The sequence below is a fragment of the Sebastes fasciatus genome, chromosome 5 (assembly GCF_043250625.1).
Source record: "Sebastes fasciatus isolate fSebFas1 chromosome 5, fSebFas1.pri, whole genome shotgun sequence".
Lineage (NCBI taxonomy): Eukaryota > Metazoa > Chordata > Actinopteri > Perciformes > Sebastidae > Sebastes > Sebastes fasciatus.
This window is the reverse complement of record NC_133799.1, coordinates 9,781,253-9,903,380: the sequence shown is the minus strand read 5'-3', so window position 1 is coordinate 9,903,380 and position 122,128 is coordinate 9,781,253. Positions and strand designations below refer to the sequence as shown.

Below are 122,128 nucleotides of genomic sequence, written 5' to 3'. Positions count from 1 at the left end.
GTGTGTTTGCTTGAAAGTGTGATTACATGAGTGTTTGTGTGTGTGAGAGAAAAGTGTTTTAAGTGAATGAGATGATGAAAGACACAAAACTGATTTTGAGATAAAGCACGTGTGTGAGCATTATTAGTAGAATTTAAAAGCCCCGTCTTAAAAAAAATCGGATTTCCCCAAAGATAAAGTGCTGTAAAGCCTTGATAATTTCAGTATTATGTCTATGGAAGTTCTGAAAGTGTTTTTTAATAGGCAAGGAGTATGGTGACAAACTGACACACTATCAGCCCAGCTACCTGTTCCACAGGAATGGGCCAGACATTCCCATCAATTTCAGCTGTACTTTGTGTTTATTGCTAATACCCTAAGCTAAGATGGCAATCATGAGAAACATTACACCTGCTTTATTATCACTGTGAAATGTTAGCTAACATTAGCCATGTCTGTAGACTCTTAGTCTTGTTTAGATATGAAGCTTTCCTGATTTCTGAATCAATTCTCTCAACGACTATTATGTACTCACTAACAGCGGAGCATTAAATGCAGCATTATGAGGATGCATGATGATACAATCTATGACTCCCACCAGATTCATGACAGTACTATTATTTCTAAGGCTTGCAAACATATTTGGGAGATACGGCACTAAAAGAATGATTCAGGGGCCACCTCCTTGGCCAAAGCACACGAAGACAGAAGTGTTTTCAGACCACGACAAATGGTCCTCAACCTTTGTCGCATGTCGCTTCCTTTTCTCTCCCATACATCCTGTCACTTTCCACTGTCTACTTTCTCACAAAGAAAAACTGCCATTCAAGCAACCCTAAGGGGAACATCCCTGCAATAGATGGGTGGACACATGGAATGATGGGAAATCATTTGACAATGGACAAGAATATACAAAGTCAGCGTGGCCACAGGGTGAGCAGGATGCGCACAGATGATGTGATACAGTAGGAGCTACGTGCTATATCATCTTATCTCTGTGAGATGATATAACTCTAGATCAGATAAATATGAACACACACGCTCACGCACACGCACACACACACACACACACACACACACACACACTCCCAAAGCAGCAGAGGTTTGGGAGGGTGATACAAAGTGAGTAACTGACAGGTTGGAAGGAGCACTTGCCCTCCATCCCTCCCATTTCCTCAGGCTCCACCAGCAATCTCATCACCATGGTGAGTCAAGATTTGCCTTATAAAGACATGCTGTACTTCTGTTATATTCATGTTCATTCCATTTAAAAAACATCTGTTGCTGCTGATTTTATACCGTCACAGAAATGGTACCGGTTTTATAGCTTTGACATGACTGCTTTCTCATACCAACCTGCAGCGTCTGAGCTGCTATTCAGCTGCTTTCACATACAGTAGGAGTTCATATGTAAAGTAATCTTGAGTGTTTGTGGCTCCTGTGACAATCTCTCATCCACCTTGGCAGAAAGACCACATCAATAAATCAATCTTTATTCATATAGCAGCTTTCAAACAAATCAAATGCACTTCAGTGTGCTTTGCAAGCGTTTGTCAAATGTCATAATGATCAACAGTTACTCAAAGTAGTAAAATGTTGATGAAACAAAATATGAGTAAAATAGATATAGGAAAAGTATAAATAATAAAACCACAAAAATTACAAAACTCTACATAAAAGCCAGACTAAATAGATGGGTTTTTAGTTTCCTTTTAAAAATATCATTATTTTCAGCTCCTGTCAGATCCTCTGGAAGGCTGTTCCAGTGGTTTGGAGCGTATCGGCTAAAAGCAGCATCGCCAAATGTTTTTGTTCTGCTTTGTGGAACAGCTAAAAGAGAAGAACCAGAGGATCTTAGGGTTCTTCCTGGTTCATAAACCAATAGCATCTCTGAGAGGTGGTGCATGGCTGTGGAGTGCCTTATAAACTAATAAATAATTTTAAAATCAATACGTAATATAGGCGTATTGTGTGCTCTCCTTTTGGTCACAGTCAGCACTAGTTTTAATGGTAACTTTTATATACTTTTCTTTCAAGAACTCTGGAAAGCCACATAACGTGCATCATTTTGTGAACTGAACAGTCAGTGAGTGTGATACCCACCAAAGTCATGAGTAATGAGGCTGAGAAAAATGACTCAAGTTTACCTACCTGTCTTGGCAAAAATACTGCTGGTGCTCAAAAGGCTAGTTGATCATGTTGTGACTTTTATGTGTTTACCTTACAGCATGTTGATGGACCAATTTTAATTTAGTGTTGAACGTTGACCTTGAAAACATGTAGTTATTGCTGTTTGTGGCTAATGAAACTGAAATGTGTCTGTATTGCTGTTTTAAGGATTCGGGTGTTATGATGTGTTGACTTGTCTTAGACCAAGGACCCCATTTTCAAGCACTGCAGAAATGTGTTGCATCTTATTTGGGTCACATGCCTGATTCTGATTGATTTGATGTCATAGGAACAAGTAGTTTTTAATGAGCCTGTTTCCCAAAGCAATTGTAAATACATGTATTTGTTTTTATCTCTGGGTGAAAAATAGATTGGTACACTTGTATGACAATGTGTACCACTAACGGCAAATTAATGCAATAACTGCACTTTAACTCATAAGAGTTGTTGTGTTTTCGTTAGCTTAGAATGAGAAGTTTATATCTACATAGGTAGCGGGTCCTCTCCATGGAGTCCGCCATGTTGCACCGCCATGTTTTAACAGTAGCCCAGAACGGACAAACCAAACACTGTTAACTTTTCCTGCTTGGGCCGGAGTCGATAATGTTACTCGCTCCTGTCGCAGCTGCTCTCTCGCTCTTGCTTCACCACTCATTCACACACACTCTATGCTGCTCCAAATGACCTATGCTACTCTTACAACAACTGGCTCTAGAGAGGGAAATTTGTGTTATCGCGTCGGTCACCATTGTTCTCCTACACGTTTGGCACATAGCAGAGGTTTCAGTTGGTTGCAATCTGCAACCTCACCGGTAGCCAGATCCTACACACTGCACCTTTAACACAACATTTTAGCAGTAACAGTGAAATGTTTTATTTACTTTATCACTACACCATTCAATACTGTATATATGTAAACTCTGGCATGTCTTACAAATAGCTCTGTGCCCGTTTCCTGTTTCTTCAAAGATTTTGTCTAAGCGTGTCTTAAACACACCTATGAACTCACACAAATGTAACCGGGATGAAGTAACACGTTCCTAAACTTTCTCTTCCTGTCTATTCATCAGTCCCACATTGGAAAAAAAACATGGCCCTGAATTGAGTCAGATTGACCCCCCACCAACCCCAGTCTCCACAATCTGCCTCCTGGGGTGAGGCTGGGGCACTGGGAAAGGGGATGGGGTGATCTGGGTCCATCACCAGATGCAGTTCATGGTGACCCTCCAGTCTGACACCAAACAAACCCTCCATGTAGTCAGGGATGTTGATGGATGTTGATGTTATACTCACTACTGACCTCGCACAGGTAGACGTACTGTACACACACAGACACACACACCTCATTACTGGTTGTTATGGAAAGCCTCTGGATCAGACTAAGGAAGCCCTAATCATAACAGCATGTAATCGACCTCTAGTGTAGGGTTTAATGTGAAAAGGTTCCCTCCAGTACAGGATCGTGTACTGATAACATGATTTCTGACAGTCAGAAAGATAAGTAAAAGGAGAGGCGGGTAATATTTTCCAGATCAGGAGACATGGTTTTACAATAATTGTCTTGTTTATAAAAGTGCACATAACATATAAACCTGAGACGCTTTTGAAATATAAAATACAGCTCCCAAAAGAATAAGAGTTTGTGTAAGATTCATCATTTCCGTCCATCTGTCTCTGGTTTGGTCAGTTTTGGCTGCAGCTTATCAGAATGAAAACACAAATTCCTAATGCTTTGTAAAAGCGGTCAAATGAATGAAAGGAAATATTCTTACGACAATGGCACAAGCATAGTTGTATTGTCTCTTTTGTTAGAAATGGTCAGACGCTAAAGATGGAACAGCTGTTTTTTTTTTTTCATCGCTATTATTATGCTAGTTAGTACAAAATCGTAATTACAGAAATAGAATATCTGTCCCATCGGAACATGGGTATCAAGGAAATTGTGGAAAAGGGAGTGGTACTAAATCCAGCCAACATGTCTGGAATATTACAGGCGTTTTTTAAGGAAGTTGAATAACACCCTGGGAGTGAAGTGCTGAAAGGCAGAAAAATGCAAGAGCAGAGATTTTGTGCAAATGTGCCTTTGAGACTACAGTCGCAGAGGCCCCGGAAGTACGATTCAACTACGCATTACCTGGGGAAATGATGTGAGATGATAAGTTATGATAGAGTGACGCAGAGAATACTGTCAGAGAGTTAAAGAGAGCAGGGAAAACAAGTAAAAGAGAGAGAGATGGACGAGCTGTTGTTGCTTGTCCACAGTGTCCAGAGAACTTGAGCCACATTCAGGAAGAGGTACTGCTGCTGGAGGCTGATATGTGTGTGAAGGAAGTGGAGGGAGCGAAGGGGCAGGAATCACCCTATAGGCAGGAAAAGGCCTGTGGAGGTGATGGCGGGGGTGGAGGTGGAGGGTCTCGGCTCCTGTCTGATAGCTGTTTGCTCAACACACACACACAGACTCAAACACAGACGTGCTCACACCGTTTTGCAGTCGTTCCCATCAGCCAGTGATAGGACAGACACAGCAAAAGAGAGCTGGGTAGCTGCTATCGTGCCAAAGCATGCATGCACTTAGTGAGGAAGTTGGTTTAAAACCTTTTCTTACATGCAACAGTGCTGCTCTGCATACAATAGTTCTGCTAAGTGCAAGCCATTGTGGGAAATCCACTTTTTTACTGCACATCTGCTTTAGTGAGAGAATCGGGTTTTAATCTCTAAGGAGCTAAAAAAATTCTTTGTGTCCCGATTGGGATTTAGAATGTGAAGGCATTTGTTTAAGAAAATTATTCATTGGTTGGCCTCGCTGCTGAATGTAAAAAAGAGAAGGTTTCAAGGTACCTTTCAGTAATAGGTTTAAACCATATAGTGATTCTTGGTTCTTGCAGTTTTGCGCACTAATCACGGATAAATGCCAAAACATGGCACTCTCAAATGTGTTTGAGATAGAAACACTGGCTTCTTAAAGCTTTACAAGGAGTTATCTTGCAAAGACACTTAAGAAAATCACAATATATTTCATAACAGTGTGAACAAAAACAGTTAGACACCAGCTGGACTAGGTTCCTGCATTGACCAATGATCATCACAGCATTTTCAGACATAAATGGCTTGTTTTTTAAAGGGTAACTTTGTTATTTTTCAACCCTTTTAATCCTATTTTCCCTCTTTTTTTGTGTTCAAGTGACTAATGCGGACAATCATTTTTGAAATGGGTTCAGTGTTTAAGGATAAAACTGTAACCGGCAGCCACTTAACAAGTAAGTAAGCAGCATTTCAGTCAATGTAACATTACGTTCACTAAAACTGCTCGTTTTTGCCACTGACAGGCTCAGATTGTTATTATAAGTGTCTGAAAACATTATGTAAAGGACCTTACAGAGAAATAAAATAATACATTTGCTTCATCCGGTCTGTTTGTTATTGTGTCCAAGTCTCGCTCAAGAAGTCTTGTGAAATCTGAATATCCGTATACTCTGGATAGGGCTGTCCCGAATACCATTTATTGGGCTTCGTAGCTTTGGTGAGAAATATTCGAAGGTTTTCAAAGACCTCATCAACATCGTCGAAATCATCTCAATACTCAGCCATTGAAAAGCCACATTGACAATCTTTTAGATAACACTATATGCTTTCTGTACTCCAAGACTTCTCCTTGAGCAAGACTCTTTCCATAATGTCAGACACTTATAATAACAATTAGAGCCTGTCATGGCAAGAACAAGCACTTTTAGAGGACGTAAATGACAGTGCCAGCTTGCCCCAAAAGCACCATATTGCAGCCCGTGAGTGGCAGCAATCTAAAGCACTCTCCATCACTACTGGACCAATTTCAGAAATTATTGTCCCTATTAGTCAGTTAGACACAAAAACATGGGAAAATAGGGTCCATGTTGAAAATACCAAAGTTATCCTTTAAGCTTTCTAGAGGCTTCCATCCAACAACCCATGAGAATGGGTCCATCTAGTCTATCTGTTTTAAACCTGAATAGTGTGCACCACTAAATAATCCAGTCTGCACACAGACTGGACTCGTGCAGATGGAGCTGCAGGCACAGATCTCTTTTGTAGGGCAAACCTGAAATAGTAGTATTAGTACGTCTTGCATACTGTGTCATTATTACCACCATATGAGAACTTTCAAAACACAAATTCCTCGCTGGACCATTACTGAATCCTGCAGGCACTCTCACTTTCCGCATAAATATTCTCACAGCATTCACAGAAGGATTCGAAAAATGCACAGCTGGATATCATAAAAAATACTTTTACATGAATCTCCCTAATTTAGCAGATCTGCAGTACAACCTAGTGAGACATTTGTAATGCAGCTCTGTCTTTACACTTCCACAGAGGGTGTTTTTCTGAGCTTGTGACATTTTTCTACAGCAGAGTTTATCAGTCAGCGTCTTGTTAGAGCCTGTTAGAGTGCGTTCACACAACCATGACTTCCAAAACAAACAGTAAGGTAATAAACTACTGATTAACACGCCATTTGGATAAATCATTTTCCTCACAGGGGAAACATTCAGGTCATTAAACACGGACCCGAATGCTCTTGGTATCCAGCTCTAAAAAATTAAATAAAATAAAATAAACACCCCCCACCATCAAAGAGAGAAACTTATACTAATAATATCCATTTCTTCTCTTTCTATATATACAGTATTACACCTGCAAGAGGTGGTAGGAGCTCAAACCAAACAAATACAGACACCTCCTACTGCAGGTTAGTATATGTAACGTGAGCACATATAGTCAGGAAAGCTCTTTTATTAGATTAAATTAGATGAAACTTAAACAGCCTTTATGTTGAAAGTGGGTCATCCCAGCAGCAGAGTGAAGGTTATGAAGGAGAAAAAGACAAAAGGGTCTATTTTTGCGTGCAGACGCGCATTTCGCACGGCACCTTGATTAATGAAATTAGAGAGCCCAGATAGAGAGTATCATATTTAATATACAACTCATTGCAATAAAAGAGAATAGTCCTGGATTTAAAGAAAACTGCAGCTGTTTCATTAACAGATTTACAGATGTAAAGCAGATGGGCAGGGAGACTCACAAACATAATCCTATTTCCAGATGGAGCCCGCATATGGACTCACAAAAATGTGAACAATTTGCGCCTGACACCTTGTAAAATTTACACTTATGGTGTTTGCACATCACAATGGCTGCAGCAGGGAATTTTGTGGCAGACAAGAAAGAAATGTGATAATCATTTGAGCCCGCTGAGCGCTGTTGATCATCTGTTCTTGATGCTTAATGACCAGTTGCAGGCTTGTTTGTCACATAGCTCTTCCTCAAGTCCGACCGTCCATTGTTATAGCCTTCAGTGCGACACGTGTTGTTATTTCCCTCCTCTTAAAGGACTTAGCAAGGCCTTCACATCTCTCCACAGAAGGGGCCGTGACCTCAGACCCCACCTCCACCACTTCACTGAGAGGACAAACAGTAAACATCCCATGGTAGAAAAAGTGGGGGAATGCCCATGGTCTCCTCCAAAAATCTTTTCGAGATTAAAATCTGAGTACAGCTCCACCGGTGCCATTAATGACCTTGTTTATGTTTCCCTGCTGAAAATGGACTGAAGACATTACTATCGAAACATTTGACATTAAATGTATGTCCAAAGCTGCTATCTTAATTATTTGAAAAATCAGAACTTGAATATCTTTCTGATTAGACAATTATCACAGCTGTCTAAATGTGTTTTAGAGCGGGTCCTCTTCACAGAGTCCACCATGTTGCACCGCCATGTTTCTACAGGAACCCAGAAAGGACAAACCTAACAAACAACGGACGAACACTAGCTCTAGCGAGAGCCTTTTGCATTTTTACATTACGTGAAGGTCACTGTGGTTTTCCGATACGCTTGTGAAACTGTGGTAACGTGAGCCGCAGAGTGCAAAACCGTGGCACCGCAAGCAGCTTCCTGACTTCAGTTGCTCCTAAAATAGTGTTATTATGGTAGGGATGGCCTCTGAGCGAGGTGAACGATGTTACCACAGCTTTGAACTCGGCAGCTCACGTTACCGCAGTCTTGGAGAGGAGAGGAGTGAGCGGAGGGGTACTCAGTTGGTTGCAATCTGCAACCACACCACTAGATGCAGCCAAATCCTACACACTATATCTTGAAGGTGCACCTTTACTTATTTGACTGTTGCATTATTTACAGTGTGTTCTACTTACAGGGATCACACTGCACATTGGGAGCATTTAGCAGCTTAAGAGCCAAATATGTTTCTCATCTTGAGTTGGTGGAGCAAAAATTAGAGCTAAAAGAGGTGCATATTGGACTTCAGGTGGACACAAACACATCTTGAAATGAATGCTAACGCTACTCTGCATTACACATATTTACACACCGTGTAAATACGCAACTCTTTGCTAAGAAGATAAAAGGTGATATGTTAGTGGTGTTAACAGCTTGTTTCTGCTGCCCCCAAGTTAACGCATTAATAAAGATATTCACCTCTATTCATCCTTGTTCTTAACCCAATTCAACTCTACACTTCTGCTGCACTGACCAAATTTATCCACAATGACCGTTAAAGTACAATAAATCAATAAACAGGTCTTTCTGAAATATACTGAATAGATAACGCAGGGCATGACTATAATAATCTAACAGTCAGCCAATGACAAACAGCCTCTAGTATCTGTGGTGGGAAAACCCTATCGCTTCTTTCAGCTGATGCTGAGTTATCATTTTACTGTCCTCGTCCCTGCCATCTGCCCCAAGACATGCAGCAGAAGCATCCTGGAACATACGGAGGGAGGGAAAGAGGGAGATGTAAAGATGCAGCGTGGCCAGGAAGTGGCCCTATTGTTTTCAGGGTCACCTCGCTTTTCCTTTCGGAGCCACCAGAGGTCTGTTCTCTCCCCTCAGGCTGTACGTCTTAAATAAACAAAACTCCTTGCCGCCACTATCTTGTCTGATTTCCCCTCTCATCTGACAAAGACTGAGGAAAGGGTTTACATTTCAGATCAACAAAAGCAAGGCGTGGTGCCTGGCGGGCGTACAAACTAAACTACACTCACACAAAGTAGATATCAAACAAGATAACTTGATTACCCACTGGCACGGTTTCTACACTAACAGAACATATTTGCAAAAAAGCAGGTTTGACTGGTTGCTTACAGTTTCATTTACAAATGCACACTGCTGTTTACCATTTAAAATATGACATATTGCTCATAAGTCATATTTTACGTCTTCCTGGTTTGGCACCACTGAGTGACAGCATTGCCTCTGACCTGATCTGCTGTGCCATTGGACAGAGAGTCGCACTAGTAGGCGGGAGGGAGCACACCTTAGTTACAAAGTTACTCATTAACTTGTCCTTCTGGGAAGCTGCTATAGAGAGCACACTTCGTTCAACCTTTGCACAACATTTCTCCATTTTACAGACAAAGCAAAACAAAATGTAGTTGAGGCAGATTTGAAATTTGAGAGCGGACAGACAGCAGGTGAACTCGCTGAAGCTAGAGGAAACTACACCGACAGGTGACCAGGTAAGACTAGAAATCAACAGCTGCTCTTCTAAAAGTGGGAGCTTTGACAGGCTTGTCTACACACTGTTGCACTATGCAAAGATCACATGACTGTCTTGACTTGCTTGTTGGGTTACAGCTTATCTTGTGAACTGTTAATGCAATAGGTAGCAAATAATGTACTAAAACATGCTTAAAATGCGCATTGAAAATGCCCCAAACCATAAATTGTCAGATAGATTTGTTTACTTTGGCTTTTGACCAAAAAGGGGGATCGACTGAAGAAGGCATTGCCAGTAAAATGTACTTGACTGACTTAGCTGAAAACATTGATATAAGCACCAATATAAACACTTGTATAAATTGTTCTATATTGCAGTTGTTTAGTGCTATAGCAGTTCATGAAGGCCATTCTTTCTCAATACAGAAAAGACACATAGCCAAAGTGTTTTAGCCAAACCTTTTGCTGCACCTGCTGCATGTTGTCCTCTTGCTGTTTTCACCCAAAACAGTCATGCACCATTATAGCAACTCACTTTCACTACATTTGTTTATTATCTTTTCACTGTCATAGAAGCCCACATTCAGATCTACGTTATTCTATAAAAGAGCCAGGAGCTAAAGCTAATCTTTAAATACCAAACATCATAGTTTGTGCTCATGATGCAGGTTATGCGTGTTGTTTAATTAGCTTAACGATACTGGGGTTGGCTTTTACTCATTGTGTCCCTGCGGTCTCTCTGTTGACACTGCCATTATTCCATGGCTGAAAGGCAAAAACCAAACATGACATTTGAGTACACTTCACTTGAGCTATTATGACCCTGCATCAATTAAACTTAAAGGGGGAAAAAAGCAAAAGTACAATAGTTGAATTATCATTCAGATATTTTATATAGGCTCTGTGAGTTTGAGTTAGTGTGTGAGTTACATAATCTCATAAACAATGTCTCTGCCAGCTGGTGTTTAACTCACTGCACTATCAGACCTTATGCCATTATGACAAACAATAGCACAGCACAGCCCGACTCCTCCACACATTTTCAAAACAAGACAGAAATACAGATCTTGGCAGTGGGATAAGAGGGAGGCTTGTTGCATGTCGCTCTGTGGGTTGTCGGGTCGAGGGTCAACAGAAGGACGTCTCTTTGATTTTCTGTGGCGTATGAAAATCTATGATTATCTTAGCCAGGGAGAGAGAGAGAGATGTTTGCTCAGTCAAGTATGCTTTGTGTGATTTGTTATACGAAACCTGTGCATTATGTGTGAGCAGTTTTCAAAATGCACTTTTTAAATGTAATCCCATTATGTTTTTTTACTCAAATCAAGCTCTTTAATACATTAGTTCAGTGATAGAAGAGGTAGTCAGATCCTTTAAAACTACTGATACAACCATGTAGAAAGTCTACTTCAGTGAAAGTACAGAAGTATTATCAGGAATTTGTAGTTAAAGTATCAGAAGTAGTGTTATTTTCGACTGATATTATTATTATACTTACATTATTAGATAATACTGATGCATCAATGCATAAGTAGCATTTTACTGGTGTAGCTACTTTATATACAGTTCAGTTGTTAATCAAGTGATTCTCAATTTAGGGTTCTGGCCTCCTGCAGCAGGTCACAAGAAATCTGAGGGGTTACAAGATGATTAATGGGGCAGGAAAGATGAAAAGAGAAGGTTCTGCTACATAAAATTTGAATTTGGCACTTTTTTGGTGAAATATTGGACCATTTGGCACTGAAGGGAGCAGTGTGTAGGATTTGGTGGCATCTAGTGGTGTGATTGCAGATTGCAACCAACTGAGTACCCCTAGGCTCACTCCTCTCTTTCTCCTTGAAATAAAAGTATACCGTTGCATAAAGTAGGAGTACTCAAGTACTCAAATTGTACTGAAGTTCAGTACTTATTAAATGAGCTTATTTTCCACACATCTCTCAATCAGCATAATCAAATTTCTAACCATAAAATTTTTACAGTTAATTTGTCTGTTCAAAGGAATGTGATCACACTCAGCGAGCAGAATCTAATTTTGATGTTTAATTCGGTTTGATGACAGAAAGAACATTGTACACCCCCTCTGGCCATCATTAGTGTCTATAAACTGACACTCCACTCACAATTTGGGGCACTGAAACAAAGAATGACTAAGAAAAACTGACTCGTCGGCTTTGAGAATGATATTCAAACACAGACTATTGCGGGCAAAGCTCTTACACATGCATGTTCACATACAAACACTAACTGCGGTGCACAGTAGAGCTCACAAAAACACTATCTGACACACAAAGATTTGTCGCTCCCAGGCTTCTCCCGGTCCTGTGCTGCTTGGTGTGTATGTTTTGTTGTGCTTTGCCTGTGTGAGGACAGGACAGGAAGAGATAAAGGCAGCCCTGTTGCTGTGTTTACAGCCAACACTGCTGAGGAGAATAGCTGTAGAAGACGAAGGGGAAGAGGACTAATGGCTGGTGCTAAGAAGCCGGATCCCTCTTGCTGTGAAGAAACACTTCAGAGCCAAAACAGAGAGAGAGAGAGACACACACTAAAATCTTAACCTGGACTGAAACAGAATGTAACAACCACATTTTGGAGAAAGGATTTTAAATGACCTGTTTTCAAGACAGAGGATTCAACAAACAACTGATATTGTGTTAATTAGTGAGCTGTAAAGGTGCTGGATGGCAGAGTTTGTTACCTTTGGACAGTCTTTGAGCTAAGCTACGCTAACCGCCTCCTGGCTGTAGCTTCATATTTAGTGTACAGACATGAGAATGGTATCAAACCTCTCATCTAATTTACAGGAAGAAAGTGAAGAAGCAAATTTCCAAAAGTGTTGAACTATTCCTTTAACACAGATTCAGGCCCACAACCGATACCTCCGGAACGCCTGCTTCTGTTCATTGCAAACCAGCTTAGCAAATGTGCAAACCGAAAGCAAGACACATGTAGAGTCCTTGAAATGAAAGACGAATTTGAGCTTGAATTTGCATTACAGCTAACAAATGGTCTTTTTTTTATTGGGTGTAAAATTTAGATAGTCTTTGTTTAAAAATATCTGGAAAACATAAATTATGGAAAAAAATCTATTATGTCCTTTAAAACCAGGGTCTGGAACATCTTTTAGTAAACAATACAGGTTAAAAACACATCAGAAATCCAGGCAATAGCAAGGCATGTTAAACATAAACTACAGTTAGTACACAGTGGAGAACTTGTCTGACTGCATCCTCACAGCTCTACTGTAAACACAGGCAGCTGACCTGTACACTCAGGCATGCAAATATCAAATTGCAAATGGCAAATTTGCAAATAGCTCTTTCAAACAAAAGCTATACTGTATAGTTCGACATTATGGAAATGTGCTTTTTCACTTTCTTGCGGAGAGTTACAAGAGAAGATCAACACCACTCTCATGTCTGCTCTGTAATATAGAGCTACAGCCAGGAGTCAGCTTAGGTTAACACAAAGACTAGAAACAGGGGGAAACAGCTAGCCTGGCTCTGTCCAAAGGTAACAAAACTCACCTCCTAATTATATAATAACTCACTTGATTAATCCATAAATGACAATATCCATTTTAAGCAGGGTCAAGTGCGTCGCCGCTCAGCCTTGCATCCAATTTTTTCCAGTGGCAACTCATGGTATTGCAAAGTAAAATCCCCCTGCGGCCTAAAAAGCATTTCCCCCATAGTCCACCATTGTAAAAGAGACGTCTGTAAAACTGTTGATTTTTGTGTATGGATTAAAGAAACAAGAAATAACGTGTTAATTATTGGCAGGGGAGTTTTGTTATCTTTTTTTGGAAAACTATTTGTATTCCTTTTTTCCAAACAGCATAACAAACATAACAAAACATAACACTGCTGCCATAATACAAAAAAAAATGTATCTTATATTTAACATTTAATATGTACATACATAAATAAACACATACACATGGCCTCCCACTCCCACACAGAGACAGGTCCAGCCTTCTTCCCACCCCTAGAGGTAAAGTTACAGAAAAAAATAACATACAAATATTTTTTTAAATAATTTAATTAGTTAGTTAAAATTAAAACTAACAAGTACTACAGTAGTAAAGTGCACGGTGGTAAGATAGAAACCTTGAATAAATAAATTAATTAAATAAATAAATAAATGTAGAGAAAAAAAGAAAAGAAAAAGAAAACAGCACGTAGAAAATAATAATTAATAATTAAGTAAATACCCTGAAAGGTTAAGAAGATTCTATATAAGTGATTCATGGAGTCTGTTTCCCCCTGTTTCCAGTCTTTGTGCTAAGCTAAGCTAGCCAGATTGTATTTCACAAAATGTTAAAACATAATGTTGGACATATTTGATGGCATTTCCCATCTGCATCGCAGGCCGTGTGTCATGTTTACTGTTGTAAACAAATAATGTCCAGTATGATATTATTGTGCTTTGACAATCATTAACTATGTGGCTCCTGTATTGTAGGGAGCTGAGAAGGATATATTGTCAGATTCTTTCGCACACAGACACACACACCACACACACAAAGTAGTGAAGTTGCCAGCGTTTTTGTGTCAGCTAGACGACCTACAGAGGAAGGTCCTGCAGTATGTGGGACTTCCTGTTTGCGACACACTTTTCCTGTTGTGAATGATACCCTCCTGAGCTCCTGACAGCTTGTTCTCAATTATGACTTCTGGATTTAGAGGATCCAGGCAGCGTCTCCTTTTTTGTGATGACACTCTCACTCTTCATACATACTAAGTGAAATATTTAGGTCATTTGACTTTTCATGTTCGTTTTGTGTGGTTCAGTTATAAAATATGCATTTGCTGGCACAATGAGTCCAAAAGAATTGAAAGTCAGAGTACACATGGGATATAGGGACAGTGTAGTTTACTGATAAAAACTGAAAAAGCAGATTTCTTTTCTTTTTGCAAGATGCTTTGTGTGCAAGTGTGTAAATGTGTGTGATTCATACTAATTTAATTCACTATTTCTCTTTCACACTTTCTCTAAAGGCTCGTTTGACTGCAGCAAGAGCACGCTGGCTCATATTTCAACTTGGATGATAATGCTACCACCACCTTTCACTTGTTACTGAACCCAGGAGTCCCCTGTCACTCAACCTTGCCACCTAGTGGAGCTTTGAAGGTTTAACTCACTCCTGGTCAACAGAAATCTTCCAGACAACTACCTCCCTCATCTGGGGAGATGCCTGCCCTGCAACATTTCCCTCTGATCCCATTTATCTTTTATCTGCTTAAGACAATACAACACTAAGCAGCGTTGCACATTGCAAAACATTAGTTGGTGAAAGGAATTAAAACCTCCTTTACAGCTTCAGTTACAGGAGGTCAAAAGCTCTCAATTAGCAGGTCACAGAAATTGTTCTTTCATGTGTGATATGTACCCATGATCTATGGCTTCATGCTAGAGTTGATGGTGCCCCAAAGCAAGAGCATCTAACAAGAAACAAATTGAGCCACACAGGAGAAGTCACTCCCCAAAAGAGACGGCATAAACAAGAGCAAAGCCAGATGGAACCGTCATCAACCGTGCTCGCTACAGCTACACCAAATGCCACACAAAATGGTAAGAATTCAGTTACAAACAGAAACAATTCATTTGTCCTCAGAAATATCGACAGTTTAGTCTAAATCAGAAGATAGATACTTTTTTGGTAAAGACAGACATCTTCAAATGAATGATAGAGGGTTAAATGTCTGATTTGAGGTGGGATTAAGCTGACATTTGGTTATTTAGGTGCTTTCCACAGTGACAAGGATGTGATTCATTTTCCTCTCTTGCAGCCACTTTGGCAAGCCAGACAGCCAAATACCAGAGTCACAACTGGGAGTTCCTGGTGGCCGTCCTGTGCACAGCCATCTCTGTCTCCATTCTCATCGCCCTCCTGGCTAAATGCCAGGTGGTCCGGCGCTACCTGGCCAGCTACAGGCACACAAGGCTGACGGAGACAGACTCCGTCAGCCAGTATGACCCATCAGGTTTGTTTTTTTTACCCATAAAACAACAAACCTTCATTTTATTTGTGCAGTAGTTCACGAAAGCTTTTACATTTAAAGGTACAGTGTGGAGGATTATAGCAGTGTGGTCGAAGATTGCAACCAACTGAGTACCCCTTCGCTCATTCCTCCCTTTCCAAGACTGCGGTAACGTGAGCCGCCGAGTGCAAACCGTGGTAATGCCGTTCGCCTCACTCAGAGGCCATCCTTACCATAATAACACTACTTTAAAAGCAACGGAAGTCAGATGGCGGCTGGTGGTACCGCGGTTTTGCACTCTGCAGCTCACTCTACCACAGTTTCACAAGCGTTTAGGACGGTGGGCTTCAGGAAACGTAAAAACATGAAAGGCTCTCTCTAGAGCCAGTGTTTGGTTTGTCCGTTCTGCGCTACTGTAGAAACATGGCGGTGCAACATGGCAGGACCCGCTCACTATGTAGATATGAAGGGATCATATAAGCTAACAAAAACATGATTCTTAGTTTCAGGTGATTATACGCTAATAAAAACATAGTTATGAATATTATATTCCATTTATTCTATGCGGTGCCCCGAAATGTGACTGTTCCTTTAAGTCTGGAATAAATATTAAAATGCATACAAATTATCAATAAAAAAGCTAGACCTTATGGATCATTTTAGTGTATTTCAGCTTATTGTTTTAGTTTTACGGCCTGCTGTTTTTCGCTAAAAGTTCTGATAAACTGAGTGTACGCTACCTGACCCAGCACCAAACGTCAGACAGACAAAGTTGGGTGTGTAAATAAGCCACTGGTATTGACCTAATACAACTTTATAAGGTGATGTCAATGTTGAGTTTACACCTTGTTGTGCAACATTTCAATAAGATGGAAAATGTGATGATTTTTATATAAGACACACACTCCGCTTGTGCTCTGATAAAACAATAATCATTATAAAGTAATTTGGGAGTAACATTTTTGTCAAACTTCGTCTAATGACACAAATCCAAGCATTAGTCACTTTTCTAAACACCAACCCCACTGTCACTGTCAGAACGACATATAGGACTTACCATTAAATGCTTGTAATGCAGTACAACTCGCTACAACTCTTGTGTTTCTATCTTCCAGGCCTGGAAGTGGAATTCGCCATGCATGGGGGACGTGGAATTAACCCTCACTGCATCCCACCCGGGGGCGAGGAAGACGATGACGGCTTCATTGAGGACAACTACATCCCAGCCAGTGAGAGAGCGAGGGCTGAAAGAGCAGCGGAGAACATGGAGGACACAGAGGACACAGAGGAAGAGATGGATGAAATTGAATTTACAATCGCTTAGCAGGACTTTCTCTACACCTCCTCGGCTGTCGTATAAACCCCTCAACCACCGACTCCACTCCCAACTTTTCTTTATTCTTGAGTAGGATTCATATTGTCAATCACAAAATGGGTAAAAAAAAAAAAGTTAGGAAAACATAAAAATGTAAATACCAGTGGTCAAGTGTCATTTTAAGGCAGCACAGAATGATGTAATGCAAGGTGCATTATTAAAGCAGTATAGTTCTCAATGCACGATTTAAGGATCCATAAAAGTCCCCATTAAAAAATAGAGGTCGTTTGTGTCAAGCCTTATTTGTCAGTATACTGTTACTGTTACTATTACTCTTAGTTATAAGATAATTAAAGAAATTTGTCCAGAAACAGCAACAATTTTTAAAGGACTGAAAAAATAAATCAAAGGTTTTTTTTGTAAATATGAACATTAACCAATCACCTTTGTATCTGTTGATCCGTGTTTGGCTGACTTGATTGAAAAATTGTATGATTTAGCAAAATATACACAGTTGCTGAATGTAAACACTTTGCACTGCCATGTTTTGTTAGTGACACATAAGCAAAAGTGTAAATACAGTATGCATGGGTGTATAACATGATTGATTAAAAGCCAATTCAACATTTATAAAGTGCTCTGAGTAGCAACATGATACTCAGTAAAGTGGTGGCCATCTTTCCTTATAAGAGAGATTTCAAAGCAACAGCTACACACGAGAAAATTCAGTTTGTATCTTTTACATTGTGTTGTTACAGCATCATTGCGTTTTTTATGTGCCATAAAGTAGCCTACAACGTTAAATACGTTTGAAAAAAAGAGGTACAACTCAGGGTCTGAAATTAACATTTTTCCTCACCTGCCATTGTGGCAGGTCACTGAATATTTCTACCGGCCACTAATTTCGTTTGTCTGCCACTTCTGAAATCTAGGTTTTGAATTGTAAACACTGAGTCAGTGGTACCAGACTGTAGAATTATGGAATATATCATGTAACCTTAATCCATGACTATATTTGGAAAACCAAAACTAATAAAAGACACTTCTGATCAGACACAAATTTCACCATTGTGTGACTTATTGTCTACACAAATGTAACCTGGTAGCTGATGTCATAATTCAGGGAGTTTTTTTTTAAGAAATTTCAAAATGTTATTTGCTAATTATCATCAATTTATCAGCTGTCATGGAAATAAAGCAGATCAATAAACTTTGTATTCTTTTCCTGGAACTGTATTGAATAAATGAATAGCTATTGAGAAATAGCGGAATGTAATTATTAAATAATGTTTATAATAAAGTAATTTTCGATCAGTTTTGAGGTAAATATTGGGTAATAATTTGGCAGTAATTTCAAAGAAATTTCAACTACTTGCTAACTATCACCTAATTAATGACATTTTCAGACCTGTAAAATGAAGTGTTACCTTATATTTAATTTAGGCTTTAGAATTGCTTTTTAGAAATAATATTTCTTAATATAAGGAAAACCTGTCTGCCATGGTGGCAGGTGACCTGAAATGTTTAACTGACACAGCCAACATTTACCCTGTATTTGGCAGGTGGCAGGTGCTAATTTCATTCCCTGGTACAACTACTGCTAGATAAAAAATGTAGGCCTGCTCAATTAGCCTACAGTAGTGATGTGTCAGTCACGAACGAGTCGGCTCTTTGAGCCGGCTCTTTTAAGTGAACGATAAGAGCCGGTTCCCGTCCAAGAGCCATTTTTAAAAAAAAAATTATTAATTCAAGGCAGAATGATAGGACAATTTTCTCCGCGCCACGGGCACTCCATGCACTGACTGTGACTGAATGTTGTGTTAATGACATCCGTGCGACCAATCAGGTGATGACAGACAAGGATCATACCATCAAGCAGGGAGGGGCGGGGGTGCACGGTGAGCTGATGGTCTACATGTACAGAGCAGGAGGGAGAGGAGAGCGGTGCGCGAATAGCAGACAAGATGAGTGACAGTCGGAAACGAAGCGGCATGTAAAATTATGGTATTCTGTAAATTATAAGGTTTAGTATAATTATATTGAATAATTTAAATGATATATGTGCACACATACTAATCATAGGTCAAAACAGCGCTACATTTGGCTGAATTATAAAATGCAGAATTGGTAATATGAAGAGGTCGTTTGGCAGCCGAAAGAGCCGGCTCTTCTTGGTGAGCTGAGCCAAATGATCTGACTCACTAAAAAGAGCCTTAATTCCCATCACTAGCCTCCAGCAAAGCCTCATCAGCCTACCTGTAATTAACTAGCTACTTAATTTCTAATTGGGCTCTTGGCTGCTATTTGTAGACTGGTGACTGGGGCTGTACATGAATCCACTACTTTATTCACACTGTATACTCATCATATGGTTTGGTCAGGAAATTGTAAACAGTATGACATCAATAAAAATCAAGAAAGTGTCTCCTGGACTGTATTTTAAAATCCTAAACAAAGGACTCCAAACTTGTGAGGACTAGTTTCTCCACTAGTGTGCTCTGGATTGTGGTTTGCTTTCATTGAATCGTCACAATCATCTTTCGTTCTAAACTTTACAACAGTGGTATCAACAACAGTGATTAAGACTGACACTGTGTCTCGAGAAAGAGGCCTAGAGCTGTTTGGGATCCTGTGAGAGCGTCCAGCTGATGAGAGCAGTCTGACAGGTCTGTGGAGAGCCGGTCAGGCGAGCCTCCTACCCGGAAACACCGAGAGTCAAGTTCACACCAACGAGCCGGAGCAAAACCGGAGCAACACCGATTCCGCCTTCAAAATAAAAGTGCAGCGTGGGTGTTTAGAAAAACCCATATAAATTAGGGTGAACCAGATCCCAATGAAACCAGTTTGGGTCCTAGTTGGGTCACTACTGGGAAATTAGTGCATGGGGCCAACATGGAAACTGTGGACAAACCCACTTACAACCCATATTTCAGGCCATGTAGTCCCCATGTAGTTCCCACATAGAACTTAAACCTGGGGCCGAGATGGGTTTTGGTTTATGTTGCCCAGATTTGGCCCATAAAACACCCATTGTAATCCTGCATGAAACCCACAAGGGCAATTGGCACGGGGCCATTATGGAACCCATGGACAACTCCATATAGGGCCCATTTTTCAGCCCATTTACTCGCCACCTGGGCCCCACATACAAATGTTGGCTGGGGAACAGCGACACCTGTGGCTGTTAAGTCAACGAAAGTCAGCGTCGGGCTCATGCTTGTGCTCGCTCTACATAGACAGGAAAGAGCATCGCTCAAAACAGTGAGACGACACACGTCAGCTAAAACCACAATATCACTCTGTATTTCAGCTGCTTGGCAGTAACGTTAGCTGACCAGACGGAGTTCTCTCCATGAATCACTGCTGAGCCTAGTGCTGGCTTTTCCTGCTTCAGCCTCCTGACCGCGGCCGGAGGGAACAGGGGAAACACCGGAGTTTTGGTCAGGGACAATAACGTTTCTCGCCGCGGAGCCCCGTCACTTCACAAGACACAGGAAACCTCTGTTGGTCTGGAGGAGCTGCAGCATTTAGTTCTGCACAAACGTCCACTGTACATTCACTAGATATTCTCAGAGCTACAAACTCTCCTACAGTGTGAAGTGTGCACGCATGCACGTGAGAGTGGAGCGAAATAGCGAGAACGAGCACGGCGTGTGAGTGAAGGCAGGCAGGCAGGCAGAGGAGCAGAGTACAGCAGAGACTCCGGCCCTAGAGGATAAGTCACCGTCTGTAGACGTACGTCTACTGTCGGCCACTTATCCTCTTTGGGGCCAGTGTGGGGCCCGTGAGGGGCCACTGCGAGCAGAACCCACAGTGGGCCCCACACTCTGGGGCCTGGGTGGGGGCCCAGTCTGCCTAGTGTGGGCAGCCCACACCTAGCCCACACTTTGGGCTGGGTGTGGGCTGACCCACTGGGGCCCCACCTGGGCCCGTAAGTGTGGGACCCACACGTGCCCCGCATTTCACGACGGTAACGGGGCCCACAGTGGGTTGCCCACATGGGGCCCAATTTTCTGCCCGCAGGGGCCCCCACAGCCCCCAAAGGGGCATGTTTGCTTGGTAGGATATTATGCCCATTTTAGCTGACTGAAATGATAAAAGTTTTTTTTTATTCAGTGTATAGATTACAGATTTCTACAATTGGAGAATGTAAAAATCACCATAGACCTACAATAATGATAAATAAAAATGAAAATGTAAGAAAAAAAAAGAAAGAAAAAGAGTTTTTCATTAACTGAGGGGCTAAAGAGCCACATGTCGCTCCGGAGCCGCAGGTTGCAGACCCCTGATGTAGGCTATCAAAAGTAACTTTTGAGCATATACATAGCTACTTAACTAATTTTAAAATGACTCAAACACAGTACTTGAGTAAATACAGCCTACTCAGTTAGGCTATAGCTACTTTATGCCATCTGTTGGTAATCTTGGGTGAATTCCATTTAAAAGTCCCCTCACTAACCACCGGAAGTTGTGTTTGTGTCGGTGCACCCAGCTTGATGCTCCGCTCCGGAGAAGCAGCGAGTTGCACCGACTGAAGAGAGAGAGAGAGAGAGAGAGGAGGAGAGGAAGAAGGAGGATGATGGGAGCGAATATTATCCCCTTTAAGTGACCCACATCTGTCAGTAGACCTACATATCACTGTAATCTAGGCTAGTTCTTGTTCTCGAGGATTTTTCTCCACCAAAGATGTCTGCGTCGGCGATATTCATCCTCGACCTGAAGGGAAAGGTAAGTTTGTGGCGACTTGTTGTGGGAAAGTTGACATCAGGCTGATCAACCAGGCACCTGCTACAAGAGTAGATCAGCATGTGAAATCCAGGAATTGAAGGATTTTTACATTTGTACTGCTGCAACTGTATATCATACTTGTATTGAATGGCTAACTTCCTACTGTATGAGACCTCATGTCAGACTAGAGATCAGGAAGGAAGAGAGAGGCTCAACTGGACAAACTGGTTTCACTAATGCTGACTTTACACTAAGAGCTTGTTCTTGTGCAGCGATGCAGCCTTTAGTGTAGCCTATATGTGATGTGTCCTATTTCAAAGTTTAAATACTTTTTGCAGACCCCCAAAAGGTCATCCCTTAAAAAAAATACACTTAGAGTTTTTTTTTAATGTGACAGGATTTTTTTTTTAAACTTATTGCCAAAACATGACATTCACTAGAAATGCATTTTGTATCACTTACAGGCTACAGTATCTAGGGCTGAAACAATTAGTTGATTGATTAACCAGCAACAGTTTTGATACATTGTTTACTTGTCTTCTTTAAAGTTGAAACATTAAGCTACTTTTCAAATATGAGGATTTGCTAGATTTATCTATATCATTTAGGGCTGGAACTCACAATAATAATAATAATAATAATAATAATAATAATAATAATTAAAAGATCAGCAACTAGTCTGTCAGTTATTTTAAAAAAATACGGTGCCTTAGGTTTATTAATGTGATAGGATTTTTTTTTTTAATTTATTGCCAAAATTGTGTCTGGAAATGACATTCACTAGAAATGCATTTTGAGAGACAAACCCATATTTTTTAGGCACTTACAGGCTACAGTATCTAGAGCTGAAACAATTAGTTAATCCATTAACCAGCAACAGTTTTGATACATTGTTTACTTGTCTTCTTTGAAGCTGAAACATTAAGCTACTTTTCAAATATGAGGATTTGCTACTTTTATCTCTATCATTCAGGGCTGCAACTAACAATAATAATAATAATAATAATAATAATAATAATAATAATAATAATAATAATAATAAAGAAAAGATCAGCAACTAGTCTGTCAATTATTTTCTTGATTATTGCTCAGTCTATAAAATGTCAGAAAATAGTGAAAAATGTTTGTTAATGACACATAAGCAAAAGTGTAGATACAGTATGCATGGGTGTATAACATGATTGATTAAAAGACAATTCAACATTTATAGAGTGCTCTGAGTAGCAACATGAAGACACTGTGATACTCATTGGACATGACATTCACTAGAAATGCATTTTGTATCACTTACAGGCTGCAGTATCTAGAGCTGAAACAATGAGTTAATCCATTAACCAGAAACAGTTTTGATACATTGTTTACTTGTCTTCTTTAAAGCTGATGTGACAAACATTAAGCTACTTTTCAAATATGAGGATTTGCTACTTTTATCTATATCATTTAGGGGCTGCAACTAACAATAATAATAATATTAATATTAATAATAATAATAATAATAATAATAATAATAATAATAAAAAGATCAGCAACTAGTCTGTCAATTATTTTCTTGATTAAGTCTATAAAATGTCAGAAAATAGTGAAAAATGTCCAATTCCCACAAGTACAGGGTGATGTTTTCAAATCACTTGTTTTGTCCAAAAAGATAATTATTATATATATGATAATTATATTATTCTATTCTATTTTAGCATACTTTTAGCTTATTTATTAGTGCTCTTAATTATTAGCTAATTACTTTATAGTTTTCACCAATTGTGTTGTGCTGAATTACTGAGTGGTGGATGTGTGAATTTATTTGCATTTTCTTTTACTAAAAATTATTCATCAACTATCAAAAGCTGTTGATTAATTTTCAACTAATCGTTACAGCTTTAATATCATATCTCTTTAGGTTTTGGACTATATTGGTCAGACAAAACAAGTAATTTGAAGACGAAACCTTATGGGCTCTGCAAAATCCTTATGGGCACATTTTCTCAATTTTCCGACATTTATAGCCTGAATGATTAATTGAGAAAGTAATTGGTAGTTTTATGAAAATAATCCTCAGTTACATCCCTAATAGTATCTGAAAATAACTAAATGTATTTCAATCGTTAGATATGTGTGCTGTAGTATGGGATGAATTCAAGAGAACACTGAATTTGCACTACGTCTTACTTCATCAGGGATTTACATTCAACCCTCACAGGGTTCATTTATTTGAGGGCAAGAAAAGGAATCACTGAAGAAGTCTTATATGCTTGACAATACCCATCAGGGGGGAAAGGATCAGTCCCTCATAGCCTGGATGTCTGATTGTACAGATTAAAGGGTTTCTCTCTCTCTCTCTATTTATCTGTCTATCCCTGCCCTGGGGCAAATCAGTAGCTCTTCACCTTCAGTCCTCCTCTTCCTCTGCCCAGACCAGGCCAGTTGCAGAAAAGTGTTAACATATCCAAAATGACACCAATGATGAAAATAATTAGGCAATCTGGTAAATACCAACCAAACCAATCATGTACAGGTAGACAGGTCACTTACACACATTTCTAGAGTTCACAGTTGAAAACACACAGCTACCACAGAAGCCAGTTTCCACTTCTGCCCTTTATCCCCCCACCACCTCTAAGTTGTAGCTACTGGGCACTAGACCGCACACGGGTAGTTGCTGGGACCTGCTATGTAGACTGAAATGTCAGGCTATCAAAATCAGCATGCGATCATTTGTTCCCAGTGAAGTTTTGGGTTGTAATCAGTAGCAGCACATTACAGGGGGCATGAAAGTGTAAGGTTTAACATTTTAGACATACAACGGTGGTTACAAAGGAGCTACAGCTCTTAGTTTTGTATTTTGAGTTTATTCATTTATTTATCAGGGACAGTGCAAATCCACATTGACTTCATCAGTTCAATCATTTTCATTTCTTGATGGCCACCACTTTGGTCCAGACCATAAGAAGTGGACGGAGTCACCGTGACGTCACCCATTGGTTTGTGGACTGCTGTTTTGAAGCCTTGAGTTCAGCATTTTGGCCGTTGCCATCTGTTTTTTTGCAACCAGAAGTGACACGAAAGGGAGGAGCTACAATTAACTTTCATGAACTGAAAACACACTGTGGGAGAGGGTTGAAGTTGAAAGACGAAAACATGAACAACTCGTACAATGTCGTAGTAGCGACCTGTCAATCACAAGGTTAGCCACGCCCTAAAGCATACCCTGCTTTATGGTCTATTTGACTCTAAATGGGACCATAATTTACTAAATGAACATCACGCTGTATTGAAGAAGAAGATGTGGAACTAGCGATTGAGACCACAAACTCATGTTTACAATGTTTACTGAGGTAATAAATCCAGTGAGAAGTTCCACTTCCACATTGGAACATTCACTTCTCATTACGGAGGTTGCTGCCTGGTCCAGACTGAAGTCAACAACTGTTAAATTGTTTGCCATAAAATGTGGTATTGACATTTCAAGTCCTCATGTCTTTGGTGATTCCCTGACTTTTCATGTGGCGCCATCAGCAGGTTGACATCAATCCTAAATCCCTGCAAAACTAATGCCGTTCCCATCAGTTTTATCTGTACTTTGTGTTTAGTGCTCATTCACAAATGTTAATGGCTAATGGTAAACATTATACCAGTTAAACATCAGCATGTTAGCAGTGTCACTGTGAGCTCAATGCACCGCTGTGTGTGCCTCACAGAGCTGCCAGCATGCCTTTTGACGCTTAGTTTTGTTGAATTGGTAGTCTGTAGCAACAATGAACCTCTAGCTGTTCAGAAAAAGAGGCACTATGAGCATGCACAATGTTAAATGGTTGCAATTGATTGGCCAACTCAGTGGCGTCTTTTTGCAGCCTTCAATGTGCCATTATTTTGTCTGTAAGTAAGCAGTAACAGTTGACTCCCAACAGCCCTGTCACTCTAAAATATCATTATCCTGCTATATTCCTCTCTGAGTGATAATGGATTTACGCCTAAAGATTTGTGCCGTAATTGGTTTCCAAACTGTTGATGAGTCATGTAAACTGACATTAGCTTTGTAGAGTGTTTTTCTGTTCCAGTTTGCCTTTCAGTGATACACTCCAGCGAGGGTTTTTCTGGTTGCCATTTGCCTTTAGAGGTCAGCAGCGAGTGGTTCCTATTGATTTCACACATTGTGAACAGTCACTGATTGCCTTTTGTGTCCCAATAACTAAAGTCTCTGGAATGAGAATCCCTCGGTGATTTTTAAGGTGGTTTTAAGAGAAACATATTTTGTTGTCGTTGTTTTTGTGAAATTCAAGTGAAACAACACAAATGGTGATTCTTCTAGATTTAACCAGCAATGGATCATTACAGTAAGAAACTGTCCTATTCTGTTATAGAAAATGTCATTGTAAAAAAACGGCTACATAATTTTTCTTTTAAACTATTCTTCATTGTGCATTTTATACTGAAAAATGCACATTTTATACTGTAGGTTGTGCACATTTTATACTGTAAATGTGTGCCTGTCTATGCCTAAACATTATTTTCCCCTTCTTTCTATCTTATTTCTTATTTAAATTGTATTCTTAAACACTATTATTATACCTCTTTGAGCTACTCATCCTATATGAATGTAACGTATGATTCGATTTGTAGAAACATAATGGAGCGATGTAAACATAATTATATTTGTAGTATTTGGAAATACCAACACAACTTCCCAGAATATGTTTTTATCAGACAGTGTGGTGTCTTAACACACATTCACACTAGAATTTAATGAGACCTGGATTATTAAGTAGCTGCGCTCTGCTTCGGGGCATGAAATATGCTAACTGTTTGTGTGAGGTGTTGTGTTTGATGTGTTCTGCCTCTGAATATACGACGCTATCTGATGTTTTCCTTTTTAAACTGAGTGTAACTGACACCCATTCGAACCGACGTGACATGAGAATGGTATGTTGACTCTTAAATATCCTAAAGGTTTAAACGTACGCTATTCTAAATCATCATTGTGATTGCAGCGAGGCCGTAATTGTCACAGCTCCCAGCCTCATACAGTATGTATTGTCAAAGGATGAACCTGAGAGCTCGCAACTCCCCGAACATCTCACTGTGCTGTTATCCTCACATCCAGTTATCAGCTGACTGATATGGCTCTCAAAAAACAAGAAGGCAAAACACTCATCAATATACCGACAGTGGGGAGTTAGAAACAGCAGAATAATAGAGAAGTCAATAACAAATGTGTCACTCCTACTTTTTATCAGAAATGGTTTTGATTTAATCTCAGAGAATTACAGGAACACAGTGATAATGTTACTCGGTGATTCATTTATGTATTTTCGTAAGCGGAAACTAACAATGTCCTTTACAAATAACTTCCTCCAACTCATAAGTTTTGAGTGTGTGTGCACATGACACGTGCACTGCTAGCAACATCGGCGCCCTGATCTATGTAACTGATATACTGGTGGCAGCGGTATGCAGTGTTTGTGTTTTACTTTTTAACCCTTTGCAATGTTCTTTAGGCACTCATGTTGTGCAGTGTGGGTTGTGGATGAGTATTTTGTTGTGTTGAACCACTTTGAATGTATCTATGGTGCATTTTTAAAAGGGCTGTAACAATTATTGATTAAATATTTAGTGTACACAATGTCAGAAAATAGCAATCACACTTTCTCATACAAAGATAATGTCATCAAATTGCTTATTTGTCTAGCCAACAGTCCAAAACCCAAACTTTCAAGAGAATAGATTACAACTTTATTGTCCAGCTTTGGTTTGGAGTTTGGAGCATCACTTAGCCTCCTTTCCGACCAGCCAACATGGTTGATACTAATGGATTCCTTAGGTTTTTCTAGTTTCATATGACGCCAGTATCTTCACTCTAGCTTTAAAACTGAGCCCACTACAACCTAAAAATCACAAGTTGTGTTAATGCGTTAAAGAAATTAGTGTCGTTAAAACAAATTTTCATTATCGCGTTAACTTTGACAGCCCCTATATACAATACATATACAATAATTCATATTGATACAACACTTCCCGTTATGTTTTTCTATCAAAGTTTACTTCCAGAACAACAGAAGTGAACCTCTGGATACCTTTCCATGCAGGGGTCTGCAGTATTGCTGCTTTTTTGATACAAAGATTTGTCTCATAGCTCATTCTCTGTCTCTAGTGACCTCTGAACTCTTCACTCTGTGGTTTGTGTCTCCTCTCAAGCCGAGCAGTGGCCTGTTCATATCCTTTATTCTCCCCCAGATTACTTTACTTTCCTGGCATTTCCTTTTTGTTTATTTCTTATTTCCTCCTGCCTTTGTTGTATGTGCCCCCGTGTGACCCTTGCGCAACAGACTCCACTTTTAAAGAAAGGGGGAAGCTGTGTGTGTGTGTGTGTGTGTGTGTGTGTGTGTGTATATGTGTGTGTGTCATCTAGATCCCTCAAGCGTAGAAGCTTTGATCTCTTTTCTTCACTTCACTCGGTGTGTCCGGACTCCAGCAAGACTGCTGACTCATCTTGTTGCGTGTGTGTTTCTATTAAGATTAAGAGGCGTGTGGCGGTTTCTCAGGGCTAAATGAAGCGAATCTTCAATAAGACATCGACAGTTATTTAAAAATACATTACAATTGTGCAATTCTGTGATATAAACATGCACATTTCTATCATTTTTGATAAATGTTAGTGTTGTCGTCACTTCAAAACCATGACTTAACAAAACAAGTGCTCTTTCTGGGTCATTCTTGTGTTATTTGTGTTGTTCTTTTTCTTGTGTGTATTCTTTTCACTGCATCCACAATAGAGTTTGTTAATTTGCAGAAAGTAATCCAACTGTGTGTTCAGTACATATCAGGAGGATGTCAGTCTCTTAGATTCATAGAAATACGGCGTCTTTTATAGACTCAGCTATTCGCACTGACATTCAACCATTCAAAACAGAAATATCGAGTTCTCTCGTGACACGTGTCTCAAAAGAACTGACTGCATGCAGTCATAAGAGGCTCTATCTGTAGTATTGGGAAAGGCAAGGCAAGGCAAGGCAAGGGAAAGGCTGCAATTATAGGTGTGTCAACAAGTAATTGATTAACTAGCTAGATTTATTAATAAGCACACACCCAACTTTTACTACAAACAGGTTCTAGCTCTTTTTAGAGGGTTGTTGAAAGCCAAGCTGGAAAATGTAGGCACTCGCTAACAATGAAGAGGAGTCAAAATGCATACAGTACAAGGGAAAGTGGTTGTATGGAAGACTCTTCTTCTACACTATTAAGCACTAAAGACAAATCACAGCTGAGGCTGATGGGAATGTCATTAGTGTTGCAGCTTTTTTGGCAGTGGGAAACCTCTGGGACTGAAAAAATGAAGCCAATGCGGAATTCCCTTAAACTTGCATTCTTTCTGGCTGTCTGATCGTATAGAAGTCTCTGAATGACCCTACTTCTCACTTGATTTATTACCTCAGTTAACATTGTAAACATGAGTTTATGGTCTCAATTGCTAGTTTCAAGTCTTCTTCAATACAGCATGATGTTCATTTAGTAAATTATGGTCCCATTCAGAGTCAAATAGACCTTAAAACAGGGTATGCTTTAGGGTGTGGCTACCTTGTGATTGACAGGTTGCTATCACAGCGTTGACCGGTCTGGGTGTTGTCCGTGTTTTTGTCTTACAACTTTAACCCTTTCACAGTGTGTTTTCAGTTCATGAAAGTTAATTGTAACATTTAGGTCGCCTGAAAATGTCTTATTCAGCGTTCAGTTGTACTTAGCTCCACCCTCTCGTGTCACTTCTGGTTGCAAAAAGCCAAGACGGCGACAGCCAAAATGCCAAACTCGAGTTTTCATAACGGCAGTCCACAAACCAATGGGTGACATCACAGTGACCATGTCTACTTCTTATATACAATCTATGATATTTGGTCAGAATCCAAAGTATTTGACCTGATGTTGGCGCTAAAAAGTCAGAGTGTCACCAAAGTTATTACAATGCGTCCTGAGGGGGACGTGAATGTATGGACAAAATTCCATGGCAACTGATCCATACTTGTTGAGATATTTCAGTCTGAACCAGAGTGGTGGACCGGCCCACCAACAGACAGACATTACCATCCATATAACCACGCCGCCAGTGTGGCACCTTTTGTTTGCCATAATTTCAAAGCTGAGAATCACTCGAGCTTTGTTAAAGTCTGCATTAGCTCTTGTTTCATGTTGAGGTTGAGGTGGTCATTCATCATTCATCATCAGAAGTTGGCAACACAGTTTGTACAGTACATTTCCTTGAAGCATGTTTAAGCTTGAGTGCTCAGGTTTGGTATCTCCAGCCAAAAGCTATACACATTTAATGACTGGGTAATGGCTCTATAATGATGTCTTCTGCCTCTATATTTTGTTCTTTACATTCTGGATCCAGGTCCTAATCTGCCGCAACTACAAGGGCAACATGGACATGAATGAGATCGACCACTTTATGCCCATCCTGATGAAGAGAGAAGAGGAGGCTGAGATGACGCCTCTGGTCACCCGCGGCTCCTCACACTTCCTGTGGATCAAACACAACAACCTTTACTGTATCCATTTGAGATCACGTCTTTCTTACTTTACTGTTCCCATCAGTCGTATATATCTCCAGAGAAATTATTAAATATAAAATGTAGCAGAGATTTTACAGCCTCTAACACATACACCTGAATATTCCCTCGGCTGTCTCCAGCTCCATAAGAAGTCCCGGCTTCTCAGCTTCTGTCTCATCACATCACGTTTCACTGCCAGATGAAAAATTGAACACAGATTCACTGTGATGTGTTATACACTATATATCCTCCTCTCTTAATGCGAGATTGGGCAGTCAAACTTCCTTACACATTATTAATTCAGCATGATATTGCAGTTGTGAGTAAGTGGTATTCCCAGTGCACTGCATTAGACAACTGAGCTGTTTTACCTCCCTGTGGCCATGTTCTCAATTGCTCGCCACTGTGATGCATTCTGCTAACTTTTTATTTCAAGGCATTCATCTCGTAACCACCCACAGCACTAATAGATATTCGTTTCTGTAGCTGTACAGTTCTTCCTTAACAGTCTGTTCTTCAGTGGTGGCGATGACGAAGAAGAATGCCAACGCTTCCCTGGTCTACGCTTTTCTTTATAAAATTATCCAGGTGCGTTTGTTTCATTAGACTTTAGTCCAAATCTTTAACTTCTACTTGCTACTTGTGTTCACCTGTGTTATCAACACACCCAGCCTGATTGAAGTGATTATCTGTATCATGTTGGCGTAAGAGGTGCAACTACCTCTCTTATCATATAACAGTCATTGGCTGTTTTCTCACTGCATATATCTATTCGATACTGTACCTTTGAAAACAAACATCTTGCTACAGGTTTTTGCTTTTTGAATACAGCCAGCCTATGGCATAAATGTACAATTTTCCATCCAATACACAATGAAAAAAGCATGAAAAAAGTACAGTACAGCCAAACAACTTGCATGTTATATAGCTACTATAATATAACACGCGGTGTATGTCGAACTGCGTCTGCCTGTTTGTGTCCGTAGATATTTAAGGAGTACTTTAAGGAGGTCGAGGAGGAGAGTATTCGCGACAACTTTGTGACGGTGTACGAGCTGATGGACGAAGTGATGGACTTCGGTTTCCCTCAGACAACCGACAGCAAGATCCTACAAGAGTAAGACAACAATAAAGATTGCTGTGTCTGCATGTTCACGCCTAATAATAGGAGTGGCTAATATTGACAATGGCTAATATTGACAAAACTTACAAAAACAGTGTGTAACATTTCGGGGGATCTATTAACAGAAATGGAATATAATATTCATAACTGTTCATTAGTGTGTAATCACCTGAAACTAAGAATCGTTGTGTTTTCGTTAGCTTAGAATGATGAGCATTTGTGATGATGGTCCTCTTCATGGAGCCCGCTATGTTGCTCAGCCATGTTTTTACTAGTGTTACTATGGTAAGGATGGCGTTACCACGGTTTTGCACTCGTCGGCTCACGTTACCGCAGTCTTGGAAAGGGAGGAATGAGCGGAGAGGTACTCAGTTGGTTGCAATCTGCAACCACACCGCTAGCTGCCGCCAAATCCTACACACTGTCCCTTTAAAAATGAAGCAGTTACTGTACAATTATCTTTCCAACACCATAAAAAAGGTCTAGATTTTAACATTTGACAAAATTTGGATCAATTATGTGCGTTGGCTCTGTGTTCAGGCATTTTAAGTGTAACATTAATCCGGCTGATGAAGGTGTGAAGGTTAAAGTATCAAATGCTCAAAGGCTGTAATGCACTAAGGCACTCCAGTCTGATTTTAATGTAACCACATTAGCTCAAGTGGTACCTGTATCATCCATCACGGAACAAAACATGAAAGTTTTTCAGTGAAATAACAGCTTTGTATTTCATACTGTAAGTGACCAGCAGAGATGGGAGTGAGAAGAATATGCAGTGATTCTGTTTGAAGTACCACTGGCTTTTGTTTGTTGTTTTTCATTCAACACAGTACAGCTGGTGACTGAAACTACAATGAATAAGGGAACTTTATTCAGCAAGTGAAATGAACTGAAGCAACTACTATTCTTGGGCTTCACAAGTGTTCACGGTGTACACAGGGGTTGTTTTGCTTTTTCCCTCCTCTTTGCTCCTCAGAGAGGCGAGATTTTGTTTCCAGGGAAAAGGCTCAACGTTCACTTTGCAGTAGTATGATAACATGGGCTCTGTGTGCACGTGATCGTCTTTGCTTCTAATTAACGTTGAACTTTATATTTGAAACGTTCCAATTTGCACATTTGGTCCATTGTTTACCATTTCAATGTCCCAAATGTGATTGGGCATACTCTGGTGGAATGTGATTGATGATTCATTTTTGTTTGCTGTTTGTGCACCAAGGCTTGGCTGAGGTTGTAGGCTGTGTGTGTGTGTGTGTGCGTGTGTGTGTGTGTGTGTGTGTGTGTGTGTATAGTACGTGTGTTTAGTGTCTGAATAGGGCTGATAATTACCAGGCTCCTATTGGCACTCAGACACAATGACACCGTCAGCTGGACACACTCGAGACTCTCAGACAGAAAAACCCCGCTCTCGTCTTCTCCAAGGAGACACAGTGTCATTTCTCTCCACACACACACACACACACACACACACACACACACACACACATTCACTGTGTCTCTCTGTCTGCAAGCTATTCCAGTTCTTTGACCTGTCCATAACCCACCCACCACAAAACCGTTTTTTTCTCTTTCATTATAACACTACCTGGTGAAAGTATAAATGTGTGTGTGTGTGTGTGTGTGTGCGTGTGTGGGGGCGGATGCAAGAGACTGAGCAAGTGAGACTGCAGGGATGCATGTGAACGTGTTCATGTGTGTGTCTTCGTATGCACCTTCATGCGTGTGTGTGAGTTTGTTGTGATTGCTATTGTTATGCTAATCTGTCAGTTTGCTGCCAACCCCGCTTCCAGATCCTTTCATTAGCATTTCTGAAAAGAATCGGGGCAAAAACAGAACAAACAGCGAAGCAACAAAAACAACCCAACATCGACCTCAAGCCCACTAGTCGCAGCCTTTTATCTCTCAACACTGTCAGACTTTGCTGCGCGTCGACATGCGTTCAAGACCCTCTAGGTGGGAGGAACTGGGGTGGAAAACTAGGGGAGAACATTTTGCCTCAATCTGTCAATCAATCTAAAACTTGTTTATTTAGCACTTTCTGTTGTTGACATCAGATAGGAAATGTACAGTTGGACTGAAAACGAGTTAGTTAGTGTGTTTATGTTTGCATTTGTTCAGAAGGCATTGATTGTTCAGAAGGCATTGATTGATAAATTGGCATTTAGAGTGGCTATAATCAATATTTTGTGGCTATAATCAACGAATGATAAATGTGAAAACAATTGTGAAAGTGTTCGCTCATAGTGATGAATTTACAGAGAATTATCAACCAAATCTGCAGCTCCTCTCAGCTTCACAGAGCTTTACATCAAGTTTCAGCTCATTTTGCCGTCTTGTTTAGCTGTCTGGCCTGCAGCTTCACTGTTTTGGTTGACTCTCACGGCTCTCATATATAGCATCATTTTCGGCCGCAGCAGGCAGCTGTTTTCAGCGAAAAAGCTCTAAAAACCCACTCTACGGTACTTGCTCAGCACCAAACCGCAGACAGACACAGTTAGCAACTAGCTCTTAGCGTAAAGAGCCAGATATTTCCCTCAGGAGTCGGTAGAGACCAAAAACGGAGCTAAAAGAGAGTGAATATTGGACTTACATTCATCAGGTGGACAGAAACACAACCCCAAACGAATGATAATGTTGCTCCATAACTGCTCGATGTGTGAATAAGCAACTCTTTACTACCATATCACTCACCATATCAACTTAAAAGGTGATGATATGTCAATGTTATGTTCACAACTTCTCTCCGCTGCCCACAAGTAGCAAAAAAAAATAAAAATAATTATTGCAAGTTTAAAGAAAAGAAATGAAAAGAAGAAAATAGAACAATTAGTTATTTGAGCAAAGAAATCTTCATATACTTTGAACAGTCGAATCAATGACACAGATATACAATCCATTTTCAATTCTGGTTACCAGAAGCACAGTGTAATCTGGAAACGAAGTCTGGAGCAAGATTATTAATACCCAAGCTGTTTGACTTGTGCATAACTCTACATGCAGCCCTTCTCTCAAATTAGAAACTGCACATGGAACACAGATACCATTCCTGTTGCTGTATATAGTCGATGGAAAAGAAAGACCTCACACATACTGTACACATACACAACGGACATCATACGTGACATTGGTGGTAAGAATCACACGCACAATGTCATTCCAAAATTAGTACTACCATGTCTGCATTAACACTATTTCAGCAATGGCACCACTTTACCCACCTTGTTGCAGTTCCATATAGATACAGCCACAAAAAAAAATATTTATTTGAAGTTATGAAAATGGCATTGTTACTTTTTGCTCTTCTGCTGGCTTTGCACTTTGTAAAAGAGGAGCTTGAGGACAGCAGGATTGTGTGGAACATTGGGTCAGTGTGTTATTGACTCTGGGGGAAATGCTCAGGCCTCTGGAGGAGAAGGAGAGGTGAGGGACAACTGAAAATAGGAGAGTAGAAATGGGGAAGAGAAGAGGTCAGAAGAGGGAGGACAAAAGAGACGCAGTTTGAATCACTGTCAATCTGCATCTTTTTATTTGTGTTAGCAGCTTAAAATAGAAGCATGCATTTCATTTCATGAATTTAAGCAGATTTGAGGCACATCCCTGCAAAACATCTTTATCCTGTCCTTTTGTGAGTATTAGCCGCTTCTCCGCGGCAGGTTCAAGTGCAGATCAACAGCACCAGTTCAGAATATTCATAACAAAATATCTAAAGCACCATTTCTGTTCTTGAAATGCCCACCCAGGTTACTGTATAAATCACCTGGCAGTCATTGATAGAGTGATGACTTTTGGTTATTTTCAGTGAGTGGCAAATGAAAAAAAAATGCATGCACTGTAAATACATCTTAGTTCAGTTGAATATGATATAAAACAGAAAAATAGGACATTTCCATATTCGAGAGGCCATTTTTGCATTAAAAATGATTTTAACGACGAATTAATTGTCAAAATAGTTGGCGGTTATTTTTCTTTCGATCGACTACTCGACTAGTCGGCTACTTGTTGCAGCCCTAAATTGATATTTAATTTATTTTGAATACTTTGTTTTTTTATATAAATAAAGCGGTATATTATAGAATCATGAAAAGAATGAAAACCCCAGAAGTGGACATTTGGACATTGTATTCCAGGGAACATTTGGTGGCATAAATTAGAAGAAGACAGCTCTTCAGTGGAAACAAAGCACAGAGAAGTAAACAGTGGTGGGGGGCAGGTGGTTTGGTAAAAAACAGGCTTGGTCACATGTTGTTTATCTAAGTACAGCGCTCTCCTATTCTCATGATAATTCATCATGTCTCCCTGGACACAGTCAGAGGATTGTTAAGACAGAGTGGCTCTCCAGCTTGCACAATAAGAGACAATTTACAGCGCTGTGCAGTGAATGAGGGGATCGATGGATGGAGTAACACATAGACTAAACATACTCTTGCTGATAACTATAATGTATAAATAGAGTAAACATTTGCCACAGTCAAGGCTAGGGCTCTTACGTATATTATTGATCGCACCAATCAATATTTTTATAATAACAATGGATCAAATGAATACATGTAATGTGAAAACGAAGGGACATGTTCTGGCATCTCCTGCTCAGACCACTTTAAGATACTTGATGCTGTGGATTAATTTACCCAGGCAGCACCATAATAGTTTAGTATCATGATGTAAACAAATGCATGCAAGTCATATCATCTGTGGCTACAGTCACAATCGGTTCATATAAATCTCCATTTTCCAATTACATCCACGAATAATCTTCATTCAACATGAGTACCAACCTTATTTAATTTATTCACACTAGAATTGCCAATTTATTTTAAATCATGAGGTGTGATTAATACAAAATATAAAAAAAAAAACATTCCTTAAAGAGAGATTGGGTTTGTGTTACAAGAAAACGGTTTGTTGCCATTTCCTGTTTATTTTTCTTTTAAGAATCTTATTTTGTTGATGAGACTTATGATATTACTCCTCTACATGTGACAGTCTTTAAAGGAGATTAAGAGATTTTATTATTATTTAACACTGCAGCTGTTTGTTGATATACTTCTCAGAAATTGGAAATTCTGTCTCTCCCTGAAGCATCTTAATGAGGACGATGCTCTCGTGGGTTTTCAGGTTGCAGCAGGATTACAGATTGAATTTGGAAACAGTCTGACGCATGTTCACATCTTCCTTTCTGCCTTTGTCTCTTTCAGGTACATCACCCAGCGGGGTCATAAATTAGAGGTCGGGGCTCCTCGACCTCCTGCCACCGTCACCAATGCCGTGTCGTGGCGGTCAGAGGGCATCAAGTACAGGAAGAACGAAGTTTTCATGGACGTCATCGAGTCAGTAAATCTACTGGTGAGGACAATAATTGCTTTGTCAACATCATATTGTACAAACATTTTTCTCAGAAAGTAAAAATTGACTCAACAAAGAGTTACAGACATTTATTTTGTATTATATGCATCAGCTCTTATCATCCTATCCATGATGTTTACTTAATAGACAATGTTTTACAATGTAATACAATATAATATAATACTACAATATGATTATTATTTAATTAGGAACTCTTTTCTTCTACTTAAATATATAGTATTAATTGGTTTTCAAATTAAACCAACAAATAAGGTCACAAGAAGCCAAACAAAACAGATATATACTTTATATATACATGTAATCACATTGACTCCAGCTGAGTGGGTGCGTCATTGCTGAAAGTGTCTTTGTGAAAACGCTGGCATGTTTTGACTCCTCCCAACAGTCTCTTTCCTTCAATAGAATTGCAAAGGAAACAGTCTCTAGTATCAACAAGCCTCTATTCTTTTTCAATATAAGATTTTATGGTGTTTATGTTTTCTCCATTGTGTGCACTTCAAAGGTTTGTCAGTAATCTAAGCAGATAGAAAACATTAGTCAGAATTAATACTCAGCAAGTGATGCAGCTATACACCGTTTTCAACTTTTGATATGATCTCTAGTGTACCTACTTATAATATTGAAACTTAAAATGTTTTGACTTTGTAAAAATGTAGTAAAATGTCGCTAATCATGGTTTAAAATGAATAATTCTCTTAATAAAGGGAGTAGAATTTCTAACTGTTATACTACTAATAATAATATAATGGACTCCTAATGTAATAAATTCAGTTATTATATTCTTCTAATTATTTCTATTTGTTATATCTGTCTCCCGTTAACCTTATATATAGTCAGCTATACTACACACAAAGTAATAATCACTGATCAGTGATATTATGTGATGTTATTAGGCTACATGATAAACCCATTTAGAGGAACATCTAGTATTTTTTAACAGGATTACAGACAAAGGCTCAGATTTCCTGCAGCTAAAGAAGCAGAACAGATTTGTATACATGAACATGCCGATGTCTTTTAAGCTAAAAGAAAGAGAAATGACTTTCCTCTGAAGTATATTGTCCTTGAAGCAACACCTCAAGGACGACTTGACACACAGTTGCAGGTTTTTGTAAGACTAGAGTACTGTACGTATTTAAGCACTGCTACAGAGCTGCAGTTTCACTTCCTTATCTGTGACCAGGGACTTTTTGTTTTATGTTATCAGAGGTTTTTCATCCTCTTTCACGTTGATGCCTTGCTTACATCTCTCATGCTGCATGCTGGGAGCTTTTCAGTCTTGTCCCTCAGTCTGTTTGTATGTACTGAATGGCTGCTACTGATCTGTATCGCCCCATTATTTAAAACAAAGCAACTTAAAATGCACATTTCTAACAGTAAAGACGGTGTACTTTCTGGTGAACTTTGTGGAGATTTGACTGTCAAATATTTAAAAGTGATCACAATACATGAATTAATACCTTTCTTGTTTAACGCCATGTGTGGCTCTTCTGTCTATACAGGTGAGCGCCAGTGGCAGCGTCCTGCAGAGTGAAATAGTGGGCACCGTCAAGCTCAAAGTCTGCCTGTCGGGGATGCCTGAACTCAGACTGGGCCTCAATGACAAAGTGCTGTTTGAAATCACAGGCAGTAAGTAACAACGAGTCATGTTCAGTGTCATACAGTCTTGTTAGTACATGTCTTATATGCTTAAAAGCATTTATGAGGAAGCAATGGAGGCACATAGACTGTGAAGTTGACTTGGATCACATTCAACAAATATGAGAGAGCAGAAGTTGAAAAAGTGATCTTGGATAATTTAAGTAGAGTTGTATTTTAGGGCGCTTTCATAAGCCAAAGTCTGTTTTAATCCAACTCTGGTGCGGTTCAAACCCCGGTGCGGTTCATTTGGGCGGTTGTGAACGCAGTAATCAAACTCTGTTGTGGACCAAAACAACCGGTCCGAGACCGCTTACGAGACGTGGTCTCGGACCGTTTCCAAGCGAACCAAAATGCAGGCTGCCTGTGCGGGCGGATTTGTTGAGATGGACACAGGTAAATGACAGGTGTAACATGAGTGTGAGAGGACTGACCTTTCGTTTTCTTGACATCTGGGCAGTGACGTTTATGAAGTCATTTGAGATAAAACTAGAGGAGAAGGGATTTGTATGCACCGTAGATCAGCGCCGATTGAAAACACTTCGACCCTGCTCCTTTGTACATGCCCCTCAGCAAATGAATGGTTTGTAATGCAAAACAATTTAGTTTGACAATATGATTCTGATGCTTCTTGAAAAATGCAATATGTTATAGTTTAAGTGTAGTGGTATGCGTCTACGACATCAGGCAGGGGTCATAAGTTTATCTCATTATCTGTCTTCCTTTTCAGTTAGACTGTGTCGCTGTCAGCTCAGTGTATAATAAATTGCACCAATACCAATTTACAGACTGTTACACATGAGTGACATGTCAGAGGAATATTTGCGAGATATTCTTCATTCAACCCGTCAAGATTTGACATTTTTGAAGAGAGAAAACTTGTAAACTGTATTTTGAATTAATTCACCCTAAATATATATTTGCTTCAGAAATCTGCTAGAATAATGCTTAAATGCCCCCAAAAATATTTGCGAATTTGCTTTAAATCTTGAACTCACCCTCACACATCCACCTTCACCTCCTCTTTAAACCCCTCACTCCTGCAAATCTCACACTCGGCTTAGCTTTCATCCTTCCTCATCTTCCTCTCCCTCTCCTCCTACTTTCTTTTTTTTTTTCAATAACGACTCCCACTGCTACATCTCCCCTTGTCTATTCCCGCACCCTCTCTCCCTTCTCATCTCCCTCTTTTCCATCCTCTCTTTTGCCTACATTTCTTCCCCCCTACCACTCCTCACTGATGGGGGAAAGGCCCCATCACTGTCTAGCCTCTCCGTTAATCCTCACCCCAGGCTACAGCCCTGCAGATGAAAGGTGAGGGTGTGTGGATATCCTGTATATGCAGCCCACAATCCCCCCGCTGTGTTTCCCAGTCTGGGAAATAACATATCCTAAGAAAAAAATGTTCCGAAATAATGATCAAACAAACACACTGACAGATACAGCAAAACACACACACACACTCGCGCTGAATGTTTATACAAATATTAAAATGTGTTTCGCCCTCTCATCCTCTGCAGTTACACTTTTTTACATATCATTTCGCAGTCGTTTGGCGTTTATTATGTTTGCCTGATCTGCACATTTTATCACAGCTGGATGCAGCCAAAATGTGAGGAAGTGGATAAAGTAATTTAACACTGCCCTCTGCTGGCAGAAGGCCAGAATTATCACTATAGGGAACCGAGAGAAAATTAAAATTAGTGCATGAAATTACATAGCCCACAAAAAGCCCTTTTTTAGACATAAATTGTGGCCTTTTATCTAAAATATAATTTGTAACACTTGAGTGTCTACACCTGCTCACATGTCCCTAAGATTAATCACAGTTACTTATCAGAGGTGATGTCTGTTTGTTTGATGTGTGGATGTAAGTGTTTGGTTTTGAGACTATTTGTTTATTCCTTGATTTTTGATTTTCAAAAGGTTCTGAGTCTGTACAAGTACAGCATGAGCTGAGATTCCGGTTATTAACAATTATTTGCATTATCAATTTATCTGCTTATCATTTCCCAATTAATTGTTTTAGTAAAAAATGCCCAGTGTGACATCTTCAAATTACTAGTTTTGTCTAACCAACAATCCAAAATGCAGATATTTTCGGTTATACTATCATTTCATGTCTTCACATTTGAGAAGGTAGAACCAAGAAATATTTAGCATTTTTGCTGCGAAGCTGACTTAAATGATTAATTGACTACCAAAAGGAGTTGTAGATTCATTCCCTACGTATCCCGTGCCCTCAACCTTTAAATGCTAAGAAGACTGTGTTAAATTGTCTCTCTGGCCCCTGCGTGTCAGTGATATCAAAGCACTGTGAGATACTTTGGACAGTAACATTTTCCAAATGCCATAATAAAATGGTTTCCTGTGTTCCCCATGTCTCTTTTTTACTTTGCACCAGCAGACAGAAAACAGATTAGCTTCCTCCTGTCTGCTGCTGTATATTAAAGCAGCCTTAAAGGTGAACCACAGGGGACAACGCTGCATCTTCAATCCCCACCTGGCATCTACACAAACACACAGACACACACCTGCCTCTTGTTCCGGCGGCCCCTGGGGTCCAAGCTGTGACAGGGACTGTCCCGTACGACCTTTCTTTTCTGTCTTCTATGGAACGTTGCATGCCAGTGTATGTGTGTGTGTGATTTACTGACATAAAAACAAACCAAAATAGAGAGGCAGAAACCGTTGTAAAGGGCTTCCCTGCTTTGCTTGTCCAGGAGTGATGTGCTCTCCGTAGACCTGACCTCAACCAGTCCCCTCTCAGGCATGAGGAAATGTCACACACACACACACACACACACACACACTAAAGCAAAATCAATAGAGAAACGAGCAAGTATCAAGCAAATATGCATAAACCTATGCACGTACACGCACTCAAGAGAGAGAACAATGAACAAGGAAGCTGCATACACAAATACACACAAGTACACACACACACACACACACACCTTCTCTCCGACAGCGCTGGTCCAGGGTTGCATTCAGAGCAGGTGAGGCAGGCTTTGAGCTGACTGTTGAATGGGGGATTTGCTTGAAGGCCCACAGGCCCACAGTCATTACAGTAGTTTTCCACCACTCAGCACCCTCCATTAACCACAGAGGAGGAGAGCATCGGCCTTTCTCCAGCAGACTACAGATGCTGCCATTAAGGAGGTCGCGCTTTTTAAATGCCTATTGCAACAGCGCTGCACTCTTGCTACACCCTTGAGAGGAATTGCCCGGAAAAAGCTTAATTTTGTTCACAGAGAAAAATTATCTAGCCGACACAATCTGCTGATTTTGGTCTACAGCAGCCTCTGCGGTAGAGTTTTAGAAAATTTGTAGGTCGCTGCTTAATTGGTCACTAACTCTTGTAACTATACTCTAGGGCTATCTCAATTAGTCGATTAACAGAAAATGATTCCACAGCTAATTTAAAGTTATTATTTATATATATATAGACTGATACAAAAGTAATACCTCTCAATCATCACTTATGATCCACTAGAAATGTGTGGCAGTGTCTGTTTCTGCAGAGACTCTGCCCTCTGCCTGGATTTTCTCTTTTCCTCTTATTTTGCTCTTCTGGGCGTCAATAAACAGCCTTTCAGCCCCACATGGGGGTGTAACCCACAGCCAATAACAGTGCGCAGGGTGTGCAGCCTGTTCAGGTAAACAAATACCGCCACTTTGTCATGCCCCTCGGAGCCACAGCGGACAGAAGCCTTCCCTTTGGCTGTATTTATTCAAAATCAACTTGGCACCTTCCCGCAGAGTTATGCGAAGTTGTGCACAGTTTTAGTCGTGTTTATTTGAGCCTTGAGAACGTAACCGCCGTGAAACAATCATAAAATCATGTTATTTTTTCTCTGATTCGCTGCTTTGTTCTCACTAACGCCACTCCCTCTCTTCACTCACTCTATAGTTCGCTCGACCATCGCTGCTCTCTCTCTCTAATGGCCAACTTTAAATGCTGTGTGTATACAAACAGCTACCGACAACGGTTACATATTATACCTTTTAATAATCAATTCATAATTTGTTGTTTATCCAGAAAAAATGCCAGATATTCAAATATGATTTATTTATTTTCACAGTATTTCTTCAGCAATAAACTAAGGATTAATATCTCCCCCTGTGGCTCTCTGTGTCTGACAGGTTTTAAACACCTCAACTGACAAATGGTTGTGTACTTAAGCAGTCATATTACCAATGATATAGTGAGGAAAAAACAGTGGGACATCTCTCGTTAGGATAAAGATTTCCCTGTAGGCGTATTTCACAAAATGAGACCATAATAAACAATCTGCATTAGTCTAGTAGGCGGACTCATTTCACAAACAGTAAATCAGAAGCTTTTGACAACAAAGCAAATTATGTTTGTTTTTTTTCAGAGTGATGAAAAAACACCTCTTAAATAAAGACAGATATGTGTTTATCAGAAGTGTTTTGTTTACATTGTTGTTTGTGTGTTAGTGCAGGTATGGGTGTATTTGTGAGGCAGCTGAATGAGCTTCAGTGGGGAGAAGATGATGGTGTGCTTGTGTTTGTATGTTTGTGTGTAGCAGCTAAATAACTGTTCAGTGGGGGACAACAAGAGGCCAGATGGATTTTTAAGCACACTGTGCGTCAGTGTGTGTGTGTGTGTGTGTGTGTGTGTGTGTGAGAGACTGAGTGAATGTTTGTCAGTCGTCATTACCTTGACCTTGATTTCCCCAAGGCTGCGTGGAAGGCTCTCAATCTTTTTTTGTGTATTTCTGTGTGTATTTGTTTGTTTGTGTGTGTCAGGAGAGAAGAGTAAGACAGTGGAGCTGGAGGATGTGAAGTTTCATCAGTGCGTCCGTCTGTCACGCTTCGAGAACGACCGCACCATCTCCTTCATCCCCCCCGACGGCGAGAGCGAGCTCATGTCCTACCGCCTCAACACTACAGTGAGTAGGACACACAAACAAACGTCTCTCTTTAACACACACTCACACCAGCTGCACACCAGCGACACCAAGAGCACACTTGTTATTTGTCTCACAGCATGGCGTGTACACAGATACCATCACAAACTAGACAGTTCCTTCTTCTGCTCATCTTCCTCGTACAAATCATGTTCAATTTTTACGTTCTGATAATTTGGTAGATCTGGCCGATATTGGCTTATCACAGATATTGATGTTTATGTTTGCAAATATGCAACTATAATTCTATCATGTATTTTTAACCCTTATTTTTCTTATTTAATGTTTAAAATATTGTTGTTATCATAAAGTGGGCATGTCTGTAACGTGGAGACTCGTGGGTACCCATAGAACCCATTTTCATTCACTTCACATATTTTCCTTCGCCAAAAATCGGATTTAAAGTTTGGAGTGTTATTTAGCCTCCTTCGTGACAAACTACTATGACATAGTTGATACCAATGGATTCCTTAGGTTTTCTAGTTTCATATAATGCCGTATCTTCAGTCTAGCTTTAAAGCTGAGCCCACTACAACCTAAAAATCGCAAGTTGCGTTAATGCCTTAAAGAAGATAGTGGCATTAGAACAAATTTGCCAATTGCTAATCAATACCCATCAAAATCCACCTGTACGTTTTTGAAGTTGTGAACCCTTATCAAACAGGATGAAAGCCAGCGGGATGAAGGTGTAAAGCGTTGAGGAGAATTGAGCAGCAACAGTCAAACAGGGATTTTTCCAGAGCTCAGATTTTTTCTTTGCGATCAGATACATGTTATAAAAATCTCCCAACTCTCCCCCAGCAGGCAGACGGTCAGAACAGTTTCACAGGTGTAACAGATTCGGCGTGGTGGCACTCAACCTGATCGCCTCTCTCTGACACACCACACTGCTTTCCCAACTTGGATATGTACCTGCGGTGTATACCAACAGTGAAGGGCACATAAACTCTCCCACAATAAATTACCTATATATCTACAACTTAATCTTGATATGTACAGATACAAAATACAAATGGATACTACCTAATATAGATTAAATAAAATGCATAATAAACTGAAGAAATGTCTAACAAAAGCCAAACAAACCCCTCTTCCCACTCCCCCCTCTCTTCCCTGGCTACTTGGTTCAGCCTAACGAGGTAACTGATGTCAGCTGGAGTCCTGTCACCTGCTTTTTCAGGTGTGAGCTCCATGAAAACACGCCTCCCGCCCCCAGACTAGTGGAGATTCCAAAATAAAAGAACATAACAACATGAACTTCCAGCCGCGGAACGGAGGAAGGGAAATAACTCTGAATTCAGCTATTAGTGCATTTTACAACTTTTAAATGATTTAAATAAGGGCTATTCAGGTGTTCGTTCTGGGAAGTTGATTTACCTAAAATAAATTATACGCCGAGTTACAGACGTGCTTTCCCTATGTAAGTCTATGGGAAAAAGTAATTTTGGGCCCGATGGCATCACGTTACGGACACGGAGGTTGTAGTACCACTATGGAAATTTGCTTCAATGTCTAACGCCCTTCCTGGGGGCTTGATCTATGCCCATGGCCTCTTGCCTGTTTACGGCCAGATCTGTGTGTTATACACAAACCAAGTAGCAAAAATAATAATATATAATGCCCAAAAGAAAGGTCTACATTTCTGGTCGAAAGGAGAAACACATCTACTTTTAAACATTATGAAAGACTTGGATATCAAGAGGTTTTTGAATATGCGCAAATATCCTAACGCCGACCTTTTCAAGAAGGTGGTTGAAGGAATTAAAGAGGGACGCTGTCTTCGCACGGTCGAACAATTCCGCCGCCAGTTACGTTGATATTACGGAGTATGCGCGGCTGCATGTAAACGGGAATATTAGTGGAATATTCATTTTCAATAGCCATGTAAACAGCTTAGTAGCAAAAAACAGAATATTTTGTGCATGTAAACATAGTCACTGTAAAACTGTGTCCACAGGGTGTCAACACAACATCAGATATACTGATATAGTCTCAAAAGAGAATAGAGTGGACAGCCAAACTATGAGAGAAAGCTTCTACCTGCTTGTAGTAAAATATTAACTTTCCACAACTATTCAAATCAAATTCTCACACTAGGACATAAACAATATCACTGCAAATATATGTTAACGCCGAGTTACAATGACAACTAATATGTTTCAAGATAAATAGCGGTTTGGTTTGTCTGCTGCGCCACATGTTGCCACTCATCCTGACATGCTGTTCAATGAACCAGAGGATGCTTGAGGGCGGGGAGAGGGGGTGGGGGGGGGGGCTGCCGTGCCTGAAATCTATGTGAAGTGCGAGCCGTCTGAACAGTTATTGTCTCCCTTGTACAAACACAATCTCTCTCTCTCTCTCCTGTCCACTGTGTCACTGGTGATGTGTGTTTTAGTGATGCACTTCAGCTCTGTGCTCGCCTCTCTGACCTTGTCCACTCTCTCTCTCTCTCTTTGTCAGGTGAAGCCTCTCATATGGATCGAGAGCGTGATTGAGAAGTACTCTCACAGCCGCGTGGAGATCAAGGTGAAGGTAAGGATGAGTGACACACATACAGAGCACGACAACCGCCGTTATCCACTCATCTAGTCCCTTCACTGGAACTTGTTTAGTATTTATGACACATACTTCCCAGGTGGATTACCGCTTACCATCTGTTTGAGGCAGTGACGGCCACACAGACTCAAAATAACAAGCCGCAGTGTGCATAATCACAAAAACCTCCTGGATTTGAATTTGAATGCGCATGCTCTTTTTTGTTGTTGTTGTTGTTGTAAAGGTCTCAGATGACATTTGAACTCCGTCCTCTTTCACCTTCCACAGGCTCGCAGTCAGTTCAAGAGCCGGTCCACCGCCAACAATGTGTCCATTCTGGTGCCAGTGCCCAGCGATGCTGACTCACCCAAGTTCAAGACCAGCACCGGCAGCGCCAAGTGGGTGCCCGAGAAGAGCGTGGTGCAGTGGACCATCAAGTCTTTCCCTGTTAGTGTGGCAACAAAACATCACAGTTTATAACTTAATATACATCAAGTACATGTTAACGCTGCAGAACGGTGCTATTTTGTTTATGGTTTTAGTTTAGTTTATTTTATTTGCACAATTATTTGGATATAAAATAGAAGAAAACGTAATTTCAGTGCAGGAGATGAAAGAAGCCTGGAAGGTTTAAATAGTCCTCCCCTATTTAAACAAAAAAAATGACATTATTACTCATCAAAAGCAAAACAAAACAACAAAATGAACAAAGAACACATAACACAAAAAATATCTTTAAACACAAAACTCACAAGCAAGCATAAACAGTAGTAAAAGAAGAGAAAAAATGAACAAACAAACCTAGAGTAAGTAAATATATACAACCAACAGAAGCATCTAGCCACGGTGTTCAAGATGAAATGAGAAATTTCTTTAACTCTGTCCTAAAAGCTGGAAAGAAAGATGACGATTTCAGTTGCATATTCAGTGAATTCCTGAACTGAGGACCTCTAAATTTGATAAAAAATTGATGTCTTGATGTACGTTCCACCACTATCAAGTTGTAAAGGCAGAGCAGCATCAGTGTGATACAAAGTAAGTAGTACATTTACTCAAGCACTCTACAATTTTGAGGTACTTGTACTTACATTTCCATTTTCTGCTACTTTTATATTTCTGCCCCACTACAATTCAGAGGCAGCTATTGCACTCTACATTTATTTACTTTGCAGATACATATGAATTATACAAAATATAATCAACAAATTAATTATGATGAGGTAAGACGTTATTGATCCCCGAGGGGGGATTCACAAGCTACTTGGCAGCATATAAAGTAATTAAAATGAGCTCCACCTAAACCAGCTGCAACACTAAAGTGATAAACACGTTAATGCATCAATAATTATAAACCAATGATAAACAGTATTCTAGACTGGGCCATTCGCTCTTGTCATAAAGAGTACTTTTACTTTTGGTCCTTTTAAAGTCAAGATGAAATAAAAAAAAAAGGCTTTTTAACCCTTTTAGATCCCATCACCGGTCATATTGTGCACCTATTTAACAATATCTGCAAAACAAATGACCAAAAAATCGATTTCTTTCTATTTTTTATAAATTCATTCAAAATTCATTAATTTTTTCTTCCTGTAAAACTAAATATGATGTGTGATTACGTAAGCTAGTACCAACCAGTTTCAACCAATAATATCATGACATCCATCTGTCAATCATTCTGCAACTTTAGCAACAAGCGAGGTGTGTGTAGAGCCAACAGTCCTCTGTACTGTAGCTCCGTATCGCGCTGCAATCTAAGCCCGCCCACTTTTTAGCGGTCCAATCAAATGCGAAGGAGTTGATTTAAATCCTTCTTGTAAATATTCAGTTTCCCTGCAAAATACGTCACCGTACAGAAACTAGAGACGCTCTAACTTCCGTTTCACTGGGACTTAAAGTATATTTTGATGCTAATATTTTTGTACTCGTTTGAATGCATGACTTTTACTTGTAACAGTACATCTATACTGTGGCATGGCTGCATGTACTGAAGTAAAAGATCTGAGTACTTCTTCCACCACTGATGATGCCTCATATCTACATACGCTTTAATCAGTCCCAAAAGAAGTTGTATTTTAACTCTGACAAGTATTAGACAGCAGCCATTTATCACATTATCATCAGCCTCTCCACAGACACACGATCACATCTTATCTCTCCATTTCCTGCTGTTCATTTCACCATTTTGGGTGCCAGTCCATGCTGTCACCAGAACTATTAAAGAAAAGAACATTTTAACAGATTTTAAAAACCCGTAGAGCGTTAATTCAGTAGAGGTTCCTCTTATCTGTGAAGTTCTGATATCTGCTCAGTAATTCATTACACCGTCAGCCTGTCAAGATGGGTTAAGAACTGCCATTACTGGTGACGTATTGTCATCCAGCCCTTGTTTCACTCTGCAGCTCATTTCTCTCTGTCACTATCAACCTTACGGACGCTATAAAACTGCATATTCTCTCAGGAAACTGCATATTCTCTCAGAGATTTGAGGACACAAAGATGAATCAGAGGCTTGTTGTGATAAAAGACTGATGAACACACTCATCCCTAGTCCAGCATCCTTCAGCTCTGTCCAGTTATTTACAACCCCGATCCACAAACATGACTCTCCTATAACAGGGAAGGTAGCTGGACAAAGGTGACGTCACATACAATAACTTTTTGTTTGTTTGCTTTTGTTGACAGGCTACTATCAATCAAAATAGAGAAGATCACAACAACACAGTCCCTTAAACTCTGTTTTTTTCAATACCATAACTTTGATTGTTGCTTATTTAGTCATAAATCTTAAGTGTTATAAAGAAATCATGGTTTGAAACCAGAGTTTCAGTGGCTTTTAAGTCAATCTGGTAACTGATTTGCAGCAAGTAAAACCAAAGTACAAACTGACAGACCACATGCTCAGATGATGTGTTACACAATTGCTGGTATGAAGAATGATTAACCCTCTTCTTGTGTTTAAAGCCTAGATATATCTGGCAGATGTTAAATCTCCTAAACTGCTGTAAATCTGATTCACATGATATGACATGGGAGTTGTCTCACGCTGTCATAAATTTAAAGTTTGTTTTGTTTTCTGACAAAACAAACTTTCTTTCTATTTTACCAGATGCAGTAACAGCTTTGTGTTGTTTTTTCTCTTTTCTGTTTTTTGCATGTGTAGGGTGGTAAGGAGTACATGATGCGGGCACACTTTGGGCTTCCCAGTGTGGACAGTGATGAGCTGGACGCAAAGAGACCAATCACAGTTGACTTTGAGATCCCTTATTTCACCGTGTCTGGGATTCAGGTTGGACCCTTTTATTAACAACCATTACTCTCTTTTCTTTAGACAAATGAATATGTAGTGTATATGAAATGTATATGATCCCCACCTGAGTATAAAAAGCTTAAAGGTAGGGTCGGTAATGTTGAGAAACTTTCAAGAGTTGACTAGATTTTTTAAAATGACCCAGCCCAGTGTTGCCAACTTTTTCCGATGAAAGTAGCTAGCTGCACTAGCTCCAAAAGCCACTAAATCTAGTGAGAAAGCTGCCAAGTCGGCAACACTGACAGTCCGTCACAGGAACTCTGGCAACCAGCAGGATAGGGACCCAAAAGCACGACACCCGAGCAACAGTCTTTACTTGACAAACAACACAGTAGATCACAGGAAACTGTCTGGGAAAGACAGGCGACGGTACCAAAAAAAGGGGAGCACACAGACTAAAAGGATGATTGGGTGACAGATGAAACTCATCAGGGCGGGCCAGGTAATCACACAGGCGGGAAATACACAAGGGCAGGAAGTGAAGTATCTGAAATGAGAGACAAGTGTACCAAAATAAAACAGGAAATAAAAACTTAAATACTGGAAACAAAGAAAACATAAGTTAGACCAGGATGTAACACGTCGGTTCAGGCCTCCCTCCAAAGCCGATCCCCCAGAATTATCATTATGAACGTAAACAACGAACATGGCTATTGTTCGTACTCACAGCTTGTGTGACGTGCAATGAGTGCACGGGCAGACAGTCCGTCCAATCATTACCTTTGAGACAAATGAAATGATTTGACGTGTTTATTACAGTCCTGCGACAGCCACAGATTCCAGATTCTATTTTTTTTTTTGTCAGAGCATTTGATTTATTGATTGCTGTCAGGATGTAATGAGAATTTCAACCAATAAAACAAAAAAAATATTTGAACAACACTACCAATGCATATTTTTAAGGTGCTCCCTGAAAACCATTTATCCCTGAAACAAAAGCTTTCAGAGAATTTTCACTAATTTCAGATTTCTGAAAAAGATCTTAAACAACTCCTCTTGACGGAGTACAGTACTATGCAAATGAGGTGGATACAGTGTATGAAAGCAGTGCAAATATTTGTTATTGTAATCCCTGTTTTTAGTTATTTTTCATGCTTGGTCTTTTTTATCTGTAATATTTCTTGTTTGGAAATTGTATTTATTTCACTTTATTTTAGATATTTTAAAAATACTTATGTCTGTTTGTAAATTGGTGCAAATACAGCTGTCTTTGATTTTAATGTTAGGTAGGTTCCTTTAGGGTTTTTTCATCTCACCTGTGCATTTTCTTATTTTATTGTATATTTCTTCTCTTTTGTTTTCTGTTATTATTTGCACAAATATAGAACTAAACTAACTAAATAACTAAAATATTTCATGCTAAGAAAAGCAGCACATTTTTAAGTTCTGTGAAAGGCATTTTCAGACAATCTAATTGTTTTTTTAAATGGTTTATTTAGCTTTAGAAGTACTAGAATTTTCTCACCCCACAAAAGGAAAAATTATTCCTGAAAAATCACCAGATTTGGAGATACATTGTTGGCTCTAAACAGAAATGATCTGCTATAAGTGGGCTGTCATGAACCCACTGAAGCACACAGAGCTTGGGTAGATGTTGGTAGTGAAATAACTATATTTAACCTGTCTGTGTTCCCTAGGTGCGTTACCTAAAGATCATAGAGAAGAGCGGTTACCACGCATTACCATGGGTGCGCTACATCACACAAAGTGGAGGTGAGAACAAACACACACAGTACAGATTCTGTTTCCTCAACTCTCACGTTTGGATCTTTTGCACGATGTCTTCTGTGCGACAAACCTCGCGGCAAACTGATATTCTCCGAAACTGTAGGGGGAAGTGTATCGAAAATGTTAGATGTGCAGGCGTGAACCATGGATGTATAAAGAGAACTGGATACAGCATTCGAGCCGGACTCCCGTTTTATTCCTATGAAAGTTGCTCAGTGGCGCATGAAGCCAAAAAAAGCTTGACCTCTGAGTATAAAATAACTTGTATCTTTCGGGCGATCTTCCGCATCCATTGGGCCCATAGATCAGGCACGGTAGCGTTTCCTTTAACCCCGACTCCCAGCCCTCGCTCCAGCCTAAGTCTGGGTCTCATTCACATGAAAGGAGGAAGGGAAATAACTCTCAGTCTAATTCAAGTGTTCGTACTGGAAAGTTGATTTACCTCAAAAAAATATCTGCTGTTTTACAGACGGCTCTTTCTCAATGTAAGTCTAAGGGAAGAAGTCTTTTTGGGCCCAATGGCATCGCGTGAAGTTGTAACACTGAAGTTGTAATTCCACCATTTGGCCACTAAGTAAAATTTGCTTCAAAGCTTTGCGCTCTTCCTGGGGGCTTGGCGATAACCTGTAGCATGTGACCAACGTAAAGTAGCGTGTCTGATGTTATGACGTCACTTTGGCCGTGCGGACACTCGCAAACCTCGCAAATGCGTCAAGTATAAATCAACCTTTAGGCCCGTTGTGACTGTTGCATCTGTACTTTTAAACCCCCTGATAATCTGCTTTTATTTATTTATCTAAAGAATAACTAAGTTATCAACAATCAAAGTAAAAGTTGCCAAAAACATCCTTAGGTATTATTTATTAAGAGTTTAACACTTAAAAACTCAACCAGTCTGTCTCATCAGGACTGTGTGACTGTGGTTTGATCAGATTTGCTTGACAGTCTCCTCCAGTGAAGAGAAATTTAAAAACCAAAGCACTTTTTCAGAGGTGTTGAAAATACAGTCACATAATATTAAGTATGATTTATTAAAATGAATGTTGATGATGAATATCCAGTGCCCACACTGTGTAGGACTTATGAACTCCACTTTTGCTGTTTTACTTTCTTCTGTTTTATGAATTTTGAGTTGATGTTCAGGATGGTTTTAAAATCCCCAAAAACCCATTAGCAAATGGGAGCTTACCCCGAGGTTAAACATGATGTTTTCCTTGCGAGAGCAGTATCAGCATCAGTCTCTCTGCATCACTATTCAGTGTGTGCCCCAGGACTGAACCCAGCTGTATAACATACATCATATCCATTACCTGGCTCTATCGCCATGAGCCATGACCTCAGGGGGCTTAAAGTGGCACCACACAGGATGCCAGGGATAGAAACTTTACAATCCTGCTACATGTGGCTTGTGGCGTTAAATTCTTGGTTTTGAACAGCTGTAAAGCTGAGAGAATGCAGGCAAGTTTGTTTAGCAAAGCTGGCACCTGGGATCTTTAGGTACAGTCGCCGCCCTGGGAATGAACCCTTCAGCATCTTTCAAACTCAAAATGTGACACCAAGAGAGACAAGCACCAAGAGATGCTTCAGTAATTGTGTGCTTTGAACTTTTGTCACCCCACTAACTTAAGATTTTACCTTGAAAACATGAAGAAGCTACCTTAAACACATGCTTGATTTTGGACAGATCACACATAGTTGCATATTTCGAAATTAACGCTCCAATATATTGATGAGACTGCAGCAATATCCTCCTTACTATCTCACTAGTTTAAATGGAGGGGGGCAAATGGAAATGATATGGAGATGGAATCCCAATACCTCCGCTGGACCACTGCCAGAAATCGTTAAGTTTCATACCTGCCATGCGCCCGAGAAATGAACCTGACTCTGTAACATCCATCATAACCACATTACCTGGATGTGTCGGGTACGAGTCGGGGGCTGCCGGAGGTTGAATGATGCCACAAAGTGCCGGGAAGCTCCCAGGGTGGCACTCAGCGGATGCCGAGGTTTCTATTGCCTTGCTGTAACATCAGCAAGGAAGTAAAGGAGAGGGATAGAAAAGAGGAGGAGGAGGAGGAGGAGGAGGAGGAGGAGGAGGAGATGAGTAAGAGTAAGAGAAAGAAGAGTGATGAAGTTGGTGGGGACTGGAGAGAACGCTATCACCTTTCTCTTATTGTTACCATCAGCAACATGGGGAGGGAGGGGGAGAGAAGACTGTGCTGATCACATTTCACTCAGCACTACACGCAGACACACTCACACTGATTAAACAATACCCTGATACTGTAGACGGACTGCGCTGACTTATTAATGAGTGATGAACAGGCATTTAGTGGCCGTACTGTACCGCAGTAAGTGACAACTCCACAGATATCAGACAGTCAGTGATCAGAGTGTGATCAGGCTGCGTCTCACTGCAGCTGCTTCTTTGATACTGGCTGTCAAATGACCCCTGAATGGTGATTTTTGTTTCACAAATATCCGGAAATTATACTGCAGAGTTTGAAGTAATGCATTTTCAGACAGTAATGTTCAGTACAGTGCATGGCCAGAAATATGTGTGGACACCCAAACATTACACATGTATGTGTTTCTTGAACATCTTATTCTAAAATCATGCAGTTATAATATGCTGCACACTTCTGGGAAGGATTTCCGCAAAGTTTTGATCTCATTAAACCACAAGAGCGTTGCTGAGGTTGGCCACTGATGTGAGTGATGAGGCCTGGTTCAGGGGTCAACAACATTTTTAATACGAAATGCCATTTTTAAAATGTTCTTGTTAATCAGTGTGCCATATCAACATTAAGGTTAATATTAAGTTTAATTATGACACCACATCAAAATTTAAATCTCCAATGGATATTAATTTTATTCCATCTATACTGTATAGGCAACGTGCATAGCAACATTTTTAATAAGCATTTTTCTCCTATAATCAGGACATTTTAAATATACAGACGTAGGCAAAATCGTTGGTACCCTTCCGTTAAAGAAAGAAAAACCAACAATGGTCACTGAAATAACTTGAAACTGACAAAAGTAATAATAAATAAAAATTCACTGAAAATTAACTAATGAAAATCAGATATTGTTTTTGAATTATGGTTCAGCAGAATCATTTAAAAAAACAAACTAATGAAACTGGCCTAGACAAAAATGATGGTACCCTTAACTTAATATTTTGTTGCACAACCTTTTGAGGCAATCACTGCAAACAAGTGATTTCTGTAACTCTCAATGAGACTTCTGCACCTGTCGACAGGTATGTTGGCCCACTCCTCGTGAGCAAACTGCTCCAGCTGTCTCAGGTTTGAAGGGTGCCTTCTCCAGACTGCATGTTTCAGCTCCTTCCACAGATGTTCAATAGGATTAAGTTCAGGGCTCACCCATTGGTTTGTGGACTGCCGTTTTGAAGCCTCTAGTTTGGCATTTTGGCCGTCGCCATCTTGGTTCTTTGCAACCGTGAGAGGGTGGAGCTAAGTACAACCGAATGCTGAATAAGACATTTTTAGGCAACTAAATAGTTATAAGTTCTAAGACGAAAAACTCGGACAACTCCCAGACCGAACAACACCGTGGTAGCGACCTGTCAATCACAAGGTAGCCACGCCCTAAAGCATACTCTGCTTTATGGTCTACTTGACTCTAAATGGGACCATAATTTACTAAATGAACATCATGCTGTATTAAAAAAGACATGAAACTAGCAATTGAGAACATAAACTCATGTTTACAATGTTTACTGAGGTAATAAATCAAGTGAGAAGTAGGGTAATTTTCTCATAGACTTCTATACAGTTAAATCTTATTTTTGCAACCAGAGGAATCGCCCCCTGCTGGCTGTTAGAAAGAATGCAAGTTTAAGGCACTTCAACATTGGCTTCACTTTTCAGACCCAGAGGTTGACTCTCCAAAGTCTGAAACCGCAGAGAATTAAATATCTATGTAAGGAAGGAATGTGTTAAATATTGGAGATGTGATTTAGTAGAATGCCACTACAGCCAGTTGGTGCAAATCTTGTTTAGGCCTTTAATGGGCCTCATATTGGCAGTGATTTGATGTGCAAGAGTGATGAAGGGAAGAAAGCTGTGTTAATGCTCTGATGTTACATTTCTTGGCAGATTACCAGCTCCGGACAAACTAAAGGGCACAGATGCTGCTAGACGAATGGATATTTTCTCTCTCTGTCTGTTTTCCTCTCTCCTCTCCTCTCCTCTCCTCTCTCTGTTTCTCTGGCTCCCCGTCTGCGATGGACAGCAGAGGTCAAGCACAGGAGGACACGTGGAACTGTTCCCCTACCCTGAACGGAAACAAGACATCATCCCTTCCTTTAAGACACTCTCAACTAAGATGCCGGGAAAGGCCGTGGCATCACCTCTGACCTGTGATTTTTTTAAAGGGCTCCTCAGGACTCCAGCCAAACATTTTAATATGTGAATAATGAACTGATAACTTTGTGACACCGTCTGGTTCTGACACGCTCTCAATTCCTCATTTTTAAATGATATTCCTTGAGGTTAATTGAGAGCACAATTTGGAGGGAAAAGACATTTTTAAGAAAATATTATGAAATTTGGAGTATTATCATTTTTGGGTACTTGGCTTGTCAACTGAGATGTGTAGCTTTTTACTGTGTAACATGCAAACCAAACAATAGCGTAGAGCCAATATACAGTAACTGTGATTGGTCATTTTCATTTTATATTTCTCAAAGGGTCATAATATTGCAGATGGGTGATTTTTCTAAATCAAAAGTGTGCCATGTACTCAAATTTCATTATTTTCTGTAGAGAAAGCTGTTGCTCCATGCAGGATTTTAACCACTGCACCATATCTGTCATCATCTTTAATTGTAGGGGTGTTTATTCCTCATGTGTTTTCTTCTTAATAACCCTTTTATGATCCATATATAGTACATTTTAACTCCGCTGTTAATGTTCATCGCCTCTCAGAAGCGTACGTTTTGACAGAACCTTTATATTATATATTCATTGCCTTAAAAAATTGCCTATGTATCATCACCTTTAGCACTGTGAACATAATCCCCAGTGCACCGAAACTAACACCAGCGACCAGATCAATGATTAATAAGGCACAATATTGTCAGAGGCGTTCGCAGTGCAACATAATACCGTCGACGCGCTCTCGTGGGGCCTGTAACCTTGTCCTTGTGCTCGAAATCAGCTTGTAGCTTTGAGGCAGAGAGTAAAGGAATGAGCACGGTGCAGAATTTTCTGTCATTTTCTATCTGTTGTTTATATTGTACTAGTTAGTCCCCTGTGGGAAGTGTTTGAAGGGCAGAAAAGGGGGTTGAGAAGAAGGGGTGGGAGCAGGACAAAAGGTAAAATGACCTGCAGGGATTCTGAGAATATTGACAATATGTTGAGGTAATTGTTTTTCCATGACTCGTTTGTTTTTTATATGTCGACCTCTGCCAGCCCGTATACTTCTTCAGAGCAGTTTGTGGTGTGATTCTGTTGTGCATGCATTGCACCACATCAGTTCAGCTGCACTGCCAGCAGCAAAGACGAGAGTCCTGTGTCCATTTATTGCATCTCTGCTGGTGAAGTACAAAACCTTTTGTTACAATCATTCCAGCATCTTGTGTGGGCATTTTTCTGACACCAATGAGGGTTGTTAAAAGTGTGTGTTATTGTGTGTTTTCATTAATTTATCAACTACTATTTGTCGATAGGAAGCAAAGGGATATATTTGGAAATAAACATTTTTTTGTATCTTGTTTTGGAATACAATAAGACATGTTTTTTTAAGACTGTTTCACCAAATGTTGATAGATGAATAATATGATGAATTGCAGCTCTGAAATGAAGCACATCAGCAATTTGACTTATTAGTGGACAGATCTGCTTTGAGCTCTCTATATATATATTTAACCCCAAATATCACATACAAGGAGTTTGATTAAAAACAATAAATGTCCGATTTGACATAACACATTATTCAAGTTCTTTGACAGTTGAGGAGCTGTAAAGCAATTTTGATGTTGCTATTTGTAAACATGTCATTCAAAGTTGGCCGCTCCTCGGCACAACAAGGGAGAGAGAGCAGCGATGGTCGAGCGAGCCATAGAGTGAATGAAGAGAGGGAGCGGGGTTAGTGACAACAAAGCAGTGAATCATAAATAAAATGTTATTTTCTGATTGTTTCACGGCAGTTACGTTCTAAAGCACAAATAAACACACCCACACCTCTGCACAACCCTTTTGGGAAGGTGCAGAGTTGCCGGATTTTGAAAGAATGTCGCCGAAGGGCAGATTTCATCCTGGGGACACATAAAAACACACAACCCGTTCTCATCCGTCAAATACGGCTGCTTTGTATCTGACAGAGGGGAGCTTGTACCTCTCTATCAGACGCCAAGGTGCGTGACAAAGTGGCGGTATTTGGCGACCTGAACGGGCTGCATACTGTTATTGGTTGGGGGTTACAACTTTGCAGACGCCCAGAAATGCCTTGAACACAGCAAAATAAGAAGAAAAAAGAAAATACAGGCAGTGGTTCAGGGTCTCTGCAGATACAGACACCACCACACACTTCTAGTGGGTCATACAGTAATTATGTATTAGTATTATTCATTTTGTATGAGTCTATAAATTGTTTTTTAGAAAATTCTTGCTTATTATCTTATATTAATATTATATTAATAACACATGGTCCCAATCAAGCCCGAGTGTGAGCAGAATGAATGTGTTCAAAATGTTTTCGAATCCATAATTACTAGAGATAAAGTGCTATTACATACTATAGGTAAGTCAAACAGGGTAATACTGGTGCAGATCAGATCACTTTAAATAACGTACATTGATGTATAGTGGTCAAAGTGAAAGTTCATGAATTTTGAGTTTAAGACTAAACCTATAGCGGAGCTTTAAAATGCCTAAATCTGTCACAAATATTGTGATACAGCTAGAAATACATTTGAATTCATTCATTTGTACTTGCAGTAAGTTAAAGCAGGACACATTTCATCTGCTTTAAATTGTTTGTGTTCAAATATTCTCACTGTCTTGGCCTGACAGCAAAACTGTGAATCCTCTCCTCCCACTCATTCCTCTCTGCTCTTCCCTCTTCGCTCTGCCCACCTCTTATTGCTGTCACGCATGGATACACAACCTGCCATTGCTACTTTATACTGTGGGTCAAAAGACAGATCCATGTAAGTAAGGATTACAGGATTTCTGCAGCGTGAACCTCGCTGTTTTCTCTCTGTGTGTGTTAGATAGAGGGAGAGGGAGAGAGGGAGAGTGGTGCTAGTCTATACCAGCCCCTACAGGCCGCTGCCTTGTGCATTGTGCCTTCAGTTTGCTGTCCGTCATCACTCCAACAATGTTTAACTGTGTGACCCCTTTTGTCTCAAGGCAATAGGCTGTGCGTATGTGCAGACAGATAAAGAGGCGTGACTGACTCTCACACACACACACACACAAATGAGACACAATGCAGGTCCTTTTCTGAAGCTCTTCTGTATAAGGCGATGTGAGGACTGACTCTCAAAGGCTTTTTACAAACACGAATGACCTTCATTTGCCACCACTGTGCACAGTTTTTCTTAATAGTGGCACCTTTTAGCTTTGAAAGTGAAAGTTTCGGGAAACAAATGAGACTCAATAATAACAATGCAGCAATGTCAGCATACTGGAAATTCACATAATTTACTGAAAGATGATGACGCATATTGACAACTCGGTTCAAACTTTTGCAAGTGCATTGAAATTCTATGACTGGCCGAGTGGATGTAATGGATTTAATTTCACTGATTTTTTTTCCCCCCAACAGTTATTTCTCCTTCTCTGCTTTGTGAGGAATGATAATGAGCTGTTATCTGAGCTGATAATAGGCTACATCGAATATATCAGAGGTCTACAATTGTCCCCCAAACTGCAGCCTCATGCGAAAATTAAACACATTTTTTGTAAACCATTTTTAAAGACGTGCACTGAGATTCTTCAAATTGATCCAAATCGAAATAATGTGCCTCCTTTCTTTTACTTAAGTGCTTCAGGGATTTAAATAAATTGAAGTTACTCTCACTATAAACATATCCATATAACTTAGAGTCAAAGGAATTGTGCTGCTGACTCATCCTCTTACTCTTTCTGTACATCTTGTAAAAGGATCCCAGTTTCTTGAATGTATGTCACATTTTCGGTAGAAATATATGACGCCATCCAAACTTTGTCATGGCAAGATTGCAGCTATCTATCTTGATCTTAGCCATCAGAGGGCAATCAATCAATCAAGCTGACTGATACACACCATATCACTATTGCATTAACCTCTCATGTTGAATTTGTTAGCAATCACAGCACCTGACCTGAGATTCATTAGGACAGTTTTATGTCATCTTATGTATTTTATGCCCCTTCAAAACCTTTCCCAGAATGCACCAGGACAGTCTCCTCCAACATCACGAAGGGAAAGAGAGCCTCACAGAGGGTCGCGTCTAGAAGGTAACCCACAAGTTATGAAAACCTGTGAAACTCTCACAGAGACCCGCTGTCCGACAACCTATCCTAACCTTAACTATTCACGGTCAATGCATGGATGTATAAAGAGAACTGGATACAGTGTTGGAGGTAGGCCCCGTTGCTCAACATTGCTTAGTGGCACATGAAGCAAAAAAAGTTTGGCTTCGGAGTATAAAGTTACTTCCGTCGATCTTCTGCATCCATTGGGCCCATAGAGCGGGCATAGTAGCGTTTCCTTCAACCCGGCCTCCCAGCTCTCGGTCCAGCCTCGGTCTCATTCACATGAATGGAGGAAGAAAAATAACTGGTTTCGGCAATTAGTGTAGTTTTACAAATTATAGGACCTAATTATTTAAGGGCTATTAAAGTGTTTGTTATTGGAAGTTAAGTTACTTTAAATATATATATATATATCCTCTGATTTACAGATGTCTCTTCTTTAATGTAAGTCAATGGGAAAAAGTTGTAATTCCACCATTTGGCCACTACAAAAATTTGCTACAAAGCCTGGTGTTCTTCCTCAGGGCTTGGGTCAATGCCTAACCTCAACCATTTCGCGAGAGTTTCACAACATGCGGGTTACCTTCTAGACACAACCCTCACAGAGTGCTTGAAAACCTGTAGACTACGTAGCTGGTTAGTTCACCAAACACTCTTTGCCTTTTGAAAACGCCACCTCTTTAATAAATAAAAGTTAAACGCTTTGGGAAATACATTTATTTGCTTTCTTTGATTAATGACTGTCCGCTGCTTGTGTGTGTGCTCGATGCTGCCATGTGAATCTGCAACTCGTTAGAAACATCCACCTTTGAAATAACAAAAGTTGACAATGACAAGTCCAAACTGTGTTTATGGACTGCAGCCATTCCCTACTTACACATTCAACAGACACATTTATATAGAGTTCGGTTTCTGATAAATGTAAATCCAGTAGCTCTTTATCCTTTTAGCTCTGATTTGGTCTCCACCAACTCCTCAGGAAAATATTTGGATCTTTAGCTAGCGAGATGCTAGCGAGTTCATCATAGTTGTTTGCCCGTTGGTGGTGTGTAGGTGGTGTACAGTGGGGTTTATCAGAGCTTTATGGCTGAAAGTGTTTCCAACAAGGATCAATGAGAGCAATGAGACTCATCCATATAATAAAAACAGCTAAGAGGCTAAAAAAAACTCTGATTCTCCATGACTTCAGCACAATCATGAATGACCATTTTACATCAAGCCTACATAGAGTAATTTGATTCGATGTTAATATCAAAAATATAGATTAAAGCAGGTTTAAGGAAAACGAGGTGAAGACAATACTGCGTTGATGCACAAAAACACAAATAATCCATACATTCTTAAGTGCTGTGATGTAATTCTGCAACAATCATGTTGTCTTGTATCATGTGTACAGGCGGCCAAATGTTTCGACCAGGTCTGTGACAAACACCACTGCCCTATACTGAATATATTATGGTATATTATTATTAAACTGAGGAAAGAAATGAGATCACAGGGAGAAGTCATTCCAGTTATCCAGAGTTTAGCCTCACTGAGCTATTGACCATCCTCAAATGTGTCAGCTGAATATGTTCATATCTTCATATGAACATGGACAGAGTGAGGGAGGTGCAGGAATCACAAAGATAATTTAAAAATATGTTTTTATATATATTATATATTTACGTTGTCCCATCTATCACTCATTCACTCATTCTGCCATTTACATGTTAGCCTTTCAGCTGGTGTTCTTATTCATGTTATGGTACAATAATGGAGCAGGTAGTGATCAGTGTGGCCCAAGGACACTTTTATAGGATACATGTTTATAACTGATGAATTATCTTGAATGTGTGACAGTCCAATTTGTAGCTGACCCCTCTTATCACTCTCTTTTGTCGACTTTGGCAATGTTTCTGTCTCTTCATCTGTGTAGAAGTGCTGTGGAGAAGAGCTTCATACAGTATAAACCAAATGACCAATTTCATTGTATAGGCCATGCTCACACCACAGGCCTTTGTGTTTGATTCCAGACAGCTGCATCAGTCCGATAACAATAATATCAAAAGATTGCACTTCTCCCTTTAGTTTAAGATGTGTTTCAGCTGATATATGTGCTTTTCATTTCACTGAATCTCCCTAAATACCACTTGGGTCAACGTTTTTAAAACTTCTGTTCCATGCTTTTGTTGCTGTCCTGCATACTAACACTCCCTCTATACCAAACTGCCACAGGCACCAAAATGTTGGCATTTGTCCTATGTGAATGGTTAGTAATAATAAGTAAGATTTATAGAACTTAAATAAAATGCTGATTTAAGCTTTCAGATGTCACTCATGTGTACATTACATAGCACAGCATCTGAATTTGTCACATGTTGAGAAATAAATCTGAATTGGGACATTTTCAGCTGCATTGTGAGCATAGCCGTCAGTGTGTTACTCCTCAGTCCTTTCATCCTCGCTCTGTGACTGAGATTTGATTGCTTAATGCGGACATCGTCACCAAGCACATATTACAAATTTCATCATTTTGCCTCATACACAAAGCTGAAGCATGTTAAGGGCTGAATCTTCAGATTTCTTGTAATATTTTGGGCTGCTCTAATTTAGTTGAGGCTAAATGTTCTGACATGGAGAGCAAAAATACACTGTCGTAGTGTCTCATATGAGATTAGCCAGACTGGAGGTAGTCTCTCTGCGACCCTGGCGGTCCATGTGTCCAGAAACAGTGAAGATATTCAACACCCGGTCCACCAGCCTTCGTCCGTGCCTCGTCCTCTCAAGCAGGACGACCACAACAGAGTATATTCCAACGCCCACAACTGCAGCCCCCCCTCCAGCTAGCAAAACCACTCCGGAGATGTACATGTCATTAAGGGCTTGGCCAGGCTTCGGCATGTGGTTAGCCAAGGCCAGGCGTAGTAGGACCCCTCCACAGATCACCAGCGACAGCCCTGTGATCAAAACCACAAGGAGGTCAGATAAACCGCCACTTTTTAACATATTGATCCGCTGTCGGCTTCGAACGCAATTCATGTCCTGCACGGCCGAGCTGAGCAGCTGTTTGAGCAGGACCCCCAGGGCCAGCAGGCAGAGGGCCGTGCCCACGCCCAGCCGCCACTCGCTTGAGACGCTGGTGGTGGTGGAGAGGAGGCCGACCCCGCCCAGCCCGCAGCCCAGGATTAGAAGTACAGCCACGCAGTAGCAGAGCAGAGACTTCCCAGGATCTCTGAACCACCACAGCTCCACCTGCTCCTCCAGGATGCCGTGCTGAATCCGAAGTGGGTCTGCTGGACCATTTAGGCCCTGCTCGGGGCCTCTCGGACCCCTCAGGGGGGGAAAGTCGTCCAGTTCAGGCATCCTGATGCCACTCCCAGCCTGCTGAATAAAGTCGCCACCACCACGGAGAAGACGGAATCCACCTGACAATCCTTTCAGTCCTTATTTCGTCAGGACCAGCGGAAAATGACTTGTTTCACAGGGTTGCTCCGTATGTTATCCCGATAAAGGTGGCTTGAGTTGGGGGCAAATATGCAGAGGAAATGAATGTAATGCACCAAATGCACTAAAACACGTGACTGAGCTCAGTGTATTTGTAGCTTTTTTGGCCTCTATTCAAAGGCTCAACAACATCAGTTCAGGTCTCTTGGTCCTGTGTGAATAAAAATCCTTGCAGCTCACACTAACTGGATACAGAAGTGGATCCAAATCCTCCTTTCAGCTTCAACATCGAAGGCAACGAATCCAAACAGCCACAGAATTTCCAGTCTGGTTTTGCAGAGCGGCAGCAGCAGTCACCTGAAGAAGACAGATGTAGATGTATCAGGGTTTGTGCAGTGTGTGATTCCACTTGCCATATATCTATGAAGCAGTGTTTTATTTGCTCATCATGTGTTCCCTCTCTGCCACTGGTAGCTGTGCAACTTTGCTAATTTATAAGAGATATGCTCGAGGTTATTTGGTTATAGCTCAGCGCTCCATACAAATTTAGTAAATTCAAATCAACATGTCTCATGTATGAACATGCTGGTGTTGCGACTAGAGCTGCAACGATTAATCGATTAGTTGTCAACAATTAAATTAATCAACAACTATTTCTTTAATGGATTAATCGGTTTGAGTATTGTTTTAAGAAAGAAAAGTCAAATTTCTCTGATTCCAGCTTCTTAAATGTGAATATTTTCTTGTTTCTTTACTCCTCAAAGGAGGAAAGAAAATAATGAACAGTTTAAATCGACAATGAAAATAATCATTAGTTGCAGCCCTAGTTGGGAACTTTGCATAATACTTGGTAAACAGGCAGATAGCTAAAAAAAACTTGATCTTTTATAGTGTGCTGGGTCTGAGTTGACTGTGAGCTAACTGTATGACTAACCAGTACATAGCCTACTGTATATTCTGTTCCTGATCAGACAATGACAGCACAGAAATAGAGGCAGGCTTCCCATCCATCATTCCTTTAGGCTACACAGCACAACGCAGAGTTTAGGGGTTGCTTAACTAGCCAGTTTCAGTGGTGTCTGGCTGAGCTCAAGGTACACAGAAACTGGTTTTACATGAGCACTAAACTGTGGCCTTTAAACCCTCTTTGTTCTGACCATCCAAGTACTCTCTGAACAAAGAAATACAGGTTTAATATCTGTTTGTTTTGCAAACCTTGATCTGTATAAGCCAAGTTAAAGAGTAACTTCACAGTAACACCCAACAGTGATGCGGGGTGTGGTGGTGAGACATACAAAAGACATCAGTAAAACAGTACTATTCAGCTTGGTGTCACCCTACTCTCTCTAGGTTTGTGTATCTTTGCCGTATGTGGTGGATAAAAATTAGGGCTGTCAAAGTCAACGCGTTAATAACGTGTTACCTAATTTCTTTAACACCTTAACGCAATCCATCTTTCGGAGGTTGCAGCGGGCTCAGTTTTAAAGCTAGAGTGAAGATACTGGTATCATATAAAACTAAAAAACCCTACTAGAGGAGGAAGGAGGCTAAATAACTCTCCAAAGTTGGGCAAAACTTTGGTGAGGAAAAACTGGCATGGTCATTTTCAAAAGGTTCCCTTGACCTCTGACCTCAAGATATGTGAATGAAAATGGGTTCTATTGGTACCCACGAGTCTCCCCTTTACAGACATGCCCACTTTATGATAATCACATGCAGTTTTGGGGCAAGTCATAGACAAATCAGCACACTGACACACTGACAGCTGTTGTTGCCTGTTGGGCTTGAGTTTACCATGTTATGATTTGAGCATATTGAGCGTACATTTTGAACAGATAAAAAATGTGCGATTAATTTGCGATTAATCATGGACAATCATCATAATAAATATTTCAACAGATTAATAGCCCTAATAAAAATCCGTCAAACCAAAGATGTACACATGCACAGTTTCTCTGAACTTCCAAACTTGCTGTTTTGACTGTGTAAAAAGCTTGGTGTGCTGACACCGGCAACCTTTTCTATCTCTCATTATCACTATGCTAATGAGTTGCCACTACAGAGGTGGCTGGATGAAACAAGCATCAGCTGCCGATAGAATAAACAATGCCCACACACACACACACACACACACACACAATCAAACAGCTAATGCACAAATGTAAATTTTCATTCTCTCATCCTCCCAAACACACACCCACACCATGTCCCTCAATGAATCCTGCCATTTGAACTCTCCACTACCTTAAATCCAGTTAAAGTTTTTTTCTCCCTATTGTGTGCATTGTCATACCTGCCAATTTCATTATTTTCTAATATTTTCTCTTCTATTCCCCCTCCTCTCTTCCTCCAGTCTTTACTTTACCTCAGCATATTTAATCTGTAGTTTGTAACCTCATCACACCCCCATAACATAATCATGTAAACATATACAGCACACACACACACACACGCACACAAACAAACATCCTCAAGGTTATGGCTTTCGACAGCTTGTCTTTTAAAACCTGTCAGCGGCTTTATTTCTATCAAAGTCAGCAGTGTGCGGCAGGAGCCCACGCGCCCCAACACAGACTGACAGAGTTACGGCTTGTCCTCACCGGTCGTGGATTTTTGCTAACACAACAAACGTCGTTCTGCAAAATAAAACGTCAATCCGAACAAGCAGAACATGATCTCACATTTAAACTGGAATATCTTGTTTTTAACTTGGTGGTACCTCTAGAAACCAGTTAAAATTCAGCGACAGAAACACGTTTCTATCAGTCTTATTCATCCCTGTTTAGAAAAGACTGTAAACTAAATGCTAGATCACATTTCTTATTAGCGTGGACAGGTATCGCCTCGTGCTGAGGCGGAGCAGCAACGCTGTGACACGGGGAGATATGAAGTGCATATACAAGGTGTGAAATGAAGAGTGAAGTAATTACAGCGGAGAAGGAGGGGTGTTTATTGGCAACATGCTGTTCTGGAAGCTTTTCTCATCCTGCATCTGATGGATGATAGTGTGTGTGTGTGTGTGTGTGTGTTTGTGAGTGTGTTTTGCAGGAGTAAATGAGTAGTAAAAGATGATGTGCATGTGTGTGTTGGCATGTGTATTTATTCTCTTACGATGTGCTTGTGTATATTTCACACAGAAAGACAGAGATGAAGGTGTGTGTGTGTGTGTGTGTGTGTGCGTTTGTTGAGTCACTAATTAATCCCAGCTGGTTTGAGCTCAGTGTCACCGACAGATAGCACCACAGAAATAGCACAGTAATTGAGGTGTGTGTTTTTTTGTGTCTGAGGTTGAGGCGCCAAAGGTGTAAAGGTGACAAAAACAATATATGTGACACTCCACCACTACCCACCTCTTTGTCTTATTAAAGGTTTGAAAATATCACCTCCCTTCATACAGCACAACTTTATGAAAGATTATTTTCTGTTTCGTCGGAGAGCTCGCAGTAAAGTGAGGCAGGGACACAACCGGGTGATGGAGCGAGAGGCGATGGCACGCAACAAAGATCATAAGATGAAATCGAACTCTTAACGACGCAAGTATATCTTAGTCCATGTTGTGCCTCTCACTCCAATCCCCATAGACACGTACACACACAGAACCGCTGGACTGTGTCTGCCTTTCCTCTTTTATCGCTTATGTGACCTCTACCCCATAAATATCTTTACAAAAGCACTGATTCACTGCTTCACTCTCCGCTGGCCTCCTGTTAAGTACAAGAAAACAGGTATAGAGGCACAAACAATTTACACAACTCCACATGACTTTCCAAGACACCTTAGCGTTCTGGTTATCTGGAATTAAAGTCGCTAAAGGCCCCTTTAAGGCCTTTACACACCAGGGGCGTGACGAATAAACAACAATGCGAAATACTCGCCTGAGTATATTATATGTCTTGGGCTTTTATTGTGAAAGGTAAGAATGGAAGGAGCAGATATTGTCTGCGTTACCTTTGTCAAGGTTGAAAAGAGTAAAAAAGTTTGCCGTCTTGATTCGAACTACGGAGCCTTAGGCGCAACTCAACCTGTTTCGCACAACTTTATTGCTTGATGCATTTATTCAAGGTGCGAAAGCTTGGAAAAATCTACCTCGTTCTGAAAAAAAGTCCCTTTTTCGCTGCATAATATTGGCATTCTGTGTGAAAGTATTCATGACAAAAACAACAGTTCAAAAAAATATGTAGACATGCGAATAGAGATGTCATGGTGAGGAAATTTTCCCAGCGGTAGAGCTTTCCCTGCAGGGCTGCAGGCCTGGAGCCACTGCACCGTGCACACCGGCTGTGACCACTCCGTTCTCCACGCGGCGATTGCCTCATGAATGTTATGGTTCCCTTATAGCATTGGATTTAATTTCATTTAAGTCGAAAGTTTCTGAAAGCTCCGAGTTCACGAGTTGTGACGTGTCAGAGGCCGTGGATGTATTTCCTCTGTCATTATGTCTTTGCATTTACTGCATTGTTATCCACTCCCTAGCTTGCTAAATTGTTAGCCTCTGTGGCTTCTAGACACCGTCAATAACGTAAATATTGCCGTTGACACTAGCACTACGATTCCCCAGGTATTCATGCCACAACCTGACATGTCTCAAACTGATATTGTACAGTCCGAAACAGACTGCTAACAAGATTTTATTAGACCCATCTCCCAATAAACCTACACGATCGTTGTTGTCGCACACTCTAAAGACGCCTTTTGTCTGGAATGAAACGTTTCAGTCCTCTACACCTGAGCACTATAAACCTCCTGTGCATTAAGTCTAACGACGAATCTTCACACCTTAGCTGTGAAGTTTCACACAACTCCCACAATGCTCCTTGCATATTCATAAAAGACGGATGTGCTACTGTGTCTGACTGTAAAAATGAATAAAAAACAACATACTGATGATCCACTTTATCCTTTCATTTGGTCCAATTAAGGAGTTTTGGATTGACAAGCCAAACTCCTGCAAAATCAAAGAAAAACTCAATGAAACAGTGAATATGACAGTTACTTATACTCATCAAAAAACTATGGTTATATCAGCGTATTTTCACCGTCTGAAGTATCTCACAGAGGCTATTGAGAGCTGCACCAGTGATCATTATCACAATTTAATTGAAACAGATACTCTCTCTGAAGAAAATCCAAAATGGATTTCTTTTAATTGACAGGAATATTAAGTGTGCGCTGGACGCTCAGCCAAACTAAAATGACTGAAGACACGCTAACCGTCCAAACATTCTCTGTTATGCTAATGCACTGAGAGTAATGATGAAAAATCCCACAGATAAACCTTGGGCATCATTCTCTTTTCTCTCTCTGTTTCTGCCTCCTCCAGGTTTTCAGCCTGCAAGGTCACCAGAGGAGCTGTGCTTTGGAGTAAAAAACACTGTGCTGCACTCCAATTACCTGGGAAGCATTGGGACTCCGGTATTCCCCCCTCTGTTATGTCAGCCCGCTGAAATCATTTCACCAGCCATTAGTGTCTCATTTTATTGTTGATGCGTGCTTCTTTTAAAATTGGTAGTCTGGCATTACATACTAATCAGAATGCCGGTCGGCAGAGGAGGGTAGAAGACGGCAACAACATCCAGTGAAAGTGCCAAAATCTTGCTTCTTGTAAGAAATTGCAGGGACTCAGGTGGGATGTTTAATCAGGAGGATGAAACTGCAAATGCCTCGACACAAAGTCAGTGTTGGGACCAGTTAGCAGTGGTGTAATGCACGACGTTACAGCATAGATGAAGGCATACATGTACGCAAGGAAGCACTGACTGGAGTCCCACATGTATTTACTTTTTGCTATCAGGGAAAAGCTTCTTCTGCTTTATTCACGTGTGGGAAGCACAATGAAAAAAGTGTCTTTCTTCTCCCACGTGCCAGGAAAAATGGTAATATTTCTGCCAAAAGTGCTGCAGCTTTTCTTACTGTAATTCATTTAGATCACAGAGGCCAGAGGGGAAAGGAAGAGTGGGGCTCAGAGTGAAACTTAAGCAACACTTTAAAACCGAGGAGTGGGCGTTTCCTTCAGCGTTTTTATATCAGTCTTCTTGTGGTTTCCTGTTTCTTTTTAAATGATGTTTGCTATATTTAGAATTTTGTCAACGTTTGCATCTTCTCTCCACATGAACATTGAACGAGATATTTCTGCCAAATAAAGTAAAAATATGTCAGGCACAACTCAGGGAGTCCTTCTGGTCCTGCTGTTGGATTTCCTGCTGTGGGCTGAAGGGGAGTCCACGGGAGACTGGGCGATGTGTTGCCGTGGTGACAAAGCAATACTCTCTCCTTCCTGTCTCCTCCCCCCTCCGCCCCCCATGCACACTCACACACACCCCCTCTCCTCTAGTCAGGCGTTGATTCTCTTGGCGTCCCCACGGGCGAGGAGAGGGGTCAGGGTTGGCTCCATCTGTCTATGTGATGGGCATCGGTGCCAAGCGCCACAGGGGCTGGAGGGAGAGGAAAGAAGGCTCGTGTGGAGTGGGAGGGTAACGGATGTTTCTGAGCTGTCATCTGGGACTCCGAATGGGGCAAAGTCTGAGGCTGGGGAAGTGGGATAGGGATAAGGGGGTTAGAGGAGAGGGGGCCGAGGATGGAGGGATAGGCTCGGGGCTAGGGATAGTGCTGAGACTTCACTGGCTGTTCTTGGGGTTGCAAATGTAGCTGGCAAAGAAAAATGATGCTGAATAGGTCTTTTTGCAGACAAGCTGGAGCTTTCTTTCTTCTCTACGGTCACAATGGACAGCGGAGGCACCCGGGGAGCCTCACTCTGTCCGGAAACAGTGAGGAGACAATGGCCGAGTCAGTGTCACTGTCCTCGCTCTGTCGGGGATCACAAGGGAAAACCTAAGACAGAAAGAGAGGAAGAAAGACCTTTACATCAGCTGCACTATACTGTACTGTACTCTCACCACTATGGCTCAGCTTTGCAGGGCTTACCTATTTAGTCCAACCCTGTTCTGCCAACGAGTTACAGCTTATATCACTCACACAGCATCATCTCAAAATGCTTCATCTCTAGGAACTGATGTATGATTATCGTCTTTTATTGTATCATCTGAATTATAAAGTCAATCAAAGTATGAGCCACTTAAACCACACAGCAGTATGGCTATTTATTATATATTGTATATATCGGATGGAATGCCATGACATTCATGGTTGAGAGGATTATCTCTAATGACTGATGATACCCTGACTTTTCATCTAGCGCCACCAGCAGGTCAACATGTACTGGATTGGATTGACACACAATTTTGTGCAGATATTCATGGTCAGGATGCAAAATTAACTTTTTTTGTCCACTGGACAAATGGCTGAATGTTTAAATTTGACCAGCCACTCAATAGATTTTTTTGTTTGGCTGGTGAGTGAAGCAAATATACCAGCCACTTGCATATTTTACCAGCATTTTCCTAGAGGATGGTACTAATTTTGTACCTTTTCATGATCCATAGAGAATGTAACATAATGACCACTATGAGATTGACATTTTGTGGTTTTGAGTTAAATGTCTGGACATCTATGGGATGATTGCCAAGACATTTGATAACGGCTCTCAGGATGAATTCTAATCACTTTGGTGATCCTCTTTATCGGGCGCCACCATGCTACAATTACTGTTTAATACTTTATGACCAGATTTTAACTAAGCCTCAGCTGTACTTTGTGTTTGGTGCTAATAAGATGATCTTAGCATGCTGACACGCTAAACTAAAATGGTTAACGAGGTAAGCATTGTGCCATGCTGCACAACAGCTTGTAGACTCTTAGTCTTAACGGTCATTGACATTTCTGGAGACTTTAAACAGCCTCTTCCCATTTCAATTCTCCCTCTGACTCTCTCTGGCTCATCTCAGATGGTTTAATTCCACCCTTTCTGAGCGAGCTCATTTCTCAGCTTATGGCACAGCATCACCCCAACCGGCACGACCAGCCAAGACCTGCCCCCCCGACACCTTTATCCACACACACACACACACACACACGCACGCACACGCTCATCTCCATCTGTTTTCCCTCCGATCCTTCCTTATCTCCCCGGCCTTCCACACCTTCCTCACTTTGTTCTACCTCTCTCTCCTCTCCTCCTCCGTCTCGCCACCAATTCTCCTTTATCTGCTAACTTTCTTATCTCTCTGCCCGTCTGCTGTCTGCTCTGGCGTTTTGGTGTCGGAGAGAGAAATGTGTGTGCATAGGGTCGGGGGGATTACTTGTCTATGCCACAGATCCCCCTCTGGCTCCAGGTAATGCTGCCTGACTCAAAGCCGCTGTGGCATGCAGGCACATACATAAACACAGCGTGCAGCACCTGTTTTCATGCTGTGGTGTTTACATTGTTCTCTCAGAGAGATGTGGTGTCATTGCCCCCCCCCCCTCATTCCCTCTTGTACCCATCACTTTAGAAATCCACCTATTCATAAAATTCAGTACTGTTAACCCCAACCACTCATTAACAATAAAGGCCCAGTTAATCAAAACCTGATCATGAAAGAGCACAGAATACATTTTCAATCTGTTATCTAGTACGGCATGTGGCATTTCCCCCTTTTTAAATGGAGCTTCCTCCTCTCAGTGGTGGTGCACACTGCTGTTGACAAAAACGTAGCCCAGCCCAGTCTAGTTCAGTTTAGCACAGGCTGTGGTCCCCATCTCAGCCCCTTTTACCAAGGCAGGAGCCAAATGAGGCTCTTAAATGCTGGGAACCAACTCAAAATGGCTTGAATATTTTTCTGCTTCCGTCAAATAATCTCCCTCACCAAATTACAGCAAAGAAATGCAGATTTTGTTTTTGGGGAAGTTGGAGGAAATTAACTGAATGCCGTGCATAATGAAGCTGTGTCAGTCCCTGCATCGGAGGAGTGACTGTTGATTATAAAAAAAAGAAAAGAGAAACCTCTGGGCAGCCAGTTGCTCTCCTCTGTCGTGCACAGCTGCAATATTAAAACGCTAATCAAATCACCAATTAACATGCTGGTCCCCTTCTGCTTCACTCCTGCTGACGATGGGAAAGAAGCTGCCTTCGCTTTTTTTTCTTTCTTCAGTCTTTGTTTTTTCCTCTTGTGGGTTCAGAGGTGATATTCAGCATATTCTAATTTGATATTGGCTGTCTAGCGATAATGATTGTAATGAATGAGATGGCTGGCTCCGTGTCTGGCTGTCTGTCTTATTTGTTGACTACTTGAAGTGACATGATTTAGTTTGAGAAACTGGTGGTTTGGTACATTTCCCAGAGGAATGAAGCCCATACTGACTTCACTGCTGATCCCATGTCTGTGCACTAAAGCTAGAGCCAGCAGCCGATTAGCTTAGCTTAGCATAAAGACTGGAAACGGGGGGGAAACAGCTAGCTTGGTTCTGTCCCACCAGCCCCTCTGAAGCTCAGTATTTTACACGTCGTATCTATTTTTGATTTAATCAGTATAAAAACCGAGATGTGAAAAAAAAGGGGGTTATGTGCCAGACTATTATTTGGCCTAGTCCTATAACTTCCTGGTTGCCTAATAACTATCCTAATGGCTAAGAAATAGTCTAGTCAAATACCTGCAAAACTAAAGACTTTCCCATCAGCCTCAGGCAGCTGTACTTTGTGTTTAGTGCATAGACTGTATAAGTGGACGTAGTCACCGTGAAATCACCCATTGGTTTGTGGACTGCCGTTTGGAAGCCTCGAGTTCGGCATTTTGGCCATCGGCCAATACAACCGAATGCTGAATAAGACATTTTCAGATGACCAAAAAGGTTATAATTAACTTTCATGAACAGAAAACACACTGTGAAAGGGTTAGAGTTCGAAAACAGGGACAACTCCCAGATCGGACAACGCCGTGGTAGCGACCTGCCAATCACAATTTAGCCACGCCCTAAAGCATACCCTGCTTTATGGTCTATTTGACTCTAAGTGGGACCATATTTTACTAAATGAACATCATGCTGTATTGAAGAAGACTTGAAACTACCGATTGAGACCATAAACTCATGTTTACAATGTTTACTGAGGTAATAAATCAAGTGAGAAGTAGAGTCATTTTCTCAAAGACTTCTATACAATCAGACTTCTTTTTGCAACCAGAGGAGTCGCCCCCTGCTGGCTGTTAGAAAGAATGCAAGTTTAAGACACTTCAGCATTGACTTCACTTTTCAGACCCTGGAGTTGTCCACTGGTTTAGTGCTAATTAGTAAATGTTAGCATGCTCACAAGCTAAACTCAGATAGTGAACATGGTCAACATTAGGCCTATACCTGCTAAACATCTGCATGGCGTTGTCAATGCAGCCTACTAATGTCAGCATTTAGCACAGGACAGCCTCACAAAGCGAGCCTTGTTGAAAGGTTTTGCATAGAGCAGCTTAAAGAGAGCTTGTCTGATCTTTATATATCTATGTTGCTATGTGTTGCTATGCATGTATCTATATGTTTCTGTGTCCTGGCTGTGGAAACAAATATCCCTCTGGGACAAATAAGTCTAAATATAAAGTTATGCTTCGCACTCTGAAAGAGAGAATGACTTTCCTCAACACAAAAATTATTATAGACCTATTATCTAACTCTTCACCAACTTTCACTATATTGAATTGGTTGAATTTAATTGATTATAGGTGACATTATAGGTGGACAGAGGTGGACAGTCGGTACAGCTGCTATTGACAACACACTACATGCCTGACTGTATCTGCTGACTGTGAAACAAAATGCCTCTCGGGGATATTTAAGATTCTGTCCTATACTCTCTACTCCACTCTTTGTCTGGCATCTATGTCACACACACACCTCACCTATACAGAGCTCTCATATAACTCCTCCACTTTGCCCGGTCATCCACAGACACACTCACCGACTCACTTTGTTTTCCTCCTCCGATGTTCTTTCATCCAGCAGCGCCCTGTGTTGACTCCAGGCTCTTTTTCTAATGAGGTCTATCACATGTTGTTTTCAGCCTGACTTGTTTTAAATGTTAGATCTGCTAAGTGTAGGCTATTTGGCGTAGTGAGAGAGTGACAGCATGTAACCTACTTCAGATGCCCGGTCATGATTAGTCTTTGGTCGTTAGATTAGTTACAACAGATCTATATGAGCAAAGTGGCCCAGGGAGTCATGCATGGACAGCGTATTGATCCGTTCCAATGGCAATAACTTGAATACAGCATTGACAACACTTCCTCTCGCTGTGGTTTATGAATTTTCCACAATGCAGCAGAACTGACCTCATCAGCGTATAATGAGGGTAGCCCATTGACACTATCATGTGCACTTCCATCCTGCTGGCGCAAAGGTTAGGGTGTGACACAATGTCAACATGTTTTACTTCCTTGTTTTTAATGGAAATAAAATTGCCTATTCATTCGTTCGGGAAAGTCCAAAACACACAAATGTTTCCTCGCTGCTACTGACAAAAAAGTTTCACCGTAATCCAGATTACTATAATTGATATAGATCTCACAGTTAAATTCATTACCGATAGATATGTTTAGAGGTTAATGCTTCTGAATCTGCAGTCTTGTCTGCTAATGTATTTACTTTATAATGATTTAATATTCAGTTGCAGGTAAGAACATTACAGTGATTGGTGAAGTAGAATATGGCTTTTGTGTTTGACAATTTTATCAATATTTGTTGTATGAGCCTTACAGCAAGTCCTCACAAACAACAAAGGTTGCTTTTCACCTCAAAACTTTGGATGTCTTTGAAGATGTATGAAGTATGATGTGGTAAGTCATAGGTAAAAAAAAAAAAAAAAGTAACAAGAAAACTTATTAATAATAGAGCATGAAAAAATAAATATATAACCAAATCATCTGCCTATTATAAAAGAAATAAGTAAATAAATAAATAAGGCAAAGCTACCATTTGCCTTTGAATAAAAATATACAAGAAAAACTGAATGCAAAGACACCACAGTTAATTAAACAATATTATGTCACAGTAACATTTAAGGCCATTTTTTAAAATTGTATCACGTGATATTATTTCAGTATAAACTCACAAGGTTATTGATTGCCTAATATAGGATGTATGAATTCTTATATTTAACTAATAACAATAATTTTGTTTATTATTGTTGTTTTCATGGGGAATAAGGTAAACATGGATAATTTAGCACCTAAAAATCAGAATCAGAATCATGTTTATTGCCAGGTGTAAGAGGTATATAGGAATTTGCTTTGGTTTTGTTGTTGCAAATAAGCAGTATAATAACAAAAGAATAGATAAAAACGTTAGAATAAAATAAGAATAAAAAAATTTAAATTCTACCAATATACAATAAACAATATAAGCTATAAACAAAACAAAATCTACCAACAAATAAGTTTAAAATGATAATAAAAAATAAAACGTATAGATACAAGTAAAAAGGTGTTTGATTAGAAAAAAAAAAAGTTGTAATGGGGCAGTTCCTGTCTTTTTCTATCTAGTTTATCAGAAGCCTCTTAGTCTTACCTGTGCGCTCAGCTGCTCACACTCGACCTCTTCTATTCCGGATCTACCTCGTCTTTAATCCTATAATGTCCCACCCTGTGTCCTCCACGGCTGCAATGCCTTCATGCCTTCACCCTTTTCGGATCAAAGTGTCTGTAGAGTCGCCTAATAAAGCCAAAGGAGCAGCTTGAAGGTGCTCCGCGTCCTGCCTCCTCCGCTCCTCTGAAGAAGCCTCTCGGTCTCTGCGCCTCTCTCGGTCTCTCTCCACCGGACAGACTTCCCCCGGTTAATGCAGGTGTGGCCGCGCACAGCGTGCAGGAGGACGCCGATGGGAGGAGGCAGAGAGTCGGCGGATCGACCTCCGTGGCTCCCCGTGGGGGAACCGCAGCACATGACACGGGGTGTGACAGCTCCTTATAAATAAAAACACACACTGTGGTTGTGATATCAGCCGATGAGCTGCAGGCTTTTTCTGTTTTTGTTTTATATATACAGAGCAGAAGTGGTTTAACCCATCCAGTCTCCAAGGGGGAGGAAAAATGCACTGTGCAAAAGCTCATCAATAAGCCTATTAATTGATTGATTGATTGATTGATTTGGTAATAGCACCTTTTCTGCTATTTGTCTCTGCAGGCACTGCAAACTTTATTAGTTATTTAAAGGTTGAAAGTTCTTTCTTGACCTTGGAAACAATCTCAGCTCAAGGTCCATTTATTCAGCCCAGTCGCACACAGCACAGTTTGTAAAACAGTCATGCAATTTGATGTCTTGATTGGTGTACCAGCTGCTTAGCTTTGGGTGGGTCTAGGTGGGCCTGGGTCCACCCACTTGGCACTCAGGCCCACCCAATCAGAAGGCTTCCTTTTTTTTTTTTGCTGGATCATCCAGTGAATAGCAGTTTCAATTATCTGACTATGACCATGAAGTGGTAGTGCATTTCACAGCAGCCCTTCCTCTTTCACTCAGCTCGTAGTGACGGCAGCCGTCGAAAACACAAACAGAAAGTCTAAAATGTTGCTTTATCCATTTAAAATAAATTCTCCTCTGTGTTTATTATCTTCGTCAACCAGTTACATAAAAGTTACTACGAATATGCATATACATTTGGCTGAATGTCACCAGATAACACTGTCACTTGGTAAACGGAAACACCTGTACATTTGAGGAACAGAAACCTGAGGAGCAGGAGGAAGAAGAAGTTCAGCCATCATTCTCAACCGTATATTGAAATGCAGCTGTGTTTTGTGTGAGAGTGAGAGTCTTTGTCTGGTGAGGATCTTTGTTTCCCAATCTAGATGGTCTCTCTCTAACTGGCTGGAGTTGTGGGACGGTCTGGGGTGTGTCGGCTGCTGATTGGTCCATCCATCATCTCTGCAGTTTCAAAATGCTCAGGTGCCCAGCAGTTTGACAGCAGCCTTGTTCTGTCCTCCTCGGCCTTCAAAACCTTTGTGTTAAAGCTGTGATCTAGAGTTGAATTATCAGCCTTGGTGCCCTAGTTGGCTTCGTAATTGTGTAACTTGTTGTAGGTTTTCTTTGTTGCTAAAGAGAGCACTTAAGTGGTGGTAGAGGTGAACTGCCCTTGTCACCCTACCCATAACACGGCCTACTGGTGAAAGACTCTTTTCAACTGTCAGTTGGATAAAACTGGCATCAGGGGGCATTACATCAGACTGAACTCTTTGTCCCTGCTCACCTTTGAAAGGGACTATGATGAAGTCATTTTAGTGTTCAACACCAAGCCCTGTCATCTCCTGCTGGAATCGTCAAAAGTAAGCTAGTTTACAATTATAGACCAATGGCCTATTTCATTATTATTGTTTATTGGGTATAGTTTATGTTCGGTGTTCAAATTGGATTTTATCCTGGTGTTTCTGCCAGCTGTGTGAGTATTTGGCCGCCGTGCCAGGCTATGTTAAATTGTATTTCTTAACGTTAATGCAGGTGATCTATCCATATGCTTGATTAAACTGTGATGTGTGTGAATATGTGGCCGCCGTGCCAGGTTATGCTATGCTGTTTATGTTTGTCTTGTTGGATCAGAATCAGCTTGATTGTCCAGGTATGAGTAGACCTACACACATAGGCTACCAGGAATTTGACTCTGGTTAGTTTGCTCTCATTGTACGACGTAAAATAGAAATGCAGCTAAAAACAAGGTCAACAAAGCTGAACAAGAGGTGCCTGTAACATCACCTCTGATGATGATGTATAAGGCTTGTAGGATTAAACTGTGGTGGTGTGGTTGGCTAACATATGCCTTTCAGAATCTTATAAGTAGATGTTTGGTCTTGGACGGGACAGGCCCACCTGATTTTCTCTGTGCCCACCCACGCTGTGATTTCTGCCTACGCCACTGTCGTGTACATAGACACAAATTTCAATTTTTTTCGTCATGTGGACATTTTGTGGGTGAAGTATTCCTTTAAGACCATTCTTGCTGCCTTGTTTAGTGTGATCTGCAGTCTCATATCTCTCTAAGCTGCATTGCCCCACACTGCACAGCAATAATTAATGTGAAAGTAAATTATTAGACTATGAGATATATTACCTTAAGAATGTCTTTGGATAAAAGCTTTTAAATTCTTCCAACCATTCGTGACATTTTCATCCCTCTTTTAGGAATATCTGTAATATGAGCCGTCCATGAAAGATTGTTTTGTATTCTAACTCCCAATAATATATATCCTCTGTAACATCTTTAATTTGAACACTGCCATATGTGAAGTACCATCACTCCAATTTCTTCCTCTTTCTTAGTACATATAATCATAATTTGTTTTATTTAGTTAATATCAATTTATTGTTTCCGACCCATTTTATGACATATTTAAAATAATTTCATAAATATTCATGTAACTGAGTTTGTGAATCTGCTGCTGCAGTGATGGCTGTATCATCTGCAAACATATGTGCATTTGAATTGGCTAGCATAAAGGGGAGATAATTTGTGTGTATAATAAACAACAATGCTCCGAGGCAACTCCCCTGTGGGATGACACACGTAATCATACGAGGGGAAGAAAATGAACCAATATTGCTTTCTACCATTTGAAAAGGATTTTATCAAATTGATAGCATTCATACTGACACCAAACTTTACCTTGATCAAGATCATTTAGCCATTTTGTTGAACCAATCCATTCATCTGTCTATATACGTATATATAGATAGGTAGATGTTGGCATGTTCCTCTTCATCTGTTGATTCTTGAGGATCTGGATCATATTCAGAATCATCCTCCTCCTTTCAGCAGGCTTCCTCCTCCACCACTTCTTCAGGTTCGATATTTTCATCCTCACCATGGGCCACGATCCAAAATTAGATCAAGTGCTTCATTCACAGTTAGTCACTCGCACATTGTGGTGCTACCACAGAATGGCATGTGCAGACAGAGATGTCTTATTTATAGACCAAAGCTTACAAGAAGTGATCAGTGTAGTTGTGTTGTGTTGGATACAGCATTGTGTCTATGTGAGAGTGTGAATGTGGGAGTGTAGCTGGATGCAAGAACTCTGCTTTTATTTGTGCATTATAATTATGAACATCAATTTGTGTGTAAACCATTTTGACTTTAGAGAAGAAAATGCCTTCACAGTTAATTGTTCCTTCTAATAAATAGCCTCCCTGTGGCGTAAGACATCGATCATGGCATCTCTGACACAATAGCTGTTATTGATTGATTTTGTTTGGCTGTACCAAAGAGTACCTCACATCTATTTACCTCCTCTGTATTAGCCTAGAGATGCACCATTACTGGGCTAATGTAAAAAAATAACATTTTATGCCTCCAGGGTCTAAATCTGTAGAGTAGATTAAAATTATTCCTTAAATGAAAAGAGGGAACAAGGCTTAAACATTAGCAGGATGAAAGGCATCAATCCCATTGATACAAAATATGGATTCAGTGTACTGTGATGTCTTTAGATATATTATATAAGTGCAGTATTTTAATTAAGCCCAATACCACCCTCGGCTTTTCCCCTATTTTAATTCTAGTTTTCTGTCTTTGATGCAGTGGACAATGTTTGGTTTTTAAAATGTAGCTGTAAAATAAATTATTTGAAAGCTTAGTCATTCAGGCTGATTGTTTATCCCGTCTGACAGCGAGGGTGTCGTATGTGGAGTTTACAAAGGGGACCCAAACGCAGAGTAACAGGCAGGACAGGTAGTTAGAAATAAAAGCGAGCTTTAATAGAGCTGAAAAAATCCAAAACAACAAAAGGCAGGGAGGGGAACCAAGTACAAAAGAACAAATAGAAACAAACAACCAAAACCAAAAATCACAAACCAGGGAAACACGAGGAACACCAGGATCAGAGCAGGAGGTAACAAGGAACACGGAGGACAAGGTAGACGGGGCTGGAGAGACAAACGAACCGATCATGACAGAGGGGAACACACAGGCTAAAATACAAGACATGATTACACACAGGTGAAACAAATCAGGGCGGGGCAGACAATCAACAAAAGGCGGGAAAACAAACAAAGGTGGGAAGTAAAACCAGACAAGACACAGGAGGAATGAATTACCAAAATAAAACAGAAAACACCAGAATCATATAAAAGACACCAAATCCAAAATCACATAAAAGTAAATAATACCAAGAGACTGGCCCAGCCAGAACATGACAGAGGGCTGGTTTGTGAGTTTTGCAAAAAGCTCATCCTACACAGTGTGACCAGTGAGGTTATTCATTTGTGAGAACAGACAGATCCAGCGGGTGCTGTATATACTCCAACAGAACTGCTTGTCGGATGATAGAACAACGTTCACCCACACTTTCTCTACATCGGAATGGGCAATCCGACATTAGCACCCACTTCATGTGGTGATCGGCCAGGTGTGTGGAGGTGACAAAGTAAGTAGGGTTTGAATTTCTCTCTCTAGCTTCCTTTTTTCATTCTTTACACTACTACTTGCATTTTATATAGCATAGGATAGCATATTTAATAATAAAACGCGATAATAATGCGTTAACGCAAATTTGTTTAAACGGCACTAATTTATTTAACGCATTAACGCAACTTGCGATTTTTAGCAAAATGAATCACAATTTTTTGTCTTTTCAAAATGTACTTTAAAGGGAGATTTGTCAAGTATTTAATACTCTTATCAACATGGGAGTGGACACATATGCTTGCTTTATGTAAATGTATGTAAATATTTATTATTTGAAATCAATTAACAACACAAAACAATGACAAATATTGTCCAGAAACCCTCACAGGTACTGCATTTAGCATAAAAAATATGCTCAAATCATAACATGGCAAACTGCAGCCCAACAGGCAACAACAGCTGCCAGTGTGTCAGTGTGCTGACCTGACTATGACTGGCCCAAAACTGCATGTGATTATTATAAAGTGGGCATGTCTTTAAAGGGGAGAATCGTGGGTACCCATAGAAACCATTTTCATTCACATATCTTGAGGTCAGAGGTCAAGGCACCCCTTTGAAAATAACCATGACAGCTTTTCCATTCCTTTTTGAGTAAATCCTGCCATTAGTCTCTCAGTCTGTGTTTCAGATGACAGCTCACTGCCTCTTATCCTACATGCGGTGTTTGAATGTCTGCTTTTGAGGAAGCTCTGAAGAGCAGCTTCCTGCTCTGATTTAGCAGCAAAGCAGAAGTTATTGTTAACCTGTGGAGAGTCACGCAAGCTGAGGCAAACCTAAACTATTTTCGAAATGTATTGTGTGCATCTACATCTACTGGTGCTGGCTGATGCACCCTTACCGATGCACAGCACAGTGTTTCAGTCGATTCAGCCAGCACACTCACTCAGGGAGGTATACAGTGAAGTGGACTCTAGTGGGGAGTAACTGGCAAAAACAAAGACAGACTATCATTTGGTTACATTAGCAACTGACTGACTTGTTTATGTTTTTTTTAGTTTAAATTATGTGCCCCCCCTACAGAACTAAACTGAATATCAACAATGAATGAATTTAAAGTGGCTGTCATCAAATGGCTCCAAAGAGGGAAGCTGAAACATCAGTGGGAAGTAAAGTGTTCGTGATGTATTCTCACAGCAGTATATTTTATTCAAAGTGGAAGTAATTTGCAAAAAGGTCATGTTTTCCTTAAAAATGCTTCACACACAGCAACTAATCACTGGTTAAACAGCAGACTACACACACTCATCGTCAGTTTGGCACATTATATTGATTACTGCATGTTCCTTCCAAAGCAAAGCTGTTCCCCTTTTGGTCAAACAGCTCATTCCCTGTGACCACATCACGTCAAGTTAATTTACTATAAAACATTTGTGATAGATAATATTATATTTGCTACATTATGAGGCCAGACCTTGTTTGTGTGTGTTGTATGTGTGTCCCTGTCTACAAAGACCTTCATTCAAATGTTGTAAGTATCTTTGGAGAAGAACCTTGATAATTAATACCTCTTAGAAGTACAGCAGTGGGATGTTTTAATAAGCAAAAACGCATTGAAACACAAGGCACACATTAATTTAATTTTATTATTACAACTGATTCATATGTATACCAAGATGTCACCCACACAGTGCCAAGAGGTTGACATTCTGTGTGAGTGTCAACTTGTTTTTCATCATGTTCCTCTTCAGAGCCACCGTGTTTCTCTCCAGGTGCTCCCTGTGGCAGGAAAACTCCATCTGTGTTTATTATACCTCTTGCTCCACCTGGGAGAAAAGGGGAGTGTACTCGTGAACAGATGTACTGCAATCTGTTAATACTGGAGACACTGCTGTAAGAAAACATCGGGAAACAAATGTGTTCTCATCCCAAAAAATAGTCACGTTGCAGTGGTAGATGGTAATCTTGAACTTTAAGACAGTTGAAGGAATGTCCTGCCCTGGAGGGTAATTTGGTTTATATTAACTTTGTTTAGGTGATAAGATGGGAGAGGAGAGGAGAGGAGAGGAGAGGACAGGAGAGGAGAAAATGGGAGATGACCGGGGACATTGCCACCGACGTATGGAAGCGGTTAGTGATGCACGCAGGAATAAATACAGTCACTTCAATAACTCTTCATTTCACCCACATGAATGCACAGACGCCCAGATTCCCACCCACACACCTGCACATACATTACAATTTTGGGCCAGAGGACAAGTGTATTGCACAGACAGTTCAATCGCACACACACAAATGCACACAGTTGTGTTTCCATCAATTTAGAGGACATTTCATTGACTTACATTAATTTCCTGAAGACTTACCGACACTCATTCCCAACTCGTCAAATACCGCCGCATGGTCAGTGCCCCTAAGCGTCGGAGACTGACCACACTTGCGTTACTTTTTGACGTGCCAGGGACGCCGTGTCAATATGCGCTCGTTACATGCATAGTGTCCTTTCAAAATAAACTTCCGTTTTCACAGGAAGTTAGGTTTAGGCAACACAACCACCTAGTTTTGGGAAACAATCGTGGTTGATGTTAACTTCATTGACTGACAACTCAAGTAACTCAGAGGACTGACAATGCCAACGTGTCACAAAATAAGTCAATGTTACTTTTAGTTTCACACGGGGCACAAACATCGGTCTCCTGGTTGAAAGTCCTGTGTTTGTTTGACCCATCCACCACCCCTCCCGCCATGCTTAACGGACTCTCCCTCTATTAATACTACGTTGCTTGCGCCGACCATCAAATAACGGCGTGGGTGGGTTTACATTGGGGCCTGGTTTGTCACATACTGACGCTAAAGTGTGCCTCCGTGCGTTGGTATCCCATGCCAAGGGTCGCTACCCAATTGGCGGTATTTAATGAGTTGGGTGTGAGACCTGGTTGGACTTACCCTAACCCTAAACCAAGTCTTCACCCTAAAATGTAATGATTGACATCATGGGGACTTGCATTTTGTCTCCAAAAGGAAGGCGAGTCGCCACAATGTGACTGTGTAAACAGATTTCGGTCCCCACAACGAGTAATACATATACCATTTGTTTCCATCACCTAAAAGGACATTGCATTGACTTATATGCATTCCCTGGTGACTTAATCTAACCCTAACCACAACAACTAAATGCCTCAACCCTAACCAAGTTTTAACCCTAAAATGTAATGATTTACATTGTGGGGACTTGATTTTTATCCCCTAAAAGTAGATGAATCCCTACCATGCACTGCCTAAACAAAGTCCCCACAACATGAGTAATACATGTACGCACACAAACACAAAACTTCTGGATCAAGTTTTGAACAACACTGATAGATTAATATACTCTTCCTTTATCTCCACTCCCACCAAATGTTGTGTGTAAAGGTCATTTTGTTTATGTCTTTATTGATTTCACTCTTAAAAATATGTGCAAACCAAACTTTTTGTGCAATAGATGACATGTCGTTGCACCTTGACCTTAAAACCATACATCTACTAAACTACACAATCATACAGTGTGCTTAGCCCCGAGCACAACCCTGACTTTAACCAACACTTAGTTCTTAACTGTAAAACAAGTCTTAACCCTTGAACAGCTCTATCACACACACAAACACACACACACACACGCTGAGGCTGATCAAGCACCTGATCCTCGATCTATACGGACCAGTGTCTCATTTCCATTTAAATTAAAGATACCTCTAGTTGGCAGGACGATACAAACTTTCGTCCATGATGAGGGAAGCAGAAACGTTAGCAGGTGCAAAATGAGCTTTTTTGATCAATAATAGTTTGTTTTTGTTCTATCTAATGGTCGGACAGATGTTTGCCAAGAATCTATAATCGCCTTATTTCAGTGGTGGGAAAAAATATTTCAAAATGAATTTAAATTATTATTATATTTTAGACTTTTAAGAAAACAGTCACTTGGTGATTCCTATTATCTTATATTTAAAGATGATGACACAGCAAAAAACTTTGGATGAAAGCAGTGTAACCGGTGGCACAGATGTGGATTGGAAAGTGGAACAAAAATGTTATATGATATATAATCTTTTATCATACATTATCTGAAAGTGCTACAGTTACATTTTCTGACATTGGTTTGAATTTTGTTTTTGCATTTTAGCGATGCGATACTTTCCTATCCTGAAAGAGAGAGTAATAGAAATAGAAACTTAAAATTAAATAATCCATCCTTCTTCTTATTCTTCTTAATATTATTCACCCCAGTTCAACCTTTAGAAACTCCAGCTTTTGTTTTATAATTAATCATAATCACCTCTCATGTACTCAAGGATCATTCATAAACATCCTGGTATCTCAGTGGTGTGCAGTCAGGATAAGCATTTTTTTTTAAATCAAAAAATGGTAAATGTGCTCTTTATACTTTCTGTGTTTTTTAACCATTTTTAGAAGTTACAGTAAAATGAGAAAACATGATAGTTAATCTCCTTTTTAAACTGCCATACTGTAAACACATGTCTATCTATCCTGTGAAAGTATAGTTGTGTTTTTGGTTCTCCTTCTACAAAGACGATGATGCTTTGATATGCCATGAAAGAGAATGAATATCACTAGCATTTTACCAACACATTTCTCGACAGGTCCAAATCCAGTGATATGATCAAATGCATCCCAGGTGAAATGTGAGTTGTGGTTTTCAAATGGATTATAATGAGAGAGAGGCTACAAACCAATCTGACAACAGAGCATGTGAACAGCAGCTGCTGCACTCCAAGCAAATCTTTATTCATGAATGGGCGGTGAATGTACAAACTCTCTCTCTCTCTCTCTCTTACTCACAAACACCAACAGAAATGCTTCCTCTTCGTATTCAAAGCAGAGAGTCAAATATATTTTTTCATCCAATTAGTTTTTACAGAACCTCACTGTTGGTGTAATCTTTCAGCTAGTCAGCATCTGTGACATTTACACAAAAACTGACTTATGAATGACCTCCCCAACACCCTCCTCCCTCCGCTATTGGCTCACAATGGAAACCACAAACACACAGCAACCGCAGGCGAGATGTAAATTTCTGTCCGCCCGCTGGACGGTAGCGTGGTGGTGCTGATGAAATATAGACTTGCTCTTTCCAGGGAGGGCAAATGCCAGACTGTCACAGGTTCAGCTCAGACAGACAGCAGCGAGCCTTTTGTTACTGAGGATCTGACTCCTACAGCACTTGTGATGAATGGGTAAAGTTTTGGGACAATATTAATGAGCTGTATCGAGCAAGGAGTCTGCACAACACGGTTGCATTGCTTAAGGAGTTTGATTAAATGGACTTCTTGATGCCAAAATCAATTTGAACCTTTTCAGTGTTTTTTTTTTCTTTCTTTCTCTCGTTTTTCTAATTTTTTTCCTGCTCAAGTCAGATATCCTTTCCCTTTGCATACCAAAGATAACGTTTTCAAATATATTTAGCCACCTAAGTTCTCTTAAGTTTTGGCTTGCAAAGCCCAACAAATAAAGAGGAAGTTAGAAATACAAATTAGTTTACATTGACTCTATAACAAACATGGATAGGTTCCCCAATCTAGGGGAAATTGTGCATGCATTTCCTCTTTTGTCTTAAACACTTCCTGCTTTCTGGTGAATTTTTATGCACCAATTTATGATGGACATGTCTTTATTTATGTAAAGGAAAACACAAAATTCAGGCGCCAGGTGAATTCAAAGTATAATGGAATATAACGCAGTAAGGCTCTCTGGCATTCTGTACAGCTTTCTAATATTTATTCTCCCGTAGATCAACTTTTCTCATTTAATGTAATTTCTACTGAGTCAGCACATATGTTGGCATGATTAACTCTTCCCTCCTCTTTTCTGTCTTGTGTTTGGGAAAGTAACCTCTTTAAATATGCATGTGGCACCTATTCAGGTCAGTGATACATTAATTCATTTTGATACATTCATTAATATACCCCTAGACTTTAATAGCTGATATGCATGTTTCAGCACAAGCTGTTCTTTATACAGCGCTCATAGCTATACCTATGAAAAGTAATGCACTGTAATATGTATATATCTCACAAAATCAATTTGTATGTAATCCACGCAATCGTGAACCAGGAAGTATAAAGAGCGAGAAACTCTGCGTAGGCAGAAGGTAGGGGTGGATGGGGGGGTCAACAAACACCTGACTTTCGCCCAGGAGTCCGGGGTTTGTACCCCGTGTGAAACCAGAAGTCAACGTTGATTTATTTGTCATATAACTTCCATATTTAAGTAACGCCACTTCCAGAGTTAATTTAACTGAAACCCCAATCTTATCCTAAACCTAACCAAGTCGTTTATTGCCTAAACCTAACCAAGTCGATCTTTTCCTAAATGTAACTACGTTGTTTTGTTGCCTAAACCTAACCATGGCAATGACAGAAGTTTATTTTAAAAAGACGGTATGCATGTAAGGAGCGGAAATTGACACGTACGTCACGTGTTGCTGGTCATTCGTAGGCACAAAGACTGAGGAATCATTTTTCTGAAGATATCACATTCAAAACATATCACACATATCTGTATTCACTAAAATTTTGAGAATAAATAGTTGGAATATTTTGAGAAAAAAAAGTTGTAATAATACATGAATAAAGTTGTAATTTAATAAGATTGTGAGCGTGAGCCTTCAGGTAATTCCCTCCCTTTCAGCCAATCAAATGCTAGCATGCTAGGTTGTCTCGGAGACATATAGCCTCTGGGAGGGAACATCGGAATGATCTACTCCATAGATAATGTGTTTGCCCAAATATTGGTATGAACATGTCTCTATATGCAAACTTAGGCCCTTGTCTTTGTGTTTGTGTTCTGATTCAGTGTGATTATTCACGACCCAGACTGCAGCTCAGTCACCTTGCCCGCTGTGATGTATGACACTGTGGCTCATTGAGCACAAACAAGGAGGAGACTTTGGAGAATTTAGAAAGGCTTGTGCAAATGTGATTGATGATGAGATGATCCGACGAGATGGGATGAGATCGTTCTCTCCATCCATCGTTTTTAACAAAAAATGGCGAGCCGCATCTCAAGCAGCCTTCATCTGACAGACGAGAGATGGAAAATGCCACCACGATGATTACAATATTTTTGATTACTATTCTTTGTTGAGAAAAAGGGAAACGCAAATCAAATCATCATCAAACACTCCTCAACCTCCAACTGTCTTTCTGTGCATTAGACATGCACATTACATCAGCACTTTTAGAGGTGTACCCGTGGTTCATGCAGGTGTCCAGGTAAGAATTCAGAAACTTTATGTGCACTTTATAATGAAAGGTCTCATCTGTCTCCGGGATAGAGTCTGAATGGTTCTCTCCAGAGACCGTCTGATATTTTGCTGCTCAGCCTTCATCTTGTCAGTCTCCACATTTCAATCATCAGTGTCCTTCTTCAGGGTGCTGAACTATAGCACGGACAAAGCTCATGTCAGCATAATCCAACCCAGTGTGATAAAAGCCTTACAAAAACCATCATGATTTTCAGGACAAAATAAAACCCATAGCTCTCAAAAAGTGCTCATGCAAGACTTCTGGGCTGAAAATGACATAATTTCACTATAATTTCATCCACTACATTTTATAAGAATGAGATACTGTGATAACCCTTTCTGTCCAGTATTCTGGGTCATTTGTCTAAAGCACAGCTATTTTGGGAGTGCATTGATGTAAGCAGCACTCATGGTGTCCATGGTAAGAGATCTTCATTAGCACCACAGCTGGCACTGCAGCCTGGCATTTATCTGGAACTGATAATTACAGATATGAATTTTCTACAAGTAGATTAATGTTCATTTACACTTTCAGATACGCGTCTGAGCCTTCAAGTCCCGGGGCCAAAATGCACATCACACCAAGCAACTGAGGTCCTCCTTTTGGGGTTTTTGTTAGTTATGTGGATTTCTATTTCTTTCTGGCATGTTTTGTAGTGTGTTCATTCCCAGCTCTGTCTCCTAAAAATTACGTTCCCATACAACAAAACTGCAACGAAACTGCATAATGATAAATAGTTTCAAGGGAAACTTATTTTGTCACAGATTTACGTTTGTTTTTCACGTATCTCAAATACATTTGTGATGATAGTCCACAGAAGTCCTCATATAGGTTGGGTTGGTTGATGGTCTTTCACCCAGGAGACTGGTGTTCGTGTCCCGTGTGAAACCAAAAGTCAATGTTCACTTATTTTAATTCACGTCCATAGCTTTAATGACAAAACAAAAATAGTAATTTTAAGCTAAACCAGACTCCAGTCAGACAATGGTAATTTTACCTCGCTGAACATCGAAACACACTTCATTCAAACTTGACAGAAACAAAATAAAACTCATCAAAACCGTCTTTGTTAGTCTATCCACTGCTGCAACAATTACCAACTCTGGTTTGAGAGATTAAAAGAGAGACTGAATAAGTAATAATAATACAATTATATTAGAAGCTGTATACAAACTGTTTTCTGGCATTTGTGACATCAAACGTGACGAGACCGTTCTCATTCCCGAGGCATCAAATATCACCGCTTTGTCATGGCCGTTTGTTTCAATTTACAACATTAACCACATGTTTAAAACTGTTTAACCTGTGATCGTAATCCGGGAGGAAAAACGTTTCCCTCGAAACATAATTGAGAATGCAGTTTAGTTGAATGGGAACTTAATTTTTGTAGGAGACAGGGTCGTCATTCCATATACCAACCCGTTTGCATTCCCAGGGCGTCAAATACCGAGGCTTTGACACGGCCATCACCAATATCGTCGCACAAGGCACCCCTTAGCGTCGGTATAAAACGTTCCATTAACTACAATGTAAACCCATCCGCAGAAACAGTAAACACTCTGAGAAAGTGTGCCAGGAGGCGAGTGGTGACGCAGTTTAAAGAGCAAAAGACACACACATACATACACACCGGGCCAGTCCAAGAAACACAGGGCTTTCATCCAGGAGACCGCTGTTCATGTCCCGTGCGTCACGTTGCAATAATTTTTCATTTTCACTGTACGAATGTAATATTTTTAAGCCCAACCATGTATTTCTTTGCTAAACCTAACTATGGTGGTCTTGATGCCAAAAAATAAAGTGACGCCAAGGGGCGGTACAAAGCGGCAGTATGTGACAAGTTGGGATGAGAACGTGTTGCATATAGACAAGCCTTTTTCTGCAGGCACAAAATATGTGTCCAGAATTTATATTTATTCAGCAACTTTGCCAACAGAATTGGACAGACATCATTCTGTCTGCTTGTTTGGCAGAAAAGTATCTCATCATGTTCATTATCTTGTATGAACTAAACTCATTCCAAAAGTTGGTCATGGGGCGATGTTGAGAACATTATTATTTTGACTATTGTTCTTACTGAAAGGGACAACTTCCAAAGGGACTCACATAACTCTGTTAAACTTTGTGTGTCTGTCAGCAGGCAGAGAAAGAGGCAAACCCTGCATTATTGAAGCAACAATGGGTCACTTGAGAGCTCATTTCCAGTTTCAACTGTTCCCAAAGTTAGCGGGATAGACAGGCAGTCAAAGTAAATGTAGGGATTGATTCCCATAGTGTTGCAGTAATTGGCAAAAATGTGTAAAAGTAGCTGAAAAGCAGAAATATTTTGCAAGGTTTTCTGTCCACACTAGACGCTACTATGAGAGTCATTTCAAAGTGCCTGCACACCCACATAGGTGTGTTCAGTTATCTGGCTTAATCACACCTCTGCTCAGGTTGAAGTTGGAAGGGGTTATGAGGTCTCCAAACTGCATGAAGTGGTAAGGTGTTAATGTTCCCGCCCTTACTGTTGCAACAAATCTAAGAGGAGAGTGATAAAGATGTCAATCAAACACAGTGTGTACACGCCCTCACAGTCCTGAGAAGAAGTCTAATCAGGCAACACAAGAGAAAACACCTGTGTGAGTGTGTTGACGTGTGAACAGTCTTCACACAAGGAAGATAACATCAATGACTTTGTTCATATTCACAAAGTAAGCACAAAACGTGGATGAATATGATAGCACGCCTAATGGCAGCACTTTGTTAACTGCAAACAAAATGATTAGTGGGTAATATAATTAGTGAGTGATGTGTCTGTTTGCTGCTCAAATCTTACAAGCAAGTACAGTAGTTCATACCCATTCAGTTTAGATTGTCAAAGGCTGAAACATGATTGGGTGTTTTCTGTTTATAAAGAGATTAAAAACACACTATGCTGAACAATTTGCACACTAAATGTACCAACACATTCCCATCTCAACCTGTCATATACTGACGCTTTGTCAGACCCCTCAGCGTCACTTTTTCAGTTGCATGTAAAGACATGCTTAGGCAACAAAAGCACTTAGTTAGGTTCAGGAAAAAACAACACGGTAAAAATGTGACTTGACGTACATGGGACACAAACGAACAGCTGATTGCAAAGTGAACGTGAAACGTAACGCACGGGTCACGAACAGCAGTCTCTTGGAAGAAAGCCCAGTGCGTCGCATACCGGCGCTAACGGGTGCCTTGTGCGGCAGTATTGAACGCCAACGGCCGTGACAAAGCATCTGTATTTGACACCCATGGGAAAGAGAACGGGCTGAATGTCCACATTTATTTAAAAAAGCAAAATATAAAATACTATGTGTTAAGTTCCTTATAGGCCTGACCAACACAATGATATAAAATAGATCGGTAAGACTTCATTTTACAGGTCCGCAAATTTCATGGTCATTAGGTTTTAATGAGCAAGTAACCTATTTGAAATTTCTTTGGAATTACTGCCAAATTACCCCAATATTTACCTTAAAATTAATCAAAAATTACTTTATTATAAACATTATTTAATAATTATATTCCGCTATTTCCCAATAGCTGATCATTTATTTAATATATTTAATAATATATTTAATTTATTAGCAAATCATTTCTTTGAAATTTCTTAAACTCCCTGCAATCATTACATTAGCTACCAGGTTACATTTGAGTAGATAATAAGTCACAATGGTGAGATTTGTGCCTGATCAGAAGTGTCTTCTATTGGTTTTCCACCTCCGATGAAAAGCAGGGCACAGCCGCTTTTCAAATCTAAGGGGCCTATTTTAATAATTATATGCTATTTTAGCATAGAATTACTATATTCTGTTTATAATAAAGTAATTTTCGATACATTTTAAGGTAAATATTGGGATATTTGGCAGTAATTCCAAAGAAATTTCAAAAAGGTTACTTGGTAATTATCGCCTAATTACCATGACATTTGCAGACCTGCAAAATGAGGTGTTACCAATAGATCTTGTCAGAGAATATACTGTATAATCAACACATACAATATACTGTAACATTTATATGTAACATTATTGATTTTACCAGAATATTTTGATTTCAGGAGTCAGTAGAGAACATGAATAGCGAGGCAGTTTTGTAATATGGTCTAATAAAGAATAATGTACCTTTGTTCCCTTCTACTTCCTCAATGATGTGTGCGGAAACCCGAATCAGAGACAAATTGTAAAGCAGCATGGCATACTGAATCTAACATTTTCAAATAAGAATGTGCATGCATAATTAATAATAATTAATTGCTGATAAAGGCATTGCTTGAATTTTTTTTTTTTTTTCTTGCACCAAAAGAAAAACTAAAAATCAAATTATGGAATGTCGGTCCACAGAAGGCTCTACATATACCTGGAAAAAAAAGTCTGCAGGGCCATACTGTACAACAACAGCACAGAGAAGCAGCAAGAAGTTGTAAGAAGGCACAAAAGGATGGAGAGCAGTAATCAGAAACATGGGGAGACGGGAGATAAATGAGTGAACAATGAGTCAGTGAGAAAGGCAATTATTTGGGGGGAGGACCACACTGAAAGGAGGAGAGATGGGATGGAGAAGAGTGGGCTAGGGAGAGGACGACAGACAGAGACGGAGAGGAGCGCAGAGAGAATGAAAACAAAGAAAGAAAGGTAGAGGGATGGACAGACGCAGAGGGGAGAGGTGTTACTGTGAGAGGAAAATGTCATCGATCGCTCCCATACAGTCAGTTAGTAGTCCACATACAGTATCAGATTACTGTATATTGCATTCTGATCTGCAATAAACACCAAACACTCAGTGAGAAATGGCAAATGAATGAGGATGAAATGGTAGCCAAAAAGAACCCCCACCCCCCCAGGATTTGTGTTCAAGTATGGTGTCAAGAACCCATGTGTGTGTTCAGTTTGCTGCCAGAACATGCATTCAAGTCATTCCCCATAAATGAAAGCGATCTATTAGCTGTTGTGCGAGAGTTAGCCGAGCACAGAAGCCCTAACTACGGCCAGATGGACTAACTGGTTGGCTGGCAGGAAGTAACAGGCTGTACGCTTCTTTTTGATTGGCTCTAATTATGATCTACTGCCGTTGCCTCCCGGAGAATTGCTGACAGGGTGATGTGTGTTGTACGTGTGTGCGCGCACACACTCATCTGTGATGAATCCAGACTTTTCTAAGGGAAAATAAGGACAGAAGCAGGTAAAAAAAAGAGTTTGTGTTGACGTGAAGGCTGGCCATATGGTAACACAACTATCTGAAGTATAGTTGTACAGTATATGTTCCAGTTCCACGTTACAGTATGGTAGTTCCTCATCGTAAATATGTTTACAGGCGCACAATTGTCTAGAGCTGAACAATTCCAGGGACACAAATTAAGACAGAATGAGATGATATTGCTCTGGGCCGGCTGTGCCTCTGTCTATTAACCTGAGATTTAAAGATCATTCTTAGGGCTGGGTATTGTTTAAAAAATTGCCGGTACCAATACCAGTAGCCTTAAGTGATACAGATAACAACACAGTACTTCAATTGATACCCATCATGTGAATTGAAGCTGTGTGTGTGTGTCCACTAGCTAGCTCACGGAGCGCGAGCAGAAAGATTTGGGATGCAGAGCAGATTTTTAAAAAAGTTTGAACATCTCCTTATCTCCCGCTCCATCCCGCTCCAATTTCACTCAAAGCTTCCATTGAGGTTTTCGGATGGAGCTTCGAATGTCTGTCGTCATATTGTATGAGCCCAAAAAAACTAATCCTCAAACAAAATTCTCAATTTGAATAAATTAAATGAGCCAGTCATTTTTTACTAAATCAACTTTGTTTAATAAATGTAACTCGGTAGTTTCATTTGATTGCTGCTAGACCGCCCGTTAATACAGGTGCCTCCCTTTGTGTGCGGCAATATGAGAGCAAACAGTTTTTTGACCGCAGTGAAAATGCTGTTTTTTGAAAGGCTAAACGCCAACAAATGTGGATTGAAGCAGAATATTTTGTTAGATAAAAACATGTTGTGAATTTTGGAAAAGATTCCATCTATCTTTTTTTAATAACTCATGACTTTTGAAATTTACAACGCGCTGGAGTTATTGGAAATGTTTAGATCACACAATCTCGCTTGGGCATGCTTCAAACTCATGGTGTGAGCGGTACCAGAGCGAAATTGGAGCTGATTTTTGTTGTCATGGAATTGTCGATGAGGAAATGTCCTTTTTTTGAGCACTTTAAGGACTTCTTAACCATGTTTGCTCAAAAGTTTCAAAGTTCATTCTCGATCTTTGAAACAGTAGTTGATAAAAAAATCTCACCTCGAGGTCCATTTAGTAGCTCTCTGGTGCTTTTGATCATAACACAAAATCTTCCTCAATTCACAAAACTTTGGATTTTAACTTTCAATACTTTTTAATCCAGCATGAGTTCAGAGAGTGCTCATACAATTTTGAATTGAAACTTCTACAATTCTATTACAGCTATAGCAAACTCCATCAGGTGATGAAGCGCATGTGAATCAATCAGAAACTACTTGGTAGTGGTTGCGGTTTGGGTGAAAAAAGAGATGAAAAGATGGAGACTGACATTACTCACCGATGTGTAAAATTACAACACAGGCAATCAGACAGATCAAAACATGAAAATGTCCTCTCTCCTTGTTTCTTATTCACCTTATATCTTTTTTTAATTCTCATCTAACTTCTCATCTCCTCTTTTAGCCTCCATTCTCCTCATCCTCCATTACTTATGCTCAGCTTGTTCTTCCTTCCTCTCCCTCATCCTCCTCTTTTTCTTCCTCCTCTCTTGTCCCGCTCTTCTTCCTCCCTTCCTTCCCTCCACTTCTCTTTCCTCCTCTTTCAGAAGGAGCTGCTCTACATGCCAGGCCTCTCCCCTCGCCTTCTCTTTTCATCCAACCTCTAATCAGATCAATTCACTATTTCATTCACAGGGATATAATAAGGTGATTATGCATGGGCCCCACGCTGCTCCTACCCATACTTGGACTCTCTCTCACACACACACACACACACACACACACACACACACACACACACACACAGAGAGACACTGCCCCTTTAGCACTGATGGAAGTTGACGTCGCATTTCCCTTAAAAATTCTGTGGATGTCCTCCGTCAGAGAAAGCTGGCAACCTGGCGCTCCCCCGATTAATTTGTCTCTTCGCTTCTAATCAGTGTCAGGATAGAGGACGCAGAGGAGGAACGAGGGAGAGGAGGAGGAAGCCAGGAAAGAGGAAAGCAGGGAAGGAAGGCGCCTCTAAACGTTTAATTAGAGTCCACCAGGAGAGCTCTTTAGATCAAATCCCAAAAGCTCCACAAAGAGATGAATTAAAACATGGATGACCTCCATTGTCGCAGCTCAGCAACCACCTATGTCTATGATTCCAACCCGATCTCATGGGAAGGCATCGCACGACATTACAAGGACATCCTGCGTGTCATTTTGCATGTCCTTCTTAAGCCATGCAACAAAACTATGGTAACAGCTGCAGTGAGGTTTAGGCAAAAAAAAAAACACTTAGTTAAGTTTAGGAAACACATCATGGTTGGGGTGAAAATAAGTGCGTAAACGATGTAAAATACATTCGTAAACAACGTAACACTTCATAAATGTCACTAAAAAACATGTCACAAACATCACTAACGTAACATCAAAATAACTCAATAACACTCGGGACACAAACTCCGGTCTCCTGGTTGAAAGCCATGTGTTTGTTGATCTCTGGAAAGACAATAATTGAACAATTAAATTTTTTTGTCAAAGTTTTTCCAAGGCCCAAAATTTAATTGCCATGTCATCTCAATATTTTTTAGTATTTTGTGTTAAAGTCAACAATGGTTTAAACAAGATATGCAAAACGATTCCACAAATCACCCAAAACAAGAAAATAAACCAGAACTTTTTCTACATTGTTTTGATCCAACAAGGAAACCAAGTTGTGTCAGTTTGTTTTGCAATGCAATGTTCTAGTTTGGAGGTTCAGATATTGTGCTGTATCTTTTCTTTATTTAGTGTGCTTGTCAACATATCTAAGACTTTTTAAAACGTTTTGAGAGACATTTTAAGGTGGATACAGCGCACATCCTCGTGGACTTCCATGTTGCCCTTACAAGTACTGTTTGTCCACTAGACTGTGGACACTTTTCATGATATATTTCCCACAATGTGAGCCATGTCTGAAGTTTTGTGTGAGCCAGCCCATCTGACTGTTGTATTGTGGGGGTATTCTCTTATTTTTCTGTGTGTGGATAGATGTATAGGTATGTCCATACAGTACAAGTATTGTTAAGCTATTCAATTAGATGCCCTTATAGGCTTCTTGGCGACTTGGCCCAATGAGTTGATTATGGATAAAACCTTCTACCTCCTCTCACCTTCTACATTGTTGGCCATTGCTCTTTGTCTGATATGTTATTTAAGTCTCTTGAATTATCTGTAAATTGTACTGAAGATGGTTTTAAGAGAAAGAAAAATTCACCTTTATTTCACTTTTTATACGTTTTGTGCATCTGAAAGCTTTGTGTAGTTTTTTTGTCAATATGGTGGGTGGTATTTTTTTTTTTTTACTGTATTCAGTGTGTGTCCTAGCCCAGTGATCCACCAGGACACTGCACTGCAAGTATGCAATTTTCACTTCATTTAAACAAGGAGAAAGCTGATGATGGGATTGGAGAGAATTAAGAAAGTCACAGAGAAGTGCTGATACATAAAATGCCTCGGTTGGGCAATAGAACACCTGGCTGTATGGGGGAATAACACACTGATAGGCTGCAGAGTCAAACACTCCCATGAAAGCAAACCATGCAGCCTTATGAAGCCTATTATTTCTCATTCTGTGCAGGTATGTTGCAGCTCATATAAAGCATTAGAAGTAGTGGTGAGGGGTTAAGACATTATATGCATGACACTGCCACAGAATGCAACTGTTTTGAAATAATGCAAAAATATACTTAGGGACAGCTAGATCTAACCTCTTCCTTCTGTGCAGGCTGTGCTTGTTTATTAAAGGGTGAAGAAGTGAAAAGAGATTAACTGGACAGAAACTGAAAACTGAACAAAATGTTGCCCCCTCAACAACAGCATCAGGATGATAGATGTGTACAGTATATGTATATCTGTATATTTGTGTGGGGTGTAATAAACATTTTAGCCTATAGGGGCTGCTACTGGTCCTTCAGAATTATTACCTGGATAAACCACAGAACCTATTGGTTTTCTTATGAAGGAAAAGTAGATGTTTATGTATGGACATGTTGTTTGCAACTCACCAGCTGTGGTCAGCTTGCACCACTATCACCTTTATGTTAAATTTCCATTATTGATTAAAAGGATCTCTTATCACATCCACCTTCAGAAGAGGAGCTACACCATGTGCATACAATGAGAAGACACCCAGAACCTCTCACAGGCCCCTCATAGCAAACACCACCACTCTGCTTATTTTTTAATTAAAGTAACCTTTGAATGCAGTTTATACATTAAATGTGAGTGAGTAGGTCACATCTATTTTCTCTTCCACAACATTTCTGCCTTTTCAGTTGTCCTGCCACTCTTTTCAAATGCAGATGTTTCATAAAAAACATCTTGAGTCCTGCACACTGTTTCCACCCATGGCACTGTAAAACTGTGGATACATATAACAGATATAATATTCCATCTGGAGAGGAGAGGAGAGGAGAGGAGAGGAGAGGAGAGGAGAGGAGAGGAGAGGAAAGGAAAGGAAAGGAAAGGAAAGGAAAGGAAAGGAAAGGAAAGGAAAGGAAAGGAAAGGAAAAGAAAAGAGGCGTATCACAGTAAAAGGCACAAACAACTTCCTGTTTACAATTCTTGGGGGCTGGTTGCTAATAAAATGGGATTTTTCCATGTGAATGTATCCTAATAATACATTTTCTATAAAGCCCAAACTGATTTTCAGCCAGGGGATCTTTAAAATGCCCAAAAGGAGACCATCTGGAGAACCTCTGATAAATAAAAATGCTGTCTCTTGTGATTTAAGTCAATGCATAAATTACTTTTTTACAATGATGGGAGTTATACGAAGTCTGTGTATTTCCTTCCTGCAGTATAAGTCTAATTCCCAGTCATGAGAGAGGAGGACATTGGGCTGCATGCCCATACCGGGACAACTTGCCCTTACTTTGACACTCGGATGCTCTGTGGACATGGTTTCCACAAAGCACTGCGCTTGATGGTCTATGCTGAATTATAAAGCACTTTGTCATCTGGTCAGGGTATATTATGTGTTCACAAGGACTATTTGGAAATTTAGTATCAGTGCACAGATGTATTTTGTATGTCCTCACTGCACCAACTGTATCTACTGGCTTAATGGGAGGTTGGAGAATGACACAATAGCAACATCGTTGTTAGAGACGTGTCCAGAATTTAGCAAAAATTGTCTCCACAGCAATTTCTTTCAAGGACTCTACTGACTACATTTCTATTTATGGACTTTTTGCAAAAGCTATATCAGAGAGTAGTTTCCTGGTAGAAGCAGAACTGTAAAGGAGCAAATATAATACACACTAATCAAACAAAACTGCAACAGCAGCAACATATTCATACTGTACTTGGATGCCTCACTTTCACCGAAATGTTAGAGGACATCAGGAGACTCTGACAATAGGAACATTAATGTCCCCGCCTGTCTCTTCTGCAAAGCTTCACTATTGTTCACTTACTGTCGGTTAATTGCAGTAGCATTAGAAACATCCATAAAAGACCACCAAAAACCATCAGGAAAGCCATTCATGAATCTTCTTGACTCTGTTAGGGGCAATTATACGCAATCCTCAAGAGCTAAGTGTTTTATATAACTTGGAAACCAAAGTCTCAATGTGCAATGAATTAAGACAGTTTTGCCTCTAACCTTAGAATGGAAAAGACTGTGCTTTTTATTCTGTTGGTTTGCAAAACATAGAAAAAGAACAGCCAAAAGGAGTGGCACCTTGTACAAAAACCATGTCAGGATGCCAAAATATGCCAATCATACCATTATGAAATATAGCCTTGCACACAGACTGTATATGAGAAGTGGACGTAGTCGCCGTGATGTCGACCATTGGTTTGTGGACTGCCATTTTAAAGCCTTGAGTTTGGCATTTTGTTTTTTGGCTGTCACCACGTTGGTCTTTTGCAACCAGAAGTGACGCGAGAGGGTGGAGCTAAGCACAACTGAATGCTGAATAAGACATTGTTGGGCGACCAAAATGTTACAATTAACTTTCATGAACTGAAAACACACTGTGAAAGGGTTAATGTTGTGAGACGAAAACACGGACAACTCCCAGACCGGACAAAACGCCGTGGTAGCGACCTGTCATTTTCTCATAGACTTCTATACAATCAGACTTCTTTTTGCAACCAGAGGAGTCGCCCCCTGCTGGCTATTAGAAAGAATGCAAGTTTAAGGCACTTCAGCATTGACTTCACTTCACGACCCCGGAGGTTGCCCACTTCTTGCACAGATAATATTCAAATGATTCCCACAAACAACTGGTTACAGGCCTGATGTGAGCTTTTTACTCATCCCAGTGCTCGGATGAGGTGGACACTGGATGCTCAATGGCTCTGTCAGGTCCAAGAACAGCATCCACTCAAGACAGGACATATCGGTACAAAATGGTAACAAAATGACCTATAGTATTCCCAGTAATTTATCCAGCAGACCATTGTTTAGTCACACATCCCCAAATCTTCTCAGGCTGATTGAGTCCCGTAGGAGCTAAACCACTCATCCAGCTATAGGCCCAGACATTCATGACTGTGTTCTTATTTTGTCCCGAGCTGCCGCTAGCCAAGAATGACTCTAAGAGAGGAGCTTGACAGAGTGAATTCAACTTATTTTCAATCTGCTGTCAGGAAGCGGCCCGTCGCGCTGAGATGAAGAGTGACAGAGAGATGCGAATTCAATGGACTGCATTACTGTCTGGCTCAAGCGATTATGATGACAGGAATGGAACTTAGGGTATTTTTCCTTTTGAAGACATCTCAGAGTGGGGATCTGACCATGCAGAGAGTGGAGGAATTAAGAGTGGCAAAGTACAAATCGTAAATATTGATTTCCATCAGAATGGAGAGAAAGTCACTCTCAGGGGGATCAGTGAGTTTCTGCTTTGAGGACTGGGAGGATAAGCCACTAAAAGAGACTGATGACATCTCAAATGAACAGTGGTATTCATCACAGAAGTTCCCAGTCTTCTGTCTATCCGGCGTCTATCTGGTATTAGCGTTAGAGTCACTTATCCAGCCTACTGAGCTCTGAGATAAATGAAATTTGCATGTTGTAATACCAAACTAAATGTCTCTGACATTTTGAAAAGAGGTGAAAAGATAATTTTCTGTCTGGGAGTTTAGCGAATATATCCATACACATTAAGTCTAGAAAAAAATAACTTTTTTACTCTATACTACTGTCAAATCAAAAGCATGTCAGTATAACTTGAAAAAGCCATTCTCCCATTGGGAAAATACCATGTGGAACACATACTGGATCTCTGTCATGGTGCAGTTATAACAAAAATGAGCCTGCCATGAGGAAGACGGCTGCACACCCTCTTTCAGGTCAAGGTGCTCCGGTCCGATCCTGAAAACCACAGTCAAAAAGATAATGACTCAAACTGTCAATAACTCAGATATAATAGCATCAGAGTGTGGTGTAGTGAGGAAATGTGGTCCTGATCCTAACCCAGAAGCTGTTTTGAGGTGTTTATATGTCTATCTGTCTGTCTATGGACAGTTTTTGTCACCGCGACAGCGTCACAACCGTGCACGATGCAGTTATGAAACTTTACAGGTGTGTAGTTCAGATCAAAATAAAGGCTGAGTTTGAAGATGGGTGTGGTCCGAGCAAGGTCGCCGGAAGTAGGGGGGTAGATGTTGTCTCTATAACTAGTTTGATTGTTAATTCACAAGGAAACTCTGGTGTTGTGTCCTGTTCTGACTACACACAAATTCTGTCATACAGTATAACACAGGATAACACAGAACAGGACAAAACACCAGCTGGCACACAGGTAGCGCCCAATGAACTTTAATCTCTTGTATTTTTTTGTCAGTCTCACATGCATTTTGACAGGGTCTGTGTTTATTTAAAAAAACAGCAATTTGTCTCAGCGGACTGATGACAGGAAAAAAACATAGACAACAAGTAGAACAATGCAAAATAGGAAATTACTGTTATTACAACAACTGCAGCTGACTTCCTACTACTTCCTAGAATTTCTGGTTAGAAGCATGATGGTCTGTTACTGTGCTATATGGTTGAAATGAAGTCCTGTGGCTGCTTTGCACTCTAGGGCTTGAATTGTATATCTGTTTTCTGTTTATATCTGCTGTCTGGCATTTCAGATAAAAGATACAGATCACCTAAATCATGTTTTTTGTCTTGTGTTACATGATATGTCTTACTATAAATGTCACATGTATCAGCCCCAACAATCAATGATAATGTAATGCAACCATAGACTGTATATAAGAAGTGTACGTAGTCACACGTTGTGGACTGCCGTTTTGAAGCCTCGAGTTTGGCATTTTGGCCGTCGCCAACTTGTTTTTTTGCAACCAAAAGTGACACAAGAGGGTGGAGCTAAGTACAACTGAACACTGAATAAGACATTTTTAGGCAACCAAAAAGGTTATAATTAACTTTCATGAACTGAAAACACACTGTGAAAGGATTAAAGTTGTAACATGAAAACACAGATATCACCCAGACCGGACAACACTGTGGTAGCGACCTGTCAATCACAAGGTAGCCACGCCCTAAACCATACCCTGCTTTATGGTCTATTTGACTGCAAATGGGACCATAATTTACTAAATGAACATCATGCTGTATTGAAGAAGACTTGAAACTAGCGATAGAGACCATAAACTCATGTTTACAATGTTTACTGAGGTAATAAATCAAGTGAGAAGTAGGCTCATTTTCTCATAGACTTCTATACAATCAGACTTATTTTTGCAACCAGAGGAGTCGCCTCCTGCTGGCTGTTAGAAAGAATGCAAGTTTAAAGCACTTCCACATTGGCTTCACTTCTCAGACCCAGAGGTTGCCCACTGAATGTAATATGTCCGGTGGATAGATGTCCACTATTATGGTTGATAACTCTTAATACAGTCCTTGGTAGGGTTGAGACCCTTACTTGTCCACTTGAGAAGAATCCCTTTCAAGTGACATTTTGAGAAAAGTCAAGTTACTTCCATGGTCACCGGCCATAGCACAGCATTAGCATTCAGCATGTGCACACACTGGCTCTAACTGCAGGCCCTCCACACACGACAGCTACGTGAGTACAAAAGATGAATACAAACCATCTTTATGCAACATAAAAGGGAAGGTGATTCTCATCCTCTCTCTACAGTTTACAATGAGAATGCTGCAGATTGGACACAGTAACTCTGACTTTCTCACTGTAGGCTACTTCAAGTTTGGGGCGGCTGTGGCTCAGAGGCAGTTTGAACCCCGGCTCCTCTGGTCACAAGTGTCCTTGAGCTTATTTAACCCCAAACTGAATGAATGAAATTAATATTTAGATTAGATCCTGATGGGCATGTTGGCACCTTGTATGGCAGCCTCAGCCATCAGTGTATGAATGTGTGTGTGGATGGGTGAATGCTGGCCTGTAGTGTAAAGCGCTTTGAGTGGTCAGAAGACTAGAAAAGTACTGTATAAATGAAAGTCCTTTTACCATTTACATTTGGGGTTGATGGCCCCATATGCATATATACCTTGACTTCTGAAACATCAAAATGTGCGTAAATGCAGGGAAATCTGAGCAAGTTCACAGTAGATCGGTATACTACAACTATTTTTGAGGAGATAATCAATAAGCAGCCACTGGCTTAAGACAGAACTTTAGGAAATTCAAGTGAAATAAGTTAACATGGTCACCACTACCCTGTGAACTGCAATAATTTCATCTTTATCCATGTGTGAATGGTAGCGTCATCAATTTAAAGTATAATCAACACACACCAAAGTCCTAGTTTGATGCTGGTAGTGGCAAAATAACTACAGAAAAAGAGGAACATAGCACCATAGAGAAAGATGTGATGCTCATACTAATATTCCAGCCATGTTGCCATTGACCACCACCTTGAGGCTGCTATGAGCATTACATCTTTCTCTTTGAGTTTGTATTTTTTTCTCCTTTTTCTTTAGTTATTTTACTATCACCAGCAATTAGGACACTGGTCTGTATTGATTTCTTTCCGCTGATAACTCGAGCATTCACACATCAAATTAATTTCACCACTTTTGTTTTTTAACCCCTTTTCTAATGCTCGACTTACATGGAGTGGCTAGTTATGTATTCCAAGAGTTAAAAAAATTATAATTCTCGTAAACCTATGACTTTATTCTCGAAATCTCAGATTTAGTTATTTGTTTCCCTCAATGTGGCCCTAATACTCCGTCCTACCGTCGTACCGTAGACCTATAACAATGATAAATACAATTTTTTTTTAATAAATCCACAGGGAGCCACTGGAGAGGGGCCAAAGAGCTGCAGGTTGCTGACCCCTGACCCCGGGTTACCCATGGAACATAACAGTTTGCAGTCCTTAGAGAACTGCAATCCTAACATCATAACATACACTTATATTTATGAGTAGAAGGGAATTTCAATAACATAAAAAAGCAATACGATGGTAAAGGTTCCAAGAAAAACACACTTGCGATATTTTCAAATTATTAGAGAATATACAGAACCGTTTTCTTTGCAATGGAGGAACCTTTGATTTCACACATCTTTTCCGCCGGACTGTGTTGGTACAACACTCAACGCCGTGGCGTCACTTCCTCCCCACGTGAAACGCTCAGTAGGCTACACATGTGAGGAGGATCTGTATCCACATTGATTCACATCAGGCTTCTTCACGTCTACAGGCCACTAGATCACATATTGTCCTCTTATGATTATCGAAAGCAGGAGTATGGATTCAGCAGAGGAAGAGGAGTCGCTGCTCGGACAGGAGTCAGAGGACGAGAACAGTGAACTATCAGACGATGCGGTGAGTGAACTGTTGACATGCTAACAGAGGCTAACGGTAGCCAGCCAGAGCTAACTACTGTTAAACTACTGTTAAACTGCTGTTAAACTACTGAGACCAAAAGGCTGATTGATGCAAAACTGTAGATGAGACAGACTGAACACTTGTTTACAGTAATGTTATGTGAGATAATATATATGTGTATATGTATATATATATGTGTATATATGTATGTATGTGTATGTACGTATACACATATATATATATATATATATATATATGTATATGTATATACATACACACACATATATATATATATGTATATATATATACACACATATATATATATATATATACATATATATATATATACATATATATATATATATATATACATGTGTGTGTGTGTATATATATGTATGTGTGTATATATATATATACATATATGTGTATATATATGTATGTGTGTATATATATATACATATATATGTATATATATATGTGTATATATATATACATATATACACATATATATATATATGTGTATATGTATATATATGTATATGTGTGTGTGTATATATAAATATGTACATATATATATAAATATATATAAATATATATATATATATATATATATATATATATATGTGTATATGTACATATATATACATATACATATATACATGTACATTGCACATATTCTTTATAACGTTACCTCATACTGTGAACTTTCGCACATTCCCTGGTCAGTTTTGCATATTTCTGTGCAAAACTGTAGAACTCTTTCATTTTTAAAACAAATACTTTTTACATATTCTTCTATAAAATTGTGTCATTTATTGTAAATTATTCTATATATATGTTTCTTGACTTTTGCAGCAAGTGCTTTTTCAAATTCCTTTTACCTACTTTTGCTATAAACCTGATTCTGATGTAATACTTTGGTTTAGCATGCTGTGTATGTGTTATTATACATTGGCAGTTATTGTGTTTGGTTGCACAACAAGATATGTAAGAGAATATATAACTAACCAGATTGTGTTTTCTTTAGCTTCAAGAAGCCTTTGCCAAGGGGTTGTTGAAACCAGGGATGAACGTTCTGGTGAATAAACCCAAACAGTTTGTCAACAATGTGGTGAGTGAATTTATAATCCTGAACTGTTAGAATTCTTGTCAAAATGTTGTATATTTCTATGAGTGGTTAGTTATTGGCATGTAGGAAATATGTTTAATATTATTGTTAAACAGATTTTAGTGATGCCCTTGTAAAAAATATGAAAAGTGTTAATAGCAAACAAATCTTGCAACTACTACAATCATTTGAGTTACTTAACATTTTACTTCTTGTTACTTTTGCATTTTGCTAAAACACTATCTTGTGTGTTGTGATGCAGGAGGGTTTGAAACAGTGCCTCGCTGGCTTCCGTAAAGACCTTCCCTGGGTGGAGAGGTTGGATATGACCAACCTGCCTGCTGAAGACGTTATCGCCAAAGCTGAAGGGAAAGCCCCAAGTGTGAAACCTGGAGATGTCAAGGCAGAGGATGATTTCCACAGAGAGATGTTCTTGTGAGTGACCACAACTTGATGCAACATGTGATGAAAAAAAGTCATTTCACATCACTGTTGAAGATTTTAGTGACTCTTTTAGACATTTTAGTTCATTTCTTTATTCTACATCTAATGTTTTCTTCCACTAATCAAAATAATTACTGCTACATATTTTTTTTAGTTTTACAAGTGCACCAGCACGTGTATGCGTTTGAGGATATAAGGAGTTTTCTACATGTTTAAAAACATCTAGTCCTGCCGCAGAGGGCATTATTTAACCCCGTCATGATACATCTCTGTGTTTGTTCACCTATAGCTACCGCCAAGCTCAAGCTACAGTTCTGGATGCATTGCCTCTCCTGAGCAAGCACGGCATCGCCACCAAGAGGCCCGACGATTACTTCGCAGAGATGGCCAAATCCGATCAGCAGATGCAGAAGGTGAGCTGGTTCTTGAATGTTACACTCAATTAACACGTGTGCAGTTTTGACAAATGTAGTAAAAGCAAAACAACAGGTTCAAAGCTCACAATTTCATAACTCTTCTATTGTATATAATTTTGTTTAAGAAAAAACAAAAACTCACAGAAAGCATAGCTGCAAGACTTACAGCTGTTAACTCAGTTTTTCCAAATCTTGACCAAAAGAATTAAACCTAATTCAATTGGTTATCTTAAATTAAGTGTGGTGTACTGGATAGATTGATGTGTAGCCTCACATGTACCGTAACACCACTACTAGTTATTTTCTAATTGTTGTAATATTATTTTCAGATTTGAATCCAAATATTGGCACAAACAAAGATGTTTTCTGTTCCTCTGTCCAGATCAGGAAAAAGCTGATCTCAAAGACGCTGATGCTGGAGAAGTCTGAGAAGGCCAAGAAAATACGCGATCAAAGGAAGTTTGGCAAAAAGGTTGGTCCCCATTTTTTTCAAAGGTTCTTACTCTTATAAGTCTCAACCGTCTTGCTCTTGGGGGTCCAGTCTTGTCTACAGTTACCCATGTACAGTATGCGTACTAGAGATCTGCCTTTACACTGGTTATCATTGGTGTGTAATGATAATGAAAAGTATGCAAAAACAGATGCTAGACCAGCATATTCTTTTTAGCAGCAACAGGTTTTACAACCTGTTTGCATCTCTGTATATAGCCTATATATATTTATACTTCTCATTATGCATGTACATTGAGTACATTCATGTTTACATGGAGCTTATTTATTTGCAATTACAGTCTACCACTAATTGATGTTCCTTTATTTCATATTTATTTATGATATATTTTATCCCTATATTCTAACTTGCACTATTGTATGTCTTAGATTCTCATTTAGTTTTTTCTTTTATACATATTTAATTCACATTTTTGGAGGGAGCTTATGACACAAGATTTTCATTGACAACAACAACTGCCTCTGTAATTGTTGTGCTTTTGATAGTAAATATCTTGAAACTTCTTATGAGGTTTCAACGTTTGATTCGAGACTACTTCGCCTGAGACTGATAAGAGACCAAATATCCTCTTTTGGTGTGAAGAATTAACATGAATTTTGAATGAATGCCAGGTCCAAGTAGAAGTGATTCAGAAGAGGCAGAAAGAGAAGAAGGCTATGATGACCGCTGTAAAGAAGTACCAGAAAGGTGAGTTTTTTAAAACTGTGGTTTTATGCGTCCATAAATTTCACTGCGCACTCAAAGGTGAAAAACTTATAACTTTAAGTAATGTATTGCTGTAAAATTTTGATGGTTATTAACATAGATTAACTGCACCTACTGTTCCACAAAGTATTAATGTGTGAGAATGTTTTCAAATTGAGATTTAAGAGTTCTGTTCATCCTCCCTCCTAGGAATGACCGACAAATTGGACTTCTTGGATGGAGACCAGAAGAAGGGTAAAGACTCTTCTCAGGGCCCCAACAAAGCAGCGGCCAACAAAACGGCGGCCAAGAAAGGGTACGGTGTTATATTTCAGCTGTGCACACTGCAATCTTAAATATCAAGCGTAATATATATTTTTAACTCTTGATGTTTGTGGCATTTTCACAAAAAAGCTAAAAAATGTTGTTGACTTGACAGGCCCAATTCCAAGAGGAAATACAAGGATAACAGGTTTGGCTTCGGAGGCAAGAAGAGCGGAAAGAAGTGGAACACCAAAGAGAGCCACAACGACGTTTCCAGTTTCCGCGCCAGAGTGGCTAACGCAAAGGGCAGCAAGGGAGGGAAGAAAGCAGGCAACCAGAATGTGAGTCACACACATAAAACACTGCTGACTGATTTAATAAATGCAGAAAAATTACGGAAGGAAATTATAAAGTGTCCAGATTTACTGTAGAGAAGCTAAATATTTTTTTTTTGCCCTCTTTGTTTTTCAGAAACGCCCGGGCAAGTCTGTGCGCAAGAAGATCAAGTCTCGCTCTTAAAAAACTGACCGAGGCTGGTCAATAGGCTGGACTTGGACCTTGTTTCTAGGCAGGATTTCCCTCACCTGCTCCCCAGTCTCTCCCCCATATACATCAGGAGACATTTAGGAGAACGTGGGCTTTTCTTCTACACTTTCTGTACAACTTGCCTTCCATAAAATGTGTCTGGATAGATATGGAGGACCCTTCAAGCCACAGAGAGAGAAAGACGTCCTGACATGTTGCTAAGGAAGCCATTTGAAGTACATGACTGGTGAAGAAACAATCTCCCTTTGCTGAAATGGTAAACCAGAGAGTGGACTACATAGAGCTACCCACACCACTTATCTGTTCTCCAAAAAGAGAAATAATTTGAATGTTAAGAAAATGTCTTTTCCTCTAGTTGTTATAGACCAATATATATTTATCTATGGAATAATAAACTCTCCACGTGCCCATTTGAATAGGTGGTTTTAAAAACCACTTCCTTTGATTACACCTCAAGTCTACTTCAGCCTCCTTGCTGTCTAATTTACACTGTGTACTCTTCTTTATTATTTTTCTATCTCAGCTCCTTGACTCATTGATTCTCTCCCATGTGACATGACATTTTATAATATTGAGCAGCTGTTAGTTTTGCCCTTTCCTATTCATTAATGATTAGTATGTGATGGGTAAGTGTGCTTTGCATAGACCTGTGCAAGTGTACGTAATATTTTCTTAGCTCGCTAAGATGGAAATGCAAAAAAGGCCAGTGATGACGCCTGTATGTTTGTATGATAAACAAATAAAATCTGAACATAGGTTTGAAACACTGTTTTGGAGATTTACATTCTTTCTGTTTAATTTGACGAACGCAGGGCAGATTCTTTGTGTTTGGTGATGTCCGCGCTGCATCTGTTGAAATTTATTCTCTTGTCATGGCGGTTCGATGGGATCTGGGGAAAAAAAAATAATGGACTGAATTAGCATTTTAGTTAGATTTGGCAATAAAGATTTAAATGACCATGACAAAAGACCAGAAAACAAAGCATAAGTTCATGCTTCTGTGGTGTCTCTGGGCTCTGCTCACAATGCCACCCGGATTTCCTGCAGTTTGGTTATTAATTCCAATGAAATGTCAAAGCAGTGTTTTCCTCACCAGTGGGGTTGACACCCATCCTATCTCCTGACTCGTGGTCTGTGGCAATGCATATTTCTTGGTGGGTTCCTGGCGAGCATGGTGGAAGGCCTCGATGAAGCCCGCTGGAAAAGGGAAAAGGCAGGATCAGTACCGCAGATGTTCTCAAACATTCATTGCCTATAACTGCTTCATCCTGTTTTGGATCACAGGGGTCTGGAGGAATATGATAGTGTTAGTTAACTGTTATTAATACAGTAGAAGAGCAGAGCAAAACATTTTCATTTAGTTTTAAGTGAATCTGTAAACTTACAGTTCTCTGCAATCACTTCTGTTGGTTTCCTAGACATGGGTTTGTCTGGTAAGACATGTACTGAAATGTAGTGGACACACATTGTGAGAAAAAGATGCGATATACAATGCAATATATACAGTTTAATGTAACAACGGATATATTAATAGACAACAATAATGGCATAAAGTGCCAAAAATACCACTCTGTCAAAAATACTGTTACAAGTAAATGTCCTCAAGCAAATTTTACTTAAAGTATTAAAGTACATGTTTGGCAGAATGGTCCTTTTCACAGAGTTATATACATCATATTGTGACTTTATGTAAGATGTGCTATTCTGTATTTTTTATTAATTTTTTTATTTATTTTCTTTTTCTTAAAAGCCTAATCAGGGACAAGGTCTGCAAATTAGCTATGGCTAGAAGTCCTATATACCTTGCATCGCTTGCACTTTAATTAAGTGTAACAATGCCTATGTATTGTCCCTGTCAAATAAAATAAAAATAAAAATAAATAAATATTATTGTAATATTATTATGGATGCTTTGACACGTGCGCAGCTGTTACTGGAGGTGGAGCATGCATATACTTTATATAAAGTTACTGTTTGTTAGTTTAAACTAACACAATATCATATAAACTGATCATAATATGTTTTGCTTAAAGTCTTCTCTGAGCACCATAAACAAAATGTAATAATAGTTGTCTGGTGTATAAAAGAGAGACAGAGTGCTGAAGTTTTTGTGAGACATTAAAATCCCTATCATACTATCAACAACAACAGTAATCTCAGGTAGAGCTCTTTCTATCTGCAGCTGCAGAGAGAAGACAAAGGAGGTGAAGGAGGACAGACTAGTCTGCTTACATTTCCGGTGTGGATTGATGCTGAACTCTGTGTGGAGGATCTGGTGTCTTTGCTCTTTCCGGATCGTCTCAATGTGAATCGCGTTTTGATGAACCACATCCAGTTTCTCCACGACTTTCTCCTTTCCTGCCATGTTTAGCCAAACAGAGAGGCTTTCGATGGCGTGAGGGAGTTAGTACACCTGGATTCGTCACCTAGCAACTGTAAACACTGTCTCTCGCTGCAGTGACGTGACTCCAGCACAAGGTGGAGCAGCGCGCTCAGGTTTGGTGGTTGATGGAGCTGATGGAGAACAGTAAGTCATACATGCATGAGATAGTATACAGATATCTCAGCAGTGGTATAGAGTAACTAAGTACATTTACTCAAGTGCTGCACAAAGTGCTCTCACACTCGTTTTTTAGGCATTTTAGTTGATGAAAAATTAAATTGGAAAAAACATACATTCTATTTGTAATAAAACTGTGAAGTCACTAGGAACCATCAGCAAACTAAGAAGTTTCATAAATGTTTCTTGTTTATTAACCTTATATTATTCCATGATTTATCCCTATTTGATTTATGGCAATATTTTTTGGGCAAATACATACCCCTCCAATCTTCATAAACTTTACTTGTTGCAAAACGATTTGTAAGATTGACAACTTTGTCAAACTCTAAGGAGGCGTCTGCTCCACTGTTCAGGAAACTGAACATTCTTTCAGTTTATGACACATATTCATCAGATATGTGTGTTTATATATAAATATATGTTCTTGCCTTCTTCTTTACCATCATCGTTTAGCAACGTCTTTAAATAGGAGTGCCAGAAATATTAAATTACATTTATTAATTGTTGCTAGCAGACAAAAACTCAAATAAAATATCAAAGAATCTGTTACAAAATTAAAGTTTTGGCAAGATTATATCTTTTTCTGACCAGGAAAAATAAAACCTCCATGCCAAGGTTATGTGTCTTTTCATTTTTTATTTGAATGTGTTGTCTGAACGAGGATTCAGTGCAGCATTTTGCCCACAGAAATATCTATTTTTCTAAAACTCTGCTTTATTGGAAAGTTTCTAGTTTACAGACGGACATCAGCAATACGTACAGTGTTCGATATAGAACTTCTGCAACATTCTTTACTGTGTGACTAGATATTGGGCATTTCTAGTTTCTAGTCTCAGAGCTTTGCAGTTTTCTCACCGACTTCCAGAAGCTATTTGTTCATCCCAATGAACACTGTTTTTCCTTGAAACTACTGCTGTTTTGTGTCATGTTGAAAATGACAAACCCATCAAAAAGTATAGTGGAAGAGCACTGAATGAATGAATACATCCAGACGGAGAGAAAATGTAGCCAGCCTGTGTACAGTGTCATTTTTACCTGCATATGTTCTCTCAGGGTGACAAATGACGGTTGAGGCATTTTTCTCAGTTCATTCTTGCAGGCTGCTGCTGTAAGTCTGACATCTGCACAAACACACACACACACTTTCACTGCATGTCCACAAGCCTGTACGAGTGCATCTGCTGACCTAACAGCTAAAGCATTTCACACCAACGAGAAACAAACTTTTAAGTATCACCGAGTTGAACAAGTGACCTTGTGACCGTGCAATGTGTGAAAAAAAAAAATGGAGTGACATTTCTTCACATTGTCTCGGAGTACACTTGACTTCCCCGGCCTCTCTGCGGTGTCACGGATCACACACACAAATAACAGTACTTTCACATCTTGTAAACAGTACTTCTGGTTGGGTGGTTGCTGTTGGGTGCACTGATACACTTCCGAGGCTACGGTTACAATCTGGCGCTGCCTGCTGATGACGTCTCACCACTTGTCTCCTCACATTTCATTTCCCTTTCATTCGCTTTCCCCTCCTCTTCCTCTTCCTCTTCCTCCAGCCTTTTCTCCCTCACTCTGTCCCATCTGCTCTTCACGGAAGTAATCACTTTGTTTTCCCCGTTCCTATCTTTGTGTGGTTGTGTGTGAACTTCTCTCAGTAACAGACAGCTTAATAAAGGTTGAGGTGTTCGGCTCTTGGTTCCCATCTCATAACCCAATTCAAGCTTTATTGGCTCGGCGGGAAAGATATAATTGAAACAGGTAATAACTCAAACACTGGAGGGGGAGATTTCAGTGATTTCAGTGTGGGTGGGTGACAAGTCCCCTGTGGTGTTTGTGTATGTGCGCGAGGAAGAGTGAGCAATATGTATGGGAGGGCTCGCGGTGTCAAGCTTTGTTCCCCGGCTCCTGTCACAGTGTCGGGCCGAGTTATCGTCAAGGCAGCTTTTGAGTTCCCCAGGCTGGGAATAGTCAAAGGCCAGTTTGTGAGTTTGTTCAAAATCCAGTGCAGCCACACGCCAGGGAAGGTATACGACACATGGTGGTTTGTGAGTGGATCGAATATGACACGGTTTCAACTAACTATTCCCCATTCACCCCCTTCTAACATGTATACTTAACGAGGAGCCATTTGTACATCAAGTAATGTGTGTTAACAAGCCGGGATGTAGACTCCATCATCCCCTGAGTGTTTTGTAGGCAGGAAGCATTTTGTTTGGTTTTAATGTGGCTGAGGAGAATCACGAATGACTGACTAGTGTGAGGTGACGTGTGGTGAAAGCATTATCCTGTCAAGATATGAGGATGTGATTAAATGGCTTCTTGTTGTGCCACTTTACCAGCTCGCTTCATCAACAGACATTTTGAAATGCATGGTTTTCAGAACTGTTTGACGGCCTCTGAGTGTTGATATTCATCTACAATTTTTTGGATGCCATGTTTTTTTCTACAATCATTATCTTATTTTCTCTATCTCTCTTTACTTTTCCCCAAATCTTTTTTATTGAGTATTTTTGCAGTCACGTCAAAGTCTTCATTTCAAATGTTGTAAAACTTTCATCGAGCCGAGAAAAGTGATTTTAAAATCTGTGACGTCATCGTAATGTAAAGTCTGTGGGCCGAGCAGGAACTCGGGGGCGGGGCCAGCGGGAGAAACACTACTGCGCATATTCAGTGGACCGCATACCCTGGAAGTAAACCCTGAAGCTAGAAAACGTTTTTGGCGTATGCACCAAGCGGGAATGAATAGGCGCCATCTTGGGGTCCAGTATCCACATCTAATGGTGCCTTCAAATGAAACTCGTGAGCTCATGTTTACAACATAAGAAGTCATGTACACAATATAGGTGGCGTTCAAGTGGTTAAGTCATGAGAACACCGCTGCTAAGCAACGGCAATATTAACGTTACTGTCGCGTCTAGAAGCCACAGAGGCGGGTAACATAATGCAGAAAATGCAAAGGTCATGACAGAGGAGAAAGATGAGGCCGTTAGGAATATCAACATTTTCCTCGGACCTATTATAAAATTACGAAGAAAAACAATATATGGCTAAAATTACAATATATTAACTTATTATGCACCGAAAACATTTCTTCCATAACTTTTGCCATTTCTGTCAACGTGAAAAAACACGTCACAAATCGTGAACTCGGAAATTTCAGAAACTTTCCACTTCCGAGGTCGTGAATAAGACATGAGGGGGCGTTCTTATGGGCGAAACTCTTAAACACGGTAAACACAACCCCATTTGAAGGCACCATTACAATACATCCATGATCTAACCATCTACAAGAGAAAAATGGAGGTCTTTTGGAGGAATTTGTTTCAATTAGGCAAGTTTTAATTGTTTTTTTTTTATGTCAGCTAGCATTGGTCATGCTTCATGTTGTCTGGAGAAGAAGACAAGCATTTGCACGTTATGGGAATATCCGAGAGGACGCCGACAGCAGAAACAGCTGATCAGTCATGTAAGTTAAATGTTCGCTACGTCAAAATTTATCAGACAAAGATCTTTCCATAATCCTGTTAGCACATCAACTCTTTTTAAACAAATGCACTTCAAGCAAGCGTAAAACTTTTTTTTGCTATTGAGAAAAGTTGTATGGATTTTTGCTGCTCCCCATACAGCTTTTCTAATGCGAATAAAAATATGTCAATGGAAACACGGCTGTTAGGATGTCTGGACAACTTTACACCATCAAGATAAAAATCCATCAAAAGAGCAAAGGAAACGGTAATGAGGTTTGAGAAAGACTCTTTGATCACACTAATCAAAGTTATAATCCACATATTTCACATTCACACACCAAAACAAGGAGAGAAAGATCTCTTTAGAAATATACAAACAATGACACATAATGTATGAGTGCCTTTACTCCTGTGTTCCCTCCACACAGATCACTTGCTCTCTATCAAGCTAACCCCATGATGCACCAGTACCAGCCTCTGACCTTTCCTAACATGTCTCTGTTTTAATTACTGAGTGCTCTCCATTGCCTGCTAATTAAAACACCATGTCATGTATTATTCAGCCATTTTCTCCACCATTGCTCCAACATGAAACAAACGAGAGGTGAACGTTTTTTTTCCCGTCACAGTCCATCTAATCCACTCTAACACGTGTATGATGGCTAATGAAAGCCGCTGATATTTTTCTAAGAGGGGGAAATGTTTGCGGAGGTTTTTAACCTTAAAGAAATCCCTCAGTAGTTTTTTTTTTTTCATTCTGGTAGCTGCTGACCTTTGCTTGGAGTGTCTGTGACGGAGATTCAAAGGAAGCTGTAGCATTTTCAATCAAGCACCACTTAATAAAAATGTAAATTGAATTTCTGTTGCACAAACGCAGTCGGGAATGGAATTTTAAAGAGCTGCTTTCATTGGAAATGCACCAGTATGACCAGTGATAAGCACATGATGGGGGAGTATAACCTTCAACATTAAGATGAGTACGACATGGTATACATATCCAAGGGCAAACTATGTCTTCTCCATGCATAGCCCTGTGGTAAATGTTTTAATTATTTTTTTTATTTGAGTGTGCATAGCATATTAACACATTTGAGGGTTTATTTTGGTATCTAAAATGTAACTGAATTAATAATGTGTAATTAATTATGTCAATGGACTATAAAAAAACATTGATTGATATTGCATGCGTTCAGCCTCTGAATGGCTTACCTACTGCTCTTCAATGCTTTTTGATTTTCCTTTAACGCCTACTGACGCTCTGGAACATCACATGTTTACTTTAAGTTTATTTAACAGTGCCTCAATTTCACTACTGCTGAAGTTCTTCTTCTTACAGACTTTTTTTGGTGGCAACTCTCCAGTTTTTGGGCATGTGCCATAGTATTTGCACAGGGCACAACAACTACCCTTAAATAGTGTTTAGGGGGCGTGGCCTGTGTAAATGCCTGTTCTTATATAGTGTTTAGGGGACATTGCCTATGTAAATACCTGTTCTTATATAGTGTTTAGGGGACATTGCCTATGTAAATACCTGTTCTTATATAGAGTTTAGGGGACATTGCCTATGTAAATACCTGTTCTCATATAGTGTTTAGGGGCGTCGCTTCTGTAAATACCTGTTCTTATATAGCGTTTAGGGGGCGTGGCCTGTGTAAATACCTGTTCTCGTATCGTGTTTAGGGGCCACACATCTCCAGTTTATAATCAATTGGTATCCATCATTTTGCACACCTGGGTGAGAGCAGATGTTTTTGGATGGTTAAGAACGTTTGGTGCATTGGAGTTGACTCCTCGTATTTTATCTCTTAACGGAAAATTATCAGAAAATATAAGAGAAATTCAAGAGAACGTTGATGCATAAGGCCCTGTGTCTCATAAAATGAAGTTTATACACTTGTAATTTCCAACTGCAAATACGTTTTGCGAGAAATTTAATGCTACCCAAATGACATTCTTTTTAATCTATCTAAGTTGTTCATAAATGTTCATACATCTGCAAGATGTTCTATGACAATGAATTTATTTAATTTTCCTACAATATCAGCTTGTAGTAAAGAATGATTAATGGTCACTGATTATGTTTAAGCACTAATAGCATTTGGTTAAGGTAAGAAAAGATTGTTAACTTGGTTAAAAATGAAAATACCAGTGATTTGAAGTAGTGATTCGAAGTAAGAGATAGGACATCTTTGCTTTATTAATATTTAACTCAAGCCACAAGCTTTGCTAAACCTTAACTGAAGTGCCTAAACTAATCAAGTTGTAAATCCCGGTCTATGGTATCAGAGATCTGTGCTTTTTATGCCCATCAACCACCTCCCTACAACTTGCGTATGGTAGATAGGAAACGTATTTGGCTAAATAACTTAATATACAAACGTTATTTCGAGAAAACATGATTAACCCTGTTGAGGTCAATGGTCATGGTTGAAAAATATACCATGATCTCTTTTTGCATGCCCAACAAGACGTCCTCCCTGGACAGTATTGTCTCCTCCACCCAAAAAAAAATAATACACGTCCAAATTATACCATTATATCATATGAACATTTATTTAATGAAAAAAAACCTAAATGTTGGTTTGCACACACTATAAAGTCTCCATTTCAAGCTTAAGTTTCTCAGCTGACAAAGATTTAAAGAATTTGTTTGGGAGCACACGGAGCTGTACTGTGATCTCCAGTGAAGACCGTGAGAAAGTGGTTTTGTGGTTTGGCTCTGGACCCCCGTGTCTGCTCTGTCTGTGGCTGCCAGTCAACCAGAACACTAATCTAACAGCAGATACAATCCCACCCTCCTCGGCCCTTTGTCTCCTCACGTACTGCGATAATAATTTATCTCAGCTTTTTATCCGATTTTTTTTGTTGACCCCAGTGGAGGGACTGTGGGTGTTTACTTATCTGATAATGGATTTTTATCCTCCTCTCTTTTAAACAACTAATGTTTGGAGAAGCAGGGCACCTTTACATAGAGACACACACACACACAAACACACACCTCTGCTGTGTGACTGGTTCATCTATTCACCTTATGCCGGAAACAACAGGTGATAGCAGCACCACATGTACTGGTACATGTACGAACACACATACACACTTGTGCTTCCCAGTTTGTTTTGATAGTCTCGTAGGTGTCTGGGGCTCCCTGGAGACATCGTGGCCGTGGGAAAGCTGTCTTCCCATCAGATGGCAGCTCTGTGTCACCATCGCCCTTGTCTCTAATCTCCTGTTTTGTCTCACCGAAGGAGACTTTCTCAGGTAGGACAGAGGCACAGCAGAGATTACTGCAGTATAGATTAGGATATAGACCTCACTGCAGATGGCTATACCACAATGTCAGTTCTTCAAACATAGAAATATGTTCATGCAATGAAAATGATGGGTGAATAGGCTGTTGTGTGTTGTTGACTGCGCGCTCAGTGGTGGAGCTGAACACTTGCTTGTTTCATGGCTGTGAGGATTTGCATTCACTTTTTCACCTCAGTTTTCTAAATGTTTACTGCAAAAACAGGGAGTGCTGATGTAGTTCCCAATTGACCTTTCGATAAGTCCCACCACTCAAACGCAGACTGGCCAATCTTAAAATGAAACAGTATATTGATTTACCCTATACTGTGTAAGAACATTATTGTTCTGTTTTATGTTTGTCCTTCATGTGAGTTGACAAAACGTGGGATGTCTGACACTTGCATTGAGATCGGTGAGCTATTCCTTTGATTTTAATGTTGTCTTCATTCACAACACTCCACTGACAAATTATATTTTGAATGCAGCCCTTAAATGCATATTGTAGTCCCATCTGTCTACTTCTCTCTGACATTTCAGAACTATTATTCCAGAAATTTGCTATTATTTCCTTTAGAATATCTCTCACTTATATCGTTGAAAACGCCATATTGATTGGGTGCGAAAGCAAAAAAAAAAAAAAAGTTTTTTAGCATCAAATGCAAAGTGAAAGCAGTGAAAGTGGAAATAATTATCTTCTTTTCTTGCACTATTTCAGCTGGAGCCCAGCAAATTTGTGCCTGATGGAGTGCGATGGGACATTTTCTGCAAAGAAAAAATATTTTCTGCAAGTAAATTCATTATATTTTGAAGACAAATTATCACGCAAATAATAATTTATTTTGAGCAATGCAAAAATCTATAAATGTATTGAGTTATTTTACTAATTTGCTCTCTCTCAAACCCTTGGACACAGTGTCTCCCTTACTCTCTCAAGAGAGACACATTTCTACAGTGTGCCACAATGTCAAAGTGCCAATTAGACAACTGGATTGTCTCCAATTCGATCTCTTGTAGGATTATTTATTACAAGCGCACTGGAAGAAATGACAAGTCGACACACCACAGCCACACACAAGAAAAAAGTGAGCAAGGCTCACATACCCCCGCTCACCGCTTGACCCCTACTAAAGTAGGGCCAATGGTTTTGCCCTTTTGGAAAAATGTAAAGAATTTTGGGCAGCCTTGACTTCTAACCCCCAAAAGGCACAACTAGACCCCACTGTCATCCATCATACCAAATTTGAAGTTCCTAAGTTAAACAGTTTTCAAGTTCTGCCCCGGAAACGAAATTGAAGTCGAAAAAATCACAGTTTTTGGCCAAACTTTAAACATTTTTAGGCACCCTGAACTTCTAACCCCCTAAAGGGATAGTATTAGAGTCCAAGTTCTGTTCTGGAAACAAAAGTGTGACACGTGAACATACGGTTGGACAGACGGACACACAAAAGGAAGGACGGACACGCGGAGAGCTATATACCCCAGACTACGTCGTCACGGGGGTGTAATAAGTAATTTATACAGTTTTGGTTACGTACTTAGTGTTATGAAATTTTGCTTGTAAGTTAGTTTGAAGCTATAGCTATGTAGTTAGCTACTGAAACTGAATTTTAACGGTGACCCCTAAAATGCTTAGAATATTGTGTGCTCAGGATTGAGGCACAAATGTACCGCTGTACCCATGCAGCACTGTTACTTGAAAACTCAGGTGTGCCCAGCAATACTTTTAAAGGTCTTGTAATCAAATGTTCCCTCATATTTGCCACCTGACCACAGTAGCTTGTCTTCATTAGCAGCGTTGGCCTGGAGTGACTGCGTCAGGTTGATTTTCTGCCTTGCCTGCTGCTAGCATGAGCAAGTGATTAACTCATCGTTAGCTGGGTAAGTGGTGGCCGGACAGGACACCCCTGGGTTTGTTTGTGTGAGAGAGAGGCAGTGTGCGTGGACATACAAGATAATACATGAACGTTTTTGAACGTGAGAGATGGTTTGCGCTCCCGGACTCACACCCCATCAATTTCGCTCTCCGCCCCGATGCCTCACTTATCACCCGCCTCAGTAATGTGTGTGTGTTTGGCCTTCTGGTGAAGACAACACCACCCAGAGTTCATAATGCATGCAGGGTTGCACATACATAAACACGCAGAGTACACTCATGCATTAGCAAACGCATAACAATTCATCTGTTTTTTATTACAGCTCCAGATGTGGCCTCTCCTGTGTGTGGGCAGGTGTGTGTTGTTACTGGATTGGTGCTCTGTGGAAACATGCTCTCAAACACAAACACTCACTCAGACACTTAGCCAGCTATACACAGTCTCTCTGTCACTGTCTCCTTCCTGATCCTCCCCCAGAATCAGCAGGAGTTATCTGGTGAATACACAGTATAAGAATTGGTCGTGGCATTGACATATATGTTGAAAGAAGGATGATAGCACACTTTTGTATCACAGACATTGCACTTGGTCTTTGAAAAACAATCACACACCCTTAAATATACACTCAATCTGCAATCAGTTCCATCATCGACAAGGTACACCTGAGTTCTTCACAAACACTATTCACAACAGCAACATTATACCTTATAAGGTAACCCTTTATTTTACAGATTACAGCATTTCCAATTAATTTTCCAGGAATTCTTTTAGAAAGAACTGTGATCTGGTAGTAATTATGAGGGGGAAAACATGTTGAGATCAGTTGAGGAAATACCAAGCACCGCCCACCAGCCTGGGGGAAACTTTCTAGGATAAATGCGATTGAGACCATAAACTCATGTTTACAATGTTTACTGAGGTAATAAATCAAGTGAGACATAGGGCCATTTTCTCACAGACTTCTATACAATAAGACTTCTTTTTGCAGCCAGAGGAGTCGCCCCCTGCTGGCTATTAGAAAAAATGCAAGTTTAAGGCACTTCAGCATTGGCTTCACTTTCCAGACCTGGAGGTTTCCAATACAAGCTACAATAGTCATATTGTTGTTGGCTTATATATAAATATATGTCAGTTTTCAGTACTATTTTACCAAATTGTCTACATTGCCAAGCAGCTGTAGCACTGCAATCATTTCTATTACCTGCACCTGTTTTTCTCTCATCAGTTTTCTGCCTCACTGCCTGTTTCTGTCTGATTACCTGCTTTCCTGCTTCAGCCCCTTTGGATTTGTGTTCCTTACTGCTGTTGCTTTTAAGTATGTATGCTCTTTCACTATATTTACTATGTCACTGTCTGTCTGCATTTTGGTCCAGTTACCAGCTTCAAAACATGCTGTCTGTCTAATCCTGTTTCTCACACTTCCGCAGCAGGTATCTTAAAGAAGAATTAACATGTGTCCCTCAAAGCAAAATGCATTTCACTTTGTTGTCAGCTGTGCCTTTTTTTATTACTTCAACACAATGTTGTTTTTCAGGTTATAAGGGAGAAGGCAGGAGATGAGAAAAGTCATTAAAGCCTTATACTATTATTATAGTCTCACTTCAGGCTTATCACAACATGAAGCAATCCTTTTTTTATGATTTCACATTATTTCTTGATGCACTGATTTTTATTGCCACTGTGAAATAACAGAATAGATCACATTGAGACGTTAATGGCGGCCCTCCCCTCCTCTCTTCAAAACATCTTGTGAGACAATCATTTGGAGAACATCAGTAAATGTAGCCTGAGAAAGTGAGATGAGCCATGAATCCCTGTCCATGCATTTGCTCTTATAATCATCTCCATGATGACTTTAGTTTTCAGCCCAATAATTAAGTGTCTCACCATTCAAAGAGACTTTTGGTATTCGCAGCATTAAAGACACAATGAGTAGGATTTCCTAAAAAACAATGTATAGATAATAGATATAGAAATAGATATAGTATTTTTTTTTTTATTCTTATTTTATTCTAACATTTTTATCTATTCTTTTGTTATTATACTGTTTGACTTGCACCAACAAAACCAAAGCAAATTCCTAGTGTATACCTCTTACACCTGGCAATAAACACGATTCTGATTCTGATTCTGATTCTGATAGACTGGAACAAACATAATCCCTCTCAATCATCACTTACATCCCACTAGGAGTGTGTGGTGGTGTCTTTATTAAGCATGCATCCAAGAAGAAGCTATAAAAATAGCTAGGACATTTCTAAAGATTTATAGGTGCCACCGCATTTAGTTGTTGCAAGCTGGTGTAACCAAATCTCGGTTCCAAATCCGTAACTAACTGGGCATTTGTTGAGAAACAAGCTTTTGAATTCTTTAGTAAAATTGGTGTCAAAATATTCTTGTTTATTTTCTTGCTCAAATAACTTAAAAAAACAAAACAGGAATCTATAAGAACTGAAATCAATAATCAAATTCTGACTCCGAAATTGGTAAAATCTAAAGGATGTTAAATGTTATTCTCAATAAATCTCAAACTTGCTTCCTCTACCCTTCAGATTAGCAGCGCAGTGTGACTCTGTGATGTTTGCTGCCTCACTGGTTTGCATCATTAACCCTCTGTAGCTGTGGGGCTAACAACACAAACCCAAGTGTCCACGGCTCAGATCTCATGAATAGGAAGATTGTTGGGAGAGAGCGATGAGGTTATCACTCATGTCAAATTCCTCGCCAAAGTGGCCACTTTGTTTGGGGAAAAGATCTGGCTTCGTCACGGCTTGGCAGGCATTCACTCCCCTCGAGTGAAAGGAGCTCAAGACAAGGGAACAACACCTCAAAAGATAACGTCGCTGCAGTATGGAAATGCTTGTAATTGCAAAATAACATTTTATTTCATTACTGTTTTAAATTGTACATGATTCACTGTGTGTTCAGAATGTGTCATGGCTCATTGGCCCATTAGGCACATTCATATCAACTCATAATCCACCACATGATTTCTCCTGTCATCAATCAGAAAACAACCTATTTGTACAAGTCCTGGAAAGTTGGCTGATTGGAGATATGAGAGTTGAGACACTGAAAGTGAAGAGGGCCACTTAATCACTCCCAACTCGGCCTCAGTGAAAGACTCCAAACCAGCCATGACAAGCAGGGATGATAAATACGTCAAGCCATCAATTAGGAAACCTAAAACAGGCAGTATGCATAACTTGGCAGGGAGTTTAAGGTTCAAGGTGTAGTTGGTCGTCACTGAGTGAGTATGAGCACAGATATAATAAGGTGTGATGACGGCTAAGGTCACAGAGAAGATTATGTTTCTACGTGCTACTTTTTTTCAAGAAAAGTGACTCACCGAGGAGTTAATGCAACATTACCCGGCAACAGCATTAGGTTAAAGGAAGTTTCAAATGTATCTGAAATATCAGATGTCAGACATGCTGCAAAATAAAAGCTCTGATCTACATTCGTCACTAGTTATTCCTCATCATGTTCTGGAAGAAAATCCCTTCACTGCAACTTCACTGGAAATCTCGAGACAAGCTCTGCTTTATAAATGGTTGGGTGTGTTACATGTGATTTTTTAAGGTTGAGAAATTGCTGCTCCAGCCTTCTCCTTCTTTCTCCTGTTGACAGTCCAGCTAAATGTCAAATC

General features: G+C 40.0%; 5 protein-coding genes across 6 annotated transcripts; 3 read left to right on the top strand and 2 right to left on the bottom strand.

Annotated features, from left to right (window-relative positions):
* The first annotated feature begins 9,485 nt into the window (after positions 1 to 9,485).
* On the top strand, positions 9,486 to 18,251 carry c5h1orf210 (chromosome 5 C1orf210 homolog). Its single transcript, XM_074634980.1, has 4 exons — positions 9,486 to 9,663; positions 14,641 to 15,214; positions 15,433 to 15,627; positions 16,740 to 18,251. The coding sequence occupies exons 2-4, from the start codon at positions 15,160 to 15,162 to the stop codon at positions 16,946 to 16,948; spliced, it is 459 nt and encodes a 152-aa protein (XP_074491081.1). The 5' UTR covers positions 9,486 to 9,663; positions 14,641 to 15,159; the 3' UTR covers positions 16,949 to 18,251.
* Positions 18,252 to 21,434: 3,183 nt separating this feature from the next.
* Positions 21,435 to 56,789, top strand: ap1m3 (adaptor related protein complex 1 subunit mu 3). The gene is made up of 12 exons (XM_074634976.1): positions 21,435 to 21,667; positions 30,042 to 30,198; positions 30,722 to 30,789; positions 31,188 to 31,318; positions 36,517 to 36,664; positions 38,188 to 38,314; positions 43,100 to 43,242; positions 45,721 to 45,792; positions 46,084 to 46,242; positions 48,956 to 49,081; positions 50,740 to 50,815; positions 54,958 to 56,789. The coding sequence occupies exons 1-12, from the start codon at positions 21,626 to 21,628 to the stop codon at positions 54,978 to 54,980; spliced, it is 1,272 nt and encodes a 423-aa protein (XP_074491077.1). The 5' UTR covers positions 21,435 to 21,625; the 3' UTR covers positions 54,981 to 56,789.
* Positions 56,790 to 60,024: 3,235 nt separating this feature from the next.
* tmem125a (transmembrane protein 125a) lies at positions 60,025 to 75,439 on the bottom strand. 2 transcript variants are annotated; one of them, XM_074634978.1, is made up of 3 exons: positions 75,172 to 75,397; positions 68,143 to 69,579; positions 60,025 to 63,108 (listed from the first exon to the last, which is right to left on the bottom strand). In XM_074634978.1, the coding sequence occupies exon 3, from the start codon at positions 62,668 to 62,670 to the stop codon at positions 61,972 to 61,974; it is 699 nt and encodes a 232-aa protein (XP_074491079.1). In that variant the 5' UTR covers positions 62,671 to 63,108; positions 68,143 to 69,579; positions 75,172 to 75,397; the 3' UTR covers positions 60,025 to 61,971. The 2 variants fall into 2 exon arrangements, with proteins under 2 accessions (XP_074491079.1, XP_074491080.1); XM_074634979.1 differs by lacking the exon at positions 68,143 to 69,579 and having other exon boundaries at positions 75,172 to 75,439.
* A 27,640-nt stretch (positions 75,440 to 103,079) lies between these two features.
* On the top strand, positions 103,080 to 108,051 carry ebna1bp2 (EBNA1 binding protein 2). Its single transcript, XM_074634974.1, has 9 exons — positions 103,080 to 103,311; positions 104,342 to 104,425; positions 104,685 to 104,857; positions 105,156 to 105,279; positions 105,665 to 105,754; positions 106,405 to 106,480; positions 106,688 to 106,793; positions 106,917 to 107,082; positions 107,213 to 108,051. The coding sequence occupies exons 1-9, from the start codon at positions 103,213 to 103,215 to the stop codon at positions 107,258 to 107,260; spliced, it is 966 nt and encodes a 321-aa protein (XP_074491075.1). The 5' UTR covers positions 103,080 to 103,212; the 3' UTR covers positions 107,261 to 108,051.
* A 1-nt stretch (position 108,052) lies between these two features.
* On the bottom strand, positions 108,053 to 109,730 carry cfap144 (cilia and flagella associated protein 144). The gene is made up of 4 exons (XM_074634975.1): positions 109,520 to 109,730; positions 108,673 to 108,732; positions 108,381 to 108,484; positions 108,053 to 108,177 (listed from the first exon to the last, which is right to left on the bottom strand). The coding sequence occupies exons 1-4, from the start codon at positions 109,650 to 109,652 to the stop codon at positions 108,082 to 108,084; spliced, it is 393 nt and encodes a 130-aa protein (XP_074491076.1). The 5' UTR covers positions 109,653 to 109,730; the 3' UTR covers positions 108,053 to 108,081.
* Between the last annotated feature and the right edge of the window lie 12,398 nt (positions 109,731 to 122,128).

What these genes read in the sequence shown, in the direction of transcription:
- cfap144 (XM_074634975.1), bottom strand. Translation starts at nt 109,652, where the DNA reads ATGGCAGGAAAGGAGAAAGTCGTGGAGAAACTGGATGTGGTTCATCAA. An exon ending in AGAAGTGATTGCAGAGAACT is followed by an intron (nt 108,485 to 108,672) that starts GTAAGTTTACAG and finishes TCCCTTTTCCAG; the next exon opens with CGGGCTTCATCGAGGCCTTC. An exon ending in GATGGGTGTCAACCCCACTG is followed by an intron (nt 108,178 to 108,380) that starts GTGAGGAAAACA and finishes TTTTTTCCCCAG; the next exon opens with ATCCCATCGAACCGCCATGA.
- tmem125a (XM_074634979.1), bottom strand. Translation starts at nt 62,670, where the DNA reads ATGCCTGAACTGGACGACTTTCCCCCCCTGAGGGGTCCGAGAGGCCCC.
- ebna1bp2 (XM_074634974.1), top strand. Translation starts at nt 103,213, where the DNA reads ATGATTATCGAAAGCAGGAGTATGGATTCAGCAGAGGAAGAGGAGTCG. An exon ending in TTCCACAGAGAGATGTTCTT is followed by an intron (nt 104,858 to 105,155) that starts GTGAGTGACCAC and finishes GTTCACCTATAG; the next exon opens with CTACCGCCAAGCTCAAGCTA. An exon ending in AAAACGGCGGCCAAGAAAGG is followed by an intron (nt 106,794 to 106,916) that starts GTACGGTGTTAT and finishes TTGACTTGACAG; the next exon opens with GCCCAATTCCAAGAGGAAAT.
- c5h1orf210 (XM_074634980.1), top strand. Translation starts at nt 15,160, where the DNA reads ATGGAACCGTCATCAACCGTGCTCGCTACAGCTACACCAAATGCCACA. An exon ending in ACCAAATGCCACACAAAATG is followed by an intron (nt 15,215 to 15,432) that starts GTAAGAATTCAG and finishes CCTCTCTTGCAG; the next exon opens with CCACTTTGGCAAGCCAGACA. An exon ending in CAGCCAGTATGACCCATCAG is followed by an intron (nt 15,628 to 16,739) that starts GTTTGTTTTTTT and finishes TCTATCTTCCAG; the next exon opens with GCCTGGAAGTGGAATTCGCC.
- ap1m3 (XM_074634976.1), top strand. Translation starts at nt 21,626, where the DNA reads ATGTCTGCGTCGGCGATATTCATCCTCGACCTGAAGGGAAAG. An exon ending in TCCTCGACCTGAAGGGAAAG is followed by an intron (nt 21,668 to 30,041) that starts GTAAGTTTGTGG and finishes TTCTGGATCCAG; the next exon opens with GTCCTAATCTGCCGCAACTA. An exon ending in CAAACACAACAACCTTTACT is followed by an intron (nt 30,199 to 30,721) that starts GTATCCATTTGA and finishes TCTGTTCTTCAG; the next exon opens with TGGTGGCGATGACGAAGAAG.